The sequence below is a fragment of the Passer domesticus genome, chromosome 7 (assembly GCF_036417665.1).
Source record: "Passer domesticus isolate bPasDom1 chromosome 7, bPasDom1.hap1, whole genome shotgun sequence".
NCBI lineage: Eukaryota > Metazoa > Chordata > Aves > Passeriformes > Passeridae > Passer > Passer domesticus.
The window spans coordinates 18,742,209-18,864,104 of record NC_087480.1 but is presented as its reverse complement, the minus strand read 5'-3'; the positions used below and the strand labels follow the sequence as shown (position 1 = coordinate 18,864,104).

The 121,896-nt window shown below is 56.2% G+C and overlaps 6 protein-coding genes and 2 long non-coding RNA genes across 28 annotated transcripts in view; 4 read left to right on the top strand and 4 right to left on the bottom strand.

Annotated features, from left to right (window-relative positions):
• The first annotated feature begins 3,352 nt into the window (after nucleotides 1-3,352).
• On the top strand, nucleotides 3,353-30,492 carry LOC135304659 (H(+)/Cl(-) exchange transporter 5). Of its 14 annotated transcripts, none has more exons than XM_064427302.1 (14): nucleotides 3,353-3,456; nucleotides 4,139-4,191; nucleotides 13,361-13,510; nucleotides 18,847-19,001; nucleotides 20,037-20,136; nucleotides 21,465-21,649; nucleotides 22,106-22,228; nucleotides 22,662-22,868; nucleotides 23,152-23,232; nucleotides 24,422-24,964; nucleotides 25,566-25,752; nucleotides 26,871-27,269; nucleotides 28,759-28,975; nucleotides 29,323-30,492. In XM_064427302.1, the coding sequence occupies exons 3-14, from the start codon at nucleotides 13,378-13,380 to the stop codon at nucleotides 29,411-29,413; spliced, it is 2,421 nt and encodes an 806-aa protein (XP_064283372.1). In that variant the 5' UTR covers nucleotides 3,353-3,456; nucleotides 4,139-4,191; nucleotides 13,361-13,377; the 3' UTR covers nucleotides 29,414-30,492. The 14 variants fall into 14 exon arrangements, with proteins under 14 accessions (XP_064283372.1, XP_064283373.1, XP_064283375.1 ...); XM_064427303.1 differs by having other exon boundaries at nucleotides 3,362-3,456; nucleotides 4,142-4,191; XM_064427304.1 differs by having other exon boundaries at nucleotides 3,380-3,494.
• Nucleotides 30,493-32,615: 2,123 nt separating this feature from the next.
• LOC135304668 (tumor necrosis factor ligand superfamily member 10-like) lies at nucleotides 32,616-40,273 on the bottom strand. Its single transcript, XM_064427331.1, has 5 exons — nucleotides 39,934-40,273; nucleotides 37,869-38,015; nucleotides 37,566-37,602; nucleotides 36,849-36,956; nucleotides 32,616-36,572 (listed from the first exon to the last, which is right to left on the bottom strand). Exons 1-5 carry the CDS (start codon nucleotides 40,207-40,209, stop codon nucleotides 36,139-36,141), a joined length of 1,002 nt encoding a protein of 333 aa, XP_064283401.1. The 5' UTR covers nucleotides 40,210-40,273; the 3' UTR covers nucleotides 32,616-36,138.
• Nucleotides 40,274-44,697: 4,424 nt separating this feature from the next.
• Nucleotides 44,698-49,353, top strand: LOC135304186 (contactin-4-like). The gene is made up of 6 exons (XM_064426390.1): nucleotides 44,698-44,731; nucleotides 45,395-45,724; nucleotides 45,814-46,083; nucleotides 46,926-46,985; nucleotides 47,368-47,416; nucleotides 48,016-49,353. Exons 1-6 carry the CDS (start codon nucleotides 44,698-44,700, stop codon nucleotides 48,017-48,019), a joined length of 747 nt encoding a protein of 248 aa, XP_064282460.1. The 3' UTR covers nucleotides 48,020-49,353.
• Nucleotides 49,354-50,317: 964 nt separating this feature from the next.
• LOC135304185 (uncharacterized) lies at nucleotides 50,318-58,872 on the bottom strand. The gene is made up of 11 exons (XM_064426389.1): nucleotides 58,738-58,872; nucleotides 57,234-57,570; nucleotides 55,293-55,634; nucleotides 53,789-54,058; nucleotides 53,205-53,321; nucleotides 52,903-53,004; nucleotides 52,343-52,465; nucleotides 52,051-52,143; nucleotides 51,703-51,795; nucleotides 51,019-51,088; nucleotides 50,318-50,488 (listed from the first exon to the last, which is right to left on the bottom strand). The coding sequence occupies exons 1-11, from the start codon at nucleotides 58,870-58,872 to the stop codon at nucleotides 50,440-50,442; spliced, it is 1,731 nt and encodes a 576-aa protein (XP_064282459.1). The 3' UTR covers nucleotides 50,318-50,439.
• A 658-nt stretch (nucleotides 58,873-59,530) lies between these two features.
• On the bottom strand, nucleotides 59,531-71,998 carry TMLHE (trimethyllysine hydroxylase, epsilon). Of its 6 annotated transcripts, XM_064427288.1 has the most exons (10): nucleotides 70,465-71,237; nucleotides 70,081-70,315; nucleotides 66,877-67,006; nucleotides 66,395-66,567; nucleotides 65,598-65,799; nucleotides 64,658-64,937; nucleotides 63,527-63,646; nucleotides 62,949-63,185; nucleotides 62,162-62,300; nucleotides 59,531-61,296 (listed from the first exon to the last, which is right to left on the bottom strand). In XM_064427288.1, exons 1-10 carry the CDS (start codon nucleotides 71,220-71,222, stop codon nucleotides 61,165-61,167), a joined length of 2,406 nt encoding a protein of 801 aa, XP_064283358.1. In that variant the 5' UTR covers nucleotides 71,223-71,237; the 3' UTR covers nucleotides 59,531-61,164. The 6 variants fall into 6 exon arrangements, with proteins under 6 accessions (XP_064283358.1, XP_064283359.1, XP_064283362.1 ...); XM_064427289.1 differs by lacking the exons at nucleotides 66,877-67,006; nucleotides 70,465-71,237 and having other exon boundaries at nucleotides 65,598-65,774; nucleotides 66,395-66,640; nucleotides 70,081-70,219; XM_064427292.1 differs by lacking the exons at nucleotides 66,877-67,006; nucleotides 70,465-71,237 and having other exon boundaries at nucleotides 65,598-65,774; nucleotides 70,081-70,219.
• Nucleotides 71,999-89,387: 17,389 nt separating this feature from the next.
• SPRY3 (sprouty RTK signaling antagonist 3) lies at nucleotides 89,388-101,794 on the top strand. Of its 3 annotated transcripts, none has more exons than XM_064427285.1 (2): nucleotides 89,388-89,578; nucleotides 95,246-101,794. In XM_064427285.1, the coding sequence occupies exon 2, from the start codon at nucleotides 95,293-95,295 to the stop codon at nucleotides 96,205-96,207; it is 915 nt and encodes a 304-aa protein (XP_064283355.1). In that variant the 5' UTR covers nucleotides 89,388-89,578; nucleotides 95,246-95,292; the 3' UTR covers nucleotides 96,208-101,794. The 3 variants fall into 3 exon arrangements, with proteins under 3 accessions (XP_064283355.1, XP_064283356.1, XP_064283354.1); XM_064427286.1 differs by lacking the exon at nucleotides 89,388-89,578 and adding an exon at nucleotides 91,160-91,204; XM_064427284.1 differs by lacking the exon at nucleotides 89,388-89,578 and adding an exon at nucleotides 91,262-91,475.
• Nucleotides 101,795-112,561: 10,767 nt separating this feature from the next.
• On the bottom strand, nucleotides 112,562-114,063 carry LOC135304109 (uncharacterized). Its single transcript, XR_010365549.1, has 3 exons — nucleotides 113,932-114,063; nucleotides 113,494-113,644; nucleotides 112,562-112,681 (listed from the first exon to the last, which is right to left on the bottom strand). It is a non-coding gene; the product is annotated as an uncharacterized LOC135304109 (long non-coding RNA).
• A 7,330-nt stretch (nucleotides 114,064-121,393) lies between these two features.
• Nucleotides 121,394-121,896, top strand: part of LOC135304108 (uncharacterized) — a 2,477-nt gene continuing 1,974 nt past the window's right edge. Inside the window, exon 1 of the long non-coding RNA XR_010365548.1 lies at nucleotides 121,394-121,507. This is a non-coding gene — a long non-coding RNA (uncharacterized LOC135304108). The remainder of the gene's footprint in view (nucleotides 121,508-121,896) is intronic.

The following is a 121,896-nucleotide window of genomic DNA, read 5'->3' as shown; positions in this document are numbered from 1 at the left end:
AGCTCTCTTGGAGCCCCTTTGGGCTGGAAGGAGCTCTAAGTTCTCCCTGGAACTTCCTTTTCTCCAAGTGAGCAGTCCCAGCTTTCCCAGCCTGGCTCCAGAGCAGAGGGGCTCCAGCCTTTGGAGCATGGAGGGATTTTTCCACATTTACAGGACAGGGAGCATTTGGGCCCTTTTGGGTTTGCCAAAGATTGCTGCTGCACCCCAGGGCTGGGAGGATCCTCCTCAGTGCTGGGACTTCACCGACTCCTGATGCTCCAGGGGAACCTCCGTGTGACCTCCAGCTGCCCATGGGACAGGAGAGTTCCCCCTCCCAGGGATCCCAGCCCCCACTGGTGGAAGGAGAGAGCCCCCCCCGGGTCCCTGGTGGGGTTCAGAGCGTGGCGGGCGCTCTCATCAGAGGCTGGTGCTGCTTCCTCCGGCCGCTGTTCCCCGCTCAGCCTCTGACCTCATCCCGCAGCTATCCAAAGAGACAATGCCGGTGGCGGTGGCCAGCACAGTATCCTGTCCCCTCGTGTCCCCCCGTCCGGTCACTTCCCGGGATTGTTCAGCTCCCCTGGCCGCGCTGTCCCCCGGGAGCGGGCAGGGTCGAGCCGCACGGGCCAGGATGGAGCTTTGCCCAGCTGGAGCCCGGCTGGGCAGGGATGGAGCAAGAAGTCATCGTGCCCCTGAGCTTCCTCCTGGCACCCTGTGCTCCGCCAGGAGCTGTCCTAGCGCCGCCAGCCCCGCTCCCATCGCAGACCCAGCCTTGGTGTGACGGTGCCGAGCTGAGCCGGGTCGGGGCGAGCCCGGGGAGCGGCGGGGTCTGGCTGCACCGGGCCGGAATCCCCGCCGGTTTAGCGACATTAACCTCAGAACCGAACCGGTTAATCCAGCACCACGAGAACCCAGCCCCGTGTCACCGTTCCCTGGCTCCAAGCCTCCATTCAGGCAGGGGCTGAGCCTGCAAATACCCTCCTCACCATAATCCCCGATTTCTGTGCCCAGAGGCCAGCAGCTTGCTCCAGCAGCGATCTTTGGACCTGGAATATCTGCTTGTTCCCATGCAATTCTTTGTGTTTTGGGAGCACAGTGCCCAGCCATGCTCCTCCCTCGCTGTGTCCCACCTGTCCCCCTCGTGCCCTGCCTGTCCAACCGCTGTGGGGAATGTTTGGATTGTAAAGTTCAGCTTGTAAAGCTGAATGCTTCAGATTGTAAAGTTCAACCCTTTTCCCATTTGGCTGTGATATTATTTTTGTTGATATCCTTGTTTTGGGATATATTCATAGAATCCAAGACTAGTTTGGGTTGGGAAGGAACTTAAAGATCCGGTTCCACCGTTCCACCCCCTGCTCTGGATAGGGACACCTCCCACTGTCCCAGGCCACTCCAAATCCCAATGTCCAGCCTGGCCTTGGACACTGCCAGGGATCCAGGGGCAGCCACAGCTGCTCTGGGCACCCTGTGCCAGGGCTGCCCACCCTGCCAGGGAAGGATTTCTTGCCAATATCCCGTCTACCCCTGCCCTCTGTCTGTTTGCAGCCACTATTCCTGGCTCTCTGCTGGCTCCAGCTGCATTCCAGCTGTCAGCCCTGGAAGGCCAGTGCTGGGTGGGCATTGCTGGCAGCCCCTCTGAACAGAGGCCAGGGGGTTGAGGCATCCTGCTGCTCATCCCTGCGGCTGTGCATGCTCTGCAGCATCCCTCCTTCCCTCCTTTCCTCCTCCCTGCCTGTTCTTGGCGTGGTCAGCTCAGATCCCCCTGATCCCTCTGGGACAGCAGCTCTGGCCTGGCACTTTCAGTAGGGGCTGCACCAGGAGCTGGTTTTGTCCTCCCTGAGGGTTGTCCTGGTTTGTCCCAGCCATGGAAGCCACAGGGAAAGCAGCACCTCTTCCCTGGGTGCCCTCTCCAAGTGGGGTGCTGGATCCAGGGTGGCCCAGAGCATCCAGGGATGGCTCCTGGAGCACTCAGTGCTTTGGGCTGGGTTCTGCTGGGATCGGGTGGGGTGCTGTCATAGCAGCAGAGGTAGAGGGCAGTGGGTTCATCCTGGAATGATGCCAAGGGCCTGTGCAGGGAGCTGGAGGGGACACTGGATGCTCCCAGCTCCCCCTGGCCACGTGTTTCCAGCTTCTGCTATTTCAGGGCTTCCTGTTTCCCTCCGCAGAGCGCCTTCCCGGCAGGCTGGGACCAGCCTGGGGCTGTCCCTGCCTGGCTGGGATGGGGCTGGGCTCCACATCCAGCCAGGGGGATTTGTTCTTCCTTCTGGTGGTGCTCCTGAGCATGGAAAACAATGGGCAGGAAATGGGGATGGGGTCTGTGTTCCTCCCTCCCGGAGCAGCTCAGCCTGGGCTGAGGGAGTTGGGGGGCTCGGCCCGCAGAAAAGGAGGCTCAGGAGAGACCTTTCCTCTCCCTGCACCTTCCTGGAGGGAGGTGGAGCCGGGTGGGGATTGCTTCTGCCAGGTAACAACCGGCAGGACAAAAGGAAACGCCTCAAATTGTGCCAGGGGAGGTTAGGTTGGATATTGAGAGAATTCCTTCATGGAAAGAGCTGTCCAGCCCTGGCACAGCTGCCCAGGGCAGTGCTGGAGTGCCCATCCCCGAAGGGGTTAAACAGCCCTTTGGATGGGCACTGGCGGACGTGGGTTAGTGGTGGCCTCGGCAGCGCTGGGATCTTGGAGAGCTTTTCCAACCCCCAGAATTCCACGGATCTGTGATCACTCCGGGGCCTCGTGCTCCTCTGGGTGCTCTCCCAGCAGGAACCGGCCGCGTTTCCGGAGCCCTCGGAGGCAGCGGCGGGACAGCGGGGGCTCGGGGCGTGCGGCGCTGGCTCCGCTCTGCCCGGGGCTCTGCCGCCCTCTGCTGACCCCGGCGCGGGCACGGGCACGGCGGGGACACCGCGGGCACGGCGGGCTCCGGGGCACGAGGAGGGGGCGACACTGCTGGGGGCTCTTCTGGGGAGGCCAGGGACGGGTTAAAATGGGGGACAGTGATGGGGGTCAGTGATGGGTCAGTGCTGGGGTCAGTGATGGGTCAGTGATGGGGGTCAGTGATGGGGGTCAGTGATGGGGGGTCAGCGGCAGTGTGTGGGTCAGTGATGGGGGTCAGTGATGGTCAGTGATGGGGGGTCAGCGGCAGTGTGTGGGTCAGTGATGGGCAGTCTCTCCTGGGGGACCGAGGGTGGGGCTGAACAGTGACGAGGGTCCGAGGCTGGTTGTGAGCGATAGGAGGGCCGGGCGGGCCGGGTGCCGCGGTCCCCGCCGTGCTGAGCGGGGCGCTGCCGCTTTAAGAGCGCCCTGCCCTCACCCAAGATGCCGCCGGCGCGTTCCGCCCGTGCTGCGAATGCGCATGCGGAGGGCGTGGTCCCGGCAGGCACCGCCCACGACTCACCCCGCCCCTTCCGCCCGCCCCGCCGGAGGAACCGCCGGAGGGGCCGCGGGCGCCGGGCCCGGAACGGGCCGGGCCGGAGGGAGCCGGGCCAGGTACGGGAACGGGGCCGGGCCGGGGAGAGCCGGGCGAGGTACGGGAACGGGGCCAGGTACGGGAACGGGGCCGGGCCGGGGAGAGCCGGGCGAGGTACGGGAACGGGGCCGGGCCGGGGAGAGCCGGGCGAGGTACGGGAACGGGGCCGGCCGGAGCCGGGGCAGCACCTCCCGGGGTGTGCGGCTTGCCCTGCTGGGGGAAGGCGGCCGCCGCACCGGGAGCTTGCAGCAGGCGGTGGTGGAAGCGCGGGGCAGTGACGGACCCCGGGGCTGGCGGATCCCCGTGTCCGGCAGGGACGTGCCCGTGACTGGCAGGAGTCCGTGACTTCCGACTGCCAGAGGGCAGGGATGGACGGGATACTGGGAATTAGGAGTTGTTCCCTGTGAGGGTGGGCAGGCCTGGCACAGGGTGCCCAGAGCAGCTGTGGCTGCCCCTGGATCCCTGGCAGTGCCCAAGGCCAGGCTGGATGGGGCTGGGAGCAGCCTGGGATGGGGGAAGGTGTCTCTGCCATGGCAGGGGTGGGAGATGGGCTTTGAGGTCCCTCCCATCCCAAGCCCCCTGTGACCCCCTGAGTCCCCTGTGTAAGTGCCAGCAGCCCCCTGCACCAGCTGCAGGCTGGCTGTGCCCCGAGCCCTGTGTCTTGGCTGGGCTCCCTTGCCTGAAACCCTCCTTTTCATCCAGCAGCTCCAGGAGGTGCCAGAGTGGCGGCAGGAGCAGCTGATCCTTGGCAGAAGGTACTGACACAACTTGTTGGATGGATAAATGGCCCTCTGGAATGGTCGCTGACCTCTCCGTGGGGGAATACCAGTGCTGGGTGCAGAGGATGGGATGGGGCAGCACAGGGATGGGATTCCCTCCTGTCTGTCCCTGCTGCAGTGCACGGGGTGCAGCTGGTGTCCCTCTGGGTCTGTTTGGGTGCTCAAGGAAAACCCCTCTGAAGAAACCTCCAGGAACAGAGAGGGTGAGAAACAGAGCAGCTGGAATTTGGGAATCCTGTGATACTCTGTGTTCTCAGCCTCTGGGTGCTGTGAGCTTTGGCTTGTCCAGGCTTTAAAGGCTTCCTTAATCTTGGATCTTGTTCCTCAGGTTTTTGCACCAGAATGAAATGAATGATTCAACTTTTTACATCTGTTCAGAGCAGGCGTTTGTGGAATGCACACTTTGGAATTTTCCAGGTGTTGTTGGTTCTGTTCCATGCTCAGGGGTCCATGGGACAGGACTGGGAGCACCTGAGAGGCTGTGGGGACATGGCTGGCACTACTGCTCTTCTGACTCCCTTTATTCCAACAAGGACTCAAAAACAGGATTGCTTTTGTTTCCATGTGCTGCATGGGTGGTGCTTATGTAGAATAGAGAATTGTTTTTAATTATTTGGGATGCAGCAGCCAAATCATCTTCTGGCTGTGCTGAGCTGCCCCCTTGGGAATGGCCCCCACCCTGTGCAGGGGGCAGAGAAGGGTCTGGGGGGTGTGATCTCACACTTGGCTACACCAAAATGTCTTTTGAGATTTGGATTTGTGCTCCTGTATCTTGCATCTGCCTTCACCCCCCTTCCCCAAATCCCAGATGATTTCTTTCCCTCTGTCACAGTCCCTCATTTTCTTCTTCCCTTCTTGTTGTGCAAGGTGCCACCAGCTGTATCTCAGCTGCATGTGGCTGCTAGTAAGGAAGACAGGTTGGCCCCCAGGTTTCTCAGCTGGAGCGTGTTCACCCAGAGGTCACCCACGCAGTGTCCCTTGTCCCTTCTGGGGCTGGCCGGATGTCTGCAGCCCCAGGCTGCCCACACAGGTGAGGGCTGGCACGGGCTGACCCTGCCATGCTCTGGGCACAGACTCATCCAGCAGGTTTGTCCAGCAGCTTGGACTGGGGTGTGAGTGCAGAGGTGACACCTTGGGAGTGGTTCTGTGCATCAGGGCTGTAATTATTCCCTCTGGGATAACAACCCCTTCCTGCTGCTGCAGCACAGCCTCACTGCAGCTGTTTGTGAGGCACTGTGAGCCCTGGTTTTGTAGGTCATGGATGCTTTGGGTTGGAAGGGACCTTAAAGTCCCTTCAGTCCCACCCCCTGCCAGGGACAGGGACTCCAGGATGCTCCAGTGTCCAGCCTGGCTTTGGAACTGCCAGGGATCCAGGGGCAGCCCAGCTGCTCTGGGCACCTGTGCCAGGGCCTGCCCACCCTCCCAGGGAAGGATTTCTCCCCAGTATCCCACATAGCCCTGCCCTCGGGCAGTTTAAGCCACCATTCCTTGCTCTCCATGGATGAATACGTGTTTTAGTTGGAGCAAGGATGCTTTAGTTGTCCCTGGAGTTTGGGGAGAGAAGCAAGCCTAGCAGAGCACTTTGGTCTGACAGAACAACTGGTGGCATTTTGGGGTGGAATATTTCCATCATATCCCTGATTTTATTCTTAGTAGTCCCTTTTCCTCTTCATGGCTTTTCCTCCAGAATACTTGGACCCAAAATGTCCCAGTTTGTGCTGTTGCCAGGTGGAAGGTGAGCTTGGAATGTGTGTCCTGCTTTGGGAGGAGGTTGGAACCATCCCTGGAAATTCAATGAGCCTGGAGAGTGGCTCCAGTGCTGTGCTGGCCCTGTGCTATTGTGCCAGCCTGTTCTGCCTCAGTGCAGTGGGGTTCAGAGCTGCTGGGCTGTGATCCAGCACTTCCAAAGAGCTGCCTGCCTTTATTCCTTCCTTCTTCAGGAACTTCTGTTCATTCCTTAACCATCGGCAAGGAAGGAGAGTTTATAGTTCAGGTCAAGGAGGTGCCTGTGAGTGGAATGAGATCCTGTGGTTTGATAAAAATGTATGAAATCATCTCCATGTTGTGTGCTGAGCAGCTGGGATGGATTTAGTGGAGAGGGAGGTCTTGGAAAGGTACCTGGTGTGCTCAGCTCTCATTGTGTAATTCCCACTGCAGTTGGCAGCAGCTCCAGGTCATCCACGTGGCTCCCCAGGGGCTCAGCAGCAGCCCCAGCCTGGGCTCTGGCTCTCTTCCCCTTACCCTTTCCCTCGCCTCAGGGAGACTTTTCCAGCCTGTTCTCTCCTAGGATTTTGTGCAAGTTGGGTGTTTTGTGTTCTCTGTGTGCCTGAAAATCCTGTTAAACCTGTTGTAGCCCATATTTTGGTATTGTGGGGGGTTTCTACCTTGCTGAGCAAGAGGCAGAGCTTAGCTCTCATCAGAATGAGTCTGGACCTGGTTCCATGTGGTGCTGTTTGGATTTTGGGGTGTGCTGAAAAGTGTCTCCTAAAAAGAACACCAAAAGGGGAAGGTGTTCTGCTGTAAGAGATCCAGCTGGGTGTTTACAAAGCATGGAATGACAGGTTTCTGTCTGGGACTTGATGCAAGCGTGACTCTAAACTTGCCTATAAAATATAATTGAGAATATCAGTTGAAGTCTTGCTTTTGTAGCCATGGTAGTCCTTAAAACAGTTAAAGAAGAAAGAAAAATGGGAAAAAAAGAGGTGGTGTTTGAGGCAAGATGGTATTTTTATCAGTGATTATTTAGCTTTTTTTCTGTCTGGCACAGTTTTGGGCATCACCTTTCTCTGTTAGATGTGTAACAACAGATCCTTTTTCCTTTTGAATTCCAGGAGAATAACTAATCATAGCAGATATGGGATGAATGGGATAAGTGTAAGGCATATGATCCAAAGGTGTGCATCCTCTGTGGTGGTGAATGGACAGCATGTGACTCCAGCAGAGACTTTTTTTAACTGGAAAGTGGAAATCAGCTTACAAAATACTACAGGACAAATTCACAAACCAGTAACTTACTTATTTGGGAAGTAGAGAATTTGTTGCACAGAGAAGCTGTGGCTGCCCCATCCCTGGAATATTCAAGGCCAGGTTGAACAGGGCTTGTAGCAACGTGGGATAGTGGAAGATGTCCCTGCCCATGGCAGGGAGAAGAACTTTCAGGTCACTTCCCACCCCAGTCATTCTGGAATTCCATAGTTCTAGGTACCAACATCTCGCTTGCACCCAGGCCATTTTCCAGTTGCTTTTGTGGCAGATGTGCTGGGGCTGTTTTCACACTCTGCTGTGAACTGGGGTGAATCTGTGGGGCTGCACCCTGTCCCAGAAGCTCCCTGGTGAAAACCAGCCCTGTTAGTTCGGGCTGTTCCCCTCGGGGTCTGTGGTGTGCAGGGTGTGCTGAGCCAGCCTGTCGGAACCCAGAGCATCTCTCTGGATGCCCTGGATGTCTCAAAGCCCTGGCAGGGGCTCGGAGACCCTGGCAGGAAGCCAAAGACACCTGGAAATTCGATCTTAATTCATGGAGCAAATTGCCAACCTGATAAGAAGAATTACAGGCCACAAAAGTTTAAGTAGGAATCACAGGGTGAAGGGAAAAATTTTGGAGCACTGTACAGGGGGGTTTTGTATGTTGTACAGGGGGGTTTGAAATCCTGTACATGGGGGTCAGGAGTCCCAAGATGGAGGAATTTGGGCATGCCCTGTCCTTCTTCTTTCTTCTCCTTGGCATCCATGTTCAGGATGATGTTGGCATGTGTGGATTGGTTCATGGTGAAGGTGCACTTGCCAACAAGGGTGAAAAGTATTGGAAATTAAAGGTAAATATCTAATACGTAGTTTTCACTATAAAAGAGACAACCCCCCGTGGGCGGGGGAGAGTGCCCTTGGCTGTCTTGCTGATCAGACCTCGGCTGGACAGACAGAAAAACTTTGTAGATAAGGAACAATAAACTCAACTGAAGACCAAAAGCAAGAGTCCAGACTCCTTCTTCAGAGCGCGGCCTGCCCAGAACCACCTTTTCCATGCTGGGGCAGAGACCACTGACAGCCGACCCCGGCACCAGCCTGCCCACGACACTGCTCCTCATGGCTGGCCAGCCACACAGCCATGCTGGGCAAGCAGGGTGACCTCCCACACGGAGCTGTGACACCGCCTGCATTCCCAAAGAGGCTAGGAATGGCAAAGGAGCTGTTAATGTGTTTGAGTATGGAAACTGCGGTGAACAACTGCATTTAGTCTGGAAAATACAGTTTGGAGTCCAGTAGCAACCTCCCCTCAACTGGTTGCAAGCTACCTGTAAATTTGGTCTTGGGCATTTTCATGTTGAGCTGCTTTTAGTCAAAACATTATGCAAAAAGGAAAGGAAGCCAGCAGTAGTTGTGAGGAAACTCCTGGGAAGAGGTGGCTGAGCTGAGATTGTGGCTTTTTAAGTGAGAGCTAAAGTGGTGATGATGGAAAATTTAGGAGGAAAAAAAAAGAGGTTTTGTGGTGAAACCAATGGATGGGGCAGATAACTGTGAATAAGTAGTCAAGATGTGTTCCTGATTCTGAGTTGTGACGTACCAGTGCTCCCAGCTCAGCTGGATTTGTGTTAAACAGTGTTTATTTTGGCTTTTGGAGGACTGGTACTGTTCTGAACAGGGCTGGCAGTGCCTTCGGGCACATCTATGCACTCACCTCAGTCTGTACCTGCTGCTGGGGTGGTTTTGGGATGGGTGTGTTGCTCTTTGCCTCTGTTTGAATATTCCAGTGTCCTGAGCTGAGGGGCAGAAGCTCTGTGGAATGGTGGATTGTTCCAGAAGAGGTGGTCCTGGTGTGGATGGAAGGATGAGGGCTCTGTGTGTCTGCATCCCGGGATGGCAGTGAATCCCACAACACCCTGTGAGCCGGGGTGCCTGGGAAACCCAAACTGCCACAGGATTCACATGCTGCTCTCTGCTGTGGCTGGTGGTGTTTGACAGCCCCCGTTACCCTGCTGGAGGGATGTCAGAGCAGAGCCTGTACTATTGCCTCCTGGGCCCGTGTGGGTACACGTCAGAGAACAGCAAAAGAGCCCCAAACAAGCCCTAAAACAATGCAAGTCTTTGTGTTCAGCCTGTGTTGGTAGAATTCCCAGTTTCTCTCAAACCTATTGTTCGGGCTGGTGTGGCTGGACTGCCCTGGCCCAACACAGGCAGCATTCCCAGGATGTGTTTGCCTGTGCTGGAGCAGCTGCCGAGGGCGAGAGGCTGCCTGGAGAGGTCAGCCTTGTGCCAGGGCCAGCCCTGTGCCCCTGGCCCAGGAGGGACAGCTTCTCCAGGATCCTGCACTGTGGGAGGCTGGGGCAGCACCGGCGTCCTCTGTGGCCACCCTGGGAATGGAGCTGTCAGAATCCTGGAATGGGTTGGGCTGGAGGAGACCTTGAAGACCATCTATTGCCATGGGCAGGGACACCTTCCACTATCCCTCGTTGCTACAAGCCCTGTTCAGCCTGGCCTTGAATATTCCAGGGGTGGGGCAGCCACAGCTTCTCTGGGCAGCCTGTGCCAGGGCTTCCCCAGTGTCACAGGGAGGAATTCCTTCCCAATATCTAACCCCGTCTCTGCAGGGGTGAAACCATTCCCCCTTGTCCTGTCACTCCAGGCCGTTGGAAATTTGATATAATTTTCTCTGTACGAAATCTGAGGCTGTTTGCGGTCACTTCAGAGAGAATGGGGAATTGGAGGAGAGTATGGCTTGGAAAAATAACATTGTCTTGGGAACTGCCTGTGGCAAATCATTGGCTCTTTTGTCACAGCATGGGGACACAGGGCTGGCCCCTCCCGGGGGCATTGATTTGGCAGCACAGCTGTGCACAAAGCTTCTCGGCTCAACTCCTCCTGCAGAGGGTTCTGTATCTCAAGGGCTGGAATACAGCAAAATCCAAACCAGCTCTCTGTTCACACATAGGTGGAGTTTCACCCTCATGGAGTCCCTTCCTCTGTTTAGGATGGATAATGTGGGGATTTTTTAGTGTTGGTGGGAGCCTGTAGAGTGATGATGTTGCCCGGAGAGGTTGTGGACTCCCTGTCCCTGGAAGTGTCCAAGGCCAGGCTGGATGAAGCTTGGAGCAACCTGGAATAGTGGAAGGTGTCCCTGCCCATGTCAGAGGTGGGATGAGCTTTAAGGTCCCTTCCAATCTAAGCCATTCCAGGACTATGAAAGCCTGGCTCTGCTGGCTCCCAGCCAGGCACCAGGAGTGTTGACCCAACAGCCAAATGCTACATTTTTTTCTCCTTTCTTTTTATATTCAGCTAAAATTGGCTTATTCTGCAGTTTTTTCCTAGTCTATATACCAGTGGTCTGGTACTTGTGGGAAGGGATGTGCCTGAGAACCACGTGGGGCTGGAGAGGAAGGAGAGCTCTGAGTTGTCAAAGCTCAGCTTAGGTTTGCTGATCTTTAAAGAAGCCCCAGTCTTGTGATCCGGGTTTTGGTTTCCCAGTGGAAACAGCCACTAGGTGGTAAGCTGGCTCCTTCCCACAGCAGGAATGGCTCCCGAGGTGGCTGGTTGGGATTGCTGCCTGCTCCTGATGTGATTTCCGTGTGGTGCTGCTGGAGCTGGGGTCGAGCCTCTCCTCTGACAGGGAGGAAAAAGTGCTTTGGGAGCTTCTTCCGTGCTGTGACTGGCAAACCCTCGGGGCTGTGTGCTGGAAGGGCCGCTGTGAGCGTGGCAGTGCTGCAGCTCTGGAGTGCCAGTGCCATCCCCTGCTGCCACGGTGGCACTGGTGTGGGTGCTACAGCAAGACTGAGGGAGCCCATCTGGGTGACACCCAGCCTGGAGCTAGGAGAAAACCTTGGAATGCTTGGGCTTTGGATTGGAAATGGCAGCGAGGCTCTGGCTTCCTGCTGCCAGCGCTGTCACTGAGTCACTTCCAGGCGGTGGCCTGGGGACCCTGCCGGGTTCTGCTTTGCTGCTTCCCTTTCTGTGACTGCCATGGGGAGCAGAAGGGCAGAGGAGGTGGATGGGAGCAGCTGGAGGAGGATGGTGTCACACGGGCCTTGGGGACACCGGCAGTCCTGGGGTATGTACGAGTGCTCTGGGGGTTCTGGCAGTGCCAGGGCCTGTGCAAAGAGGCAGCTGTTGCCCAGTGGAGAACTGGGGTAAATGAACAGCCAGATAAGCATGAAAATGGTCTATTTTTTATTTAATTTTATTCCTCGTGCTTGGGAAAGCATCTGTAGAAGGAGTGTTTTGATAAGAAAAAGTGTCTTAAACCTCTTGTCTCGATCTGACAGGAGAAGTGAGCAAGGAATTATCCTCCTGTGTGTCCTTCTTGTGCTGCCAGGCATTCCCTGGGCTCTGCTGTGGCTGGAAGGTGCTGTGTTTGCTGCCGTGCTTTTGATTTTTAAAGCTGTCAATGAGAACCAGCTCAGGGAGGGATTGAGTGGAGCAGGAGGTCTTGTTGCTCTGCCTGTGCTGCAGGAACTGCTTTCTGTGCAAAGCAGAGCACTTTAGATGGAATATTGGGGAGAAATTGTTCCCTGTGAGGGTGGGCAGGCCCTGGCACAGGGTGCCCAGGGAAGCTGTGGCTGCCCCTGGATCCCTGGGACTGCCCAAGGCCAGGCTGGATGGGGCTGGGAGCAGCCTGGGACAGTGGAAGGTGTCCCTGTCCCGGGCAGAGGATAGAATGGGATGGACTTAGAGATCCCTCCCACCCCAACTATTCTGGGATTCTGCAAATGCAGAGATATTTTAGCCCCTCTTCACACATATTTATACCCACTGAGTCATATTGGAAAATACCTGTAAGACCATGTGAAGCTGCAAACGAGCCCTGAGACACACCGGCACAGTTTTCTTAATTCTCTGCCAGGCTGACAGGGCCATCCCTGCCTCCCAGGCTGGGAGCTGGATCTTCTGTGCTCCCTGGAAGCAGTTTACTGGAAGAGCATCACAGCACTTCAGTGCCATAGAATTGTTTTCATTTTTAGCTGGCAAATAACTTTGAATTCCTGGGTTTCTCCTGCCCTCGGCTCTCTGGGCCACACTGTCTGTGTGCTCTCAGGGTGTGCAGCTGCTCGTGTGCCTTCCCAAGCACCCAGCTCCCCTTGTCTCCCTCCTTTCCAGGATCTTCTGTGGCAGTTTAGTGAGAAAACACGGTGTAAAAGTTAAGGAAAGTGGTGTTCCATGGTGTAGGGCTCAGCAGAGAGCACCCTGTGCAGTGCCAAGGCTTTTTGTGTGTGCTGTGATGGCTTCTTCAGTGAAATAGGAAGTGTTTTCTGCAGAGTGTGTATTTCAGCCTGTCGGGAAGGGCTGGCTAGCATTTTCCCTTCCTGGAACAGGTCTGAGCTATGGAGTTGGTTTCTCTCTTAAATCTCTGGGAGAAAATCAGTATTTGCAAGAGCAAAGTGCACATGGCCAGCAGTGAGTCCAGGCAGGCAACCTGGCCTGGATCAAGAACAGTGTGGCCAGCAGGACCAGGGCAGCCTCAGGCTGTGCCAGGGGAGGTTCAGATCGGACACCAGCAGGAATTTCTTCACAGGAAAGCTTTCTAACATTAGAAGGGGCTGCCCAAGGAGGTTTGGGGTCCCCATCCCTGGAGGTGTCTAAAGAAGGCTTGGAGGTGGCACTCAGTGCTCTGGGATGGGGACAAGGTGGGGAATTGGTGCAGTTTGGACTCGATGGTCTTTGAGGTCCTTTCCAACTGAAATCATTCCGTGGTTCTGTCTTCTCATGGAGATGCAAAGATTCCCATTTCCATGTGGCAAGAGCTGTTTCCAAAGCCCATGTCTGACTTCCCCCCCCACCCCCATTCCGTTTGTTATTATATTTTCAGAGCTTGTGCTTTTGTAGTTCCTCTGCTGTCCTGGAAAAGAGGAGGAGAAACAATGGGTCTCTTGTCTTGGTGTGGCAGTTCCTTGAGATTGGTGGGGTCCAAAAAAAAAGCCACAAACTATTGCAAACCTGTTGAGAACACGTGTAGAGATTATTTAATAAATACATTGGAGTGGCTCTTGCCCTGGCTAACATTGGAATTCCAGCCTGAACTTCAGGTGACATCACTGCATCCAGCCTTCCATGGGAAGAACAGTGCAGCCTCTGGGTCTCCACCAGGGTCAGGTGTCAGTCCAGTTGGGTGTGAAAATGAGTTTTCCTGCTTGTGCTGTAAAAAGCTTCCCTTTGCTGGCAGGTTTGGAAGCTCTGGCCATGGATCAGAAGGGCTGTCGTCGGGGGAGCTTCCAGAGTGGCACCAGCGATGAGGATATGCTGGAAATAGCTGGAGCATCCATGGATTTCTCCATGGCAGACGATGACCCACCACTCGACAGGGAGATGGGAGGTAAAACCCACGAGCTCTCCCCTTTCTGTTTTTCCTGATGGCTTTGGATAGGATTTAATGGGAATATTTGCTGTGTGGGTCCCGCTGGCCTATGCCCAGGCTGGGTCTGGTGTTTCCTGGCACCAGAGTGAAGGGTTTGCAGGATTCTGTGCTGGATTGTGTCCCTATCTGTGTGGCTCCTGGGCTGTGACATGGAGCACATCCTCTGGCTTCAGGAGAGTCCTTCCTGGAGTAGCTGCTGTGGAGAAGAGCTGGCAGTGGCAGGGGGGAGGAATGTGGGTGCCATGAAATTGCAGCACTGAGCCATTCCTGAGGATTGTGATATGAGCATAAACTGTCCCCTCCCTTCCTTTCTTGCTTATCTGTAATTTTGGAGGTTTTCTGTCATGGAGAGAATCTCTCTGTGTGGCAGCACAGAGGATTTGGTGCTTCTCTTGCCACCCCTTGTCTGGCCAGAGGGTCTGGAGCGTCTTGCCTCCTTCTGGAGTCTGAGCAGTGAAATTCATGGAGAAGGAATGAGTCAACATGGATATGCTGAACTCTAAGGAGTGCTTCCCCTGGATGAGGCTCTCTCTGTTGATAGGGTCTCAGGTCCTCAGGGGAGGTGACACTAAGTAAAAGAGGAAATTTTAAAGGGGGAAGAGCTTCTTGCCCAAATGCCAGTTTCAGTTCTCCTGTGAACTTCCCCTGCTGACTTCAGATGTTTGCTGGCAGATGTTGGGGTGCCAGTGTGAAACCTGAAGCTGTGGGGGCCCAGCTGGGAGATGGTGGCTCTCTCCTCCATTCAGAGGAAGACTCAAAAGTGTTTCAGTGGTGGAAGGTCTCCTTTTGTCTGTGACATTTTAAAAGGTTTTTTCTCCTTGAGTTTTAAAGGCGAGAATTGAGGCAGGTAGTGACAGGGGTTGGTTTGAACTGAGAGAGGGAAGACTGAGGTTAGATTTAAGAAGAAATTGTTCCATGTGAGGGTGGGCAGGCCCTGGCACAGAGCAGCCGTGGCTGCCCCTGGATCCCTGGCAGTGCCCAAGGCCAGGTTGGACAGGGCTTGGAGCAGCCTGGGACAGTCAGTGGAAGGTGTCTCTGCCCCTGGCAGGGGTGGAATGAGATGAGCTTTAAGTTCCTTCCAACTCAAAGCCGTCTGTGACACCATGATCAGAGGTGTGAGTGCCTGGTTTACCCTGAATGCTTATAAGCACAAACAGGATTTAGCAGCAGGTTATTCTCCATGTTAAATTTAAAAATAAATTAAAATTTAAGTGGGAGCCTTGAGCTGGCTCATCTCCCCTGCTTTCTTCACCCACCTTCCTCCTTGACCTCACACAGAACCCGGGAGCTTTTATCAGGGAGACCAAGGTCAATGTGGGGAGTGTGCAGAGTTTCAGCCTCCCGGACAATGCTTGAATGACAAGTTATCACCAGCAAATTGGAGCCCGAGGAACTTAATCACCAGCCCCTTTGAGCTCTGTGTGCACTGAATAAAGGTGAGATAAAGGCTGCTCGTGTGTTGGGAGAGCCTTTGAAGTCTGACTGTGCCCAGAGGACAAAAGGAAAATCCAGTGCCTGCCTGCTGCAAAGACAGTGAGCAAAGAGCGTTCCTGGGAGTTATTAAGTAAGGAAAATGTCAGCTGAGTGGGGAAGAAAGGGATTTGTCTGTCAGTACATGAGTGACTGACCCACCACTGTCAGGAGACTTGATAAATGTGCTTTCCTGTGCTGCATCGTGACTTGGGGCAGAGCTTTGGGAATGGGCTGCAGAGCAGGGAGTGTCCCAGGCTGGGGTGCCAGGAGCATCCCGTGTGGGAGGTGGTGAGCAGAGTGCTCGTGTCTGGGTGTCCTTCCATGGTTAAGGGTCGGGTTTGGTGGATCCTTGGAGCCGGGCTGTCGGGTGAAGCAGAACTGGCACCTGTGGAAATTGCAGGAACAAATCCAGCCTGGGGGAGAGTGGATGGGGAGCAGCTCTGAGGAGAAGGGCTTGGGGCTCTCGGTGGATCAGAAGCTCAACTTGCCCTGGCCATGATGCTGGAACCCGCTGTGCCCTGGGCTGCTAGCACAGCGTGCGCAGCAGGGGAGGGGATTCTGCCCTGCTCAGGTGAGACCCCACCTGCAGAGCTGCCCCAGCACAGGGAGGAGCTGGAGCTGTGGGAGTGGGTCTAGGGGTGTCCCCTGGTGGGGTGCAGGGCTGGCCCTGGTGGCAGTGTCCCTGTCAGTTTTGGGGGCTGGCCCTGGTGGCAGTGTCCCTGTCAGTTTTAGGGGCTGGCCCTGGTGGCAGTGTCCCTGTCAGTTTTGGGGGCTGGCCCTGGTGGCAGTGTCCCTGTCAGTTTTAGGGGCTGGCCCTGGTGACGGTGCCGGTGACGCCGGGGCGGGGAGGGCCCAGCAGCGCTGCGGGATCGCCCGTCGGAGCCCGGAGGAGGAGGAGGAGGAGGAGGAGGAGGATGCACGGAGCGCCGCTGTGAGCCCGGGAATGTCCCCCGGAGCTGCTCCTGCGGGACGGGGAGTGGCTGAGCCGGGGTGAGGAGACCCTTCAGGGAGGAAAGGAGACGTGAGCCGAGGGGAATGTGTCCCTGTGTCTGTGCACGCTGTGGGGTACCAGAGCCAGGATGAGGGTGGTGGAGCAGGGGGTGGGCTGCGGGATTTCTGCTGTGTAATGGTTGTTTGTTCGCTGTCCCCGTGAACCTCCTGCATTTCGGGGATTTGCTGGAGCAGGGGAGCAGCCACGGAGCTCTCCAGGTGCTGTGGCTGTCCCCTTGGCACTGGCAGGACAGTCAGCAAACTGTGGCTTTGTGGGGCACATGGCACACTTGGAACTTCACCATGTCCAGCCTGGTTTTCCTAAGCCCAGCGGGGTCTGAAGTGGAGCATTAATTAACCCCTTCTGGGGAGTGATCAGAACACTGAGAAATCTCTGTTTGAAATGAGCAGTAATAGGGTCACTTTTCACTCACTGTCTCCAATTTGGAGATCTGGATGTTACAAACAGGGAGATCTGTGCAATCATCTTGGATGTGTTTTGGCAGGGCATCGTGGAGCTCATTTTTCTCCTTTATTCCTATCTGGGAATCCTAGGATACTTGATTTGCAGCAAGCTGAGGCAGGAAATATGATCTTTATAAATATTTATGGCTGTCAGCCATTTCATAGTTCTGGATTACCCCTGAAAAAAAAATAAAATATGTTTTCTCATTATCATCTGTCAAATGAACAATTGTCTGTGGCTGGAGACCTCGGGATTCTCCTTTGGGAATAGAAATCCTGGTGCTGTAGGAGGGCAAGCTGGGCTGAGAGGGGATCCTGGAGAGCAGGATCAGACCAGCCTGCACCTGCCTGGTCTGGAGTGGGATCAGCCCATGCCATGGGCTCACTGGGGCTGTGGATGGGATGGGATCACAGAGGCTGTGCCTGAGGGATCCTGCAGGTGCCATCAGGGTCTTGCTGGGGGTACCAGGACTTTCAGACCCTCTGTTATTGCAGCTCTGTGCTTGCTTTGTGCCTCGGGGTCTGGTTCCTGCTCCAGGGCAAGCTTTGAGCTGGGAGAGTGTTCCCAGGACAGCTCAAAGTCGCTGGTCTGGGCAGTCCTTCCAGGAGAGTGAGCATGGAATGTGACTGATCTCATCTTCTTGCAGAAGACGCTTCTCAGGGTGTTCTATTAGCTTGGTTAACTCTCCTTCATGAATACTTTTCTTTATGACAGCTGTATCTTTTATCTTTAGGAAAGATTTGGTTGATAGGCCAAAAAAAAAAGAAAAAGGGAATAGCCAGAGAGACAGCAGAGAGCCTGCTGTCTGCAGCACAGAGTCAGGAATGATGGGGGTGCTTCTGGGAGAGGGGTCATTCCTGTGGGAACAAGGAACAAAGCCAGCTGCTGCTCTGGGCTGCAGGTGGGACTTGTTCAGGTGGCCAGGATGAGGCCTCTGTTTGTTCCCTGGGTACCTGTGCCAGGTAGCTCTCCTGTCCTTGGAGCAGCACCAGCCAGGTGCCAGGAGGAGTTCCAGGCATTTCAGTGTTCCGTGTTCTCCCCTTGCTCATGTTGTTGTCAGGATGGTTTATTCCAGGAGGTTCTGATCTATCAGATTTAGAGAGCAGTGTCTAGGATTTCCTGCGGGTATATTTCAGTGGGGAAATCTCTGGATTTTGCATTTCCAAGCTTCTGGTCTCAAAAATGCTGTTAAAACCAGGGATTCCTCACAGAAAATTTTAAGAAATAAGAAATAAGAAAATGCCTTATTTTCCTCCCTGTGCAGTTGGGTCTCACAGCCTGTGCACTCAGCATTTGGAAGAGCTCTGCAGAACTCCATCTTTTTTTTCTTTTTTTTTTTTTTTTGTCCCAGGTGAAGCGAGGAGCTGTTTTAAGTGGGTTATTTTGTGGTGGTTGTCAGTTCTGTACATGACTCATCTTATTTTCCTGCAGCTGTGGCAATCTGGGAGATGGGCTTGGGAAGACTTCACAGCTCTTTTCCCTTCCTGCTTCAGATGATGGGGCAGAGGGCAGCTCTTTGAATTCCTTATTTTTCCCATCTGGAGACACCTTTGCCCCCGTGATATCTGCAAGCTAAATATGCTCAAGTATCAACCATTATCCTTCTGTCTGGGAGTTTTAACCCTCCTCTTCTCCCCACGTACCAGTTCTGACTGGATTTTGGTTTTTGCTCTTCTTTTTTTTCCCTTTGAACGTCTGCAAACACTCAGTGTTTTCCAGAATCAGAATTTGGGGAATGTACACCCAAGCTAAGCATTGTTTTCCACGGGCTGGAGCAGGTTAAACAGGAGGCCCAGTGGTTTGGCTGAGTTCTCACCTGAGGAAGGCTGCAAGTCTCAGTTTGGTGTTTTTCTAAGCCCCCATTTGTTACCACTTTCTGCTTTCCAGGCCCTATTGGATGCTTTGCTTTCCCTGTTTCCCTGCTCCCATCCATGCCTTCCTGCCCATCCTGTTCTCATCCTTGCCAGATCCACCTGGGATACCCTTCAACTCTGTTGGAAGTCCTAAATATTCCTTTTCTCCTCTCCCTCTCCATTTACTTGCCTCAAATGCCAAAATACCCTTGTGGCAAGTCCTGCATGTGGGGAAAGGCACCATATAGAAGCTGGTGATGATTTACTTTGCCCTGAACAGTTATTTCCAGGAGCAGCCCCATCTCCAGGTGATCTGCTGAAGCTGGGGAGGGTGTACCTGGCACAGATCACCTGGGAACATGTGCTCGTGGTATTCAGCTCAGGAAACACCTCGGTAGCTCTTTATTTCCATTGAAATCTGTGGTTTTCCTCCTAAATGAGTTTTGGTGGTTTTCTTTTTTATAAAAAGAGTAAAAACTAAGAAATACTCAAATGTCCCCCTTCCTCCCCAGCAGGCTTCTCCTCATATAATGGAGGAGGGATGAACGGCACGAGCGCCATGATGGATTTCCTGGAGGAGCCTCTTCCTGGGGTGGGCACCTACGAAGATTTCAACACCATAGACTGGGTGCGAGAGAAGTCCCGGGATCGAGACAGGCACAGGGAGGTAAAAATTCCTCCTCCTCCTTGCTGGCTCTGAGTGCAGGGTAATTAGTGTGTGACTCTTGCTGGGGTAGGGAAGCTCTTCTTGGAGACCCCTGGGATGGAGGGATTGCCCTTAGGATGGGGGCTGAGAGTTCAGTTTGAGGAAAAGGAGCACTAAATCTGACATGTTGCACTTTTTTGGCTGCTGATTCTCTTCTGAAGGCTTTGATTTATTCCAAATGGGGGTTTAGAGAACAGAACCAGCCTGGTTTTCTGCTCTCACATTTGCACTGGTGAATGGTGCTCTTTCTGTTGGATTTTTTTTGTTTGAGAAGACTGAGTTAAGTTATTCCAGAATTCCTTCCCAGGACTTCAGCACTCTGCAATTAAAGGAATCTGCTCAGAATGCAAGGGGGGCTTTAGCTGAAACACCCATATCCCCAGCCTGCTCCTGCCTTGCTTTGTCACAGGGAACAACAGTGGTGAGCTGGAATGTTTCCCTTGGGAGAGGCAGCCGGGCACACAATGGCTGTTCCGTCACCCTTTGTCGGCCTGTCAGGAGCAGTGAGACTGACAGGCCTCAGCTCTCCTGGGCATCTGGGACAGGGCTGAGTCCCACTTCCCAGTGCCACCAGTGCCCACTTCCCAGCTGGACCATTCCTCCCTGCTGGCATTAAATCTGCAGCCCCAATCTCTGTCCATATCATTTGGACTCTAGCACAGAAGCTGTGGCTGCCCCATCCTTGCAAATGTTCCAGGCCAGGTTGGATGGAGCTTGGAGCAATCTGGGATGGTGGAGGGTGTTCCTGCCCATGACAGGGGGTGGTACTGGGTGATCTTTAAGGTCCCTTCCCACCCAACCTGTTCTGGGGTGCCATGATCCTTGATCCATTCTCCTGCCCACACCCAGCAGCTGTAGGAGCAGCTACTGTGTCAGGTGCTTCTTCTCTCCCCCCTCAAAGCAGAGTCACAGTGTCACCAAGTAGTTTTAGAGCATTTACCACAATGGATCAGAGTCCTCATGGGGTTTTGTTTCTTTCTGCAAACCCTTTCCCAGATCACCAACAGAAGCAAAGAGTCCACCTGGGCCCTGCTGCACAGCGTGAGCGATGCCTTCTCTGGCTGGCTGTTGATGCTCCTTATTGGTTTGTTGGCAGGTGAGAGCAAACCTCCAGGTAAAACATATTCCTGCACTGCAGCATCAGGATCCTCCCCACGGCCTGGCAGATCCTTGGAGGAGCAGGATTTTGGAGTGAGGACTTGTGCTGACACCAAGGGCTCTGCTGCTGCCTTATAAATTCACAGGGAATTATTTTTAAGTGCTTTGAGCCTGTGTTTGTGCAAAACCAAAATACAAAACTGAGGCTGAGAGATGTTCTGGACACTGCTGTGGGTCTGCTGCTGGCATAGAACTCTGAAATGAATAAAAAACGTTCATTATAGCAGAGCTGATTGAAACACTGGGAGTGTCTGTGCTGAATGCTCCTCATGGGTACTGATTAATGCCTGGGGCTGCCAGCAAGAGCTCCTTATTTTTTGGGGTTTTTCCATCTATACTTAGATATAAAAAGGGAGAGATGTTGCTTGGAAATCAGGTGTCTTTCAGAATTCAGCTGCCTGAGACCTCTTTTATTACTTAGAACCAAACTTTGGCCCCAGGGCAGCAGGAATAAATCACTTGGATACAAATCTTCCCGATAGGAAGCAGCAAGCATCTGTCACGAGGGATGGAGTGAAATCTTGTGTTAATGTTTACCCAGGAAGGCTGCTGGCCAGTTGGTCATTAACTGGGGGATTTGCTGCATGTTTATTGCAGCCTCTGGAGCTTGTGCTGCCGCTTGCTTCTATGGATCAGAGGTCCCTGGCCTCTGCCTTGGTGTGGGGGTTTTGGGATAGGAGGAGTTGTCAACAAAAGTGACTTGAAGATTCCTCTAAAAACCTGACTTCCCTTCTGTACTGGCTCTGCTTGCCTTGTTTTACTTGGCACAGTTGTAACTTTCCCCTCCTTTATTTTTTCTTTTTTTAAATTAGGATTGGAAATGTTTTCTCCAAATTCAGAGTTATTCCTGTCACAGTGTTGCTGTTGTTGGTACAACTCCTGGATCCTGGTGACACATTTTGTCTGAGTCCCCCAGGAATGTGGGACATCCCTCTCTGCCCTCCCACTGCTGCTGTGCTGTATTTAACAAACAGTTATTGAGAGAATTAATTGCTGGTGATGCAGGGGGGGGTTTGGACACAGTCAGCCTTTGAAACATCATCAGCCACGCTCTGTTTCCTGACTTGATCTTTTCAATATATTGAAATTATTCAAAACTAAGCAAATCCTCTCATTTAGCTCTCCATAGAATAAAGGTGAGTTGTAGGCAGAAATACCACACTGCTCTGTGCGTTGGGAGGCGAGTCCAGTATTGGTGGGGCAGACTGTGACCTTCAGGTGTTTGAGTCTGCTCATTAAATTGTGGTTTTTTCCTCTTTAAAACAGGTTCCTTGGCAGGTCTGATTGACATCTCTGCCCACTGGATGACAGATCTGAAGGAAGGAGTGTGTTTGGCAGGGTTCTGGTTCAACCATGAGCACTGCTGCTGGAAATCCAACACCACCTTCACTGACAGGGACAAGTGTCCTGAGTGGAAGAGCTGGTCCCAGCTGATCCTTGGCCATGGAGAGGTGATGGACGCCTGGAACTGCTTTTGGTGCTGAATTCCCTGTTTGCCCAGCCTGTAGCATCCCTGGGGTGATGTGGATGCCAGGAGTCCAAGCTCTGGGTGGTTCAGTGGTTCATGGTTAGAGCCCTAAAGGGGTCTCAGTAAACAGGTTGTGTGGGTGTTGTCCTTGGAGGGGATGTGGGGAGGCAAAACACTGCCACATTTACAAGTGCAGTGGGCCACTGGTGTGTCCAGGATGTGCTGTTGGAGGGTATTTTGCCCATGAACATTCTAGGAGAATGCCATGATTGCTAACCCAGGAAATGGAACCTGGCCTTGAAACCTCAGAGCAGGTCTCTCCACTTTTAGCTGGTAACTCTGTGGTGTCCTGCTGATTCCCTGTGCTCACTTCAGTGCCCAGGTCTGATGTGGTTTCAGTTGAAACCATCTGATTTTGGCAATTTCCTCTTTGTTTCAGGGGGCCTTTGCATATATCCTCAACTACTTCATGTATGTTATCTGGGCCTTGATGTTCTCCCTCCTTGCTGTGCTCCTGGTGAAGGGCTTTGCTCCCTATGCCTGTGGCTCAGGGATCCCAGAGGTGAGTGAGAACAAGAGTGGGTTGTTTTTCAGGTGGGGTAGGGATCCACCACCCAAAATTTACACATGCATGTTATGGAATATTATATTCCACTTTAGATGATGGCTTCATATATAGGTGTTTTTCAAAGCTGTTTGAAATATGTCTAATACTAAAGTCTCCATGCAATCCCTTGGGATTCAGATGTTTTGGCATTGCTGCAGGAGGTACTGCTTAGGTGTTCCTCCAGCAGGGATAGTGGCCCTCAGGGAAGGGCTCAGATGGCTGCTCCTGCTTCTGCATGGAGAGATATTTTTATGGACTCTCACTTTTGATAGCTCAGGGGAACTCTTGAAAGCTGTAGAAAAGGCAGAATTGGGAATGTCCAGTAAATCAGGAGCTCTGACCAGGGCTTGAATGAAAGCCTGTAGAGCTTTGTGTGCTTGACTTCCAGATCAAAACTATCTTAAGTGGTTTCATCATTAGAGGCTACCTGGGCAAGTGGACGCTGGTCATCAAAACCATCACCCTGGTGCTGGCCGTGTCCTCGGGGCTGAGCCTGGGCAAGGAGGGGCCCCTGGTCCACGTGGCCTGCTGCTGTGGGAACATCCTGTGCCACCTCTTCACCAAGTACCGCAAGAACGAGGCCAAGCGCAGGGAGGTGTGTGGGGACACCAGCCTGGGGAGGTCAGGTGGGCTTGAGGCTCTGGGGCTGAGGATAAATGGTTCTGTTTTGGGGTAAATGATCCTGTTATGCTAACTGATATTTTTGGAGCTCCTTCTCAGGGAATTGGCTCACTCCACCTTTTCCCTGCTGTCTTAAAGCAGGTCGGACCTAGCTGACTGTGTTGTAGATAAACATTGTAAAAATTTAAGTGAAGACAAACAAAAAGGGGGCTGGTTGGGAGGGCTGAGGAGTCTGAGTGCCTCTGTCTGTCCCTCAGGTGCTGTCAGCAGCTGCTGCCGCCGGTGTGTCTGTGGCTTTTGGAGCTCCCATTGGAGGAGTGCTCTTCAGCCTGGAGGAGGTAACCTTGGAATGCTGTGGGTTAGAAACGCAGCCCATGGAGAAATTCCTCCTGATGTCCAACCTGACCCTCTTCTGGCACAGCCTGAGGCCATTTTCCCTTGTCCACTCTCCTGACAGCTGTGTCCCAGGGTGCTGGGTGTTGGAGCAGACCTCTCGTTAGGGGTAGAAATGAGCCAAGGCACAGACTCTCATTTAACAACATGAAAAGGGCCCCAGTTTATTCTTCTTTACAGCTTAGCCATCCTGGCTCTGACTACAGCAAACTTCTGCTGTTGGCTTCTCTGACAGGCTGACTGCTGGCTGTTTCCTACTGCAATATGACTGCAAGCATTTCCTTGCTGCCTCTGACCACAGGCTTTTACCTGGCTCCACTCTGACTGCTCCAACAGCAGGCTCCGAGTCTATCAGACTTGGACTGATGTCAGAGCAGATCTTTTGCAGCAGCTCTCTTCCTTGTTTTGTTCTTCTTCGTGTCTCTTTGGATTGTTTCTTCTTCCTCAGGGGTCCTCTTCCCCCAGGCTCTCCCTAACCAGCCAACCCACCCCTTTTATCACACTTATCTTTATTAGTCACAGCTGGGACCCATTAAGGGCAAGGCTGTTATTCTTCTTTGGTAATTAGTACAACTGTGACTTATCAAGGGTGAGGTCATTTGTAATCCCTTCTTCTACACCTACACATGGGAACAAACTTCTCTGGTTTATCAATCCTCTTTTTTTCCCAAGGACCACCTAATCCTTAATCTGTTGATCTGGATGTGAAAAGACCACTGCTGTTTAGCTCAGGGTCCAGGATGGATTTCAGAGGAAGGCAGGGATGGATTTCAGAGGAAGGCAGGGATGGATTTGCTCAGCTCTGGCAGTGATGGCAAGCACTGCTGTTTGGTACTTTGGACCTTGCAGAGCCACAGAATTCTCTCAATTCAGCTCATGGCTGATGTGTAACAGGTTTTATTACCCAAGTGAGTCGCTCCAGGGATCACAGAGGACACATGCACGTGCTGCAGGCCAGGGCCCATTCCACTCACTGAAGTCCTCATTGAACTGGAGCTCCAGAGCAAGCCTGGGGTGCTTGGCTGGAGAGCAGGGGATGAGCCAGTGCTCATGGATCTCTGTCCTGGCTTTACTCCCTGCAGTGGGGTCATGCTAAGTGTTCAAGTGACCAAATGTGCTTCATTCTCCTCTTAGGTGAGTTACTACTTCCCTCTGAAGACCCTCTGGCGTTCCTTCTTCGCCGCGCTGGTTGCTGCCTTCACCCTGCGCTCCATCAACCCCTTTGGCAACAGCCGCCTCGTGCTCTTCTACGTGGAGTTCCACATGCCATGGCATCTGCTGGAGCTGGTGCCCTTCATCCTGCTGGGAATATTTGGTGGGCTCTGGGGAGCTTTGTTCATCTGCAGCAACATTGCCTGGTGCAGGCGGCGCAAGACGACGCGTCTGGGCAAGTACCCGGTTCTGGAGGTGATCGTGGTGACGGCCATCACGGCCATCCTGGCCTTCCCCAACGAGTACACCAGGATGAGCACCAGCGAGCTGATCTCGGAGCTCTTCAACGACTGTGGGATTTTGGACTCATCCAAGCTCTGTGAGTACGTGAACGATTTCAACAGCACCAAGGGGGACGATCTGCCTGACCGCGCCGCTGGCCCCGGCGTGTACACGGCCATGTGGCAGCTGGCACTGGCCCTCATCATGAAGGTCTTCATCACCATCTTCACCTTTGGCATGAAGGTGAGGGTTTCCTGTAAAGGAGCTCATGTTCTTCCCATGCTCTTCAGGACCCTTAAAGTTTTATTTCCTTTTAATTTCTGACCAGACGTGTTCCCCCAAGCTCTGTCAGAAGGGGACAGACTGCAGTTGTTAGTCCTGCTGCTTGGACCTGAGGGCAGTAGAAACCTTCCAGCCTGACTGTGGGCACCAAATGCAGTCACAAAACTGGTGCCTCAGGGCTCCACATCCCATTTTCCAGACACAGAATGCTCCTAAATTGTCCTGCCTCAAGCTTTTTTGATAAATATGTGATTTAGATGAAAGAGCTAATTGCAAAGCAATCAGTGTCTTAATTTGTTAATGCATAATTGGAGCTGTTCCTTGCTCAGAGGGTTTGGAAGTTGTTTGGTGCAGCCTCTGGAGCTGCAGGTGTAGTTCCCAGGTGTGAGCTCATGGACAGTTTTTATGTTCCTGCTCATTGCAGGGGGGTTAGACTAGATGACTTTTCAAATGTCCCTTCCAGCTCAGCTCCGGCAAAGCCTCTGCCTCACTCTGGTTTGAGGTCCCACCACTCCTCTGTGCAGTCCCTGGGCTCTGCTGCTCACTGCCCGTGTTCCCACAGGTGCCCTCGGGGCTCTTCATCCCCAGCATGGCCGTGGGGGCCATCATGGGCCGGCTGCTGGGGGTGGCTGTGGAGCAGCTGGCCTTCTACCACCATGACTGGGCCATCTTCAGCGGCTGGTGCAGCCAGGGCGCCGACTGCATCACCCCTGGCCTCTACGCCATGGTGGGCGCTGCTGCCTGTCTGGGTAAGCTGGGGCTGGGCCCTGGTGGGTCTTGGTGAAGAGGTGGTGTGGCGGGTGAATGGTTGGACTCCCTGATCTTAGAGGTTATCCCTGCCTTTATCACTGAACCACAGAATGGTTTGGGCTGGGTGGGACCTTAAAGACAATCTCATTCCACCCTGTAGTGATTCTGTGGCTGAAGAGCTGTGGTTGTGACTGACCATCAGAGCTGGTGTCACCTCAGCAACCCCAGGAAACTGTAATAGAGTGTGCCATGTGTTCCTCACCCTGGTGTGTTTTTTTGCCATCTCCAGCCCAGTGCTGGGCACAGCAGCTGCAGTGGGGAGCTCCTGAGTGGGAGCCAGAACAGTTGAGGCTGCCCAAGGACTTGAATTTTCCTGTGGGGTTTTAATTCATTTTACTTCCTGTTCTGGCCTTAAATCTCGTGACGCAATTCTGCTTTTAAGTGCTCTGTTTTCTGGTAACACTTCTTCCTCTTGGCTGGGCTGGAGAGACTGGGTGCATGTGACTGAACTTCACTTTCACAATTCCCAGTCTCCTCATCCGTGGAATAGTACAGGAGTTCTAATGGACTACTTTATCAGGAGAAACTCTCCTCTAAAAACATGCCACCAAAACCCATCTTTGGCCTTTATAGAGGGGATATGCCTTGTTTGAGCAACCCAGTCTAGTGGGAGGCATCCTTGCCCATGACAGGGCCTGGAATGAGATAGCCTTCAAGGTTCCTTCAAATACAGACCCTTGTGGGATTGTTTGCATGCAATTGATGGAAGATAAATACACTTTGACTTCATTAATAGTTCTGTTTACTGCTGGGCAGCACTGAAGGGTCTGTGCCCCTTTGGGGAATGGATATTGGAACTAAACTCCTGTAAAATGTTTATGAGTAGTTTTGGGACTTAAATCTCAAAAGTCATTAAAACATGCCAAGACAAAACCCCACAGAGACCCTGAGCTCCGTGCCAGGGCCTGGTGCTGGCAGGGACGGAGGTTTTGGTGCTGTTATGATTGTGTTTGGTGCTGCTGAACGGGGCAGTCCAGCCGTGCTGGCACCACCCTTCTCTAGAGGCGGGGACTGGTGTGACACTGCCGGAGTGACCGGAGCCGCGCTGCGTTGGCAGGGGGCGTGACCCGCATGACCGTGTCGCTGGTGGTCATCATGTTCGAGCTCACCGGGGGGCTGGAGTACATCGTGCCCCTGATGGCAGCAGCCATGACCAGCAAGTGGGTGGCCGATGCCATCGGCCGCGAGGGCATCTACGACGCGCACATCCGCCTGAACGGGTACCCTTTCCTGGAGGCCAAGGAGGAGTTCTCGCACAAGACACGGGCCATGGACGTGATGCGGCCGCGCAAGAACGACCCTCCCCTGACGGTCATCACGCAGGACACCATGACTGTGGAGGATGTGGAGACCATCGTCACCAGCACCACCTACAGCGGCTACCCCGTGGTGGTGTCCCGGGCATCCCAGCGCCTGGTGGGGTTTGTCCTCAGGAGAGACCTCATCATTTCCATCGGTAAGGGGTGACACCGCCTGGGTGAAGGTGCTGTCATTAATGCCAGCTGTCACTGACCTGGGGAGGCCACACACTCCTGGTGCTGGTGGCTGGGCTCTGCTTGCCTTGGATGTGAAGGACAGGGTGTCTGTCATAGGATCACAGGATCATTGAGGTTGGAAAAGCCCTCCAGGATCATTGACTCCAGCTTGTGTCTGATCCCCACCTTGTCACCAGCCCAGAATACTGAGTGCCACATCCAGGCCTTCCCTGGACACCTCCAGGAATAGGGACTCAAGCTCCATGGACAGCCCCTTCCAATGTTAGCAAGCTTTCTTGTGAAGAAATTCCTGCTGATGTCCAACCTGAACCTCCCCTGGCACAGCCTGAGGGAGTGTCCTCTTGCCCTGTCACTGGCTGCCTGTGGAACCTGTTCTTGTATTTTATTCCAATATGGAATAAAATACAGGAACAAGTGCATCAGGATATTATGTGTGTTGCCTGCCTTCTGTGGTACCACCATGAGTTTCTGCACTTGGGTTCCTTGGAATCTCCAGGGATTCATTAAGAGTGGTCCTGTCCCCAAGCTGTGTACAGTGAAGCACAGATTGGAGTTTGGGTTTTCATGATCAAATATCCCAAATATTCTGAAATATTCTGAATATCCGGCCTGGTGTTTGGGCTGCCATACCTGCCATCCCAGGAAGCCTTGGAATGCTGATATCAGATTGCAGTATGGCAGGTACCCACAGTACCTTTGTGTGCACTGCTGTGAAGCTCTGAGGGATGGCCAGTATTTGACTTGTTTTCCATTCCTGACCCTCATGATGTCCATGGAACCTGTGCCAGTCATTGAGTGCTTAAAAATAATCCTTTAACTGCTCTGCATGGGACCCAAATCAGTGACTCATAAAAGTACAAAGCATTTTATTTACCTCCTCTAAAAACTGTGAAGTTAAAAGGTCTCCAGAACTTGTATTTATCTGGCCAGAGTACAGTGAGATGCAACAGCCTTGGCTTTGGGCAAAGGCTGATCCCACCCTTGCAGTGGAACTTTGGAGATCTTGGATGTTCTCCCAGGTAACGAGTGACAGGACAAGACCTGAAGTTGTGCCCAGGTGAGGCTTATGTTGGATATTGGGGAAAATTTTTTCATGGAAAGGGTTGTCCAGCCCTAGCAGAGGCTGCCCTGGAGTCACCATCCCTGGAAGTGTTGAAAGAAATGTGTGGATGTGGCACTTGAGGACACGGGTTCAGGGTGACCATGGTGGTGGTGCTGGGTGACAGTTGGACTCGATGGTCTTAAGGATCTTATCCAGCCTTAATGATTCCATGGTTCCCTTAGATGAAAGGCTGGAAACCCATCACACCCTCCTTGGGTGGCAACAGCTCTGGCAAAGGGAAGGAAAGGACTTGTAAGGCCAGTAAATGTGAGCTGAGGAATGGGAACGCTCCTCTGTTTGGAAAAGGAAAAGAGTGCTGATACTGATTCAAATATTTCTCTTTGCAGAAAACGCCCGGAAGAAGCAGGATGGGATTGTGAGCACCTCAATTATTTGTTTCACTGACTACTGTCCCCCCCTGCCTCCGAGCTCCCCATCAGTGCTGAAGCTCAGGAGCATCCTAGACCTCAGTCCCTTCACGGTGACAGACGAGACGCCCATGGAGATCGTGGTGGACATTTTCCGCAAGCTGGGATTGCGCCAGTGCCTGGTCACTCACAACGGGTAGGAGCCCTGGGGCTGGGGTCAGACCTCCTCTGCTCCCAGGACAAAGGGGACTGGGATCCAGCTGGGGCTGGATCCTGGAGCAGTTCTTGCCTGGCAAAGGCACTTGTGACAGCCCAGCTCCGAGCCCTGTCCAGCCTGGCCTGGGACACTTCCAGGGATGGGGCAGTCACAGCTGCTCTGAGAGCCTGTGTCAGTGTGTTACCACTCTCAGAGGGTGCAATACTTTCTGTGGGGTGTTACTTTGAATCCCAAAGACTCTTCAGCACCTGCAAGGGGCTCAAGTGGCCCTGCCAGGGTCCCTTCTGGTGGTGTCGGTGCATTAAAAGCATTTTTTCATTTTCCAGGAAGCTGCTGGGGATCATTACCAAAAAGGATGTACTAAAGCACATTGCACAGATGGCCAACCAGGACCCCGAGTCCATCCTCTTCAACTAGAGGGAGACTGTAGGGATTGTGTGTCCCACATACCTGGAACTTTCTAGCCCATCCTGGGCAGACTTTCCTATTTTTATTGAGACCATGGAACTGTTTCCAGCGTTTTCCTCCATGGAGCTGAAGAAGATAATTTTTTTCTACCAGATAATGAATTGCACTACGGAATCTGTGGAACATGATCTTCTTTTTAGAAGAAAAAAAAGAGACTTTATTCACGTTGCTTTTGTGAAGTTGCTTTGGAAAGATTCCATGAAGGAGTAAAATGTTAGAGAATTGTAGTTCCTCCTCTTCTTTTGTTGGAACTGCTGTTACGAACATGGGGAGGAAAAGGCAAGGTGTTTGTGCACTTCAGAAGCAGCAGGATGGTTTTGCACACAGTATTCAGGTGGTGGCAGAGGGACAGGGCTGGGCTCAGGGTGGTGTATTTCCAGTTTTCCACTTGGGAAAAATCACAACCTTGGGAAGCCAAAATAGGGGAGAGAAAAATAAAATTTGGCTGACTGAGGCTGCTCAGCTGAAAGAAGGAAAAAAACCCCCAGCAAACCAACACCCCCCTCCCCCCCACAAATCAGATCTCCTTAAAATTTGGCCCAGTTTCTGATTGGGAAAATACTGGTTTTGATTAATTAGTGAATGTATTAATTACTCTGCCACTGCCTTGTCAGGAGAACCCCAAGGAGGAGGTAGGAAGAGGTCACAGGTGTCTTCCCGTCCTGCTGCCTTTCTCTGATCTATTCCCAAGGATTCCTTCTCCTTGATTTCCCCTGAGCACATCACTGAAATCCCGGAGGCTGAGTCCTAAATTCCTGCCCTTGCCCAGACCCCGGTGGTGTTGGACATGGCACAGGTGGCTCCTCCTCACCCTGTCCCACTGCAGGGCCTGGGACACGGGTGCTGTTCCCTGCTCCCTCCTGTCCCTGGATCCCAGCTGGAGGATTCCCAGCAGGAAATTCCCAGGTCTCCTTTGGCCAACAACTATGCAAGAAACACTTCCCACCACGGCCCCTGTGCTCCTCAGTCCCTGTCCCAGCGCCAACCAAATGATTTTCCTCTTAATAAAACTGTGCCCATTTACTGGAGTTTGGGAGACTGATGCTCTTCATCCTGGCCTCAGTTGTTTCATGTTTGTGGGGAGTGGGGACTTCTGGCTTGACTTGGCTGGGTCCCTCTCAAAATCTCTCTGATACAAACAAATTCCTTGTTTTTCCAAGGAGCAAAAGCCAGATTCTTGATCTTCCAAAGCCATCCAGCAGCCAGTCCCTGCTCTGCTGCTTCCACCTGATGTCTCAATCCTTGTACAGCTCAAAGCAGCTTCAATCTGAGATGTCACTGATGGATCCAGTTCCTTCTGCTTGGAAAATAAAGGCCTGGACTGGTCTGTGGTGGTTTTGTGCAGCAAGACATGGTTGGAATTCTTCATGTTTTGCCTCAGCCTGTGCCAGCAGCAGCTTTGCCTTTAAATGCCCCTTTTTGTTCTGTTTGGAGGGCAGGTGGGTGCTCCTGGGAGCTGGGGCTGAGTTCAGGGAAGAAGCTGCCTTCTCCCAGTTCTCTGGGAGTTCCTTTCTGGGAATGCCTGTCCTGTGTGCACACCTGGGACACCAGAAACACAAAGCTTTTCTATTTTCTCCTCACCTTACCGTCCTCAGGAGGGTCCCAGCTTGGGAAATGTGGTCCTGCTTCAATAAGATCCATGATCCATGAGTGGATTTCTCTCCTTGTGGGAAGGCTGCAGCAGCCCAGGGCAAAGGTAAGGTGCCAGAAGGGAAACCCGTGTGAAGGATAATCCCAGATGGACCATCCCAGCTGGCTGGTGGCTCATTCCAGCTGCTCCTGGGGAAGGAGGGCAGGGAGCAGCTGTCAGAGGGAATTGCAGCTGTCTGCGGAATGGGGATGGGAGCCCGGGGCAGGAAACACCTGCCCAGCAGCTCCTGCCTCTCCTCAGCTGCTGCCGTGTCTGTGCCATGGATTGTTTTTTCAGTGGGAGAGTTGTCCTGGGGATGCTTTCCGGAGAAGGTCCAGTCTGGGAGGGTGGGAGTAGGAAGGGCAGGAAAAGCCCAGGAGGGCCGGGCTTTAGGGAGGCTCACTTTGGGTGCCAGCAGGATCTGGAGTCCTCACGAAGCCAAACTTCCAGCTCCTGAGAAGGGCTTTGCCCAGTCCAGTTCTTGCTTTTCCATTGCTTCAGTCCAGGAGGAGCCCTGCGGTTCCCTTCGGCAGACAGGGATGCAGGACAGAGCCAGGGAGGTCCATGCCCTGGATGAGTGATCTGGAAGGACGGGGTGGGTGTTGCAATATCCCATTTATGGCCCGTGACTTTGGGGACCTCTCTGGGGCGAGGGCTGGGTGCACTTGGCTGTCGGATGCTGGAAGGGCAGGATGGGACTGGGGGAGCCGACTCTGAGGCTCCCACTGAGCTGATCTTTAAGGTCCCAACCCAAACTAGTCTGACTTCTTGGTTCTGTGGAATAGTGGAGGGGTTTGAACAGGACACGAAATGAGGAACTTTCTTTAAAAGTGGAATTATTCCTTCCCGATGCCTCCAGCTTGTCTCATGGGGGAACAAAAGGAGAAAGGCGTGGTGAGAGGTGCGGGAGGCCCGTGCTGGCCCAGCGCCTGCCTTGTGCTCAGCTCACTCAGCCCGGCTCCCTGGAAAGGACAGGAATCCCCTCCTTTCCTCTGGGGTCTCAGTGGGGCCGCGGGAAAGGGGCTGGGAGCAGCACGGCTGGGATGGGATTGCGCTAAATGGCCCTCAAAGGTCCTTCCGATGCCTCGGGGGATGAGCGGAGCCTCCCGCCCGCAGCAGCACCGGGCCTGCCCTGCTCCTTCACAGCGCCCCAGAATCGGTGCTGTCCTGAGGGTCTGAGGAGGATCCAGCGGCTCCATGAAGCCTTCGTGCTGTAGGAGAGAGGCTTGTGTTGTTTCCCTCTTTTTTCAGGCTGAATTCCTGCCTGGGGGCTGGTGAGGAGCCCCGGGGCAGAGCGAGGGGCGCTGCTGGGCTCACAGCACACCCCGCTGCCTCTCTCTGTGCGCTTTATTTACAATGTCCAAGGAATGATTTCCTGCCGGCGTGACATGGATTTCAGCGTGGATTTCCTCTCCCTTCTGTGAACTCGAGCCAGGCTGGGGACTTGAAAGTAAAACGAGATCGTGTCTGGGCAGGGATGGAGACTTGGAAGTAGCAATGAGCTGGTTCATAACAACAAAGAAGGGAAAAAAGGGCCTTTGGCCCAGGATTTATTTAGAGACGAAGGCTCAGGGCTGTGAACGCCCTGGGCTGAGGTAAAAGCAGCTCCTCGGCAGTGGAGATAAGAGGGTCCTTTGGCAGCAGCTGCAGGAAGCACTTTGTGTCTGGATTGAATCCACAGGGCGAGGCCATGGGAAATCAGGTCAGTGTGCAGATTTTATTAGTGCTGCAGTCACCCCCCACCTCCCAGGCTGGGTTAGAGCAGGAGGGAATCACAGAATTCTGGAATGGTTTAGGTTGGAAGGGTCATGAAGCTCATCTGGCTCCATCCCCTGCCAAGGCAGGGACACGTTTCACTGTCCCAGGCTGCTCCCAGCCCTGTCCAGCCTGGCCTTGGGCACTGCCAGGGATCCAGGGGCAGCCACAGCTGCTCTGGGCACCCTGTGCCAGGGCCTCACCTCTCTCACAGGGAATTTCTCCCCACTATCCCTTCTGACCCTGTCCTCCTTCAGCTTGAGGTGTTAAGGAAGGCTCGGGAGGCTCTGTCACTGTAGGGACACTTAGGGACATGCTGCCCAGGGAGCTGGAGCTCTCGGTTTTGGGGGACAGGGCCAGAAGGGATAATGGGGAATTGCTTATTCTTGAGGCTCTCCCCAGCCCGAGGGAGATGCTGGCAGAGGAGGCTGTGTGAGGGGCTGCAGAGCTGGTTTAGGAACCACTGAATTTGCTTTCTAGCAGGAGTTACAGTGAACTTGTCAGCAATACACACATTAAAATAGTGAGCTGTAATTTCTAATAAACAATTTTAACAATAACAGAAAAGTTGTATGAGAAATCTTCAGTACTTTGCTCCATTTGCACAGCAGATTTTGTTTCCTTAGTCAGAGAAAGGTGGTATGTCCTCTTCCAGGTCTTTCCACACTTTGTTCTTTCTTTCCTGGAGCATGTCCTGGGACAAGCACTGTTGGCACAGGTGCCTCAGGCAGTTTTTGTGGAGGCCGGGTTTTCATGCTGCTGGGTTCTCCTGCTGGTGGTCCATCCACGTGTCCAGGTGGGAGCCCACCTGGCCAGGCTGGGGGTGTCCAGCCCTTCTGCTGGAAGCACCAGGGCAGGGAGGGCAGTGGAGGAGGCAGGGGGGCTGCAGGGGCCCAGGCTCTCGGGGTAACCTGTGCCGGTTCTTCACAGTGAGGAATTCCAGCTGGGCTCTCCCCAGACACGGTGAGGCTGCTCTTTGCCCTGATGCTCCTGCAGATTTCCTTCTCCCATCCACCCACCCAGGAGCCCTCTCCTTTCCAGGAAAACGGGGTGGGCCATTGCCTGCTGGCACTGAGCCCGGCTCTCCCCACTCACTGCTTTCCCTGCTTCCTCCACGGCAAACAGCCTCTGCGGCTCCCTTGGCCGTGTTAAACTCCTTTTCAAAGGAAATCTTGGAACCACCTGCTGCATTTCCTGTAGCCCCGGCTCCCTGCTTCAGCCCTGCTCTCCCATGGCTGCTGCCAGAGGTGGGATAAGCTTGGTGCTCCCAGGGGTGTTTGAGACCCGAGGATGTCAAGAGCCCTGCTGTGGGTCACCGAGGTGGCTGGGACAGCAGGAGGGGGGATGAGAGGAGCAAAAAGGATGGTTTTAGAACGGAGGGGTTTGGAACGTTTTTTTGGGGTTTTTTTTGCTTTGGGCAAGAGCCCAGCGTGCTCCAGGGCCAAGTGCTGCAGAGCCAAGGCTCGGCTCAGCTCCCTCCATCGGGCCTGGGAAAATGGGGCTCCACAGCCCTGCCATGGGGGGATCAGCCCTATCATGCCTTTGGAGGCTGCTCTTGGTGCTCTCTGGCTTTGGATGAGCTTTTGGACATCCTGGATGAGCTGGGGAATCTTCCCTTGCGCTGGGGCCGGTCCAGGTGTTGTGTGCAGGTGCCAGGGTGGCACTGTGCTGTGGGGGTTGTATCAACCCCCCTGGGCTGGGAGCCTGCAGGAGATGGGGCCTGGAGAGTGGAATGCCCAGCAGCTGGGGATGGGGGGATGTGGGAACTGCCTGGCTCAGCCCCAGCCCTAGCTGGATGTGAAGAGCCAGGGGAGCTGCAGGAGGGATGGCAGGAGCTGCCCAGGAACAGCCCATCGGTGGCCCCGGGGCCTGGCTTCATCCTGGGCTGGGCTCGGCAATCCCAAACTCAAAGATAAGGAGCACTGGGACCCCTGGGAGCTGCGGGGTGCAGGGGAGGAGCTGGGATGGGCTCAGATTTCATGGGGTTTCTGCAGGAGCTGAGCCCAGCAGGAATGAAGGCTCCGGGCTGAGAAGCAGGAACACATCCCCTTGGGATTGCCTTGGGTGTCGGTGGGGGCTGTCAGGTGAGAGCCCCTGGAGGTGCTGTGGGTGCAGGATGAGCAGGACACTTTGCTGGGCTCTGTCTGGAGCTCTGGCAGCACCCCAGCCCTGCTCCACCTGGCTCTGGGCTCACCCTGTCTGGGGCTGTGTCCTGGGTGCAAAGGGGCCAGACCTGTGCTGGAGTACAAGGCTTTATTCCATCCTCCCTGGGAGCCCCACGCCTCTGGCAGCCCACACTGCCACTGTGTAAATCCCCCCTGTCTTAGCAGGATACAGAAAGTACAGGGGGAGTTGGAAAAGGGGCTGTGCCCACCCAGTGTCCATGGGCTGAACCAGCTGGGCCCTGCTCTGCCCTGCCTGAACCCACCTCTGGTCTCTGGGATGGCCTCCATCACCCAGAGCTGGTTTGGTCCCTCCAAGGTCTTGCTGTGACCATCGGGCTCACCCAGAGTTGGAATCCTGCAGGGATTGCCAGGGCTGGAGGTGTGAGGAAGCGGGGACTGCGCTGTCCACGAGGGCTGGGCAGGACAAAATCCACGTGGGAAGAGGTGCTGGGTCAGCAGCCGCGCTGAGCTCCTGGTCCTGTGCAGCCTGGCTCAGTCGCCACGTGCTCCAGTGCCACGTGCCGGGTGTGGTGCCAGGACTGGTGACTGCTGCGGTGTCACGGTCCTGCCCTTTGCCCTCCCTGCAAGCACCACTGCTGTTGCTCCAGGCTTTCATCTCCCAAACTGAAACTCCCTCATTCCCCTCCAGAGGCTGATGCTGGACCTGCCCCATCCCCACAGCGTGTGCCCCAGGGGTGCCAGCCCTGTGCCCCAGGGATGCCAGCCCTGTGCCCCAGGGGTGCCAGCCCCAGGTCCTGGCACCCACAGTCCTGCTCAAGGTGGCATCAGACTCATGGGTGTCACCCTGCCATGGGGACACTTCATCTTGCAGATGTGGCCCCGGTGCCTTTCTTGCTGCAGGGAGCTGTTGGGAGGTGCTGTGCCACCAGGGCAAGGATGTCCCTCCTTGTACATGTCCCCTGTAGGCCCTCGGAGACCCTTCCTGGTTCACGGCTGCCTCCCACGTGGAGGGTGGCACGGAGCACCGCAGGGCCCTGCGGGCAGCCAGCCCTGTGCCCTTCTTGGCTCAGCCCTCACCAGAAGGGACAACGCAGCCGCAAGAACCCTGCGGCACCCCGGGCCATTGGCTGCTGTCCAGGGGCCAGGTGGGAGCGGGGGGGGTGTCACAGGTCGAGCCGGAAGGCCCCGAAGTAACTGGCGGCTGCGTCACTGGAGTCGATGGCCAAGGAGGAGACGGAGACGAAGAGCTCGTCACCGGCCTTGAGCTCGAAGAGTCCCCCCTGGTAGAGCGCGTGGAGCCCGTAGTCAGCCTCGGGCGCCCAGCACTTGGTGCCCACGCCCTTGAGCAGCAGCACGGGTGGGCTGTGGGCCGGCTGCCACTGGATGCACTGCACGAGCTGGGGGCCCGAGTCGCGGCCGGCGCCGCGGTAGCGGAAGTAGATCTGCGAGTACACGTAGTACTTGCCCGGCTGCTCCACGCGCAGCCGCCCGGCCCGGTACGTCATGTTCTGCACGTGGGACAGGAGGCTGCTGTGCCCCCAGTGCGTGATGGCGTGGCGGCACGACTGGGAGAGATTCCCGGAGCGCTGGGAGCGTCCTGCGGGAAGGGACAGCCACTGAGGGGAGCGACCTGACCCGGCCATACGGAGGGGAGGGGGTGCTCTGGCTCCTTCCCAGTCATCCAGCTTGGAGGGGTGGAGCTTGGTGGTCTTGGAGTGAAGGGGGGGACAAGCACTGGTCCCATCATCCCATCCTGGTCCCCTGCCCTTTGATCTCTCCTGTTCCCATCATCCAATCCTGGTCCCCTGCCCTTTGATCTCTCCTGTTCCCATCTCGGAGACCCAGCAGTGCCCAGAGGGGTTCCCCAACTCACCATCCTGACCCAGGCTCTGTGGGCGGAGGGTGAGATGTGCTGAGGGTTTCCCAGCTATTTTGGGAGGAAGTTGCCCCTCTGAGGTGTTGAAGTAGCTCCGCCAGGCCTCTGCAGGAAAGGGATAGATGCTGTAAGAACAGTGTGGGGACACCCGGCCCCATGCCAGCAGGGCAGGGAGTGCCCCACTGACCCACCAGAGCAAAAGATTATTGAGGGATGGAAATGTCTCGTCAATCATCAACCAACACATCTGTGTGTGCCATGGCCCTGCTTCCCCAGCCTCCAGACAAACAGACGTGGCTGTCCCCCAGTCCGTTCATGGAATGTGTGCCTGTCATGGCAAGTGGCAATCCTGGCTCTCCCCTCTCCTGCCCCAGCTTACAGCATGGGAGTTGGCACCCCCCACCCCCTGCCTGCCCCCTGGGATCACAGCTCCCATGGATCACAGCTCCCATGGATCACAGCTCCATGGATCACAGCTCCCATGGGTCACGGCTCCCTGGATCACGGCTCCCTGGATCACGGCTCCCTGGATCACAGCTCCCTGGATCACAGCTCCCGTGGGTCACAGCTCCCAAGGGTCACAGCTCCCATGGGTCACGGCTCCCTGGATCACGGCTCCCATGGGTCACAGCTCCCATGGGTCACAGATCCCTGGATCACAGCTCCTGTGGGTCACAGCTCCCACGGGTCAGGCTCTGGCCCAGGGGGACTCACCCTTCACGGCGCTCCTGCGGATGATGTTCTCGGTCACCTGCGCCACAGAGAAGAGAAAGTTCCCTGGTTAAAGGTGACACAGGGTTTCCCCATGCCTGAGCTCCTACTCCAAGCCTCTATCACCTTCCCTGTCATGCTGGCTCTGGGCCCCACCACCTCCTCACTATGAAGGGCTTGAGTCCCACTGCCACCTTGAACCATCCTGGCTATTCCCCCCTCCCACTGCTCTGGTGAGGCAGATGGAGAAACTGAGGCACGGGGACAACCAGGAGCTCTCCCATCCGCCCCTTGTCCCGCGCTCACCGTGGCCACATAGGCTTTGATGGTGCTGGCCAGCTTGAGACAGCCCTGGCTGCTGCTCAGCTTCTCCAGGCTGGAGCCCTCGGGCTGCTGATTGAGCACCTGCAGACACCGCAGCTCCTCTGCGCTGCCCGGAGCCTGGGATTTCAGCTGGGATGGAAACAGAGCGTGATGGCAAACTGGGACAGAGCGAGGGAGCAGCCGGGATCCTGCTGGGTGTGAGCAGGGGGCAGCTGCCTTCAGCCCTGCTCCTGCAGCAGCTGGGCACTCAGAGAACAACCAGGATACTGGGATCAGCTCAGCCTCTGGATCCACAGCACAGCGCTGTGAGGTCAGATTGAAAAGATCTGCGTTCATCTCTGCCCTCCTGGTGCCCCGGCCGGCCCTGCCCGGCCATTCCCCGCGGGAGGGCTCGCAGGCTGCTCCTGCACACACCTGCCGCCCAGGTGGCAGCGCCGGCTGCTGCCAAGGCAGCGAATCCCCCCGGGACGGGGCCGTTCCCTTGGAATGCCCGCGGCGGGAGCGTGTCCGGGCTGACTGCGGCGTGTGCCCGCCCGCCGAACCGGGGCCAGCCCGGCAGGGAAAGCTGCTGGAGCGGCTCCAGAGAAAGCCACGGAGATGTTCCGAGGGCGGGAGCCGCTCTGCCCTGGAGCCAGGCTGGGAGAGCTGGGGGTGTTCACCTGGAGAAGGCTCCAGGGAGAGCTCAGAGCCCTTTCCAGAGCCTAAAGGGGCTCCAGGAGGCTGACTCCCTACTCCCAGCACAGATCCAGTGACTGGCCGCTGAAATTAGCCCAAATTGTTCCACTACAGTGGTTTTCTTCTCCCTCCGCCTCTTCCCTGGGGCTGTGTCTCCCCATTCCCCTCCTCTCCCCGCCTTTCATGTAAATCCCTCACAGCGGGACCTCATGTGACCCAGGGATGGAGACAAAGCCCGAAGGAGGGCTGGAGCCCACTCTGAAAATGCTTCGCTGGATCCAGACAGGCTGTTTATTCCCCCTGCATCCGTGGCAGGGCTTTTCCTTCTTCCCCGTCTCTGGTGTGTTTTGTGGAATGTCTGGCACAGCAGGACCCTTTTTTTTTTTTTTTTTTTTTTTTTTTTTTTTTTTTGCCTCATCCTCAGGGATGAGGGGGCTTCCACGGAGCTGCTGCCACCCCCGAACTTCCCTCTACCCCTGGATCTCCTGACTAGCGTTTCCCTCCCGCTGCTGAGGGGTTGTTGTGGGTCGGAATCAGCAGCTGAGGGGAGGGGCTGGCGAGGCTGTTGAAAGGATCAGACCCGCCTCGGCCAAGTTTGGGAGTGGTTTTGCCCGACTGACCCCGTGGGAGGTGGGAATGGCGGGATCCCAGCACAGCTGGTGGGATTGCACTGGAGCAAGCAAAGGGCTGCTGGAATGGGGGTCCCAGCACCTCACAAAGGGGGTGAGGAGGATTTGGGGTCCTGGAGTGTGGGGAGATGGGAATGGGAGGAGGGAGAGATGAAGCCAGAACCAGGGGTCAGTGGGCCCTGGAGCCCAGGGAAGTCTCCTCCCCCCCGCTCCCGGGGTTGGAGACTCCGATGGGATCCCAGGGCACAGCCCCCCTCTCCCAGTGCAAACCTCAGCTCCAGGCGGGGCTCAGGACAAAGGCGCAGGCTCTCCACATCTGGATTGGCTGTAGTGTCCACCCCTCCGCCCACGCCTGCACAGCTGGATCTGCATCTCCGGGCGGAGCTCGGGCAGTGTCCACCCCCCAATCCACATCTGGCCCCGCGGCTCCCGGGGGAGCCGGGGCAGTGTCCACCCCCCAATCCACATCTGGCCCCGCGGCTCCCGGGGAGCCGGGGCAGTGTTCACCCCCCAATCCACATCTGGCCCCGCGGCTCCCGGGGAGCCGGGGCAGTGTCCACCCCCCAATCCACATCTGGCCCCAAGGCTCCCGGGGAGCCGGGGCAGTGTCCACCCCGCAGCCCGCACCTGGCCCCGCGGCTCCCGGCAGGCAGAGGCGAGGAGCGGTAGCGGGCAGAGCCCTCCCGCAGCCGCCGGGACTGCCGGGGCCGCAGCCCCGCCGCCGGTCCCAGGACAAAGCTCACCTTGGAGATGGCCATGGTGAAGTAGACGAAGAGGCCGGTGGTGGAGGCGATCTGCAGCGCCAGGATAGCCATGACGGCCACGCTGCCCCACAGCGGCCCGCACCGCCGCCGCCGCTGCCCCCGCGCCGCACCGGGGCCGCCGTCCGGAGCGGCACCGGCACCGGGACAGTCACCGGGAGCGGGCCCGGCAGCGGGACCCTTGGCCAGCATTGGCGTGTCGGAGCCGGCGCTGTCGGAGCGCAGGTACTGCCCGGCGCTGGGCGGGTGCGGGGCCATGGCCCGGCCCGGTCCGGTCCCGGTCCCGCTGCCCCGGGCCCGAGAGCGGCGGGGCTGGGGGCGGGGCGGGGCTGGGCCCGGGCCCGGGGGGCGGGGCTGGGCCCGGGGGCGGGGTCTGGCGGGCACCGGGGCCCGCCGGGCGCGATGGTGGGCCCGGGCTGCGGCTCGGGTCCGCGGGGACGGTGCGTGTCCCCAGAGAGCCCCAGAGTGTCACTTCACACAGCGACAGAACACGGGGAATGGCTTCACTCTGCAGAGGGCAGGGTTAGATGGGTTAGATGTGAGGGTGGGCAGCCCTGGCTGCCCCTGGATCCCTGGCAGTGCCCAAGGCCAGGCTGGACACTGGGGCTGGAGCAGCCTGGGACAGTGGAAGGTGTCCCTGCCCAGGGCAGGGGGTGGCACTGGGTGAACTTGAGGCCTCTTCCTACCCAAGCCATCCCAGGATTTATGAATATGCTCCATGCCACCATCACAGGACAGTGTGGGAGCTGCTGGGGTGACTCCAGGCGAGAAGACCCCAGTGTTGCTGGGCTGAGAACAGAGGGTCTCAGGGCTGGAGGGACATGACCTGAGCCAGGTTTAGGTGATGGGCCTCACATCACCCCTGGCCACCAGCAAAGGCTCAGAGAGGTGCAGGTTTGCAGGACAGGGGACAAGAGCTGCTGAGCAACTCCTGGAAGCCTCGCTGTGGGGGCCGTGCCCACCCTGCCCTCCTGGACTGGGCACAGGGCTGTCCATCCTTGCTGAGCCCCGGGTTCTGTCCTGCTGCTAGCTCACATTCCTATTGTTCCACAACAGAAATGTGGAGCAGGTTGGAAAGCAGAAAGGTGGGACAAGCTGCTGTTCCCTGGTGCTGCCATGGCGGCTCCATGCTCAGGTGAGTCTGTGGCTCCAGGTGCTGTTACCTGTGAAATGAAAGTGAGACCTGAAAAAGCACAGGAGCACTGGTATCCCTGCAGAGCCACTGCCTCCTGTCCCCTGGGCCCTGGGAAGGGTGGGCGGCCTCAGCCCAGGCTCCAGCCAGCTCAGCAGCCCCCAGACCATCACAGAGGTGGCTGCCCCGTGGGCCATCCCCTCCCCTGGACTTCCAACCCTGCAGTGTCCCCAGAAGGACTACGAAGCCAGGGCTCTTCTGAGCCCCTGGGGCTCAGAGCAGGGGATCTCCCACCCCAAAGCATCTGCCAGGCCCAGGACTGATTTCCCTGCTCAGAGTGATTCTGCCAGCTCAGTGTCTACCCAGTGCCAGTGCCCCATCCCTGCCCTGGCTCAGAGATGTTTCCCCAGGCGAGATGTCTTCCTTGGAGTTTGGGAAGGGCGCTGAGCTGGGAGAGAGGTGACTAATTATGTCTAAAATATCCCATGACAACTCAGCCCTCCTGGTTGTTCTCAGGAAAAGGACTCAGGACCTGCTGAGCCAGTGAGGGGGGAAGAGCTGCAAAGGGCACATCTGGGGAACAGCTGCCAGCCTGGTCTAGTGGAAGGTGTCCCTCCCCATGGCAGGGGTGGAATGGGATGGGTTTCAGATCCCTTCCAAACCAAACCATTCCACAATTCTATGATTTGCCATTTGGGGCATATCTGTGCTGAAGAAACCTGGGACCACTGCTGTCTGTGCTGCTCCATGGGATGGGACAGGGGCATGGCTGAGCTCTGCTGAGGAGCACAGGGAAACCAGTAGCAATCAGAACCCTGGAGCCTGGGGCTGCGCTCTTGGAGAGAGAAGGTTTGTCTGTGAGTCAGGGCAGGACCAGAACTGGAGCTGTGCAGAGAAAATTGGGTGGGAGCCAGGGAGAAAAGCATGCCTCAGTCCTGGCTGAGGAGTTGTTTTTCACTTCTAATGTTTCCTGGTCTGTGCACTGGGAGAGCTGGGTCAGGCAGAGCCTGGAAATCTGTTTCCTCAGTGTCCCATGGTGCACAGCAAGTGCAGGGGAGCAGGAGAGGGCCTTGTTGGGGTTTCCTGGTGCTCTCAGTGAGGCTGGGATGGGGGAAACTCAGCAGGAGATGCTGGCACGGACATGGAGCTGCGTCTGGCATTTCCCAGCCTGTCCCTTGGATTCACTTCAGTTTCCTTCAGGCAGGCTGGTGAAACGTGCAGTTTTTGTTGTTTTCCATATTTCCTGGGATGGCCAAGGCAGACCTGCTGGGCTGGGTCAGTGCAGGATGCTCCTCCCGGGGAGGTCCCAGGGCTGGTTCTCAGCTCCCCGCGCTGCTCCTTTCAGCCAAGCCCAGCCTGGCGCTGGCTCCGGCCCTGATGACTCCAAACAGGGCTGATCACACGGCCCTCCCTCAGGAAACAGCAGCCCCTGCGACGTGAAGTCATCGCGTGCGGCTCAGGAGCTGCTGTAACCTCCCTGGAATGTGCCCTCAGATGTTTGTCTTTCGGTTGCAACCCATCAGTTCCTGTGCTGAGATGTTTTTTGGGAAAAACCTCTTCTTCATCACACCGTGCTTCCAGTGGGAGGGTCAGGCGTCCAACCTCCTCCCTCCAACCCTGGGAGCACCCCAGCCCTTCCCTGGCTGTCTCCTTCCCATGGGCTGGGGCCAGTGTTTGTTTGTCCCTGTTATCACAGAGCAGGTGGAGACATTCCCTGCCCGGTGGCATCGGAGCTGCTGCAGAGCTGCTCCAGCCCACACGTGCCAGCTGGAGGGATGGGTGGTCACCCAGGTGGGACAGGACATTGGCTTGGAAGGGCACAAGCTGCTCCTCACAGCCCTTCCTGGCCTCTGGCTGCTGGAGGTTGGGAGCCAAGGTGTAGGGAGAGAGGGAAAAGAGGTGCAGAAAGGCTCTGTGGGGACCCAGGGGTGCTCCCTGCGCTGCTGGCGGGAGTTGGGTTGGATGGAGGAGCCCCACAAAACCCTGGACCCGCGAGCTTTCCCAGGAGGGATGAGGAGCAGCAGCCTCTGGAACATCCCAAGGCGGGACAGCAGCTCCCCAGACATCCATGCCCCGGCCAGGAGCGTCCCCGCGCTCCGGCGGTGGATGACAGGCAATGACAGGACAGGACAGGCAATGACAGACACAGTGACAGGCCACGAGAGGCAAGTTCTGCTGCAGCTCCTTCCCTGGGCTGGGCTCCCGGGGCCAGCGCCTCCGCGGCTCCTGGCACAGCTGATCTCCTCGCTCCCTCTAGTGGGATTGGGAGGGCTGCGTGGGCTCCTGCCTGGCCACACCTGTGTCCCCGTTCCTCCTCTTGATGTCCCCCTGGAGATCCTACACTTTTTTTTTTTTTTTTTTTTTTTTTTTTTTTTTTTTTTTTTTAAGCCTGCCACAAAGCCCCCAGCACTTCCCAAGCTGCCCAACCTCCTGGGGAAGGAGAAAAACATTGTCCCGATCCCACGTGGAACACTGCGAGGTGAATCTCGTGCAGGAGCAGCGCCCCAGCCGTGTCCCGTCCTTCCCACAGCCCTGCCGGGGGCTGGAAGAGCTGCTCCAGGAAATGGTTAAACCCACAGTTTTTGGCTGAGGTGGGATCCTGGGGACAGGGGACAGGGTGAGGCCATTCCCCCGGTGCCCCGAGCTGGGATTTGGGGGGTTTACAGCGTGACAGGTAGAGGAGGGACAGGGAGGACGGGAGGAGGCAGTGCCTTGGGGGGTTCTGTGTGCTGGGTTTGGAAGTCCTGGAAAGGGGAGAAGGACGGAAGGGAAAGGGGAACAGAGGAGGAGGGCAGCAAGGGAGAGGAGAGGCGGGAGAGGGAAAGGAGAGGAGTGGAGGAAGGGAAAAAGAGGGGAACGGAGAGGAGGAGAAAGGTGGGAGGAAAATAGAAGAGGAGGAGGAGGAGGAGGAGTAGAAGAGAGAAGAGGTGAGAAGGGGAAGGGAAGAAAGGGAGGGAAAGGAGGAGAGGAGAGGAGAGGAGAGGAGAGGAGAGGAGAGGAGAGGAGAGGAGAGGAGAGGAGAGGAGAGGAGAGGAGAGGAGAGGAGAGGAAGAGAAGAGGAAGAGAAGAGGAAGAGAAGAGAGAAGAGAGAAGAAGCAGGAGGAGGGGGCGGAGGGCGGCCGGCGGTCCCGCCCCGAGGAGCGGCCCAGGCCCGTGGCGGAGCTGTCCCCGGCGGCCCCGCAGATGTTCCCCGTCCCCCTCCTCCTGCCCCTGCTCCTCGCCCCCGGCAGCGCCGCGGCCGCCCCGGGGGTCACAGGCGAGTGTCAGCCCCGGGGCCGGGTCGGTCCCGGTCCCGTGCCCGGTCTGCCCCGGCCGTTCGGGGCAGGTTTGGCCGAGCTGGGCCGCGGGGGGAGGCGGCGGGACCCCTGTCCTCCCCCGCATGGAGCCACTCCCGGCTTTGGGAAGCTTTTCCTGGCGCCTGATTTAAGACACGAAGGCGACTCCAGGCTCGGGCACGCCTTAATCCCGGAGAAAAGCTTTTAGGGGAAGGTCGGGAAGGGACTTGCGGCTTTTCTCGGCTCTCAGCGCGGTTCCCGGCAGGGGCCTGCGGGGGGGCCGTGCCGGGGGGTCCCACAGCTCCGTGTGTGCCCCTCAGAGCAGGACGGGGCGTTTCCATGGCCCTGCTGGAGAATCTGGGCGTGTGGGTGGGTGAGAAGCTCAGCAGGGCTCAACACGGCTTCAGCCCCGGAGTGTGAGCGGGGGGATTCAGCCGCTCTGCCCTCAGTGAGAGCCCGGCTGCAGAGCAGCCCCGGGCCCAGCTGGAGAGAGCCCGGAGGCGGCCACGGAGCTGCTCTGGGGCCCGGAGCCCCTCTGGGGCCAGGCTGGGAGGGCTGGGGGTGCTCAGAGAGGAGAAGGATCCAGCAGAGCCCCTTCCAGGCTCCTCAGAGCCCCTTCCAGGGCCTAAGGGGGCTCCAGGAGAGCTTGGGACAAGGGATGGAGGGGCAGGACAAGGGGAAATGCCTTCCCACTGCCAGAGGGCACGGTTAGATGGGATATTGGGGGAAATTCTTCCCTGTGTGGGTGGCGAGGCCCTGGCAGAGGTTTCCCAGAGGAGCTGCAGCTGCCCCATCCCTGGCAGCGTTCCAGGCCAGGTTGGACACTGGGGCTTGGAGCAGCCTGGGATTGTGGAAGGTGTCTCTGCCCATGGAACTGAGTGATCTTTAAGGTCCCTTCCAACCCAAACCCTTCCATGATTCACGATTCTATAAATAATTCCCTCGGCAGCTGAGGCAGGAAGGGCTCCTGCAGCACCTCCCAGGTGGATGGAGTGGGATCCCTGCGGCGGTGGGGTGACTCTGCTTTCCCTTGCAGCCCGCACGCTCGCTCCCTGCTACTCGGCCGACCTGCGCCCGGCCGCGGGCAGCCTGGTGTCGGCCGTGGGCTGCACCGTGCTGCTGACGGCCCCCGAGCTGCGGGGCAGCAGGGCCGTGTCCTGGGAGTACCGAGCGGGCTCGGAGGAGGGGGTCATCCTCAGCTACGGCTTCCGTCACCCCCCCAACGTGTCCCGGCTCTACGAGAACCGGGCCACGTTCAACGAGTCCAGCCTGTCGCTGCAGGTGGTGCTGCAGCAAGGGGACAGCCGCCTCTACCGCCTCAGGGCCCAGGAGGAGGCCACGACCTGGTTCCATCTGCACGTTGTGGGTGAGTGGGGACACGGCCAGCCCTCCTCCGTGCCTGGGAGCCGGGACTGCCATGGGTTTGAGCGCTGACGCTGCCTCTGCCTCTCCCAGAGCCGCTCTCCGAGCCACAAATTGTGGGCAACTCCTTGGTGAAGGCAGGAGGCAGCACCAAACTGGTTTGCAACGTGGTGCAAGGGAAGGCAGATGCCTACTGGTGGAAGAAAAATGGGGAGCTGCTCGTGGGAAATGAGCGCATCCGTTTTGTGGAGAACACCACGCTCTGCATCGTGCGGGTGTCCATCAGCGACAGCGGCTACTACACCTGCGTGGTGAGCAACGCCGTGAGCCAGAATGAGACCTCCTTCCTGCTCAAGGTCCACCGTGAGTGCCTGCCTTCCTGTTGGTGTTTACCACTATTACTGACGGGACTGCCTTGGTCTGTCTGGCCTCGCTGCTGACCAAACAGTGGCACCTGTGGTCCTTCCTCCCCGGAGTCGCTGTTCAGTACCTGTGGTCACAGCTGGGCACGTGGGGACAAGTCGGGCATGCCCCGAGCTCCAGAGCTTGCAGGTGGAGCTTGCTGCTGAGGGGGTCACTCCTCAGGCCTCCCTGAGCTGGAGAAACCTTTGAGGCGAGGTGAAGAAAGGAGCGGGTCCTGATGGAGAGTTTTTAATCCAGAGTTTTTATTTTGGTGGCGCGGCCTCTGAATCTTGCAACAACTCCACTGAACTCTCCCACCAGAGCTCTCCACCAGAACCCCAACTGCATGGTCTGCTTGTCCTTTTACCTGGGGAGAGGGGCAGGGGAGGGGACCCAGGGAGCACCAACCAGGTATGAGGGGAGGGGGTCTCAGGTGAGAGGGACACCTGGGTGGGCCAATGGCACCCTGGGGGGTGGAGAGCATCCTCTGAACCTGCCAATTGCTCAACGCTCTCCTTGGAATTTCTGGGTTGATAGACAATGCCCAGCAGGGATCAAGGGTGGGGAAAAGGAGAGGTGATTGACACCCCACCTGGGGAAAGAAACCAGGGGAAACTGAGGCAAGTCATGACATCACACTGCAACACCTTCCCCTGCCCAGGAAAATACTAGGGGGACATTCCCAGAAAAGGGATTCTCTTCCTGCCTATGCTGAGCAGGCAGGTTTGCTGGGGGGCTGTGGGTGGGTTAAATTCAGGTTAAATTTGCTCTGGTGCAGAGGCTCTGTGTTCTCCCCTTTTCAGACTCTACCAACGTGGTGCTGCCTGTGGTCCTGACCTGTGTCATCTTCGGCGTGCTCGCAGGTGGGTGCTGGGGTGGGCAGGTGGGTGCTGGGGCAACTCTTTGCCCTGTGTCTGGCTGGTGGGTGCTGTGGCAAGTGCTATGGCCACCAGAGGTGGGTGAAAGGGTCCCATGTGGCACATCCCTGCCAGGACCTGGCTCTCCCACCCTGGCATCCCATGGGCAGGGGCTGGGTTTTGTCACAGCTGCTGTTTCCAGCAGGGTGTCCCCAGTCCAAGGAGATCATGCTGGCCTGCATTGATGATGATGGTGGTGGGGCTCTGAGCCGCCTGGGCTAATGGAAGGTGTTCCTGCCCATGGCAGGGGTTGGAACTGGATGGGCTTTGAAGGTCCCTCCAACCCAAACGGTTCTGGGATTTTCTGATGCTGCTGCTTTGTCCCCAGGTGTCATCTTCTGGTGCCAGAGAAGGGAGAACTCATGTGGCAAGTGTTGGTAAGATGCCTCTAGCCCCCTCTTGGGGTGGCCCCCTTGCTCCTGCCAAAATTTTCTCTCTACAAGCCCAAATTTATCCTTGGCTGGATCCAAGTGAACTGGAGAAGTAGGAGAGCTCAGGGTGCTATTCCAGCCTCTCTAGAAATATTCCTGATTCCTCCACCCAGAGCCTGACACTCCTGGTTACCTTAGCTCTGAATAATGGGTAGACTTTTGAATACTCCAGAGATTTCTGGGAAGTGAGTGATTCTCGAGATTTTCTCAGAAATCTCTCCCTCTCTGTGACCACAAACACACTGAGGCTGTTCACTGGAGCTTCCTGGAGGGTGATGGTAAGGATGGAGAGGATAAGGATGGAAAACCCATCCCATGAGGTGGCGGGTTACAAACAAGGAGCTCTCAGGTGTCTTGTGCAGTCAGAACCCCGGGAACTCCAGACAGATAAATTGGCCAAGGTAGCTCCTGGAATCTGGAGTAGGGCAGAAGTCCACACCTCCTGGTGCTGCCACTGCCAGCATGGAACACTGAGCTGGCTGAGGCTCTGGAGGGGTCCAAGTGCCCAGACATGGCTCATGTGGGGCCCTCTCTTCTCCTTGCAGGTAGAGCTGGGTCAGCCCTGCTGTTACCCTTCCCTGGTGACCCTGGTGATGGATGCTGCTGGGAGTGCCAGGTATTCCCTCCCATCCCAGCCTCTCCTGGGCTCACCTGTGAAATGTTCAAGCTGCCAGAACTAGCAAATATTTTTTTGGAAAACACTGGTTTGGACTATTTCTGTGTTGTCCTGCTCTTCCTGTTGTGCATCCCTGGGGAGAGGGATGTACCTGCTCCCTCCCTCCATCCTCCTGGCTTCTTCCAGAGGCCTCGATGGGCTCTTGGCTCTGGAAAGAGCCACTGTCCCCACTGGGCCAATCCACAGTCCTGGGGCTGCTGGGAGGTGCTGCAGTGCCAGCCCTGCCTCCCCGGGGCCTCCCTGTGTCCTGCTGTGCCAGGGGGCTCGGGGGCTGAGGCTCTGGGCATCCTGCTCCGTGTGACCCTTGGAGGGAGGAGAAAGGGCAGGATTGTGCTGGGTGTGCAGCTGGAGGGAGCGGAGGCAGCAGGAGCTGGCAGGGAATGGGGGAGCAGCAAAGGAGTTCAGTTTCTGAAAGCAGATCCCAAGGAAATCCCTGCAGCTGGCTCAGGTGGGGATGCTCCCGAGCCCATCTCCAGCCCTGGGCTCTGCAGGGTCTGGGGATATCCCTGGGGACATTCCCTCCTCTCCCCAGCACCAGTGCTGGTGCCAGCTTGTCCTTCCCATTTGCTGCTCCTGCGGGTGACATTGGCCTTGGCCTGCTGGATACAGGGAGCCCTGCTCCTGTCCCCTCCTGTCCTCTCCCTCCCTGTGCTGCCTTGGCAGGGCTTTCCTAGATTGCTGTGAAGGAGATCTTACTCCTTCAGCTGAGCCTGGAGGCAGAGCAGGCATCCCCAGCCTGGAGAGACGTGGATGCTATCCCAGGTGCTGGACCCCACTGTTGGTCACCCCAAGACATTTGCACCCCCTTTTAATCTGAGGGGGAAATCCCAGGTCCAGGGCCCTCCCTGAGCCAGTCCCCAGCACCTCTGGAGCAGGCTGGGGACCTCTCAAAGGCAAACTGGAAAATTGTAGGAGACATCACTGGGAGATTCAGGGGCTGTTAGCAAGGGGCTGTCTCAGCCTTGGGTTTTGTGGAACCTTTAAAGGAAGCAGAGGAGTTTGGGTGGAATAAATGAGATTCCAACCCTGTTGGAAGCTGCAGGGCAGGTTGTCATGTTCTCTGTTGCACTTGAGGGTGTAAGACGTAGGCACATGTTTTACAAGAAATACTTTTCTAAGTGTTTTGGGGAGTTGTCTGTGACTGGTTTTGGAGACTTTGTGTTTTGTTGATGTCTGTTGCTGCTAATAAAGAGTGTGTGTTATCCCAGAGGGTATTGCTGTGATGTTTAGGGGTGGGAAATGCCCCCTTGGGGTAGCTGGAGTTTGAGGTAGCAGTGGGGTAGGAATCAGCCCCTGGTGGGGCGTGGCTGGTGGCAGAGCTGGGAATGCTGGATTTGTCCCAGTGTCCGGCTCTGGGAGATGATCCCTTCCTCTTGAGAACATCATTTGCTCCCCTTGTGGGGTTCCTGCATGCCCATCCCCTCCCTCACCTGCTCCTGTGGCAGTGACAGCCTGAGGGACTCAGCTGGGGTTAAGAACAGCCCAACAACTCTGCTCCAAATCTGGGTGAGGGTATTTTTAACCTGGCCCTGTTCCTGGAGTCACGGGAACCTGGCAGCTGCCCTGGCAGTGCCTGGGGAGGAGCTGCCTTCCAAGGAGCTGGGTCAGAGCTGCCCCAGGGGGGTTTTCGGGGAGGTCTGGGGTTCATCTGGGGCCTTTGGGTGCAGGGCTGTGCTCAGCAGCTGTTTGTGGTTGGGAAAGACTCCTTCAGGCTGCAGGAAACACCTCAGTGCGTTGTGACAGCCAGGACAAACAGCCCCTGGCACAGGCTGAGTACGATTCATGGAGGAAATAAATCCCAGAGTGTGGCAGATGCTGTGGGATGGACCTGAGGAAGAGCTGTTGACAGCATCTACCTCCTCCCACCATGGTTTTTGTGCCTTCATGTCCTTCCTCCACCTTTACTGCTGGTAAAGCCAGAATCTATTTTAAGTTACTACAGGGTTACTCCCAGAAAAGTATGTCATGCTACTCCCAGGTATGTCTTACACAAATAGCTCTAAATTGTTGTAAACAAACATTAAATAAAGATAAATCAGTGGGAGACTCCTGCAGCTGCTGCTAAAAGGGCTTCTCTACTTAAGGCTTTGGTTTTCTGCAGAAAGAAAGGGGGAAATGTGCATTTGGCCCTCCCCTGGGTCTGATTTATTATTAAAAAAGTCAGACTCAGGTTAATTTTGTGGACATTTATTATGAAGATCACAGAGGAACCAAAACTGAGACCCCTGAACCCACTAAAGGGTGGGGGAAGGCTTGGGCTGGCTTAGCCAAGTGAGAGACACCCCCATGGATCTCAGCAGGGAATGGTGTCCTTGGTGCCTGGCTGAGACATTTCGAAGGACCTGGAAGGAAGAGGAGGGGGAACATGCTGAGCATCAAAATTGTTCCCTGTGTGGGTGGGCAGACCTGGCACAGGGTGCCCAGAGCAGCTGTGGCTGCCCCTGGATCCCTGGGCAGTGCCCAAGGCCAGGTTGGACACTGGGGCTGGGAGCAGCCTGGGACAGGGGAAGGTGTCCCTGCCCAGGGCAGGCGGTGGAACTGGATAATCTTAGAATTCCCTTTCACCTAAACCATTCTGTTAATCTATGAATCCAGGAGGAATTAAGGTTTAAAAAGTTCAGGTTGAGGCCATAAGGGGGAGTTTTGAGTGGGCTCTCAAGTGCTTTGCTGGATGGGGACCCCACCAGAGCCTCCCCCTGAACCCATCAAGAACCTAGGGGCTGGAGGGCAGAGCTGGGCTGGATCTTTCCTGGGGTCTGGGCCTTAAACTAAAACACAGGATAGTGTCCATATCCTGCTTCTTTTGCTTCAAGATGTACAATTTCATGTGGAAAATAAGAATTTATGTGGAAAATAGGAACAAAGGACCTACCTGGCTTTGTCCATCCAAGAGACATCACCATCCTTGCTGCAGCCCATCGTGTGATGTGCAAAAGACAAATCTGTCCCCAGATCAGGAGAAGGTGTGAGAGGCACCAAGCTGGGGTGTTGTATTTGGGATAGAGTCCCTGGGGCATTGTATTTGGGATACAGTCCCTGGGGTGTTGTATTTGGGATACAGTCCCTGGGGTATTGTATTTGGGATGCAGTCCCTGGGGTGTTGTATTTGGGATACAGACCCTGGGGTGTTGTATTTGGGATGCAGTCCCTGGGGTGTTGTATTTGGGATGCAGTCCCTGGGGTGTTGTATTTGGGATGCAGTCCCTGGGGTGTTGTATTTGGGATGCAGTCCCTGGGGTGTTGTATTTGGGATGCAGTCCCTGGGGTGTTGTATTTGGGATGCTGTCCCTGGAGTGTTGTATTTGGGATACAGACCCTGGGATGTTGTATTTGGGATAGAGTCCCTGGGGTGTTGTATTTGGGATGCAGTCCCTGGGGTGTTGTATTTGGGATGCAGTCCCTGGGGCTTCCCAGGGGAGGGAAACAATCAGTGGGAACCATCAAACACGGGGGCTTCACAAAAGCCACACCACTTTTAAACAATTCCTGGGGCTGCTGGACGTGCGGGTTCAGTGAGGCGTTGGGAGGCGGGAGGAGGAAGGAGGAGCAGACTTACAGCAGAGGCCGATGGCGAGGAGCGGGAGCGCCGAGACGGCCGCTGCGCTGCACACCAGGACGGTCACGTCCAGGAGCTCCGTGCATCCTTCTTCTGCCGCCGGAGAAAACAGCAGGGGCAGGGAAAGCAGAAGGGCAGGTTGCCACCATGAAAGCACAAACACACAGAAAATAGAAAATAAAATAGGTGGAGGATGTTGAAACCGAATTTTGCTCCTGCCAAGATTTCACTTCCCCGAATCTCCTGGTTTGCCGGGTTTGCTTTTGGAGGCCTGGCAGATGAATTGAAGGGATGCGGGGATTACATGAGCTGTGTTCTTGGGGCGGTGCCTGCAGGATCTCTGCTCACCGTGGCGGTGGTAGATGCTCTTGATGAGGAAGGTGCTGCTCAGCACCACGGCCACCACGGCCCCCGGTGCGGCGTAGCCCATGGTGCGCTGTGCTGCAGAGGAAAAGGAAAAGGAGATGTGGAAGAGTGCCCAGAGGTGTGGGTGCAGGGCTGGCCTCACCCAGGCACTGGTAAGGGATCCACCAGCCTGAGTCAGCTCAGGAGTTCTCATTTTAAAACATTAGGGATGATGTTTTGGGCAGAATAACCTCCCTGTGGACCAGTTTGGTCCATCCTTGGTGCGACCGCTCACCCTTTTTGCTCTTCAGGTGGCTGAAATCTGTAGGCTGGAAAATCACGGTGGTGGCACCCAGGAAGGTCACCACAGTGAGGTAGCTGAGGGTGATCTCAGGCAGTATGACAGCCACAGAAGGGCCTGAAAGACAACGGGACAAGGCAGAGACCCCAATATTCCATTGCCCATCCCCTTCAACACCTGGGAACTCTGCATTACATCCCTTCCCCACCCTCCTCTGACTTCCAGCATTTCCTTGCAGCCTCTCCATTCTCTGATCATTTTACTCTCCTGCCAGGACTCATCCTGGGAAAGGGCACTGGGAAAAGGGGAATAACTGTATTAATTGTCTCAGGGGTGTGTGTAATGCACGTAGTGGTCCAGGCTCCCCCAGATCTGGAGATCACACATGGAGATCACACATGGATCATGTATTGCTCTGGATGGGTCTGTACCCCACATTCCTTGGCATGACTCCCCTGTCCCTCAGTGCCTTCCTCTCTGGGCCCCACTGGACTCTGCATCTCTCATGGGGCCCGTTCCCCCTCCCTCCAAACCTCCCCACAGCCCCCTCTGACCTTCCTCCCACATCCAGAGGATGCCAGCGGTGCCATCCAGGATGCAGGCAATGCACACCAGCCCGCAGGTGTAGGAGCTGAGCCATCTCCAGAGCTCCCCCCCTAAAAACCCAGAGCAGAGGGGGGTGACTGCCGTGACCCCCAGGAATCCCGTGCCAGCCACCACCCCTTCCTCAGGGTGGGGTGCAGCCTGTCCCCACCCAGATGCTGTGGGATATCCCAGGATCTGGGGGTTCCCAGAGCAATGCTCTTTACTCTCCCCCACCAGACAAGGGAAATTGGGTCCCGCTCCCCCAGCTCACTTATCCTGAGCTTTTCGGACTGGCAGACGGGAATAATTAATCCCCACGCTGAGACAACAGCAAAGACCACAGCGATCACAGCCATCCTCAGGGTGTGCTTCAAGCGACCAGAGAGACCTGGAAAAGAGCAACCCCGAGGGGCAGGAGATGGGATATCAGCAGGACCAGCCCCCTGGCTCTGGTGGCTGCAGGGATCCTCCATCATCAGGACAGATTCCATTTATGCCAGCTGGTGGCCAAATACACTCCATGAAATGTCCAGCCTGGGGTGGGTGCTCCCCACAGGCTCCCGGGCCACCCTCCTGCCCATGTCCTGCTCAGCATCACCTTGGCCAAGGGCCATCATTTTGGATTTGCCCCAAGAGGGAATGGCCAGTCTCCTGCCGAGGACTGTGCCTTGGTGGGATCAGAGGCTGGGAATTGCTGCCGGTCATCCCAAGATGGGCAACTCCTGGCAGCAGCATGTGGGCACCACCTCGTGGGGAAGGCAGCCAGACCGTGGGGGATGGAGGCTGAGGGAGCAGATAGAATCACTGAGACATCCCCAGGGAATGGTGGAGGGCAGGAGGAGTGAGGGGTGAGACCTTCAATGGTGACCTCCAGGGACGTTTCTTGCCAGCTGATCCCGTTGCTGGCATTGCAGGAATAGGAGCCGCAGTCCGACTTCTTGGCTGGCCTCAGGTACAGGGCACTGCGGCTGCTGGACAGCTGGGAAACTCTGTCTGGGAGAAGGGGCTGCCCATCCTTCTTCCAGGTGATGGTGTCCACTCTGCCCTCTGCCACCTCACAGACAACCTGGCCAGTGGCCCGAGCCAGGAGACTGCTGGTCTGGAGCTGAGGGCGGGACACAGGCTCTGCGAAGGGAACAGAGACCCCAGCACTTCTCTCAGACATAGAATCACAACATATTTTGGGTGGAAAAGGACCTTAAAGCTCATCCCATTCCACCCCCTACCATGGACAGGTTTCTCCACTATCCCAGGCTGCTCCAAGCCCTGTCCAACCTGGCCTTGGACACTTCCAGGCATCCAGGGGCAGCCACAGCTTCTCTGGGAATCCGTGCCAGTGAATGTGACCCAGAGCATCCCTGATGGGCCCTTGGGCTGCAATTGTCACCACAGCACCAGCCACAGCATGGTCACTGGTGCCTTTCCCTTGGGAAGCCCATCCTGTGATGTGCTTTCTAGGACTGGTTTTTTTCCCAGTTAAATCACTGCTTTAATGGATGTGGCTAAGTATGGAGCAATTTGAAATGCATCAGGAAATGAGAAAATAGCAGAGAAGGCAGCAGATGCCACTCGGATCGTGTGTGGTTGGAAGGAGAGGTGGGTGGTGAAGGGCTGCGGTGGCATTATGGCCATGGCGTGATTGGTGAGATAAGCCAGAGCAAATATTAAGGGAATTGCTGGCAGCAGTGCTGAGGAGGGACTTGTGGCTGTTTCAAGTGCCTCCTCTCTGTGGTGGCAGCTGGTGCCTGCAGAGGGCAAACGGGACAGCCTGGCCTTGAGGGGTGGTGGCTTCTCCAGAAACCTCTGCTCCATTGGCTCTGCCTGCTGTCCCCTGGCAAAGTGCTGGGTGGAGGGTCCCTGCAGGTGGCAGAGTCACAGCAACCCACCCTCTTCCTCTCCATTATCCCTCTGCTTCCTCCACCACGCCCCCAGTTCCTCCATCCTCTCACTGGTCCCTGCATCAGCCCTATCACCCCACTAGTCCCTCCATCATCCCACCAGTCACTCTGCCATCCTTTCATCCTCCCACCAATCCCTCCACCCCTGCTTTGAAGTGTGGGAACAAGGGATGGAATTGTCTTTCCAGGATGGAGCTTTTTCCTCTGTCCCAGCCAGGCCCCTGCAAGGTCTCACTGGGCAGCACTTCCAGATTTGCTCCCCTAGGACAGGTTGGGAATCTCTTTCCAAGATCTCTTGGTGCTGTGTCCACACATGACAGGTTCCAGCAAGCTCAGGACTGGCTCGTCAGCCTCTGCTCAAATCCCCTCTCCAACCCCTTTGCCCTGGCTCTTGGTCCATGTACAGACAGATTCTGCTCGGGTGCACCACCCCGCTGCTCCCTCCCACAGCCGCCACTCACGGAGCACTTCCAGCCGGGTTTCCAGGCTCTTCCTGGCTCCTGTGTTCACAGTCACTCTGTAGGTGCCACTGTCACCTTCCTGGACATCCTCCAGCAGCAGAGATCCGTTGGATGGATGGAAAATGGCTCGTCCTGCATAGGGAGCGTGGATAGCTGGGGCGTGGGCCCCCCCCTCGTGCTGCAGGATGGGGAGGGGGCCGCTGCCATTGAGGAATTCCCAGCGTATGGAATTGCTGTGGGTGATGTTATCCAGCCCAGGGAGCAGCACCGAGGATCCCACAGCAGCGGCTCTGTGGACAGCTCCTGTTGCTCCCAGAGCTGGAGGAGATGACACCAGCAGCCCTGGAGGGAGGAGAGGGGTAGGGATGAGGCTGGGAGCAACTGCTCTGGGGAAAGGTGTCTCTGCCCATGGCAGAGGAGTGGAATGAGCTTCTCCTACCTGACCTTTTTGTACTGACCTAATTTCCATGTCTCATTCCCAATTCAGAAAACCCTGGAAAGTTTTTGTGTTGGAAGGAAGCTCAAAGCCCACCTCATTCCAGCTCTGCCATCTTCAGGGACACCTTCCACTGGACCAGGCTGCTCCAAGCCCTGTTCAGCCTGCCTTTGAAGACTTCCAGGAACGGACAGCCACAAAATCCCTGGTCTTGTTTGGGGCTGAAGGTGTCCACGTGCCCCCCACAGTGCGGGATGCAGCCACCATCCCAAGACTTCTGGGCTTGTCACAACTTGGGCTCTGGCAGATGCTCAAGGACTTAAGGAGGAGCCACTGTGGGAAGGTCACAGCTGCCAGACCCCATCCCCAGTGAAGAGGATTCCAGGAGAGAGGGGAGGGAGGGGAGGCTCCCCGGCCCCCGTGGCTCCGAGCTGGGCAGAGGCCAGGGATCCCCACAGGCTGTGTTTGCTCTCGGCCCTGTCTCAGCTCCTGCCCAGATAAGCACCTGTTCACCTGCATTCCCACTGCACCTGCCAGGCAAACTGCCCTGGAAACTCCTGCTGCTCCCTGGGGATGGTGCAGCACAGGTGGGAGGGAAAATAAGTGTGACAATCCAGGTAAAGTCAAGATCATCAGGTGATTTTAATTTCTCACTCTTATAACCTTGAAAGGCAGCTGTTTTCATGCCCTCCTGGCCCCAAAACTGTAGATGTGGAAGAAGAAAATACAATTTAATGATTTAAAATTCTTATTCTCTGAAAAAAAATTCTCTAAAAATTTTCTTTTTTTTTTTCTGATGAGAAAACACTATTTACAGAGAACAGAACAGTGAGCTGATGAAAGAGGAAAATACTTCATCTTTTGCAGCTGCAATGGCCAAAATTCATCCTACAGACACTGAGAGCTCACTGACACCATACCAAAATCAAGCTGTAGGGTAACGGGCTTCCTTTCTGTTTTAGATGCTCATCCTGAAAATCTTTGTGCATTTGGATCTAGCCCAGAGCAGTTGTGGCTGCCCCATTCCTGGAAGTGCTCAAGGCCAGGTTGGACAGAACTTGGAGCAACCTGGGGATGGAATGGGAGGGACTTCAAGGTCCTTTTCAACCCAAACCCTCCTGTTATTCCATGGTTTGTGTTTCAAGGCAGCCAGTGACTATTTAAAGGAGCACAGTGAAAATGCTCACACGAGATTAACTGAAATAAAATTAGTGGTTTTAAAAACATTCAATATTTTTACATATCCATTTTTAACACAAACAGATACTAACACATACACCGATATTTATGTTTGAGTACATCTACCAGCCCCACTGTAAACCTGCCTGCAGCAGACTTTTATCCCCGGAGCTGTGCGTGGCTCTCCCACCTCCTCTCTCCTTGGGCAAACACGCCTTTGCCTTCCGGGCTAAACCTTTCACCCACCGAACGCCCGGCCCGGAGCTGCCCTCGCTCGGCTCCAGAGGGCTTTGGAGCGGCTCCCAGCCCAGCCCGGGGCTCCTTACCTGCGAGGAGCACCCAGGAGGTGCCCAGCAGCTCCGCGGGACGGCACAGCAGCATCTGCCGAGGGAAAGCGGCCCCAGACAGCCCCGATGTCACAAATGCCTCGCAGTCCTGCTGCGCTGAGGGCAGCAGGCGAGGCGGGTCGGCAGCCCTGGATGGATTCCCGGTGCCGCGGGTGCTCCAGCCTGTGTTCCTGCCGATGGCTGCTCTCCCTCCGCGCGATTCCCCTCCCAGGCGCTTCCCGGGAGTGGCAGCGGCGGCAGCTCCCGCTCCTGTCCCCGCTCCCCGCGAAAGGAGCTGCCCGTGGCTCCGGGGCCGCGCCGGGACCCGCCGGGGGCTCTGCCGGCACAGGAATAGAAGTTACCGGGGGCATCCGAGGTCCTTTTCGTGCCCCGAGGCCAGAAGATCCATCCCCGTCCCTTTCCCACAGCTCAATCCTCTCCCAGAGCCTGCAGCAGAGCTGGAACTCACCCCCAGGCTGTTTCTTAGGGGAGCAGGGGTTCAGTGTGGCTCTAAAACACCTGTGAGCAGCTTTTCCCTCCACCCCTTGAGGTGCTTGAGGTGTACTGGGCTCATCTACGTCCCACAGGCTTTCTGCAAAGGGAATTTCGTTTACGGGAGGGATACTCCTGGGATCAGGACTCAGGGATCTCATTTTGTTACATTTATCTCAAAATAATGGAATTCCAGATGGGTTTGGGTTGGGAGGGACCTTAAAATCCACCCTGTTCTACCCTCCAGCCATGGGAAGAGATCCCTTCTCTACTGGACCAGGTTGCTCCAAGCTCCAAATGAGGAGGGAAGCTAAAAATTGAAACACTTTCCAGCTGGGCTGGAAGCGGCTTCCCCCGGGTTTATTCGAGTCCTGTGAGGGTCCAAAGACTCTTGGTGGCACCAGAGGGGACCAAGGGGGATGCACTGACAGCTGCACCTGCACGATCCTGGGAGCTGGGAGTGAGCAGAGGGCTCTGCAGTGCACTGGGGGAAATGGGAAGCTCTGGGAGACACTGGACAGAAAATGTGGCCAGCAGGTGAATGGGGAGGGTTTGGTTTCACTGCAGGGCTGAGGCCTCTGGGGAGCCCCAAGAACTGGAGGAGGGGCTGAACTGCAGAGCCAAGAGCAAAGGGAGGGGTTCCAAGGGAGGAACTGGGATCCCTGCGGGACCAGGGAACAAGGCAGCAAACAGGGATGGGGGAGTGGAAGCAGCTGAAGGTCTGGGCGTGTGGGAGGGAACACTCGGGCTGCACGGGGTGAGGGACAGACGGCCCCAGCGGCAAAGGGGACCCACCCGGGCCCTGGAATGTGCAGATGGGAACGGGGCATCCCGGGATACAGCAACACCCTGCAGCCTCTCTCGGGGTCCCATCAGCTGCGCTGGCCTCGCCTGCTTTCAGACCAGCCCAGGTCCTGCGGGCACCGCAGGTCCCCCAGAGCGAGGTCTCCACATCTCTCACATCATTCCCGCCCTCTGCTCCACATCCCACAGCTCCTAAAAAAACGTTTACAGCCTCAGAGGCTCCGAACAGCAATTCCTGGGCTTCTCCAGAGGGACGGAGAGAGAGCAGCGGCACGAACTGCACCGGCACCGCCGGGAGCCCCGGGATGGGGCTCGGGGGTTTTGAAACACGAATTTCTGACATCTTGTGCCATCGTGTGGCCAGCGCGAGGCCCGTGCAGCGGCACGGAGAGCGGGATGGGGCACGATGCAGGGATGCGGCACGGTGTGGGGATGGGGCACGGTGTGGGGATGTGGGACGGTGTGGGGATGCGGCACGGTGTGGGGATGTGGGACGGTGTGGGGATGTGGCATGGTGTGGGGATGCGGCACGGTGTGGGGATGTGGGACGGTGTGGGGATGGGGCACGATGCAGGGATGCGGCACGGTGTGGGGATGGGGCACGGTGTGGGGATGCGGCACGGTGTGGGGATGGGGCACGGTGTGTGGGGATGCCACACGGTGTGCGGGATCCGTGGCTGGGCCAGCCCAGCCCGAGGGTCCCGCTCGCCCAGGACAGGGACTGCCCCCGTCGCTGGAAGAGGGCAATTTCCAGCAGGGAATGCTCAGACACTGCAAGCAGAACGCTTTTTTCTTTCCTTGGCTGTGGGAAGGAGTGGCTTTGTCCCCTTCAAGAACTGGAGGTGGAAGAGGAGGGACCCTCTTTTTTTTGCTGGACTCACTCGAGGGAGTCTCCCCACAGGTCCCAGCTCCACCTGGCCACACCACTGCCACCTCTCACCTTTGTCCCAGGGTCCTGGTGACACTTTTTGATGGTAAATATCCTTTCTGTGGGCAAACCATTCTCATTTTGTACAATCTTTTATTAATATCATTGTGATTATTGCGATTTCTTCAGTAACTTGTGACTTCAACTCAGAACCTCTCCTCATGTTTTTCTTCCACTATGGAAAGGGGTTGGCTGAAGGGGGCTTGATTTTCCTGCTGAGTTTTAAAATTGGCTCCTACCAGGATCCAAGGCTGCCATTGGAGCTTTACCTGACAGAGGGCAGCTCCCCTGGCACCACCAGGGCTCAGAAATCCCTTTGAGCCCTGCTGACTCCCAGGGGCTTCACTGGGGATGGGAAACACTGGGGAGGGAACACCAGGACTGGGAGCATCAGGGAGCTCAGCCCACAGCAAGAGCAGATTTCAGGAGTGTCTTGGCACCACGATCTCTACATTCAGTGTTTGGATTAAACAAGAGCAGCAAGTTCAGGGCCTGCACTGCCCCTGCCCTGAGGACACAGAGCACCTCACACAGCACAGCCAGGGCTGAAGGGGCCCAGCCCTGCTTCAAGGTCTGGTCAGAGCAGAGGGAACAGCCCAAAAGATATGGCAGAATGAAAAATGTCTAACAGCAGGATTTGCTTTTGTTCCTTATCCTGTAGCACTTCAGCAGGCCAGATCCCAGCTCCCAGGAGCTCAAAGGCACCTCTGAGTTACATTCAGAGGAGGAGAATTTTGGGAAAAAATACACCCAAAGAGTGAGTTTCATGCACAAGAGTATGATGATGACCTAACAGCAACTCCTTAAGAAAGGATGGAAGAGGAGGCACGGTGGGAAGTTTGTCAGGAATCCTGGGGGGATGTCAGGAATCCTGCTGAGCATTGCCCTCAACACAAGTGCAGTGCCACAGGCAGAAGGAACAGCAGCATGGCAGTACTGGAAGTCAAGGAAAAGTGGGAATTCCATCCCTCATCTAACATCATCATCTCTGCTTCCCAACATGCAGATCTTGGTGCTTCCCTTTCCCTTCTCTAACCTAAACCTTCTCTGAAATGCTCAAAGTACACCAGGATCTCTCCAGGCCCTCTCTCAGGCAGCTTGGCTGCATGATCAGTGATAAGAGACAAGATCCCAGAGACTTCCATCCTGCTCTGCTGAAAGTCCCCTGAAATTGGCAGCTGAAAAAAGGCCAAACAAGGAATCCTGAAGGCACTTGCTTGGAGGAACACTTACTGTGGTGGGATTAACCACGACTGAGCCACCCTGGCTGGGAGGACCAGGCTGGGAGCATGGACAGCAAGAGCTGCCTGTGCTCAAAGGCAGAGTGTGGTCCCAAAAAATGGTACCACAACCTTTGGTTTCCACCTGCCCCCTCGCCTGAGCAGGCCCTGGGAGCTGCTTGGAGAGGGTGGAGGTGCCTGAGGTATTGCAGTGTCTTTGCTGTGGTGAGGCACTGGCACAGAGGGCCCGGAGCACCTGGGGAGGCACCAGCCCACCTGGCCTGGTGTGGAGTGGGGCTGGGGGCTCCTGCCTCTCCCAGGGTAGCACTGAGGGGCTGCTTGCCTCTCCCAAAAGTGGCACTGGGGGCTGCCAGCCACTCCTGGAGGTGAGACTGGGGGCTGCCCACCTCTCCTGGCAGTGGGACTGGGAGGGTCCTGCCTCTCCCAGAGGAGGGACTGGGGGCTCCCTGGCTCTCTGGAGGGTGGGCTAGGCCTGCAGCCCCAGCAGGCGGGCAGTGTTCAGCACGTCGTCCCTCGTCAGGTAACACCCACAGAGCTGCCGGTAGCCGGTGAATGCCTCCCGGCCATGCAGGACACGCCAGTTATCCACAAACAGGACCTGCAGGAAAGGGAAAAGGTCATCAGGAGGACAGCAACTACAGCAGGCAGGGCCAGAAGCCTCTGGCAGGGCAGGTCCTGGGGATCCCTGGACACTGGAAGAGCAGGTAAGGGTGTACCACAGTGGGCACAAGCCTCCTGTTCCACACTGGCACAGGTGAGGAGGCTACAGCCAGCTGTTCCACAGGATCCAGCACTTTCACCAGCTCTTTATGGAGCAGCCCAGAAACACATTTTGGGATTTCTTTGCCTTTCTACTGGAGAGGAAATAGTTCACCAGCAATAGACAGTGGCAAACTTATCACTGAATCCCAGAATGCTTGAGTTGGAAGGAACCTTAAAACCCATCCTGTTCCACCCTCTGCCATGGGCATGGATACCTTCCACTATCCCAGGTTGCTCCATGGAACTTGGATTTGAACACTTCCAGGGATGGGGCAGCCCCAACCACCTGCCTCTGTGGTGTCACTTACCCATGTAAGGACTCAAACATAACCTCAGAACTATAATTTCTTTTGGAAGAAGTGAAAGCCTGAACATTAGGTGTTCTGGCCTCTCTGCTCCTGAGGATTCTCATTTCAGCGGCTGGAAACTGGGACTAACTTTCCTCTGAGGCAGAGCTTGAACTAAACATCTCTGCCTCAGCTGGGAGCTCATGCTTCTTTAGGACAGTAGAAACAACACACACGCAGAAGCCACTACTGTTAACGCTGGAGCACCCAGAACGACGAAAACTGCTGGATATGGCAGCGCCCAGACACTGGCACACCCACAGAGCACCCTGCCCTTCTCCCTGTGCCAAACCCAGGGATTCAGCTCCCAGTCCCACCCTGGAGCAGTCCTAGAGGATGCAGCTCCAGTCCCACCTTGCCCGGCTTCAGCTTGACCCAGAGCTCGTTGTCGGGCCGGCGCAGCTCGGCGGTGAGGGCGCGGTGCGCGTGGTACCAGCGGCGCACCACGTCATGCGGCACCGTGTTGATCACCGCACGGTCGTAGTTGTTGTACCTGCAGGGAGAGGAGAGACAAGAGACTGCCCAAAACAGCTCCAGGTGCTTCCAGAGAACCTCAGGAGCCTGTGGGGTTAGTGGGTATTTAAGGGAGGCTGCAGAGGTGACCAGAGAGGTTGTGCTGCCAGCACAGGACTTTGGGAACACAGCACTGAGGGCAAGAGGGGTTTACTGTCAAGTGTATACCTGTTCTTCCTGGTTTTCCATGGAAGGACATGGCAAGACTGAGATTTGCTTAGAATGAAAGTGCAAAGCAATGCTGGACAACCTCTAGAACTGAGGCGAATTGGAGTTTCAAAAATCAGCCCAAGTTCCCTTTGCAAGGGATGGCTCTGCACTCTCCCTGTTCCCTGCGTGCCAGGATAGTTTCTAGAGGCTTCTCCAGAGAAGGGCTTAATTTTTCTGCATCTCACATAGAATGAGACGAGAGCTTGGAGCTGAAGGGAGAATACCAGGAGTAAAAATCAAAGTTCAGCACTGACACCCATCTTTGCATCAGTGGTGCTGACACCTCCTCTAAAGCAGGAGGAACATGGGGTGTTCCTGTGGTTTCATCCCTGCTCACCAAAGATGAGCCCATGGAATGTTCTAAAAAACCACCACCACCACAACACCTTCTCCTCCTCAGAGGCCTCCTGGCCATTACCTGATGAGGTAAAGCTCGTTGTTCCAGGGGTAGACGTTGAGCACCGGCCCCACTCCGATCATGTGGTTGTGGCAGCCGCCCACGTTCTCCACGTACTCGTGTTTGAGGGGCACCTTGGCCAGCAGCTCGAAGTGCTCCGGGGCCTGGCGCAGCACCTGCTCGGCCGCGTGGAACCCGTCCACCAGCAGCGTCCGCCCTCCCGTGCCCTCGTGCTTCAGGCAGTGGAACACCTGGATGCTGCACGGAGACAGAATCCGAGAGGAATGACCTTGGCTGCCTATCCCCTGGGCACAAGGTGCTGCCCAAGGACACGGCCAGGTGATGCACCACCCGTCCCTGCTGCTTCTCCAGACCCAATCCCACATGTTTTGCTGGGTGAGGAGGCAGAAAACTGCCTGTGCTGCATCCCAAACCTTGTGAGTCTGGGGATTTCAGGAGCTGCAGGATGAAGGCTGTGTCACCCAAAAACCAAACCCAAAGAAGCTGTGGCTGCCCCATTCCTGGAAGTGTCCAAGGACAGGGTGAATGGGGCTTTGAGCAGCCTGGGCAGTGGAAGGTGTCCCTGCAGCAGCACGTACCCGCAGGGCTCCTGGAAGTAGGTGGTGTCCGTGTGCCGGTCCAGGGCCAGCTTGGTGTAGGCTGTGTCTCCCCGGGAGAAGTCAGAGGTGAAGTACCACATCCTGCCATAAATGGTCTCCCTGGAAAAGAGATGGGCAGTTATCATACGTCAGTGTCTGGGTAAGGCACATCCTCCCCTACACTTGAGTTATTCCCCTCTGTCCCATGCACAGAGTCATTAAAGCAGAACAACTTCACAAAATTCAGATTGTCAGGGATGGTGCTTCTAATCCCTCTTCTGGTGTTCAGCTCTCTCTTTCCTCCCCTCCACAACCACTGATGTTTCCATTCCAGCCATCATCCCCAGTCACGGAAGTGACACAAGGAGTTGTCTAAGTGCAGCCAGCCCTTACTTGTATCCACACAGGGTTGCCCAATAATTCAATTTCTTCTTCCCAGAATCCTATTTTCACTATCCCCCCCCTCCAACACGCACAGGAGGGAAGGGACACCAGGCAAGGCCAAGCAGTACTCAGGGGCTACAGGGGGAGGGTGCCTGCAGACAAAAGCTGGCTGGATATTCTCTGGAGCCCCTTGTTTCCATTTTGAGTGAATGTTCATTAAGAGGAATCCCTCCTTTTCCAACAGCCCCAGGCAAATCAAACTGTTTCTACAGCTTGGCTAAAGCCCCGAGCTCAGCCCCTGGCCTGCCATGCTGGTAGTGCTTCGCACAAACTCAGCACCAACACCTCTCACTGTTTTTCTCTAGCAAAAGTTCCAGCTGGTCTTTGATCTCCCTGGCTCCCAGGACCAGGCTGCCCTCACGATCCCTCAAGTCATAACAGGAAATGTCTCCTTGCAAAGCCCTGCTCTTCCCAGCCACCCACTTCCTTCAGTCCCTCCTCTCTGCACAGTCCCACTGTCACAAAAGTCATGGGATGCTCCGGGGGCAGCTCAATGACTGAGTGATTCACAGCTCTTCCATAAAGGAGGTTGGATCCCACAGTGGGATCCTCCATCCCAGGTCCAGGGGAGAAGCCAGAACATTTGTCTGCAAACCAGGCCATGCCACACACAACACAGAACAAGGATGCAGCAGCTTTCCAAACAGAAAGAGAACAAGTTTATCGTTCCCAGGATAGCCCAGATACCTGATTATGCTGATCCTCTTTGCCAAGATTTCCGTGTCCTCTTTGGTGGGAGTGACATTCTCCACAAAAGCAATCCCGTACAACAAGAAGCTCTGCAGGAATTCCTTCAGGCCCTCGTCTGTCTCCAGGAAGCTCCGGCAGTCGATGGAGGGGACCTGGGCTTGCTGGTAGATCTCAGCATTCCAGAGGATCCGGGGGTGCATGACCTGCTGCTTCTGCCCCTCGTAGCTGTTCCTCGCCAGCCACTCCAGCCCGTACCGTGTCACGTGTCCATCCGGCCCTGGCACAGGAACAAGGGCACAGTCACCAAAATCCTACTGAACAGCCCAACATCGTGGCACCTGTCAGCTCTCACCCTTGCCACCTGTCTGGGGATGAGTCCTTTGCACCCTGCTGCCACCCAAAATATGACCTGAAAGGCCACGAGTCCTAAAGGTGTTGTCATTGCTGCCACAACTCCAAATTCAGGGAAGCTGCTGCAACCCTCTCCAAATTCCCAGCCAACAGTTGCATCTGCAGTGGTTTTGGCTTTTACTGACAGGCCTCCAAGGACAATCAAAGCTCTGAAGTCAAGCCTTCAAATAAAAGTAAGCCCCACCAAAAGGAAGAAAGCAGCTGGGAAAGTGAGGAGGACAGAGAATGGCCACGGTGAGCAGGGCTGACAGCTGCTCACATAGAACAGGGAAGGAAAAGAGAAGCAACTGTGTCATGCTCCACCTGTTCACCACCTGCACTGCCGGGGGAGTGTGACCAACCTGGACACTGCATACATACAAGAAGGGCTGGGGCAGGAAAACCACACCACTTTGACACAGAGGTGTGTTAACAGCGAGATCAGTGTTTAAAACCTGCTCACGGCTCAGTATCTTCCCAGACATGCAGATCTGGGGTAATGCTGTCCATCAGCAGGCACAGGAGGGCACAGGCGCTCAGGACTCACAGGTGAGGAAGAGCGTGGTCTCGTCCACGCGCACAGCCTGGGGCTGGATGGCCAGGTCCACGCTGGCCGTGTCCAGGCTGCGCTGGTTGGTCTTGGCGTTGTAGCAGGAGGCGGAGCGGCAGTGGTCGCGCAGCCACACGAAATCCAGGCGCATCACGGTGCTGCCGTACCTCAGCTCTGCCAGGGATGGGAGCAGAGGAGGCTTTGGGGTAATGGGGAGGACAAACAAAGCCAAGAATTGAAGCCCAGAGCCCACACCTTATCATCCCAATTACAGGGGATGCAGTGGTTCCCCTTGACATAAATTGTCACAAGAGGAAAACATGGCAGAGGATCTTATCAAAGGCCTGGCTCCTTTGCTTTGGAGCCACTGTGTGCAATGCTGAACAATTCCCTTTGCTTGCAAGTGACTCGGAGTACTGAGATCTCACTGGCCTCAGCTGCCAACCCTGCACAAGGTGGGGCAGCAGAGGTACCAGAGCCAAGGGGGCTGTGCCAAGGAGAGCCTGAGCATGGCACAGAAAATGGTGCCTGACAGGGCACAGCTCAGACAGTTTTTGTTCAGAAATCCCTGGATTTGATTATTTATTTAGCAGTGCCTCACTTATCATAGAAGACAAGGCTGTTCCATCCTGCCTTTGGGAACTCCAGCAGGGAACATGAAACAGCCCCCAGTGTGCATCCCTCTAACGCAGGCTGTTTCAGAAGCAAAACACACATCATCCCAGGGAACCAGGGTGGAATCCCTCCCTGCTGTCCCCACGCCGAGCAGGAGCACCCTCACCCAGCACACCTACCGAGATGGTCTCGGTGCAGCTGCCAGGCACAGCAGGGGGATGCCGGGGCCGTGGGGCGGCAGCGTGCCGGGACAGCCAGGACGGGCTCGGGGCCCCGCGGCAGCCACGGCCAGCGATGTCCGGTGCTCCCGTGTCGCCCCCGGAGCAGCCACGCCAGCCTCTGGCACCACATCCTGGCGGTCAGGAGACAGGGGACAAGGTGACTTGGATGTGATACTCTGTCCTAAACCCCACCAGGACACAGCCCTGAGGAGACACAAAGGACATGCCGGGATTCTGTGAGGCTGGGCAGGCTCTGGCACAGGGTGCCTGGAGAAGCTGTGGCTGATCCTGAATCCCTGGAAATGCCCAAGGCCAAGCCGATACTGGGGCTTGGAACCACTTGGGCTCATGGAAGGTGTCCCTGCCCATGGCAGGGGGTGGAATGGGATGAGCTTTAAGGTCCCTTCCAATCCAAGCCATTCCATGATTCTGTGATTTACCAGGCAAAACCAATCCAGGAGAGACAGCTGTGTTCAACACTCTTGTGCAAAACAGTGGCAAAGCCTCATCTCTGAAGGTCTTGTCCCCCCTCCAGCACTCCCACTTTGAATTCACCATTCCTGGATGGAACTGCAGCAATCAGGGAAGCAAAGTGACCTTGGTTAAGGAAGCAATAACAGAGGAATCTGGTAATTAGGTCAGTTCTAGAAAAAGCAGGCAAAACAATGAGGAGGAGGAGGAAGATCTCTGCTGCTGGTGAAGAACACAGCTGGCATGGAGGAGAAACCACCGTGATTAATTTTAGAATAGAGATTACAAGGAGATTTCTCCAAGGGAAATTTGTAACAACTTTTCAGTGCAAAGAGCAAGGCAAAAACCTGACAAGTTTTAGGAGATGATGCCTCAGTCTAAATGCTTGTTATGTTTATGAATTTCTGGGGGCCAGGTCTAAGCAGGATTTTAACAGCACTTTGAAGTGCACTGAAATGTGGTCTCTCTGGATAAGACACAGGCTCAGAAAGCATTTCTTATCCTAGACTTCTGATTTTCCTTCATTTTCTTATCTGGAGAGTCCAGGCACTGGAGCTCTGGCTGTCCACGCTGCTTCTGCTCTACAGAGACCTCAAAAGCTGCTGATAACAACCAAATCCACAGAGGTGCCACATTCCCAGCAGCAACTTGTTAAGCAGGGATAAAAGAATGCAGACATCCCTAGGGAGAAAAAGTGGGAACGTTTTTGAAGAGAAGGTTTGAGATGAAGGCACACTGACACACTTCAGCCACAGAGCCCTTTCCATGAGAATTTTTCCCAACATCCAACCCAAACCTTCCCTGGCACAGCTTGAGGGTGTTTCCTCTTGTCCTATCTCTCATTGAAGAGACCAAACCCCCTGGCTCCAGCCTCCTTTTCCAAGGTATCCAGTTCCTGTTCCTGCTGCCCAGCTTTGAAAATCTGCTATAGGAAGGGGAATGAGCCCCATCTGACACACAAATCTCATAACCAAGAGAAGAAAACCTACAGCTACAAAACCCAAGAGCTGCCCCAGATTTTTATCAGCTTTAAAATCTTAGAGAAATTATTTAAATCCCTTAACCAACAATTCACAAAGTTTATCGGAGAGAGGAAAAGTCTGTCCAGTTCGGCTTTTGGATCCACTATCCCAGTGAGGGGTGGAACACAGAAGGAATCTTGCTTGCACACATAGACAGGACACAAAATACCAGGAAAAGGCTCACCCACAAATCCATCAGCACATGGCCTGTGCCTGGGGCAGCTCCAGCCTTAGTTTGATCTTTCCACACACATTTCTTTTATCTCCTTCTCTCCCAATATCAAAACTGAGAAGGAAATTAACACAGGTAATGGGAAGTGACCCAGATCATTAAACCTAATCAGGGAGATCTCATGTTGCTGTTCCTGGAAGAAAACACCACAGGCAGCCCAGTGAGAGCCTTAAATTCAATCTTTCAAAGAGATACTAAAACTAAGAGGCATTAAACCCTCAAAAATCTGTATGATTAGGGAGGATTTATAATTTTTGTTGTTTCATCAGAGCTAACAGCTGGATGAGCTACATGAACAGCAAACCCTCTTCCTGCACCTCCTGCTACCTTTATGCTTTATGTGGTCCAGACACTTGGGCAGCAGTGAAATGAGAGAATTCCAGACAAAATTTCCCTCAGAATTGAAAGGGAAAGGGCAGGAGGGAGCAGACATTAAATGCTCAGTGCATAAACACACATGGTGAGTGACACAGGACCCACAGGGTGAAGGAGAGAACAGTGCTGGAGGGAAAAGCAGAAACCTCAAATCTATTGTGATTTGAGGAATTCCCATCAGTCTCTGGAGAGAAAGGACAGGAGATGCTGTGGAAGGAGCAGAAAGGAAGGCTGGGTTTCAAAGGGGTTAACCCTAACCCTAACACTGCAGTTTGTCTCACAAGAAACATTTCAAGGAAACAAAACTGGGTTTAACCTCTCTGACGAAAAGCCACAGTCCCCATTCTGGGCAAAGGAAATGGTGAAAAAATGAGTGGCCAAATAGTTTCAGCAATGGGAACATCTAAGAAAGGAGAAACCCCACAAATCTGGAAGCTTTCATCAGCTTTTAGCCAACCCCTCCAGGGCATGGGATGACCCTGCTGCCCTCCCTGCCCTGCTCCAGCCCTCCAGCCTGTTTGTCCAGCTCCTCTGGAAAATAAATGGTGTTTTCTATTAAAAACACCTCAAACATTCAGCTTCTCACGCTCCTTCAGTTTTTACTTCTGGAAGCACCAGGCTGGAACCAAGGTTTCTGCTCCATATGGAACAGGGAGCTGCCAGAAGCACAACAGTCCAAAGTGAGGGAAAGGACTTTGGATTTTGATCCTCTGGGATCCTTTAACCTGACAGTTCTCTCTGCAGTGAAGGAACACCAAGAAAGAGAGGAATGCTGCAAAGGCTGAGCTGCCCTGAGGACCCTGCCAGAGCCAGAGGAGCCAAGAGCACAAGCCCAGGTGACAAACCAGATCCCCCAGGATGGCAGCAACTCTTCGACAGGACACAAGCAGAGTTTAACAGCCTGCGCTGACTCAGTTAATTACTATTAATTACCACAGAGACAAAAAACAGACTGGCTGTTCCCTGCTGAGCTCCTGCCCTCACCCTGCAGACAACTCCATCAGATCTCAGCTGTCAGGAACCAGATTCCCCTTCCAGTCCTTCCCCACGTGGGATTTCAATGAAATTAAGGAGCTAATAAAGACATCCCAGGCACTGCCAGCTTCACAGCTACTTCATTTTCCTGGAAGCAAAGGGAATTATCTGCCCACCCCACATTTCACACTGACCACCTGACACCAGGCCCCATCCCAGAACCTTATTCCAGCCTCCTGTTTGCATTTCTCCCAAGCAAAGCCTTTCCAGGCCACGCAGCTCAACAGAAACAATCCCTAATTCCGTTTTTTTTTTTTTTTTCCCCCAGCAAAGCAGCCAGCCCTGATGGCAGAACCCCCCCAGAGGAGTTACTCCAATAAACTCCTATTGCTAAATCACTCCATGCTCTGGGTCCTGCCTGTGCAAAGAGGAGCCAGGCAGCTCTCCTGGGCGGGGAGGAGTTGTGTTTTTCCAGGGAATGAGGCGAAACAGCTGTGCCCACGAGCTGCAGCCTTTCATTCCCCTTCGCCGGGACCGTAATTCCCGTGTGAGCCCGGGCCCGGCATTACCTGGGGCCCTGGAAGGCCGGGCGGAGCTGCGGGTGATGGAGCGCGGCTTGGGGCGGCTCGGGGTGCTGGAAGGATCGCGGAGGGGCTGTGCCGAGGGGGATTCCGCGGGCTCAGCGCTGCTGCTCCGGGCTCCTCGCCGCTCCTTCCCCCGCCCCGCGCCCACCAGGCCCAAAACGCCGCTCGAAGCCTTCCCACATCGGCCGCTGCTGCCCGGGGGAACCGGCGTACCGGTGACCTGGCAAAGAGGAGAACAAACAAGGAAAACAGCTACGCTGCAGACGGGTCCCTCTCCGAGGGGGCCCAAGCGCAGCCCCCGAGCCCCGCGGGCAGGACGAGCCGCGCTCCGAGCTCGGGGACTGGGAGGCACCGTGGCCCTCGACCCACCTGGGCGGCTCCCCGCTGTCCCGGCGCGGCCCCGGCGCCTCGGAGCGGCGCTGCCAGGCCCCAGAGCCCGCAGGCGGCAGCGGGGCCGGGCCGGGAGCGGGGCCGGGCCGGGAGCGGGGCCAGGCCGGGAGCGGGGCCGGGGCCGCCTCAGGCCGCCCCGGGGCGGGGCCGCCGCCGCCATAGAGACACGCGGGGCAGAGCGCCCGCAAAGCATAGAGCCGGGGCTGGACGGCGCCGGCGGCAAACGGCACCGGACCGGGACAGGACAGGCTGCCCCGTGAGGCGCCGCGGCTCCCGCTCCGATCCGGGAGGCCGCGGGACGGAGAGCCGCAGGCGGCACGGAGCTCGGGGAAGGGGATGGAGCCCCATGGGACGCGCAGGTGCCGCCAGCGGGCGGAACAGCGGCAGCGGGGACGGGCTCGGGCACGGAGCGGCGCTGCAGCGTGCTGCCCCCTGGCGGGCAGGCGGCCAGATAGGCAGCGAGAGGCGAGGAGCGGCGCTGCCCGAAACCGTCCCTGTCCCTGTCCCCGTCCCTGTCCCTGCCACTGCCTTGCCCCATCCCTGCCCCGTCCCTGTCCCTGTCCCTGTCCCTGTCCCCGACACTGCCTTGCCCCATCCTTGTCCCCGTCCCCGTTCCTGTCCCTGCCTTGCCCCGTCCCTGTCCCTGCCACTGCCTTGCCCCATCCTTGTTCCCATCCCTGTTCCTGTCCCTGCTTTGCCCCGTCCCCGTCCCTGTCCCTGACACTGCCTTGCGCCATCCTTGTCCCTATCCCCGTCCCTGTCCCTTTCCCTGCTCCCATCCCTGTCCTGTCCCTGCCTACCCCTTACTTGTCACTGTCCTCCCTTCTCCTGTCCCTGTCCCCGTCCTTCCCCGCTGCAGCAGATGCGGTGCCGGGGATACACACACCACCTTTTGGGTTACAAAGCGCGGATTTTCATCCTAACCGGCTCCCCGCTGGAGGGCTGCCTCGGCCCGGCGGTGGCCGCCCCTCGCCCCCGTTCCACCGCCCCCAGCCCCAAGCCTGCCCTCCGCCGCCTCCCTGCTGGGCGTTCCCAGCCCCAAATGCCCCGGAGCAGCGCGGGGAGGACCCGCCGGGACCCTCGGGACAGTGGCTCCGGTCCCTGGAGCTCCGGGTTGTTCTGCAGCACGGAGCACCCGCAGGGACTGAGTTGGTGGATCAGAAAAAGCTCCAGACCCTCCAGACCCGGCAGTGGGAGCGGCAGGTGGCACTGGAGAGAATAGATGACACGTGGTGACACAAGAGTCCTGGGAGTGGTTACCTAGGGATTAGGATGAGCCTGTCAGACACTGAGAATTCCAGAATGGTTTGGATTGGTCGAAACCCTAAAGCTAATCCCGTTCCAACTCCCTGCCGCGGGCAGAGACACCTTCCACTATCCCAGGTTCCTCCAAGCCCCGTCCAAACTGGTCTGGAACAGGGGACATCCTAGGGACATTGTAGGGACACCCTGCTCTGTGCTTAACGTGCTGGTGCCTCCCTGGGCTGGGAATGGGGCGGGATGAGGTCTCAGCGGTGCCTCCCGGTACCTGTGCAAAGAAACAGCCCCAGCGAAGCACTCGGGGATACTCCCCAGTGCTGTCCCGGAATGTCTATGCCTGGTTTTCCAAGATCCAGGTGTTCTGATTCTTTCCAGTTTCCCTGCCGTGGGTGTGTGGGCAGAGCAGTCGCTCGCTGTCGCTGTCCCGGCAGCGAGGGGACGCGCTGGTGCCACCGCGGATTCCTGATTTCCGAGTGTTCTCCAGGAAAGGGGTGGGGGCGGCGCCTGGAACAGGCAGAGGAGCTGTCTGTTGGGGATCTGCTGCTTCCCAAAACCTCGGTGCAGCTCCCGCGGGAGATAAACAAGTTAGTCACTGGGTGAGCTCACGGCAAAGGCATCCCGGCCTCCATGAGAATTTGTCACAGGCCCTTCCCGGGGTGCGATCGTGTCCCGGTACCGGCTCCCGGGAGGAGGCAGCGGATGCGATGAGCAGTGCCTGTCGCTTGTCCCTCGGTCCTTCCTGGCAGGAAGCCCGGGCCCTTCTCCCTCCGTGTCCGGGCACAGCCCCTCGGACGAGCACCGGGTGCCTGCGGGATCCAGGCGTGTTCCCGATGGAAGTGATGGATGCGAGCAAACAGGATCAAAGCGTGCCTGAGCTGAAAGGCTGGGCTGGGACCTCTGGGGGCTCTGGGGAGAGGGGATCCCCCTTCCGTGGTGCCCCACTGGCTGCCTTTGGGATGGGCAGTGGAGCAGTGTTGGTGTGGCCTGTGTGTTGTGCTCACGGGGTTGTTTCTCCTTGAGTGTGGAGCATGGTGGTCTCTGGAGCTCAGTGGGATTTGTGGTCCCTCCTGTGCCCCACAGGGTCCCGTGGGACAGCAATGGCAGTGCTGGGCCCTCTCGGAGGAGCCCATGTGCCCCCCAGGAGCCCACCGCTCTGGGATGCACCTGCTGCTTGGCCTCAGCACGTAGGAATGCATGTGCTGGGAAAGAAAGTGCCTGGGAACTTTCTGGGGATTTCCCAGGGAGAGCTGGGATCTGGGAATTTTCTGCCCTCCCCCTTGTCCCCTCCTTCCTCACTCACACACTGCTCCCGGGGTCACAAACGGCTTTAAAAAAAGCAACAGCCCACACAATGCTCTTCCCTTCTGCAGCGGGTGCTGGTGACGAGATCCCGCATCCGGCAGGGGATACGGAATTAGCCCTCTGCCTGGGAAAGGCCCTGCCAGGCCCTGCCAGCTGGGGCCAAGGGGCTCCCGTGGCCACGTGCAGAGGAAAAAGACTCCGGATCCTACAGGTGCAACCTCCCTTGGGCCTGCTCCGTGGAGTCGTGCAAGAAATCCGTCCCCCTTCCCTACCCCAGGATTTCTTGGAAGTGGCCTTGGTGGTGCTGATGTCAAGCAGAGCTTTGGATGACGTGCAGGGCACATGGCAGTGGGGGATGTTTCTGGACAAGGTTAGGACGGGGAATTCACGTTTTCCAGGAAATCTTGTGGCAATTTCCATGAAAGCAGCAGGAACCACGCGTGGCTGAGCCAAGGAGTTGTTCCTATAAATGGTTTGTAGGGGAAAAGCTCTGAAAAATGTTGCTGTGGGTTTTGGAACAGTTTAATGAATAACCCACCTCACCCCTGCCTGACATGTATGATCCAACAAACCTAACCCAACCAATCCAGGGGAAACCCACACGAATGGCCCAACCCAACACAAGTGACCCAACACAGCATGAATTTCCAACGTAATCCAGCATGGAAAACCCTCCTCAATCTAACCCGACAGGAATGACCCAACCCAACTGACCCAACCCAATCCAAAGTGAATGACCCACCCAGCACAATCCAATGCAAAAGATCAATGTGACCCAGCATGAATGACCCACCTTGGCGTAACCCAACCCAACATGGTGGTGCATGGACTGGAGCTCCAGGTGGCTGGTCCTGACCTACCTTTGCTGTGGGAATGAAACAGAAGCTAGATGTGCACTGTCGAGGTGGGAGTTGGTACTTGTTGCTCTTCCACCTTCAGGAGTCCTACTGCAGATGGGTTTTCTGATAGTCCAGGAAAGGGGCTCAGTTGCTTAATGCCCTCTGCACGACCATGGGGAAGGCATGGGAAGGTGGGAGGGGAAACCCACTTCTGTCCTGGCAGCGCAGGTTCATCAACTCAAGGAGGGAAACACTAACTGAGGGAATTCCACTAAAGTGAATCACTGTGATGTCTCCACCAGCCAGCAAGAAGGAAACACAAGCTTTCCTAGGTGCCAGAGGCTTTTGGAGAATGTACATTCTCGAGTACAGCCAGATTGTAAGCCCTCTCTACCTGGTCACCCCTAAAAAGAACGATTTCCACTGGGGTCCTGAACAGCAGCAAGTCTTCACCCAGATCAAGCAGGAAATCACCCATGTGGTTGCCCTTGGCCCAGTCAGGACAGGACCAGAGGTGAAGAATGTGCTCTACTCTGCAGCTGGGAACCATGGTCTGTCTTGGAGCCTTTGGCAGAAGTTGCCTGGGGAGACTGGAGGCTGACCACTGGGATTCTGAAGCTGAAGTTACAGAGGGTCCGAAGCAAACTACACTCCCACAGAGAAGTAAGGAAAGGAAATCTTGGCTGCCTATGAAGGAGTCCAAGCCACCTCAGAGGTGATTGGCAGGGAAGCACAACTCCTCCTGGCACCCCGACTGCCGGTGCTGGGGTGGATGTTTAAAGGAAAGGTTCCCTCTACCCATCACACCACTGACACCACACAGAGCAAGTGGATTGCTCTCATCACACAGAGTGCGTGCACTGGAAACCTGAATCGCCCTGGGATTTTGGAGATACTTACAAACTGTCTGGAAGGTGAGAATTTTGGTCTCACTGATGAAGAGGAGTGGGAACAAGTGGCAAGGGCTGAAGAAGCTCCACTATACAACCAAGTGCCAGCAGAGGAAACACAGTACACTGTTTTCACTGATGGTTCCTGTCGCATCGTAGGGATGAACTGGAAGTGGAAAGCAGATGTATGGAGCCCCACACGACAGGTTGCTCAGGCTACCAAAGGAGAAGGTGGATCGAGCCAACTTGCTGAATTCAAAGCCGTTCAGCTGGCCCTGGACATTGCTGAAGGAGAGAAGTGGCCAACACTATACCTTTATACCTATTAGGGGATGGTAGCCAGTGCTCTGTGGGGCTGGCTGGAAAGGTGAAAAAAGGCCAACTGGCAGTGTAGAGGAAAGCCAATCTGGACTGCTGATGAGTGGAAAAACATTACCACTCACGTAGAAAAGCTACCTGTGAAAGTCCATCATGTAGATGCCCATGTCCCCAAGAGTCAGGCTAATGAGGAACACTGAAAAAGCAAGCAAGTAGATCAGGCTGCAAAAATAGAGGTGTCACAGATAGATTTAGATTGGCAACATAAGGGGAAGTTATTCCTAGCTCGATGGGCCCATGACACCTCAGGTCATCAGGGCAGAGATGCCACCTACAAGTGGGTCGAGACCGATGGGGTGTGTTTAACCATGGACAGTATTTCTCAGGTTATCCATGACTGTGAGGCATGTGCTGAGATCAAGCAGGCCCAGTGGGTGAAGCCCCTATGGTATGGTTGTTGGTGGTCCAAGTACAAGTATGGGGAGGTCTGGCAGATTGACTACATCACACTGCCCCAGACATGCCAAGGCAAGCACTGTGTGGAAGCCATAACTGGATGGTTGGAGACAAGGTACCCCCAAGAGAATTGAGTCCAACAATGGGACTAATTTCAAGAACAGCCTTATCAATACCTGGGCTAGAAAACATGGCATTGAGTGGGTGTACCATATTCCATATCATGCACCAGCGGCTGGGAAGGTTGAATGGTGCAATGGCCTGCTTAAAACCACCGTGAAGGCACTGGGTGGGGGGACTTTCAAGAACTGGGAGATTAGTTTAGCAAAGGCCACATGGTGAGAGAACGCCTGAGGTTCCACAAACTGAGCTGGCCCTGCCCAACCTGAGCCCTTGTGAACAACACATAGATGTAAGGTTCCAGTGGTACACATGAGTGATATGCTGGGAAAAACTGTTTGGGTTAATTCTGCCTCCAGCAAAGACAATCCCATCCGTGGCGTTGTCTTCACTCAGGGACTAGATTGCACGTGGTGGGTGATGAAAAAAGATGAAAAGACCCAATGTATATGTCAAGGAGACCTTGTTTTAGAGTGAACTACTCGTGACACTGGACCTGTATCCATATCTGCATGTATGTATGTCTTAGGTTACAAGATGTTATTGGGAGAGTGTATTATATTTGCCATCTGTTAGAGGTGAGGCAGTTATCAACTGTTAATTGGGCAGTTTTCTTTATCTCTCCCACAACCAATCCTCCCTCCAGGAGATATCTTCCGTTAATAGGCCATTGAGTGTTCCTGCATGGCTGACAAAATTACATCATCCCACTGGGAGAAGCTCTGCCCAGGGGAGGAGCCAAGCATTCCTTCCTGGATATAATCAGAGATTTGGCATGCTACAGGCAGCTTTCTTCTCCACTGGATTCTCAGATGAAGACGAGGCCCATCTTCAGCAGCCCTGGAGCTCCAGAGGAAAACTCCACCCTTGTCCAGGATCCCTGCTCCAGCAGAACTACATCTGGCACTGCAGGAGGGCGGAGCCCCCATGGAATGGACTGCTGCCACCACCCTGACCCACAGGGGGTCACATCATATTCTGACTCTCTCAGTGGTTTGGGTTTTTTTGTTTGTACTATTGCATTGGTATTTTTCATTTTCCTAATAAGGAACTGTTATTCCTATTCCCATATATTTGCCTGAGAGCCCCTTAATTTCAAAATTGTAATAATTTGGAGGGATGGGGTTTACATTTTCCATTTCAGGGGTGCTCCTACCTTCCTTAAGCAGACACCTGTCTTTTCAAGCCAAGACAGCCAGTCTGCTCCAGAACTGAGGTTAAGTTGAACTTCTGAACTTCTATTAAATTTATGCAGTTATTTTGCCATGTAGATCCCAATGTTACCAATGTGAGGAAAGTTCAAACTCAGGGTTTTTTCTTTTTGTTTTTCCTTTTATTTAAATTTTTTAAAGGGTATAAAGAAAACTTTATTAACAGAATTAAAAGAAAAATAATTATAAATCAGAATAAACCTTCAGAGCACTTCTCCTCCCTCCAACTTTCCTTTCTTTTTCCCACTTGCAATGTAAAGAAACAAATTTGGTATATTCAGTCAGGTTGCCACCTGTAAAATAATCTTTCTTCAATCCACTTAGGGTGAGGAGTCTCTCCTGCCATACCATGGAGACTTTTCCACAAGAAACAGTTCTCTCGTGGTTTTAATTTTCACAAATAGCAGCCTCCCAGAAATCTGCAATCACAAAGTCCCTCCCACAGTTTTGGTAGTTTTCCCACTACCACCAAGGGTCATTTCAGCTTATTGGGGTGCAATTTTAAGGATGAGCTGTTCTAGTATAGAAACAAAAGTTCTTTTATCTCTGGGAATAGAGGTTTTCTTTTTCCATTCCTGGGGCAAGGTTCTTCATCTCTCTAATTTCTCTCTGTTCAAGCTTCTCATTGGATCACAGCTACTTCAGCATCTGCTTGCTTCAACACGGGTGCCTCTGCTCACAGTGATAGTTAGAATGCTACATCCCCCCAGTGCATTCCATGAGTTACAGGGAAGAAAGGAGTCTGATGTATCAATTATATCTTCACCATAGCCTTACAAGAGAATTTCAGCCCAAGACTAAGGCATCTCCTCATTCTCCTCCCATCTGGGATTTGACTCCTTCTTTACTAATCTCGGTGTCTCCATGTTGTTTTCTCTATGTGTCTTCACCCTTTCTTTTCCTCTTACTTGAGACAGGATTGATGTCTGTAAGTTTCATCTGTGCACTGAAAGAGTTGATATCTCACCCAGGCTGTGGATGGCCGTATGATCTCTGCTGTGATGGTAATGGAGCTGCTTGCACAGTTGATTTCGGCTCCTGCCATGCTGGGGGGCACCTGAGCCAGGCTCCCAATGGCAGCAGGAGCAGCCGGGATTTCAGCGGCCTGCCCACAACCCAGTGGCTGCACGCCATGGGTAGACAGCTTCCCCTCTCCCTGTCCAGTGGCTGTGGGTGGAACTCGGCAGCAGCAGCATCTCAGCCGAGCCATGCTGCGGGCTGGCCTGGCCACACAGCAGAATGAGCCCAGCCCGGCCAGCACTGCAGCAGAGCAGGGCCCAGCCTGAACAGCACTGCAGCAGAGCAGGGCCCAGCCTGAACAGCACTGCAGCAGAGCAGGGCCTGGCCCAGCCAGCACTGCAGCAGAGCAGGGCCCAGCCTGAACAGCACTGCAGCAGAGCAGGGCCCGGCCTGAACAGCACTGCAGCAGAGCAGGGCCCGGCCCAGCCAGCACTGCAGCAGAGCAGGGCCCAGCCTGAACAGCACTGCAGCAGAGCAGGGCCCGGCCCAGCCAGCACTGCAGCAGAGCAGGGCCCAGCCCAGCCAGCGCCGCAGCAGAGCAGGGCCCAGCCTGAACAGCATTGCAGCAGAGCAGGGCCCAGCCTGAACAGCACTGCAGCAGAGCAGGGCCCAGCCTGGCCCAGCCAGCACTGCAGCAGAGCAGGGCCCAGCCCGGCCAGCGCTGCAGCAGAGCAGGGCCCAGCCTGAACAGCATTGCAGCAGAGCAGGGCCCGGCCCAGCCAGCACTGCAGCAGAGCAGGGCCCGGCCCAGCCAGCGCTGCAGCAGAGCAGGGCCCAGCCTGGCCCAGCCAGCACTGCAGCAGAGCAGGGCCTGGCCCAGCCAGCACTGCAGCAGAGCAGGGCCCAGCCCGGCCACCATTGTAGCAGAGCAGGGCCCAGCCCGGCCACCATTGCAGCAGAGCAGGGCCCAGCCCGGCCAGCGCCGCAGCAGAGCAGGGCCCAGCCTGGCCAACATTGCAGCAGAGCAGGGCTCAGCCTGGCCAGCATTGCAGCAGAGCAGGGCCCAGCCTGGCCACCATTGCAGCAGAGCAGGGCCCAGCCTGGCTTCATCAGGCTGCACAGCAGAACGGGGCCTGGCCCTGCCAGCATCCAGTTACCTGTTCAAAGGCCACAAACAAGAGAGTTTTCACCAGGGTTTGTTAGTTTTTAAATGTGATTTCACAGAGGCATGTCCAGCTTTCTTAAGTGGTTTAACAAGGTGTCAGTATTCAAAAGTAGCCAGCTGATTGGTTCCCCGGAGTCTGGAGGAAGCTGTTAGCAATCCTCACAGAGAATCACTTCCATAACTGATGGGTTTTCTCTTCAACTAAAAACCAAGCTGTGTTAAACCACGACACCCAACCCAACATGGTGGTGCATGGACTGGAGCTCCAGGTGGCTGGTCCTGACCTACCTTTGCTGTGGGAATGAAACAGAAAGAGGAAAACAACCTCTCCTACCTGGAGTTCCCCTCCAAACAGGCTGTGAGTTCCTGGTGAGCCATGGCTGTGTATTGGGGACCTGGGAGTCCATGGAGGACTTCTGGTGATCCAAGGGCTATCACAGCCAAGGGACTTATGCTGGTCCCTTGGGCGCAGTCGTGGGCTGCAGATGGGGCCACTTGTGGCATCACTGGCTTTGCTGCTCCAACATTGCTTCTCCCCAAGGCCAGGCTCCCACTTCTAGGAATGCATCATGTCCCCATGGAAACACAAATGCTTATTTATTTGACATGTTTAGGTCTTTTTTAATTTAATTGAATTCCCCATCTCTCTTGGGTTGCTTTTTTTTGTGTGTTTTTTTTTTTTGGGGGGGGGGGTGTATTTGGGTGTGTTTTTTTGTTTTTGGGGTTTTTTTTTTGTTTTTTTTTTTTTGGTTATTCGAAGGAAGGAAGCCCAAACTCGGATGTTTGTTTGTTCTGTCCTGGCTGATGTTCCCTTGGTTGCTCCAGTGGCTGATAAACTGGCAGGGAAGTGGAGTGTGGAGCACGGCAGAGCCTGGGAAAGGCCAGGACCCCACTTCCCCTAGCCTTACGTCACGGTTTCTCTCCTATTATCTTGGCCTGGGGGACGCCTCTGCCAGCTGCCTCTGCTCCCTCTGCTCCCGCTTTTGTCACCAGCTCAGGGGACTGTGCTTGGTGGGACATCCACAAGGAGAACATCTCCATGCCAGCCAGATCCCCTCTACCTGCCCTGGTGCCACCTCCAAATTCCTGGCCCAGGGTGCAGCCGGGACCCACGGTTCATCCTGCCATGGGGCCATGGAGAGGGAGAACCCACATGGATTAGAGCTCAGGCATGGGCTGCGTTCCTCTCATGGAACTTCACCTTCTCCATCCAGAGAGGTTCCACCTGTCATGGCCCTACCCAGTGATGTGTGAGGCTGTCACAGACCTCAGGCAGGGGAGGAGGGGGTGCTCACTGCTCTGAGCAATGCCAGCAACTTATCCCATGGCTCCTGCCATGAGCCATTAGCTTGGAAAGTCTCTCCTTTCCCCAAGCTGGAAGATATCCCAGAAAAGAGAAATATTTGTGGGGTGTGGGGTATGTGCCATGGGTGGGGGAGCTGGGAGCTTTGTGTTCCCTGTTCCCTGTCGGGCAACAGGAATGTGGTTCAAGGCAAGGGTCGATGGGGGTGGGATCAGCTTGGGAAGCCTCTGAGGCTCCTCTGGGAAGAGCATCTTCCCTGGGGTATTGGAGTGACTCCAGAGGAGGTGAGATCCCCTGATTCCCCAGCATCCCTGGTTTGGGAGGAACATTTGAGAGGGCTCAGGAGATGAGTCCCTGTGTAAATGAGGATGCGGGAGGTACCAGAGGGGAGGCGTGGTAGGAAATGCTGGAGCAGGAAGGCAGTGGGGCCATCTGTCCATTGGAATGGAGCCTTTCACTCTCCATGGTCTTTGCAGCAGTGAAGGACCCTGGGGACCTGCTTCAGGACCCCTCTTTAGGGGAGAACAGGAGGGAATGTGGATGTTCTCCCCCACCCCTCAGCTGAAGGTCCTTGTGCAGGAGACTCCAACTTTTCCCAGCCAAGACAGATGTGAATGGCTCCCAAACCTCCTCCCACATTCCAGCAACACTTCTATCTCCTGCTACAGACCAGGTTTTTCCAGGGATTGCAGCAAATTCCCCCACCTCTTTTAGCATCCCGGTGCTTTGAGAAAGGGAATTGCTTCAGTGATCTGGAGCACAAGTGTGGGCATCTGGGTCTGGTAAGCAGAGTGCAGGTGGTTGAGGAGGAAGGTGTCTCCATGCCCATCCTTCTGCATGAGGTCACTGTCTCTTCCCATGGTCCCAGCAACTGCTTGGGAGGCTCCCAGCTCTGCTTCCCTTCTCCCAACCCTGTGTACTTGACAGCCCTGTGGAGGAGGGTGGTGGGCACTGGTGGGCACGGGTGGATTTTCTGGGGATAAACAGGGATGCTGCAGGGGGTCCTGGAGCTCTGTGCTGGGCCAGGTGCTCACCAGCCCCAGCCCCAGCCCCTGCCCTGGCTCTGTGCCCGCCAGCCCGGGACCTGTTCCAGAGGATAAAATATGGTCTCAGTGCTGCTAATTGGAGCTCTTTCCCTACACTTCCTCCTCTCCCTCTCCAGCCCCGGCTCTGCAGGGTCAATAAGTGATCCACATTAGGCAGGGTCTCTGTGGATTCCATGTGGCTCCGGCAGCAGCTGGGGCTCTCCGGGGCGGGAGGAGGGGGCTGCATCCTCAGGGGGAATCTCCAGACCCTCCAGGGTGGGAGACAAATGCTTCAGGATCTCCTCCATCCAAACCTTCTCCCACCACGTGGTTCTGCTGCCTTTCCTCATGTCCCTGAGGTTCCCCTGCACCCCCTTCTCCAGAAGGAGCAGTCCCCCCACCTCACCCCCTCTCTCTCCCCCCATCCCCTCCCCTCGGGCTGGCCACCGGCAGACAGCCACTATCGATTTTCCTGGGTCAGCAAATCCCAGCCGTGGGGGGAGCTGGGCAGTGGTGACACGAGGATGGCAGTGCTGGCACTCCAAGGGTCCTAAGGGAGCTGTCAGGAGAGCTGTCCCGATCCCAAGTCCCACCAGCACTGCATCCTGTTTCCTGTGAGACACGGGTGGGTCTTCCCTCCCTGTGCCCCGGGCAGCCCTGGCTGATGAGATCCAGGGGTGGGGAAATGCAGCTCCTGCACAGGATCACTCTGGAAGCTGGGGAGCAGGAAACCTACTGCCTTGCTTTGAGCAAAAAGAGTCCTTTGCTTCCTCCAAAGGGACCCGAGTGGGTCAAGACATGGTGTCCCCAAGGAGCCTGTGATTTTGTCAAGCCTTTTCCTAGCTGAAATCCCACTGTCCCCCCCAAATTGCCTGGGACACCAGCAGTAGGAGAGGAGCTACATCCAACACTGAGACTGGATCCGTGCCCTCTTTCCAGCCTCCTAGAATGATTCCTGGTGAGAATGTTTTGCATCATGCTGTCTTGGGAAGCAGTGGCAGCTGCGGGGACATTGATGTCACCCTTCCATCTCTAACCCTGATGCCTGTCTTGGAAGATGCTTTTCCTGGGAAGCATGAGCTGGATGTGTGAGACCCTGGAGTATGGGATCACCACGGCTTGACTCTCCTCTCTCCTCCAGAGCCATCTGGAGGCAACAGGGAATCCTCTGCCCCTCTGGAGAGAGGAGCAGATCCTCCACTTTGTCCTGGCCAGAGACCCTCACCCTCCAAGGCATTGGCAGCCTCTCAGGGAGCTCCTTCCATGGAGCATCTTCATGCAATGGGTGGGAATTCCTGGGGGATTTGGGGGCTTCCAGGCACCCACGTGGAGATGGGAGATGTTGGGGAACAGAGAGGGATGAGGTGTCAGGGCATCCTGGCTGTGGGGCAGAGTCTCTGTTTCAGCAGAGGAAACCGTGAGCAGGTGACAGAAGGTCAGAAAAGTTTTTGCCTGGCCCAAAAGCCTGAGGCAGGAGGGTCCAAGATAACCACGGTTATTTAATTTATTTTTTCTAAATAAAAAAAAGGAAGGAAGTTAATAAATAATGTAAAGTGGAGAATGCATTAATGAAAGGGAGAGCGAGGCAGAGAGAAGGAGAGAGAGGAAGGGACAGGGCAGAGTGAGAGCTCAGGGAGTGGTGGGAAGATATTCCTGCCGGTATCGATTGGATATGATTACATTAGAGCTATCAAATATTCATACTACATTCCACAAGAGGTCATTGTGTGTGTTTTTCCAATTTAGCTCTGCCTTGGTGCAGGCAGCAGGCTCCGGGTGGGAAGCACGGCTCCAGCCCTCGGGCTGCCACTCCCGCGGCCACATGGATGTCACCCCCTGGAGGGACAGGGGCTGGGGGCACAGGGAGGGTGCACTGAGCTGGCTGCTGACCCTGAGGGTCCTTCACAAAGCCCCTGAGGGCTGAGGATCCTGTGTGGATACAGAAACGGGGACAGGCGTGCTCCAGCTCTGGCACCTCGCTCCTCCTTGGCAATCACTGCTGCTCCCTCCCAAGCCAGATCAGGGCCCATGGTCACTATTTACTGGCTGCTCCAGGCTGTTCCTTGTTCTTAATGGAGCATTTTTGCTGGGATGTCGCTTTGCCAGCCAGGAAGGTCAGCCCAGGCCACGGAGCGAGGCGGGAGGTGGATGAGTTGCCATGTGGACGCAGGCAGGGATGTGTGGCAGGTCTCCTGCTGTGGTGCCCATCTGCCAGGGCACTCTGGCCCCTCTCTCCCTGCCCCCATCCATCCCTCCAGGCTGTCTGTGCCGCCGGGATCCTCCCCGAGGGGACAACCACGAGGGAAAAGGGCCCTTTAGCATCAGTGCTCCCGAATCACAGTTCAAGGAGGTAACTCTGTGGTGTCCCGGGTGCCAACCTGTTCTGTCACCCTGAAGAGGCAGCTGGGGACCTGCTGCCCGATTTTACTTCCACGCAAGGTACTTCCCTTGCCCGTGCCTTAGTTTCCCTGATAGTTCACGTTCCCACAGCATCACCAGTGCACCGCTGCCGTCCCGCAGCCCCCGGCCCCGCCGAGCCCCCCCGGCCTCCTCCCGCCACGGCCCCGGGTGCTGGGAGCCAGCGCTGCCTTCTCTCCTTACATTAATAAAAATTTTACAGCACGGTGGCAGGAAATGCATTTTCAGTTCATCTGCTGCAGCTATTAGATTACCAGGAAATGGCTGGCTGGCCGGCGGCCAGGGGTCCGGAGGGCCGCGGCGCAGGGGAAGGCGAGCGGAGCGCCGGGATGAGCCATGGCACCGGTCCCCATCCTCCTGGATGTTCCCGTGCTGCGCCAGGCTGTGCCCACCTGCTCTGCCGGGCCCCGGATGCGAGGCTCCCTGGGCATTCCCTGAGCGGGTGGGGATGGATCTGGTCCCTGCTGCCCTGAGAAGTGGGATGAGCAGGGGAGGTGTCTCCTGATGAATCTGCTCCAGCCTGAGATCAACAGAGCCCAGCTGGCCAAGCCTTTGCTGAAGCTGTGCTGTGCTGGGTTGCAGGGAGAAGTGGAGGATTTGGGATTGGGACCAGGGAGAGGTGGGGGATTTGAGGCTGGGACCAAGCAGAGATGGGAGATTTGGGGCTTGGGCCCGGGAATGGTGGGAGATTTGGGGCTGAGACCAGGGAGAGATAGGATATTTTGTATGTACCTGAGAGGAGTGAAAGATTTAGGACTGGGACCAGGGAGAGGCAGGCAATTTAAGGCTGAGACCACGGAGAGGTGGGACATTTGAGGCTGTGACAGGGAGGATGCATTCACTGAGTGCAGCAGGTATCTGCAGAGGTTGGTTATTCCAAGCTGTGGGATTTTTAAATCACCAGACTGGGCTGGTGTCAAACACAGCCTAGGAAAGACTTAAATGTGTGTTGTCTGTAACAGAGCCAGGAGTGGGGGGTAGGTGCTGGCTATAAATACCTGTACCTGCCTCAGAGGTGGCAGTGCTAATGAAGGGAGGGAATTGTGAGCAGCCCCTCAGGGAGGGGGCAGCAGCAGTGGCTGCAGTGGCTCTGTGGGCCCTGGGGAGGGAGGGACAGACAGGACAGGGTTTTAGGGACCTGGTTTTTAGGCTAGGCAGGATTTTCAGGAGAGCCCTCTTAGAAGTGACTGTGGCCAAGTGCTGGAGCTGCTCTGTACAGGTGGGACAATTTTATGCTGGAAGTCCCTGAGCCCAGCCCAGTAATGAGCCCTAGGATCCTTTCCACAATCCTGGAATGATCCTGGGATCATCTCCACATGAGCATCAGGCACCAAATCGGGTGCTCCACATAAGCATCAAACACCAAGTGTCTTCCGTGTGGCAGTGGGTCATCCCTCCCTGGAGCATCCTGGGCTCCAGAGGGGTGCTCCAGGCTCTAGGGGAGTGCTCAAGGCTCTAGAGGGGTGCTCCAGGCTCCAGAGGGATGCCTCAGGCTCTAGAGGGATGCTCCTTGCCAGTGCCTGGCAGCATCTCGTGGGGCTCAAGCCCTCTCTGCCTTCCCGGCCTCCCAGAGCCCCGAGCTAGGTGCAGGATCTGCTTTTGGGAAGGAGGTGACCCTAGCTCTGCCATGGTGACAGCTCTGTCTCCACTCTGGTCCAAGCGACTGGACTGGAGGAAAGAGGGTACCTGGTGGAGAAATGAGCGGTGGAGAACAGGGAAGGCAAGGAATGATGGAAAGGAATGGAGCAAGGAAGGGAGCAAAGTGTGGGGAGAAGGGAAGGTCTGAGCCTCACCAGGGTTTATAAAAGTTTGAAAGAACAGAAACCATGGTTTGTGTGGAGGGGACTGGCTATTTTTAGCCATGGGTAGGATGTCAGCTCTGAAAATAGCCTGCTACCAGATCCTAATGAAATCCTCTCTTTGGCTCTCACACGGAGCGAATTTGGAGGGGGAGGATCGCTGTCACACCCGCAGCCAAGGAGCTCCTGACATTCACAATGACTCGCTTGGTTTTCTCTTATTTATTTTTTTTTTCCTTCCCCCTCCGGTTTCTCCTATTCTTTGCCGGCTCTGCCTTACGCCGAGCAGAGGAGTCACCAGCCAAAAAAGTGACTGCGGGGGCGGTGCTGCTTAGCTACGGCCAAATCCCTGCAGCATGTGACCGGCTTGGCAATTTAATACGGAGCCCTGCTCCCCGGCACACGCGCGCTCGAGTTAAAGTGACATTGAAACGGGGACTCGAAGTGCTGAAGGCACAGCGTTTGGGGGGAGCTGCCTCCCCCAGCCCCTCCCAGCCATCCCTGGGGAGGGGGTGTGCTCCATGGGGTGTGGGAGCAGGAAGGGTGGTGCCCAGGTGAGGGAGGATGCTCGGGACAGGTGTGCAGGCTTGGGAGGGAGCAGGGATTGGGAGAGCTGCAGTGTGGATAGATCAGCTGGTCTGGGGAGAGCTGGGCAGCCTGGAGCACCAGCAGGAGGGATCCTGGTGTATGTGGTGCTTGGGATGGCCTGGTGGACACGGGGGACATATGGGATAGCTGGAGTGCATGGGATACTTGGAGTACATGGGATACCTGGAACTTGTGGGATACCTGGTGCATCTGGGACATTTGGGACATGGAGGGCACCTAGTACATGTGGGATCCCTGGTGTATGTGTGATCCCTGGTGCACATGGGATACCTGGTGTCTGTGGGATCCCTGGTGTGTGTGGGATACCTGGTGCATGTAGTACCTGTAGGAGAGCTCAGTGTGGGATCACTGGAGAGCCTGAAGAAGACTTGGAACACTGGGTGGTAACTGCTCCCAGCAATGATCAGGGACTTCCTGAGGAGCATTATGAGGAGCACAGGGCAGAGAATCCAGGGAGAGAGAGGACCCTGAGGGCTTGGGATGGAAAAACACTATGGGAGCATCACATCCCCAGCAGGGCAGGGGTGAAGGAGCCACAAAGGCACAGGCTAGGTGAGAAACATGTCTTGCAAAGGCAGGGTGTGACTTGCCAAAGGAGCCCCAAGGGCTTTCTGGGGACATTCACAGTCTGGAGGGTGCAAGTCCTTTGTCACTTGATTCCCCTCAACAGGGATGTAGCAGTGGGGTTTGAGCAGGATCCAGCTCCAGAGCTGTACTATGGGCACAACAGTGCCTGGACACTTCCTAGGGAGCCAGAAGATGGAGTTAAAAATTTCCCAGCAAGGAAATGCCTGTATTGCACATCCTTTTGTATTCCAGTGTCTCCTCACCCACCCTGCTCAGGTTCCTCAGGAGCTCATGTCGGGACCTCACCTTTGGAGCCAACACTGCTGGAGTCACATCTGCCTTCTCTTTTGGGAGGGAGATGTGGCTTTGGGCAAGGACCTCATCAGGACAAACGTGTTCTGTAGAAGAAGAGCTGCTGTGGAAGTGTGGGGAGCCCACAGATCATGGAACCATGGAATTATTTGGGTTGGCAGGCACATTAAAGATCCTCTGGTTTCCATCCTCTTCAGGGACACCTTCCACTATCCCAGGCTGCTCCAAGCCCTGTCCAAGGTGGCCTTGGACACTTCCAGGGATCCAGGGGCAGCCCCAGCTCCTCTGGGCACCCTGTGCCAGGGCCTGCCCACCCTCACGGTGACGATGCACAGGGACAGCCAACACTCAGCATTCGCTGTGCCCAGCGGGACCTGGGGAGTCATGCCACGGGAAGTCACTGCCCTGTCCTACTGTCCCCTTCAGCTGGGGTGAAGTGCCAGATCCCTGCTCACCCCGGGCGCTGGAGAGCCCCTGGAGACGCTGCTCCTGCTCGGCAGGGCCGGAACCATCTGCATCAATGAGTCAGCAGGACCCACTTAACACTTCCCCAGCAGAATCTGCTCCTCTCTCCCGACAGAATGGGCAGCTCTGGCAGGCTCTGGCAGCGTGTTACAATCTCAGCTCATTAAGGAACGCATCCTGAGTGCTTTATTGATGTTTTATGCTGCCTGGCTCCATCTTCAGAGGGAAACTCTCATTGCAGTCAATGACTACACCTCCGGCTGCTGCAGGCTGAGCTTGGAGCTCCGGATCTGGCTCCCAGAGAGGCAGGCTCAGCTCCCATGGCTACACTGCAAACCGTGGGGTTTGACCCCAAAGTGGGCACGAAACGTCTCAGGGCCAGCATCCCTCTTTTCTTTCCAGGACTAGGGAGCACTCAAAAGAAGAACACAAGGAAGAAGTTGTTTTTTTCCTTGCTTATCCTCTTTCTGTTAGAAGGAGCTGCCTGACAGGGAAGGGAAATGATGTTTCCTCTCCCCCAGCACTGCCATCTGTTCAGCCGAAGCCCAGCCGGGTGGGTGTACCCGGCCTCCTCCTCTCCCAGCGTGCTGGGAGCCACATGTCCCCACCTCGGGAGAGTCACAGTCCTTTAATAAGTTCCCCAGTGCTGGCTGTTGCTTCTGAAAAGCTCGTGGCACTGTCTGGCTTCAAGTGGCTTTTACATAATACAGACTGTCAGGCTAGATGAGCATCACGGTCCCTTCTGGCCCTAAAATCTGTGAATCTCCAAATTAGAGGGCACCAGCACCTCCTTGTTTCTGGCTGATTGAATCAGGGGAATCGTGTGTTCTCTTTCTCCTCTCTTTTTTTTTTTTTTTCCTCCCTCCCCTGCATCATCTCTAACTGGAGGTGAATTACCCTCCCCCTGAGCCCAAGCTTGGCAAACAGCAGCAGGAGACACCAGGCAGCTTCAGCCTTGCTGTGGGATATCCTGCTCTCCTGCCCACTCCAGGGCTGATTCCCAGGGGTGAATTGTCTGACTGTGGGCACAGCGAGGCCTGGAGCTGGTCAGGCTGAGAGGCAGCTGCAAAATCTGTGTGGAAAATGGTGCTGAGGTCTCTCAAATTGTTTTAAAATCCCAACTAAGTTCTCCAAGCTTCACACCAAGCTCCTTGGGATTTGTGACCAAGGTGTGGATGTAGAGAAACACTTTTTGGGAAGGGAAATGAAAATGAGTGACTCCCCATGTTTTTGGGGGTGTTTGAGATGTGTAGGGGGAATGGGAAGAGCAAAGCAGGGAGAAATTGCTGATGATCTGTGACGATTGATGGGGATGGGGGTTCTCCAAATTCAGGGGTCTGCAACAGGAGCTGGGGCCCTGCTGAGCAGGCTCAGCTGGAGCTGGGAACTCAGGGATGTCCACCTCGATCATCTTGGTGCTCTCAGCTGCACTCGGGACATTCACTGACAGCCTCAAACAGAGATGGAACACCCAGGAGCTGCTTCTCCCCATCCTTTTGGGCAGGACCCCAGTGGTGTTCGAGGTGCTGGATTTCCACTGGGATGAGGAGCAGGAGCAGTCCCAGAGGTGAGCTGAGGAGCTGGGGTGGGCTGAGGCAGGGGCTGTGCAGGTGTGGGGCACAGTGGGGGCTGTGGGAAGGGTGCTCAGTCCCTGCTCCCACACCCCCCACACAGGGAGAGGTGGCCAGAAACCTGCGGAAGTCTCACACCTTCCTCTCCCATGGCTCATCAGGAAGAACCACATCTCTCTCCCAACAGCCCAAACCCCTCCTAAGGAGGGGAGCTCCATCCCAGACCCTTTCTTTGGGGGAGTCTCTAAACTTTGCTGCTTTGCGAGTGCACTCAGGTTGCCAGCCCTCCTCTCCAGCGGTGCCGTGGTCAATAACTCACCGGGAGGCTGCTATTCTCCCTGCGCTTCCCACCCTCCCACTCCTCCCGGGAGCTCTGCATTCATGCCTTTTCGGCCCTCCCTCGGCAGCGAATGAGGAATAAAGCGGCGCCGGCTGAGCACGACGCAGGCTGTGCTGGGATGCTGTGAGCCAGCGAGGGAAGCCTGAATCACCGGCACCTCAAGGTGGGAGTGAGAGATTTGGGCTGGGAGAAAGGGAGGACATCACACGTGCTCCCGGGAGTCAGGTGCTCTCAGCCAGTTGGCTGGGAATTGGGCAACTCGGATCCTTTCTGTGCCTTTAAAGACGGAGCTGAGAGCGATGGGGAGAAGAGGAGGGGCCGGTGGGAGTGCAAAGGGATTCAGCCTGAAGGCTCTGAGCTACAGCCGAGGCTGAGGGATGCTGTCAGGGACTCGTTCTTCTTGCAGAAACTCCTGGAGGAGCATCCCTGGTGGCATCCCATGGAGATGGAGAAACCCTCAGCCTAGAAATGCCTAAAAATGAGACTGCAAAGGCTCAGCTGGGCACCGTGTGGGGGAATGGAGTCACTGGCCCCAACTGGGGGTATTCCAGTGCCTCTGCTGGCATCAGCTGGGAGGGAGCCCCTGAGGTCTGTGGGATCGTCCCAGTTTGTCCCCATCTCTTACAGCTACAAGCAGCAGAGCTGGATTTATCACTCTTATTCCAGGTCCTTCTCTTCCCCTCTGTCCCCATCCTGCTTTCACACACTCAGACCCTGTGCTTGCCATCCACCCTAGGGGTTCTGTGCTGCTGTGCAGCTGGTGGGGGGGGGGCTGAGGGCTTGGTGGTTTCATCCTCAGATGTCTGAGACAGGTTCTGAGCCCTCCCCGAGCTGGAGCTGTCACTTTGCTCATCTGGTGAGCACTCCCAGGAAAAATGGGTGACCACCCTGGAAGTGTCGAGGGAAATGGAGGGAGGGTGGGGGCTTTGCTGGGGTTCACAGGTGACGTCCAGTGCCATCAGGGTGGCCTTGGGTCTTTGGGACTCTCAAGCCAGGTCCACTTTACTATGAATGGGGGTGAGGGGTGTCACAAGGACCCCTGGTGCTCCTGAGCCACAGGCAGGAAAGCAGGAAAACAAGGGACTTGAGAAAAGCATGAAGCAACTTGGGGAAACCTCTGGGACGGAAGATCCAGGTCCTGCTTGGACCTTGAGCCCAAGCTTTTTGTTTCTGGGAGAGTGGGATGTGTGTGGGCTGGTTCTGTGGGTCTCAGTATGGAAAAGCTGCTTTCCAGCCTCTCTGCCGAGTGTGTCTCTGCAGGGGCTAATTCAGGTGTGGGTTTGGACTTTTGGGAAGTGCTGGAGCTGGATGGCACCTGGGCTGTCCCAGGGGCCTCCTGGGAAGAGGTGAGCTGGGAGAAGGTTCGACTTGATGACCTTAGAGGTCTTTTCCCACCTTTCCCATGATTCTATGAAATGACTGAGGCTGTTTCATGATAAATTGTGGATCAAACCCAAGGTGATGGATCCTGAGTTGCTGCCGGCTCCTTTGCGGCCCAGCCCGACAGGACCTGTCCCCGGTGTCACTCTGACCCCGACCCATCCCGTGACGCTGCTGTGTCCCCGGCGGTCTGTCCCGGTGGGGGCCGGGGGAACACCGGCCCGGGGTGCGGGAGGGCCATCCCGGGGGGCGCAGGGAGGGACACGGAGCCCGGGGCAGACGGAAACGTTTAAATAGCGGCTGAGCATCCCGCGGCGGGGCTGGGCGGCAGCGGCGCCTGGGGAGCGCTGCGGGGCTCTGCGGAGCCGCTAATGGGCCGAGTCCATTTCAGCGGGATGACGCCACTTGGGTAAAGCGTTAAGAGCTCCGGGAAGGCAGCGCAGAGCGAGGGGGAGCGCGATGCTCCCGGGCAGCGCCAGGTCCCTCCCTCCTCCCTCCATCCCTCCTCCTCCTCCTCCCTCCGCCCAGCCTCCCATTCCCACCGAGCGCGGCCCCCCCGCCGCTCCCGCTGCCCGCGGCGCGGGGCTCGGCTGCGGGGCCGGGGCTGCCCCGCTGCCCGCCCCGGGGCTGCCCCGCCGCGCTCGGGCTCCGCGGGCGGATGGACCGGCGGCGGCTGCGGGGTGAGTCCGCCCGGCGCGGACACGCGTGGGCTGCGGGACGCGGCGGGGGAGACACTCGTGGGCCGAGCGGGCGGGGGTCCTGGGCACTCGCGGGCCGTTTCCGAAGGGACGCGGGTCCCTGGGTGCGCACGGGCTGTGCGAGGAAGCTGCGGCTCCGTGCGGTGGGGGCTGGGTCCTGCACACGCGTGGGGTGCGCCGTGGGGCTGGGGCCGCGTGTGGGTCCGAGTCACGCGTGGGTTCTCTTGTGAGCTGTCCCGCAGGCGAGCGGGCTGCGGGAGTGCCGGGGACACGGGGGCTGTGTGTGCGTGCAGGGGCTGCGGGACCGCGCCGGCCGCGAGCCCCGCGTGGGACCGGGGACTCAGCCTCCCCCAGCACCCCGCTCCACACCGCAGCGCCCAGGCAGGGCGAGGGGCTCCCTTTTCTCCCACCTGGCGCCCTGAGCCGCTTGCCCCCGGTTCGCATCCACCTCCAGCCTGTAAATAATTTGCTTTTACGATCTCTCCTCTGGCCCATTATCACACGAACTTTATATGTTTGAGGCTGGTGGTGTCCATAAAGCTGGCCCGGTTTCCGGGGCTGGCATGCCTGCCTGGCAGGCAGGGTGTGAGGAGGAGGAGGCTGGGGAGACGCTGCCCCAGGCCCCCCAGGTGGGCAGGTGGGCAGGGAGGGGTGCAGCAGAGCCCCGGGGATGCTCAGCTCAGTGGGACTGGGATATGGAGTGAATGCAGCCCTGGAATCAGGCTGGAGCAGGGAGGGAGGGAGTGGGGGGCACTGGGCTATTCCGGGGTGGGGGAGGAGGAAGAAGTGGGGTCCCAGCTCCGGTCATTCAGTCCTTCTGCGGGACCCACAGATGTTCTCTTCAGCTCCCCTTGGTTCCCACAGGGACGTTTACATCCCCCCAGCCAGTGAGTCTAGGTCCTTGTCTGATCCCTGCACCTTGGAATCACAGCTCTGGGGGCATTTGGGTCCTGGTCCAGTGTTGAGGGGGCTCCCAAGATCTGTCTTTCTCAAGATGCTGTGTCTGAGCCCTGCCCCCAGGTCTGGAGTGTCTGGCACAGCCGATGGCCAGCTCCTCTCTGGCTGTGTCCCCCGGGCTGGGTTCCTCCTCACGTTGTCCCTCACGCCCCAGCCTGGCTCAGGGGTCTCCTCGTGCCTCTTGAGTTCCAGGTGTTCAGAGGATTTGGGTTGCCTGTGCTGGGCCAGCAGCCCTGTTGGCTCTGTGACTACAGGACCCTCTGTGGGGTCTCTGCCTTTGGTGCTCCCCACGGTTGGAGCCCCCAGGACCCTCACAGGGGTCATCTCACTGGCCAAGGCTGAATGACCAAGTACTGAGCCCAGGTGAGTGGGGATGGACACCTGGTATGAGCAGCAGCTCCCAGGAGGAACCAGCATCATTCCCTGAATGATCCAATCCCGACGGGATCTGGGTCATGGGGGATGTGGGAATGCTCTGAGGCTGCTCCCTGCTCCCCTCTGCACAGTCCCAGCTGCAGGCTGAGATGGGCCCTCCCTCTTCAGGGGGGTGCTGGGGCTTCACGTCCCCAGCCTGTGCTTTAGTAAGATCCTCCCAGGTGAGGAGCTCGGTGGCAGCAGGTGACAGCCACGAGAGTTTTGCCTCTGGCTTGTTCCCGTCTCACAAAACTTCCCTGAATCAGCCATGCCCTCCTAATTCCCCTTGGTACTGCTGTGAAAGAAAGGGGTGCCCAAATCACCTGTGGGTGTCCTGGGTGAGCGACTCCTCACTGTCTGCATCTTCCCACATGGGGAATTGCATGGAGGAGGGAAAACCCCAAATCTGAGCAGATCAGTTACCTTTGCTTTCCAGAGAGGGGGATGGGAGAGACGAGATCTTGCTTGAACAGTCAAAGTAAGTTGCCTTTGCTTTTCCCTGCTCCTCAAGGTCAGCCTAGCTAATGAAAATCAATCTTCCCTCTGCCTCTCTCTGCTGCATGAGCAGATTCTACCTGTCGCCCCTTCACCTACTTGAAAGCAGCGGCTGCCCCGTCCTGCCGAGCATGGGCAGCGCCGGAGGGAGCTTCCTCCTGGAACGGCGTCTTCCTGCGGGCCCGGGCACCGCGACAATATCCGTGGCACGGAGGGATCACTCCTGTGATCTGTCCTCTCTGTCCCGGGGAAGCTGGCTGTGCACGGGAAGCACGTATCCCACGTGGAGATCTGGGCTGGAAGTGGTGGGCTCTGGCATGCAGTGAGTGATGTCCATCCTCTGGGCACAGCTGGGCAGCTCCGTGTGCAGGTGGCCGGAGCGGGAGCTTTGTGTCTCCCTCCCGGGGCCGGGAGCTGTCCCGTGGCTCCCGTGCCCGCTGCTCTCTCCTCTCCTCTCCTCTCCTCTCCTCTCCTCTCCTCTCCTCTCCTCTCCTCTCCTCTCCTCTCCTCTCCTCTCCTCTCCTCTCCTCTCCTCTCCTCTCCTCTCCTCTCCTCTCCTCTCCTCTCCTCTCCTCTCCTCTCCTCTCCTCTCCTCTCCTCTCCTCTCCTCTCCTCTCCTCTCCTCTCCTCTCCTCTCCTCTCCTCTCCTCTCCTCTCCTCTCCTCTCCTCTCCTCTCCTCTCCTCTCCTCTCCTCTCCTCTCCAGCCCCACTGAGGGCTCTCCCTGGCAAGGTCTGGCAGATGCAGGTGTGGAGATGGAGCTGCTGCCATGGGGTCAAGCTTGCCAGGAAGGGGAGTGGTGGGACATGGAGTCCTCCCTGCCCCATCCCACAGTCCTCAGCAGTGCTGATGTTCCTGGGCACGGCAGGCTCTGCTGCCAGCAGCGCCACGTCCTGAAAACAGCGGCAAAGGGGACAGCAGAGGGTCTGAGGGGCACGACAGGGCTTGCCTGTGCCAAGGCCGCCTTCCCTCGTGTCTGTGCCAGCTTTGAAGGGAAACCCGCCCTTCCCAATGCTCCTGGTGGGGGCAAATTGGCTCCTGGGCTGGGGATGGGTAGTGGAATGCTGCAGTCCACCAGGACTTGGAGTCTGTGGGATAGTCTTGTCCTTGGCCAAATGCAGGGCTCATTAGTTGCAATTTCATCCCTGGAAGTGTTAAAAAAATGTGGATGTGTGTCTTGAGGACATGGTTCAGTGGTGAACATGGTGGTGGTGGTGGTGCTGGGTTGATGGTTGGAGTTGCTGATCTTAGAGGGCTTTTCCAGCTCCAGCGATTCAGTGATTCTAATTTGTTACTGCTGCTGCCTAGAGTTAGAGAATCTGTGTTCAGATTCCCATACCAGTGCTCCCAGTGTGTACAGGGAATGGGAGCAGAAGGCTGCTCAGGGTGTGCTGGGAACCTCCAAAGCAGAGAGAGCCCCTCCTCTGAGGGAGACGCCGTTCCCAGCTCTGTCACGCCTCTGGATCAGTCACTGCTTCTCATTTCCCCTCCTCCGGAGAGGCCCAGCATGTGTCCCTGGGGGAGAAGGAGGTGCTGGTGAGGGGTGGGAAATCCTCTGGAAGGACACAAGAGGCTCAAAAGCACAGAGAGAGGCTGTGCCCACCAGGGTCGAGGGGCAGATCCGACAGCCCTTCCCTTGGGATGTGTCCAGCCTAAGTGTTCCCAGGCACAAAATTACTCTGGGTCTGATTGCTGGAAATCTTTCATTTGGAGTTCTCCAGCCAGCCTTTGTGTCGTGCTTTGCTCTAATGGAAGGTGTCCCTGCCCATGGCAGGGGGCTGGAATGAGACGAGCTTTAAGGTCCCCTCCGTCCCAAAGCAGTCTGTGATTCAATGATTTGGATGGACGTAACAGGGATATTTTCTCTCTTCCTGCCCCATCCTTTAGGATTTTTAGATGTGCCCTGATGCCGCAGGGTCTCCTGGCTCCTGGAAATGCAGCTCTCTTCCAGCGTGGCTGAACTCAGCTGTGACGAGACCATGGACCCACCCGCCGAGGATTTCCAGCAGGTCCTGTCCATCGACCAAATCCGCTCCATCCGTGCCAGCAACAACTACGTGGAGAGACCGGCGGCGTGCTTCCAGCAAGCCCGCTCCAACCCCTCGCTGTCGCAGCCCCCGCACAAGCAGGAGTGGTCCCAGGACCGCCTGGCGTCTTCCACCTTCCAGGACCTGCACCGCAGCCACAGCCAGCAGCACCAGATGCCGCCTCTGCAGCCGCACCTGAGCCACTCGAGCACGGCCAGCTCGGTGTCGCAGAGCACCACGGCCTCCGAGCAGCGCCTGCTGAGCAGCTTGACGCCGTCGCACTCCGGGCACTCGCTGGTGCGGACGCAGCCCCGCGGGGGTGAGCTGAAGGCGGAGGAGTCGCCGCGGAAGGGCGCGGAGCCGCCGCCGGCGCACGGGCACCTGCTGCTGTGCGAGGCGTGCGGGCGCTGCCGCTGCCCGCGCTGCACGGCCGCCCGCAGCCTGCCCTCCTGCTGGCTCTGCAACCAGCGCTGCCTCTGCTCCGCCGAGAGCCTCCTCGACTACGGGACCTGCCTCTGCTGCGTCAAGGGGCTCTTCTACCACTGCTCCACCGACGACGAGGACACCTGCGCCGACGACCCCTGCTCCTGCGGGCCGGGCTCCTGCTGCGCCCGCTGGGCTGCCATGAGCGTCCTGTCTCTCCTCTTGCCCTGCCTCTGCTGCTACTTTCCCACCCTGGGGTGCCTCAAACTTTGCCAGCGGGGTTATGACGGCCTGAAACGCCCCGGCTGCCGCTGCCAGAGCCACACCAACACGGTCTGCAGAAAGATCTCCTCGGCCAGCGGCACGCCCTTCCCCAAAACGCTGGACAAGCCGGTATGACCCTCCCGAGGAGGAGAAGCGGGCTTTGCTCCTCTTCCTCCCCCTCCTCCTCCTCTTCTTTCCACCATCCTCCTTGTCCCTCGGCTCCCTCTGCTCTGCAGTCCCCTCCCTCCCCACTATCACCTTCCAGGATTGAGACGGGTGACCTGGGGGATCCCCCAGGCTTTGGGATGCCCTGGCTGGGTGGCCGGGGCAGCTGGCACTGAGCTGGGGAGTACCAGTGGTTTTGCACATGCAGGAGAGGGACAGAAGAGGCAGAGCGAGCTGAGGGTGCCCTCCCTGGCTGTGCCCCACAGGGAAATGTGACCCAGAGGGTTCTTGGGACTCTGCCCCCATGGCCAGGGTACCTGAGGCCTCTCAGGGCTCCGCTCTCCGTAGTTTTAGGAGCTGCCCCACAGTGTGGTCCTTATCCATGGGGAAGGAGACAGGTCAGTGCGTCCCTGTGCCAGAGTCCCTCAGGAGCCAGACCCCTTGTCCCTCTCTTTCTCCCTCTCCTGTGCTTTCTGTAGGTGGCCTTTCTCCCCTCAGGTGGCCACAGGTCCCTTTCCCCAGGGGGCTGGGCTGCCAAGGGGTCTCACCAGTGGCAGTGGCTTCCCTCCAGTCTTGGAAGCTGCTGGGAGAAGTGAGCGAGCTCCAGTATGAGGCGGCACCATGTTTTTCTATCTCAAAGAGGAAGAGAAGGTGTGGGAAGCTTTAGAAACCTTCTGGCAGGGGAAGAAGCTATCGGAGGCAGCCCAGCCCACTCTCTCCTGCCTGACTGCAGCAAGGGAAAGGTCCCCTCTGGGATTTGGCTGAGAACAAGGAGCTGCTTGGAAATTGCCATTCATTTCTCCAGGCCTTGGAGGGCTGCCTGAGGTGGGAGCTGCTGCTGGCTCCATCCCACCACCCAGCAGATGCCACAGGCACCAGCTCCGTGCTCGAACCCCGATCTGGTACCTTCCACCAGCACTGAATTCACTTTAAAAAAATATGGCAAAGCCAACTATGAGCAGCCACCGCTCCAGGGACTCCCCAGCGGGGCTTCTGTCACCTTGCCTTTGGCTGGAGGACATGGAAAGCAGGAGCGGGTGTCGAAGCTGGGGACCCCAACCTTCCCTCCCTGCCAAGTTTCCTTTGAGTCCTCACCTCGCTGAGGGGGTTCTGCCACTCGCTGACAGCGGGGACTGGGGCTGGAGCCAGCCCTGGGGCCATCCCTGGAGCCAGTCCTGGGGCCAGTCCTGGAGCCAGCCCTGGAGCCAGCCCTGGAGCCAGCCCTGGGGCCAGTCCTGGAGCCAGTCCTGGGGCCAGCCCTGGAGCCAGTCCTGGGGCCAGCCCTGGAGCCAGTCCTGGAGCCAGCCCTGGAGCCAGTCCTGGGGCTGGGCCATCTGCAGAGCAGACGGACACTGCAATCCAGGTCAGGGCTCCAGGTTTCCTGCTGGGATGATAATAACCCCAGCTGGTTGCTGTGGCTGGGGGACTCCTGGTGGTCCTGGGCTCAGCCCCATGTCTGCATCATCTGGGGGAGTTTGGAGCCAGGATGATGTCCTGCAGCTTGGCTCTGCCTGCCTGTCCCCCTTCCCAGGTGTGTGAGCATGAGAGGAGGGAATGGTGCTCCTGGAGGAATATATGCAACACATCCCTTGGCTTCTCCAAGACCCAGCTCCCAGGGCCCATCCGTCACCTCCTCCCATCTGCCTCTTTCTGTAGAGTTCTGTGGATCTATTTTTGTAGATATAAATATGACGTTAGGATGGGTAGGTCTGTTACTAATAATATTCATGATACTGCTGTGAACGGTGCCAGGTACAAGGTTTGGCTTCCTGGTGCACTTGCACAGGCTGGAAAAGATGATTTCCCAGTCAGTTTATTGCTAATCCCAGACCCTTTGTTCCCAGGTTGATGGGAGTGGGGGAAATGGAGGTGTACGGATTGTCTGAAGGTCTGCTCTGCAGGGAGGGTGGGATTCAGTGCTGGCTGAGAGGTGAGGCAGAAGTGGAACCTCATTGTGGGACTCCTCTTTCCATCCATTCACTTTCTAAAAATCGTGGTGGATCCAAGCTCCCTCTGTTGCAGGGAAAAGTGGTTCCAGGGAATGATTCATCCCTCTTGGAAGCATTATTCATTAAATCCTGTGCCGGCTGTGCCCGGCTCCCCTGACTCAAATGGCACCCAAACATTGAACTCCAGGCTCCTTGGGAAGGGGGGACGAATCTCATGTCTGGTGGGAGGTTTGTGTAGGAGTATGTCATGGACGTGGGTGAAATCCTCTCCCTGACTTCACCCAGAGCCCGAGGGGGGATGTGGAAGGATCTGTGGGTATCTCAGGATGACGCTTTGGGATGCAGAGGGATCTCCTGGCATTAGGAAAGGACAGAGCCCCATCTGGGCATGGTCCATCCCTAAAGTCAGCCTGGACTCTGGAATCAATTGGATTTTAAGGCCATGATCTTCTCAGAGGATGCCCTGTAGGTGTGTGAACCCCTCTAAGATCATTCCTGTGGCAACAAATATAAAATGCATTGCTAATACATTTATCCTGATGCCAATAATTGCTTGGCTCCCTACTTCCAAGTGATGCTGTGGGGAGACACTTCCTCACAGAGTCTCCTTCCTTTGGAAGGCTCAGTTCACTCTTCTATTGGTGCTGATTAAACTCCTTCATAAAAACCAGAGAGCATTTTTAGGGAGAAAAGGTCCCTTTTTCCCTGTGGGTTGGAGGAACCGTCTCCCTTGAATGAGAATGAGAAACAGTTCATTGAAACTTTTTAAAGAAAACTAATGAACAGAATTTTCCAACTTGCTCTACTTAGATTTTTTTTTCCTCCTCCTTTTTAAACGGATCCCACTTGTAAATTTAGTTACCACCTCTGTATCTTTACAATTCATTGCTTCCTCTCCTGATGGTGGAATGACTCAACATGTGAAGCTTCATCATTTTCACGGCCTCCCAAGTCATGCGAGCGCGGGGTGACCTCCCCCAGGTGCTGGAGCTGGGGGATGAGGAGAAGGCTGCCCATGGATCAGCTCCCCAGAGCCAGCTCTGCTTGGCACGGCAGCAGCAGCACAGCTACCTTCAGGAACTGGGGGGAGGCCAGGACTGCCAGGACCCTCCACTCAATGGGCTTTTTCTGGGTCAGTGCAGAAGCTCCCTTCCTACCAGGGAATGGTGCCACAGTCTGGTGAGGGCTGAGGAGCACGGCCAGGGCTCTGGAATGTCTCCTCTCCATGAAATGACAAATCTGGGGGATACATTTCATTAAATACTGGACATGTAGAAAGAGTGGGATTTTAAAAGCTGTGGACATGGTTTAGTGATGGCTTACAGTGCTGGGTTAGTGTTTGGACTCAGTGGTCTTAGAGGGCCTTTCCAGCAGGAATGATTCCATGGTTCTAGGAAATGAAGAGGACGAGAGCCCCAGCTGGCACCGAGGGCTGTGCAACCAGAGCAGGGCTTTGTTTTCACTGAGGGCAGACACAAAAGCCACATCCAGGACCTGTGGGAGCTGGAGGAGTTCAGCTTGCTGGCCACTGCCCACCTGGAACTCCTGCTGCCAACTCCAGCTGGGGATCCTCAGCACATTTCCCCTCCTTGCTCTCAGCAGGCAGACGAGGTTGGGAAGCACCAAAAGCTGTCCAAGGAGGAGCACCCAAAGCTCTGGTTCACCAAGCTCGTCCGTGGTGGGGAAGGCTGTGGGCAGGCTCAGATTCTTTTCCTGAGCTTTTCCCAACCTCCTCTGAGCAGATCCATCCTGCTCCATCCCCAGCTCGGCTTCCAGGCTGTTTGGTTTGCCCGTGGAGAGGGCCCGGGTTCTGGTCGGGGTTGGGAGCCCCTTTCCTGCCCCACCCTCCATGAGTCAGATCCCATCTGCTCGGGGTGTTTGTCTGCAGCTGCCTGTCCCAGCAGTTGGGCTTTCTCTCTGTCCTGACGTGTCTTTTTTGGTTTTCTTTTGGGAGCGCCACATGTGGAGCCCTCTGCTCTCCCACAGGGATGGATCTGCACTGTGAGGGAGTGTTCCTGGGCTGTTGTCTTCCCTTTGCCAGGGAGCATGTAGGGCTGGGGGCAGACTGGAGCAGGGAAAGAGATTCAGGTGCCAAAGGAGCAGGAAGCAGGAGCTGCTGAGCAGGATCTGAGCTCCCCCTGCTCTGCTCCCCATCCAGAGCCTTCTTTTCCCACCCAGAAGTCCAAAGCTCCATCCATGCAAGAAGCTGTGATGCTTTTGTTTCCTCCAAGGCTTCCCTTCGTCCCTTTTCCCCACTGGCAAATCAGTCCCAGCAAAGGTGGGGAGGGGTCATGGGGACCAGGCTGGAGTGTCCCTCCCATCCCACCCCACCACTCCTGGTGGAAGGGCCAAAGAGGTCCCTGGGCTGCTGTCCACTCATCCTTGAGAAACACCAGTACCTCAAAGAGCAGGGGGCAGCTCTTTGTGACTCACAGATTCCCATAAAATCCCACTGAGTTCACTCCTGCCCATCCCCAGGGGTGAACCCTGATGGAGGGAGGACAAATGCCATTGACCAAAAGATGCCAAAGCCTGGAATCTGAGATTAGGAATGGCTCTGAATTGTGGTAGAGAGGGATGAGCTGGGTTTGAGGGGAGCTGCTGTGGGAGTGGCACAGGAAAGGAGCCCACTGTGCCCTAAACTCCTGTTCCCAGCACTGCTGCTGTTGCTCTTTCCTGGGCTGGGGAAAGCTGGGAATGCTCAGACACTGGAAGGTCAAATGTTTGTGATAGGGATGTGATAAGGGCTGACCCCCACCCCAAAGCTCACTCTTGGTCTTTGACGGGATCCAGTTCAGCCTTGGCTCCTCCAAGGAACCCATGGAGCCCATGGGATACTCTCTGATCCAGCTGACACAATCCCAGGGTTCCTCAGAGGGGCACTGCGGGCACGAGGGGTTTTGGATGGATGGGAAGGGGTCACAGCCTGCCAGGGCAGCGGAAATGTGCGAGGGAGGCTCTGGGTCCCCCTCCTGCTGTGCCCAAAGCCTTTGTCACGAGCAGGACCAATCCCACCCCAGAGCTGGGCCTGGGAGAGGAGGTCCCACAACCTCTGTGCCAAGGTCACCTCAAGTCCCAAGCCTGGCCCATCCCCACCTTGCCCCTTTCCCCCTTTCCATTGGGATGTCTCCTGGCAGGAGCTCCTCCTCCTCCTCCTCCCCTGGTGTCCTCAGCACAAAGCTCTCCTTGGAAGATCCCCCTGGTCTCCACAGGGCAGGCCCAGGATCCCAAGGCTCCCATCCCAAGTTTCTGGGTACAAAGCCCTTCTGTACAGCCTGTAAAGATCCCTCCCAGCTCTCTCCATTCCAGTTCCTTTCTTTAAGGTATAATATATGTTTATAACCTGATGGCTGTTTTTTTGACAATACTCTTGTACCTTTTAAGGGGAAAAAAGTTTAGAAACCAAAGTATTTATTTGAAAAGTTTATTTTAAAGATAAGAAAAAAAACCCTATTTATTTTACTGCACCCTCTTCTGTTTGGTTTTCTTCTCTTGCAAAGCTGATAATTGTTACAGAACCACTGCTGAGGTGAAAGAAGTGATTCTATGGGTGGCTTCACAAGCCCACTTAGAGCAACTATTCAATAAAAATATATATTAATTTTGAATGTGGTCTTGTTCTTGTCTCCATGGTGGTCAGGGCATGGCTCAGGCTTTGGCTGGGGTGCTGGGTGGCTGGGCAGGGACTGAGAACTGGAGAGATTATCCTGGCTTCCATGAGGTCTCCCCTGGAAGTCTTCTGATGCTCAAACCTCCAAAATTCAGTGTGGGCTTCCCTGCTGCAGCTGCCCCAGATTCCTGAAGAAGAGCTGGCTCAGGTGGCAAAGGGCAGGAGCAAAGAGGGGGAGATTTAGGTAAGGAATTCCTGAGTGCTTGGGGCTTTCAGTCACTCCACAGACATGCCAACGTGCTCCCAAAGTCTCTCCCACTGCCAGAGGAGAGATGCCACAGCGCCATGGGTGTCTTCTGCAGGAGGAGCTCTAGCTGCCACCTGTCTCCTTCCCCAGCAGCTGCTGAAGGCACCTTGGAGGTGGATGTAGCCCAAACCAGGAGGAACTGGGGCCACACCCCAGCAGCTCCTGGGCTAGGCTGGTGCCTCTGCTCCCTGTGCACATCGCAGAGCTGTGGGCCCAAAGCCCTGCCCATCCAGAGTGCTCATCCAGACATGCTTATCCTGAGGGCTCTCTGCTCCCCGAGTGCTCTTCTTTCACACAGCTGCTGGAGCTTTCCCCCAGCACCTCCGGAGCATGAGGCCCTTGCACACAGATTTGGTGGCTGATCAACCCCATGGTTGGTGGCACCCCCCTTACTCCTCTTTCATTTGATGGCTTCAGTGCCTACCCCTCCGCTTGGGCTGAGCCTGTTTCCTCTCTCTGCAAGAGTCTTTCCTTTCCTAGGAGGGTTTCCCTAGGCCAGACTTGTGCTGAAGAGCATTCTAGATCCCTGTTCTGAATTAAACCCACGCACTCTCCACATCTCTCACCACAATCCCTTTTCCCAGGCCGGTTCCCTGTTTTTCCCTGTCTGTGGCATTGCTGGTATCAGAGCCTGTTTTCCAAAATCGGTTCCAACGCCTCATCCCCAGCATCCAGGATCAGCCTGAGGGCTCTGGAGCACAGATGTGAGTCCAATCCCTGCTGTGACTCACTCTTCCCCTGCTTTTCAAACAAAAGATAGCTCCGGGCCATTTGTCACCCATTGGCTCCTTTCAGTGCCAAAGTCCCTCTCCTTTGGACAGAGCCAAGCACTTTCATTCCCAGATGTGCAGCTTTCTGTTAACTGTGTTAGAGCCCTTTTGGTGCCTGTAGTGCCACCTTCCCAAGCCTTCCTTGTCCTCATGTAACCAAATCTCCTGTCATCTCTGGGTGTCTCTCCTGTGGTCCTGTGGAGGAAGGCTCAGGAGCTGAACTGCAATGTGAGATAGTGACCTACAGACCACGGTAATCTGAAACAGATGTTAATTGCTCACTTGAACATTTTCCTTCTGTATGAAGGAAGTCACAATGGTCCCAGGAATGACAAAAAACCTGCAAAAATTGTGGGGAATTTTTCCTAAGATCATGGTGAACTTTGAACTACAGTGTCACTTGCTGTTTTGCATCCACGTGAGGACAAGGAGAGACTCCCCAGGCTTGAACACGCCATGGCACCTACCCACGTGAATTCGGGCTCTGAGCCACCCAGAGGGTTTAGCCTGGAATAAGACCCCAGCTGTCCTTGGCTGACAGAGGTTGTTCAGAGCTGAAATGTCCTGTTCTGTCCTGTCCCAGGACCAGCACAGCCTGAGCAAGCTCAGCTCCATGAAACCCTTCTCAGACACGGACTGTGTTTTCCAGAAGTGCATTTCCACCTCCCTGGTGTTGAAATCTTCCCTTGCCCAGAGCAAACGAAGTCAGGCCAAGCTCAGATCCCCCTGAGGACGCCCAGGTGTGATCCAGCCCCGTGCCTGCTGGAGCATCCCTCGCATCCCGGGAAGGTGCCTGGCGGGCTCAGGAGAGCTGAGGAAGGTGTTTGCAGTCAGAGCTTGGCTGTCTAGACAGGAGAGAGAGAGGAGCCCTCAGAAGGAGTCATTCATCTCTTCCTAAGATGGCTAAATAGGTCAGATGACTCATGCCCTGAAAGTGCCGATTTCTCTGTGCTGACTACAAAGAGGGAAGGAGCTCCCGCCGTCCCCCCGCGCTGCAGACACCGAGGGGAGCGGATCCGAGCCTGCCTGCTGGATGTGCCCTGGCTCAGCAGGGAATTCAGCCTCCCCGGGGATCCTCAGTGCTGCTTCTTCAGGGATGCTGAGGAGATGGAGGATTGATTAAACAGGGGTGGGTTTCGACTTGTGCTGAAGGTGATGCCTGTAGGAACCTGGGTGTGCAGAGCTGGGAGGGATGGGGCAGAGGGTCTAGCCCAGTTCCCTCTGTCACCCTCGGCTGTAGGCACCAGGGGACAGGAGTTCAGGCTGGAGGGATTTGCACAATGGCTTCTCCACCATCAGAAACCCTTTCCTGCTTGGCCATGGTCGTGCTCTGGTTAGGGCTGAGGGCACCTCTGCTCTGACACCTCTGGCCTCACAAAGCCAAGGCTGCTCTGGGCAGAGACAAGGGGCTGTTCTTATGTTGCCCCACCACTGTTCAGAGCTGCTCAGTGAGGTTTAGGAATCCCTGGAGGCATCACAAGGTTGAGGGGGCAGCTCTGAGGGCAGTCAGGAGCCTCTGGAATACCCCCGACAAGAAATGAGCCCCTCAGGAGGGTGACCTGTGCTGTGATTGCAGCCCTGGGGATGTGAGGAATTTGCTCCCTGTAGGAAGGAGGGTCTCCAGGACCCCAGTGTGTACAAAAAAGACAGTTTGCACCCTCAAAAAACCCAAAATGCCTGTGGGTTTCAGCACTGCCTGGATATCACTCTGGCCACACTCTGGCCCTGCAAAACATCATGAGATTGGCTTAAAAATCAAGATGCAGCTCACAGCAGAGTCTTGTTTTTCACTGCTGCTTTTGGAGGCTGACTGAGTCATGCTTGCAAGCCTCCTCTGCCAGACAGCAGGGCTGGCAGCTTGCTGGGCCGTGGGGCGAGCACGGGATCCGCGGGTGGGCCCGAGCGGGGCCGGGGACAGCCTGGGCACCCTGGCGAGCACTAGCTGTGCACAAAATGGCCCAGGATCCTAAACTGGGGATGCAGCCCGACACCCAGCAGGGGTGGGAGGTCCATCTTCTCGCTTTAGCCCGGTCACTGGCAGGCTGCTTCCTCCTTTGGCCTCAGCAGCTGCCGGTGCTCGAGCCACGGGGCTGAGGGGCACCCTGGGGTCCGGCCGAGTCCCAGCCCCTGGCCAGCAGCTGCAGAGCATTGCAAAGCTCTCCACTGGTGTCTGAAGTGGGAATATTTCCCCCTGGCTGGAGACCCCCTCACCAGGGTGTTCCCTGGCCTCCTTCCTCTCTGTGTTCTGCTCCTAGGATGCACCTGAGGTTCAGGATATTTCTTCAAGGCACATCCAGAACAAAACTGTTTTCCTGATGTGGAGCTCCAAATCCTCCTGGGGAGCTTCTAAAGAATTTATTTCCTGTATCCACTTCCCCTGTGCCTTGCTGCTCTCCATGAGGACATTTGCATGGTACAATAGGATCTCAGTCTTTTGATGTGCAATTATCATCTGCAGAAATGACTAATCAATTAAGGACAGTCACTCCCAGGCTTTCTATTTATTTCTTTCTCATTGAAACCAGAGCAAATGTGCCCTTTTTTCATGGGGAAATGGTGGTTTTTTCCAAACGTGCCTGCTGAAAACTTCCCAGCGGATCTGAAAATGACATCATGCCCTTCTTGGTCCTCGCTGTTGTCACTGTCAGCGCTGAGCTGGCCCTGCTGCTGACAAGTCCCTGTCACCAGCCCTGCCAGCTCAGCAGTGCCAGCAGGAGGGGGACACACCAGGAATGGCTCAGATCACACTTGGAGAGCAGCTCAGGCAGGTAAAAAGTGCCCAAAGTGAAAGCAAGAGTGAAGACACTCTACCTTAAAGGTGGTGAACCCTGAGGGGAGATAGGGACCCTTTACAAGGACATGGAACAACAGGATAAGGAGATTGTCTATAAGCTGCCAGAGGGCAGGGCTGGATGGGATATTGGGAAGTAATTCTTCCCTGTGAGGGTGGGCAGGCCCTGGCACAGGGTGCCCAGAGCAGCTGTGGCTGCCCCTGGATCCCTGGGACTGTTCCAGGCTGGAGCAACCTGAGATACTGGAAGGTGTTCCTGGCCTTGGCAGAGGTGGAATGAGATGATCTTCAAGCTGCCTTCCAATCCAGCCCATTCCATAATTCCATGATCGGCCCAACCTTCAGCAGCTGAGGGGGAAAATGGACTTCAGAGCAATGAACCAAGGGAGAAGGAGGTTCAGGTCCTTGGCACCTGCATGTAAGGACAGGCAGATGCACTTGGGAAGGGGCTGTGCAGGTGAGGGGCTGGGCATTGTCACCATCATGGAATCTTCCACCCTAACACATCTCTGCTCTGCCTGCTCATTCCACTATTCTGAGAGCCCCTGGTGACCCTGAGCAGGGGCACAGAGCTGGGGGTGGCCTGGAGGCTGAGCTGGAGCTGAAAGAGAAGCGGAGCTGTTTTGTAACAGCCTCCCCTGGGGACGGATCACACCACACCGGAGAGCGCCTCCGGAGAGGCACGGCACGCACGGAGGTGACCAAATGAATTGACACCAGGCAATTCTCAGTGGAGCTCCAGAGACAAAGTAATTGAAAATAAATGAAGGAACATGACACCTGGCTGGCAGATCAGTTATCTATAGCGTCCCTTTCCTGAAATAACTGCCTCCCAAACTCTGTCCGCCGAGGCAAAACCAAGGAGATGCTCACGTAAAATAGGCCACTCCAGCAGGGACTTGGAGGCCCCTTTATTTTTAATGGAAGCTGCCAGAAGGGTTAATTGGATGGTGCATGGCAGTGCCCTCTGTCTGGGGATTGCCTGCCCTTGCCCCCACCACCTGGAGCGTTGAGGATGAGCTGCTGTCCTTGGGCAGCACTCGGGTCACAGACCAGTGCAAGAGGGGGTTTTCCTGGTTCTCCAGCCCCAGACACACCAGGGTGTGCTGTTCTCACCCCGTAGGTTTTGGGTTATTAGGATTTGGGCTGAGTCATCAGCATATCTATGCTCAAAAATGCCTCAAAATTCCTCTAAGATGGTCCTGCAGAAGCCACTGACCCCAAACTGCAAGGGTTGCTCAAAAGTGCTTTTATTCCTGGTGGGACTGAGCTCCTGCAGAGCTTCTGCAGTCCCTGCCCTTGTGGAGAGCTGGAAGCAAAGGTGAGAAGAAAGGAGCTTGTGGGAGGTCTGGTGTGCACAGCGCTGCCAGAATAACCCTGGGGTCAAACCATCAACAGGAGCCAAAATGCAGCCAGTACCAGATCACCCACTGGCCTTTCCATTGCTGAGCCAGGGTCACAGACCTGGGCACGGGGACATCCCAGCATCATGGAATCATAGGGTACCCTGAGCTGGAAGGACGCACAAGGATCATTGATTGAAGTGCTGGCCCTGCACAGACACCCCAACAATCCCACCCTCCATCCCTGGGAGTGTTGTCCAAACGCTCCCGGAGCTCTGGCAGCCTTGGGGCTGGGACCATTCCCTGAGTCAGGAGGTTGGAAGAGATTTGGCTGATGAGCTCAGTGCTGAGGGGCCCAGGCAAGCAGAGGGCCTGTGGCAATGCCACGCTCTGTCCTGCACCCTCTGGAGGGCTGGGCTTGTGCTGGGGAGTTGATTTATCCTGGCTATGGATATGGGCATGAGGCAGGATCTCTGCCCACAGGAAACAGCGTCTTCATGAGGGAAAGGGTCTCTGCCCATGGGAACCGTGTCCCCCCAAGGGAAGAGGCGTCCTGGTGTCTTGCAGACAGGGACATTGGCACCATCAGCTTGGCCCTGCCATTGCTCTGCCAGGACTGTGGGGACAGGACCCATAGCAGCAAATGGAGAAGATCCTGGGGACACCTGGTCCCTGCCCATTCCCAGGGGAATGGTTTGGCTTGAACCTCACTGCTGGGTTTCCTCCCGGGCAAAGTAAAGCTGGGTTAAATCTCCCTTTGGGAGCAGCCCATCAAAGCCCTTCTGTCCCAAGGAGACACCACCTGCTTTTCCCTTTTCATCTGTTGTCCTTGTTCCAAAGATTAAAGCAGCCAGGACAGAAAGCAGGTGCTGTACCTTTTGAACAGAGAAAAGGAGAAAATAAATGGCATGAGGAAGATCTGGGCCTGAAAAAAGAGTGGCCTTCAAATTGAGGGGCCTGGAGACATCCCAGCTCACACAGCCCCAGCACGGGACTGAAGGATCCCCACCATTCCCTGTCACCTGGGGCAGGACAGGGCTGCACCTCACTGGGGACCCCTTCCTTGGAATAAAACTTGGCCATAGAAGGGGTTGAGTTTTGGGGAGAGAAACCAGTTGCCCTGAGCACTCCTGTCAGGGCTCTTCAGGGGCCTTTGATGGGTTCCTCCATTGCAGTGAGACTTTACACCCCCAAACACGCCAGCTCTCTGAAAGGCACGGGCAGGAGCAGTTTCTTTCTTACAGCAAGATGTGCTCCTGATTTTTATAATTTATCTCATCAGTTCTCCTGATTTTTGGTGGTTCTGGCACTTGCTGTCATTAAATGAGGCAGAGGAGGGGACGGGCAGCCAGGAGGGTCCCAGCTGGGCCATGTCTCTGAAAAGAAAGACAGAAAGAAAGCAAGAAAGAAAAGCTCTCCCTTCCCCCTCCAACAAACCCTGTAATGAAAACATGGCCAACCCTGGGCTCTGCCCTCTGCCCTTCTTGGGGCGGGTTCCAAGGTCACAGGGACATGGTCCCCCAGTATTGATCAGCACTCTTTGGGACTGGCATATGGCACCAGGTTTCAAAGGCTGAGAAGCTCGAAAAGAATTAAGTGGGGGCAAAGAGTGGAACGTCCCAGATTGAACTCCTGACATGCGAGGGTCAAAGAGCGCTGGGGATAAAGCGGGTCTGGAATGGTCTGGGCAATGGCAAAAATAAATACGCAGGCATTAAAAACCAACACCCCCAAGGCTGGGGATGAAATCCCACCGTGCTTCTGAGGGACAGAAGTGGGCTGGGTGAGTTGGATGTGCTGGGGAATAGCCAACAGGGAGAATGTCCTTGCTTGTCCCAGGGTGACAGCAGGAGAACCTCACCTGGAGAGTGGCTCCATGGGCTGCACCAGTTGGAATTTTTGTGGGGTTTCACCTTCCTGCTGAATGTCCCTCAGCTCCTTAAGGACAGAAGGGACACCTTTGGAAAGAGAGAGAGGTGGAGAGTGAACATCTGGCTGTGCAGGAGCATCCCTTCTCCACCAGGAAAGCGGCTAGGATATAAAGGAAGCAGCATCAGCAGTCTATACTCCAGAGTAGGATGAGGTGGGAGAGGGTCCAAGACAGCTGGAAATCCGAGCTTGTGTCAGAGGCCTTTTCCCTGAGCCACGATGTCCAAAGGGTCAATCCAGTGGGCAAGGCACTCCTGTCAGGTGCTGAGGGGAGGGAATCACATTCTGCCCCTCCCATCAGTGGGTCCTTCCTGTGTCCCGGGGCTCCCGGTGGGAAATGTGGTGCACAAGGATAAGAAAATCAACAGCTTCACCTGTAAAGCTCCTGGAATGCCGTGTCTGGGTCAGGTCCTGGTGAGGGTTGTGGCCTTGGTACCACACTGAGCATCTCCTCCCAAAATCTGCTGTTTTTTCCAGCTGTTCTCCTCACCTCACAGCCCATTCCAAAGGCCAACTCCTGAGCTACATTCCACACAGGAAACTCCAGCTCTTCCTTTGGGCCCCCAGAGAGACAGATTCCTGAGGGACTGTGTGTCCCAGCCCTTATCCATCAGGGTGTTTCCTGGCTCTCATGCCCTTCCCTCCCCTGATTTTTGTCATGTTTGTGATGCGGGTCCTCAGCTCCAGGCTGTGCTAAAGGAGCAGAATGGGAGACTGTCAGGGATGAAGTGAAGGACAAGGGAATCTGTGGAGCTTTCCCTGATGGATGGAGGCTGGATCATAGCCTACACTTGTCTCCCAGAGCAGATCCACCATAGCCTCCCCCAGAGCCCTCAGCCCCAGTCTGGGACTCTGGGGAGGGACACAGAGGGCATCCTGTGTATCATGGGAACCCAACTTCCCACAGCCTGGATGGGCAGGGGAGGCTGCAGACACCTCAGGAATTGTCTTCCTGAGCATGTGGATGCTTCAAGCCCAAGGCACAGCCTGATGAACTTAAGCCTGATTTTCCATCTCCGTCATCCGCTCTGTGTGCAGTGCCAGGCTCTGATCCCAGAGTCCTGCTGGAGGGAAAGGCATATGGCCTGGGGGCAAAAGGCATGAAAGGGAAGAAACTTTCAGTTCGTGGCTTTCCTGTGGTTGTTTGGGTTCTTCCCAGCATTGGGATGCTCTGTGGGATCCCACAGGTTGCATCCTCATACCTCTCCTGTCTAGACCATGTCAGAGACAAGGAATCCCATGGTGCCCTCTGCTCCAGCTTCACTGAACCCCCGAATCTGTGGTGTTCAATTTTGAGAGTCTTGGAACAAATCAGGGAGCTTGTTTTCCTGGCTGATTTTTGTCGATTCCTCCTCTCATGCTCTCCCAGAGCCTTTCATGCCCAGCCAAGGTTCTATATCTCTCTCCCCAGCTCTGCCTGCAGGGCCCCGCTCAGCTCTGCTGTGTCTCCTCTGTCTTGTTCCTGATAAAACAAACTGCTCAGCATGACTGGGTGAGCTCCCAAACATGGATCAGGCATCCAGAGCCTCATGACCATGCACTTCCACCAGGACACTACCACCACAGCACCTGGTCATGGATGTCTCCCACAGCAATTTCCCAAAATTTCCTCTCAGAGTGTTTCTAGTGTGTAAGAGAACAAGGATCTCCCTGCTGAGCACCTTACCAAGGTTTTAATTTAATTTTTTTTTCTGAATTTTCTAAAGAAAATTTGGGGGGTTGAGAGGTAGCTCACTAGACAAAGAAAACAGCTGGATACTTGGAGAAATGGGAAAATTTCTGGCTGTGAAGGCCAATTACACATTCAGAAGGTTGTGCTAGGTCTGCCCTCTCCCTTGACCGCTCAGCTGTGGCAGACAGGAGAGGCAGGATGGCATTTTGTGCCTTCAGATGTTTCTCCTCCATCTGTGTAGGTGGAATCCTCTAAGTGACACATTATCCATTCCACTCTGCACTTCCCCCTGGATTTCTCCTTCTCATGACTGCTCGAAAATGTGTTCTAGAGCTGCTGTACGATGAGCAGTCAGTGCTTGAAAGCGCTGCCTGCTTTCCCCCGCCCCTGTTCCTCGTGGAGAATTTAGTAGCAGATGGCAGCCTCAGAGCCCTGAGAATGAAGTGCTCCAGAACTGACAGCACAACACAAAATCTTCCTCCCTCTTCCAGCGCCGCGGCTCCGATGGTGGAGAGTGAATAATTTAGCATCCATCTCTCATTCAGCAAATGCTGCTGGTGAGGTCTGTGAGGATGATTTTTATTAACTGGCCGGCTGGATGCAATTTTCCAGCAAAGCCTGTGTGCAAACAAATTGGAGCTGAGTGCTGGGTGAGTGCCAGTGCTCCTGGCTGTCTCCTGCTCCGGGGAGATGAGATGCCCACATCCTGTTACACCATCTCCGCTGCTCCTCCGCTCTTTCCCAAGCCTACAAAGAACTTTGCTCCTGGACAATCCTGGGTTCATATCAGCCAGACTGTGCAACAAGACACATGTTCATGATGGGTTGGTTTTTTTTGTTGTTGTTCCCTGGGAACACTTGAGCAAAATCCGGCTGCCCAGCCTGGTCTGGAAAAGCCATCGCGGATGTCGCTGATGGGGCTCGTGGGATCTGACCAAGAAAAACAGCTCTGAGCCCTTTTGTTCCTGCACCATTTGTCCCTTTCCGTCTCATTCCAGCATCAGGGTGACCGTGTCAAGAGGTGAGAGTGGCATCTGGGCTCACTGGGCCCCGTTGCTGTCACCTGCCATTGGCAGGAGAGGTGGGGCTGGCCTGGAGCTGCAGCAGCCACCAAAGCCTGGCAGATCCTGGAACCCCAGGATGGTTTGGGTTGGGAGGGACCTTAAAACCAACCTCACTCCACCCCCATGGGAAGGGACACTTTCCACTATCCCAAGATGCTCCAAGCCCCTTCCAGCCTGGCCTTGGACACTTCCAGGGAGTGTTGATTTGTAGGAGAATTCCTGGTTTGGCATTGCCTCCTCCCCACCAGTCGCTGTTTACAACTCTCTGCAGAGCCCAAGGGGTGACACTGTGGGAGTGACAGGTCCCCCAGCCCCTGTCCCTGCTGCACACAGCCTCCCCAAGCCTGCCAGAGCGGCTGCGGCACCTCGAGGTGCCTGCAGGGGAGAGCGATGGATACGGATCCTGCAGTGGGCAGGTAGGAGAGCTCTGTTGGACAGGTGCCTGGAACATTAGGCTATTATTGGAAGCACCAGGCTTTTATGGTAAGTAATTGTGATGTTATTGGGCGTTTTCCCTAAATAATCCACCACACTCCCATCTGCCGGCAGCTGATGCTGAAGGGAGAGGGGTGTGAGTGCAAAAACTGGGAAGGCGAAGTGGTTCTGCTCCAGTGGGATGTGAAACGGGGCTGCTGTGGGGTGAAACGGGGTGGCCGTGAAGGGCTCTGTGGCTCTGCTCCCGAGCAGGGCTGTGTCCCTCTGCCCTGGAGGCTGGCCAGCTCTGAGAGCTCTTTTCCAGCTCTCTCTGAGTTCCTGTGTGCTCGTGGTGTCCTTCTCCTCTTCCTGCCCTCGGCTGGAGCAGGGAAGCACTTGGGAGATGCAGGAGATAGTGCTGCCTCGGCAGCGGGGGGTGAGGTGGGCAGGAGCTTCCAGCAGGAGTGGAAAACTCCAGGCGTCCAGTCGGGTCTGGGATGGGCTGGAGGCCGTCCGTGTGTCCGGCTGCACAGCCCCACACAGCCCCTGCTGGTGGAGATGTGGAGATCCCTGGTTCTTGGCCGTTCCTGGAGCTCTGTAAATATAGGGATTTATTGGGATGTGAGACCCTGCTCACTGGAACTTTGGAATTCCTGCTTCGCCCTTCTCCACTCCCCCAGCAATGGGATATTCACCTTCTGTGGAGAAATAAAATGCACCAGAAATGCAGCCAAGGGTCCTGGTTTCTGCAGAGGTTCTTTTCCATAGAAACATGGAATTGTAGCAGTTGGAAAAGCCCTCTCAGGTCATAGAGTCGAACCATTCCCTCAGCACTGCCAAGGCCACACCAAAACATGTCCCCAAGTGTCATATGCATGCAGTTCGAAATCCCTCCAGAGATGGGGACTCTACCCCTGCCCTTTCATGCTGGGGCTATGTCAGAAGTGACTTTTTTGGCCACTTTCCCCCAAGTCCCAGACAGAGGAAGCCTTTTAGGAGCTTGGGGGTATATATGGGCATCTGAGGGGCTTTGGCACCACACGCTGTGGAGGCATCTGGGTCAGTCAGGGCTTTGAGCAGCATTGGTGCTGTGCCACGGTGAGATTCGTCCTTTCCTGAGCACCTACAGAAGGATAAGAGCATCCCCAGAGCTGGGATCAGCAAGGACAGCTCTGGCAACTAGGCCACCCTGGCTTGAAATAGCCCATGGGGCAGGATTAGCATTGTTCTCCCCGAGGAAAATCCCAAAAGGTAAGAGATCTCCCTGGAAAATTCAGTCTTCTCCTTTCTTCTCATACTGAGCCTAAAGGAGAGTCTCACTGCTGTTCCCAGCCCTCCCTTTTCTGACTCTCTTGTACAGAAACCCCATCACTCTGCAGGATCCTGGCTGGCCCTGGAATTACTCACCAGGAATGAGCCATTTCCATGTGCACATTGTCACCACACAGTTGTCTGTGAGAGCTGGGCTGCCAACATCTGACAGCTAAAAATAGCCCAGGGCTCTGAGGAGGCAGGAAAACACCTTTGAACTCCCCTGAAATCTGGTGGAACTGCAGAGCTGCAAAGGGACAAACCATAAATATTGGCCTAAAAATACATTTCATGGAATGGTAGAACCCTAGAATAGTTTGGGTTGGAAGGGAGCTTAAAGATCTTCTAATTTTTCCCCCCTGCCATGGCAGGGACACCTTCCACAGCCTGTCCCAGGCTGCTCCAAGCCCTGTCCAACCTGGCCTTGGGCACTGCCAGGGATGCAGGGGCAGCCACAGCTGCTCTGGGCACCTGTGCCAGGGCCTGCCCACCCTCATCACAAAAACTTTCTCCTTTTTGTCTGCTTTAACTGACCCAGTGGGGACTTGGAGCAATTCAGGGCTCAGCTTTGGCATCTCCCCTGCCACGGAGCCCCCCGGAGCCTCTTTTCTGGGATTTGCTTTTGCCCGCACTGTCCAGACCTTCCTGCTGCCGCGTCTCCCCTTCCTCCCCATCAGCCCACCCTCCTCCTCCTTCTCCTCCTCCTCCTCTCGTTGTCCTGGCAACCAGAGGCCAGGAGCCTCTGCCCCGGGTGACAGCCCCGCAACAAAGGCGGCTTTGAGAGCGCCGGCGGCACCGGGGCGTCCCCAGCGCCCCTCAATGCGGGCCGGCGAGTGCTGGGGGTGGCCCCGAGCCCCGGGGGATCCCCGGAGCCTCGGCGGCTCCGGCCGTGCCCCTCGGTGTCCCACGGGTCAGGGGACAGGGTTCACGGGCTCCTCTCCGCCACGGGGTCGAGCTGGGCGCAGGAGGGGCACGGGCTCATTCTTGTGGCCGTGGCAGGGTGGAGACCGGGTCAGGCGTCCTCGAAACCCCTCACACAGCCCGGTGGGTCCCCAAGTGTCATTCAGCGTGAAGGAAGTTGTCCATCAAAGCTGCAGGCAGGCCGGGACAGAGGGAGTGCCTCAGGGAGAAAACTTCCAAACCTCTGGCCCTGCTGCTTTTCCCTTTTCCCTCTTCTCCCAAAACGAGCTGCACTTTCCCAGACCGATGACACTAAAGGAATTCACTGGTGCAAATCTAGAAAGAGTTTCTCTGCAGCAAGACTTGGCATTTGCTTGGGTAAAGTGTGAGGCTGGGAAGTTATTCCAGGGAGGAATTGATCTGCAGGTAAAGCTGGAGGTCTTCTTGCCTAAACCAGCAGCAGTGCTGGGTTAATGGCTGAACTAAATAATTACAGGTCTTTTCCATCCTAAATGATTCAAGGATTCCATAAACCTAACAGAAGGTCCAGGGATGTCAGGCACACAGCACATAATTTTGGAGGCAGCCAGACCTGGGGCAAACAGGCTTTCCCAAAAATGTGAGGCACGGAAGAAGAAACCCTCCTGAAACACAAACAAACCCCATGGGACTCGTGTTCCCGGGCAGGTGGGGGTCAGGAATGCACAGCACCAGGCTGGCCCCTCATCGTTCTCTCTGCTCTGTGGCCACAGCAACCAGCTGAGGGGGGAAGATGCTGCCCACATTTTTCATAGAAGGGACCTTAAAATCATCCCATTCCACCCGTGCCATGGCAGGGACACCTTCCCCTGTCCCAGGCTGCTCCCAGCACCAGTGTCCAGCCTGGCATCCAGGGGCAGCCCCAGCTGCTCTGGGCACCTGTGCCAGGGCCTGCCCACCCTCACAGGGAGGAATGTCTTCCCAATATCCCATATAAATCTTCCCTTCTTCATCTTAAAGCTGTTCCCCCTGGTCCTGTCACTCCATGTCCATGTAAAATGTCCCTCAGCCATCCAGGGGGCTGGGGCTGTGCAGCATCTCCTCATCTGCCGCTCTGAGTGGGGACATTGCCCCACAGGCATACACAGAACCTGCAGGTGACAGCCTGAGATCAGGCAGCCTCTTGCTCCCAGGGTTCTCCTTGAGCCTGGCAAAAGCCTTGAAGCTTTTCTTGTTTTACTCCTCACCCCTCACGTTTCCTAGCTGAAGGAGCTGTCCCCAGGTGCCAGCAGAGCAGAGCTCTCAGTCCTGTCCCCAGGCTGGCAGCCTGCCCAGGCATCCCAGAGGCACCAGCTGCTGCTGGGGGAGCAATTTGGGTAAGACAGAGAGGATGGGACCCCAAAACCTCCTCCAGCAGGGGACAGGGAGCATCTTCTGGGTGCACATTCCTGCCAGCCTGCTAATTAGGCAAATTCAGGGGCATCCTTCTTGTCCAGCTTCAGCAGAGCTGCTCAGGCTCTCCAGTGGTCCCTTCCAGCCGCTTTCCAAGCCAACCCTCCTCCCCTTGCAGGACATCCCTGAGCTGGGCTCTCCTCTCCTCTCCTCTCCTCTCCTCTCCTCTCCTCTCCTCTCCTCTCCTCTCCTCTCCTCTCCTCTCCTCTCCTCTCCTCTCCTCTCCTCTCCTCTCCTCTCCTCTCCTCTCCTCTCCTCTCCTCTCCTCTCCTCTCCTCTCCTCTCCTCTCCTCTCCTCTCCTCTCCTCTCCTCTCCTCTCCTCTCCTCTCCTCTCCTCTCCTCTCCTCTCCTCTCCTCTCCTCTCCTCTCCTCTCCTCTCCTCTCCTCTCCTCTCCTCTCCTCTCCTCTCCTCTCCTCTCCTCTCCTCTCCTCTCCTCTCCTCTCCTCTCCTCTCCTCTCCTCTCCTCTCCTCTCCTCTCCTCTCCTCTCCTCTCCGGGCTCTCTCCGTTGGGGACGGACGGAGGAAGGAGCCGCGGTGGCTGCAGGCAGGGAGGGCTCCTCGGACCCACCCTCCTGCTTTTTCCTGCCTTCCGAAGCGCCGCTTTCCTGCAGCCGGGTCCAAGCTCTTCTTGGCCCCCGCGGTGCCTAAAAATAACTCCCGTGCGCAGGTCTGGGGAAAAACTTCTGAGCTGGACCTCAGCTCTGGAAGGAAAATGAAGAAGAGGCAGTCAACGCCCCTGGAGGAGTGACCCGGGGGTGCCGGGGCTGTTCCCGCTGTCCCTGAGGACAAATGTGACCCCCGCGGCGGGATGAAGTGGCCCCGGGGTCTGGAGATGCTGTCTGCATCCAGAGGTGATGCCCAGCCGAGCTGCTCAGAGCTCAGCCCCACGCAGATCCCAGCTGGACACAGCGCGGGGGAGTCTTCGGGCTGGCAGATGTCCGGAGATTCACACCTGGAATGTTTCCGGAGTCCTCTGTGGGGCATCCTGGGCACTCCTGGGTCTCAGCCCTGCCTTTGGGATCCGCCTGGGTGCCTGGGGAGGGGGGGCACACCCACTGCCAGCGCACCGGGGTGATGAGGTTTTGGGGATGCTCACAGCCCGTGGTGCTGTGAGCGCCAGGCACGACCCCCGCGGAGGTGCCACCTCTGCCCTCCACGGCTGCCCCGCTGCTCCCCCTCCCTCTCTGTCCCCAGGAGTCTCCTGCCTTCCAGGAAATGGGATATTAAACGGTGTTAATGAGCCTCTCTGGCAGAAGCTTCAACAAAAGGCTCTTCCCAGGGCTGCTGGATGGGAACGGATGGGTTCAGGGGAGGGGAGGGCGAGGGGGCAGGGCTGGGCTGCTGAACCTCCTTCCTCTGCCATCCATCAGCTGTCAGGGCACCGCAGAGCCTCTGAGCCTGGATTCCCTGGAGACAGCCCGGCTCTGCGGTGGGCAGGGACAGTGTCCTGGGCGAGCTGAGACCCCCTGGCACTGCCAGGCCGGGTGGGGGACAGGAGGAGCCCTTTCTGGTGCTGATGGGCTTGTTCTCTTAAAGCACTGCTATTCCTGCAGGCACAGACAGCGTCCTGCAGGAATGGGCTTCCAGCTGGGATGGTTGCACCCACAGAATGGTTTGGGCTTGAAGGGACGTTGAAGCTCATCCGGTTCCACTCCCTGCAGGGACACCTCCCACCGTCCCAGGGTGCTCCAACCTGGCCTTGGGCACTTCCAGGGATCCAGGAACCGCCACAGCTGTTCTGGGCACCCTGTGCCAAGGCTTCCTCACCCTCATAAGAAACAATTCCTTTCCACTATCCCACCTCACCCTGCCCCTGGCAGTGGGAAGCCGTCACTTGAAGGGGTAACGTGCCCATCTGCAGGCAGGCACGGGTGGCCCAGGTGGATGTCACATCCCGTGTCCTGCCCCTCTGGCTCCTGACGCAGCCCCAATCTTTATATAGCCCGAGCTTCCTGTTTGTGGGGCGTGCGAGGCCTTCTCGCTCCCTCGCTCGCTCTTGTCCCTCTTGGCTGAGGGCAGGAGGGAACCAGTGTCCTGGGAAAAGTAAAACTTGAAAGCAAAGCTGGACTTTTCATTGTCAGGAGGCTTCTTTTTATTTTTTTGATGCATTTCCTCTGGGTCGTTTCCTTTTCATTCGAATGCAGGATAAAAATATGTTTCCGCTGACATCAGCCCGCTGTCCCTTTTCGGCAGGGAGCTGGTGCTGGTCTCCCTGAGCGCCCCAGGGCTTTACATTCCTCTGACGACCATGAGAAACACGCCTGGAATGAGCAGCCAGGCCAGCTGGGGCGGCTGGGGGACTGGGAGGGACCAGCTGGGGCTTTTTGGGGAGTTGTTGATGGGGTTTGTGATGCTGCTCTTGTTGTGAAGGGCATTCAGCTTCCTTTGCTTCCCCACAGGTGAGGAAATGGGGAAATTAATCTCTTGTGCCCTCCCAAGCAGCAGCCTCCCCTGGAGGGAGAGGATGAGACACTGCCCTGCCCTGCCTGGCACGGGGTGCCCAGAGAAGCTGTGGCTGCCCCTGGGTCCCTGGAAGTGCCCAAGGACAGGGCTTGGAGCAGCCTGGGACATGTGCACATCTGGAAGGTGTCCCTGCCACAGCAGGGGTGGAATGGGATGAGCTTGAAGGCCCCCTCCCGCTGAAACCATCTGGGATTGGATGAGAGGGTTCATCTAGGCCAGGACTTACCACACCCAGGTGTGGGGTTGCAACCAGGTGATTTTAAGGACCCTTCCAACCCAAACCATCCCATGATTTTATGAACACAAGAGCTACTCAAAAAACCAAGGCTTTGCTGCAGCTCCATGGGAGAGGACCTGGAGCTGCTGCCTCGTTGGAGAGGGGGTGAGCCTGGAGCTGCTCTCCCTCGGTCACCACACACACGCTGAGAGGTCCCAGGGATCCTGGAGACCCAGATGTTTGTACAGCTGTGGCTTCACCCTGTTTGCTTTGTGCTGGGTGGCCCTGAACTCGCTTGAAATATTTGGTGTGGGGGGCGTGGGGTCCCTGCAGCCGTGGCTGGGGCTGCTGGCTTGGGTGAGGATCAGGGACATTTCTGGCCTGGCCTCTGACGGATGGAGCTGCTGGGAAAGGATTTCTCCCCAAGCTCTCTCAGCTTTCCCATCCTGATGAAAGCATTTGGTAAGCAAGAGGCCAAATGACTCCTCTGGAGCTGGTCTCTCCAAAGAGGCTGTTTTGTTGTCCCAACAACTTCACAGAGAGCTTCAGGAAGGAAAAACTGTCCCAAGGAAAATGAGGCTGTGGAAAAATGGGACGTTTCAACCTCTTCCAAACATGTTTTCAATGAGGAGAGATCTGGAGGCGTGGAACAGCTCCAGTTCAAGGGAGTCATCATTTTGGGATGGCAGCGGTTTATTTGAGGAGGTCCTGGCTGGGACAAGGACAGGAAGTCCTTGTCCCAGGAAGAGGCACAGAGAGGCACTTTTCCATGTCCAGACCATCAGTGCTATGCCTCCCTGGCACTGCTCCACCTCTCCAGCTGGGCCACTATTCTGGAAAAGAGGCATTTTCCCTGTTTTATTTCATTCCCCAAGAATCCACCCCTTTGCTCACCTCCTCCACCTTTCCCCAGGGCAGGTCCATCCTCCTGCTTGCCTCCTGGCTCCTCCCCTCCACCTTTCCTGTCCTCCCTGCCCCGGTGCCTTCAGGGAGCCCATCAAACCTAAGAGGCAGCTCTTCCTCTGCCCACAATGCTCCTGGAGAGTTCCGAGGTGCAGCCACACCCCAAAACACCAGGCTGGGACCCGTGTGGTTCTCAAGGGGAGTTCTGCATCACAGATGGGGTCCTGGCATGAGGATCTGAAGCGCGGCTGCACTGTCAAGGTTCATCCCCAGAAGTTTTGCTGACACCTGGGTTCTGTGGGCAGATTTTTGGGTGCAGAGAGCCCCGTGGCGGGGCAGAGCACGGGACAGGCCATGGGGTGTGGGTTCAGGAGGCACAGGGTGGTCCCGATGCACCTTTGGCTCTCACGCTGCCTGTGCAGGGAATGTGGTGCCGCTGGGGGAATTAGAGGAGCAGGTTTGGATTCAGACATCCTCTGGGACAGGGACCTGGGGCCCGGGAAAGGAAAACCCACTGACCCAGGCTGCAAAACCACCCCAAGACAGGCCAGGAGCGCCCGGCGGAGCCCAGGCGAGAGTGACAAACGGGACAATTGCTCCATCTTGTGACACCAGCTGCGAATGCAGCGAGGCGGTGGGAATGACGATGGGGATTGGAATCAGAGGCTATCCTGAGATGGAAGGGACCACGGGGATCATCCAGGCCAGCTCCTGACGCTGCACAGGACAATCTCAAAATCCCACCCTGGCATCCCTGGCAGCTCTCTCCAAACTCTCCTGGGGCTCTGTCAGCCTCGGGACCGTGCCCATTCCCTGGGGAGCCTGGCAGTGCCAGCACCCTCTGGGGAAGAATCTTTCCTGAGCTTCAACCTAAACCTGCCCTGACGTGGCTTCTGCTGCAGGAATTGATGTCTCCATCAAGGGAGATCCATGTCCCACTGCTCAGCAGAAATCTTCTGGGAATCTGTCTCCATCCTCCCCGTGGTTCCCGCTGAAGGCAGCAGCTGGACTCCCTGTGAAATTTCCCTGCTCCTTCCTCCTGCCGGTGGGAAATGAGGATGAGGAGAAGCAATTCCTGTGCACCAACTGCACTGCCAGCCTCTGGCTTTGGCATGGAAATGATTCTGACCACCAAGGAGCCTCCTTGGCTTTGCTTTAGGGCTGCCCCTCAACGGGAAACCAGAGGAAAAAAAGGCTGAGATTCCAAGGGCTGAAGCAGAGCAGCTCATGGGGTTATGGATCACTTTGGTTCCACTCCAAATATAAAACCAAAAATTGAAACCATTTGTGAACAAAGTCACTTCCTGGGGATTGACAGCTCCTGAGTCCAGAGCAGTTGGGCAGAGCTCCAGGTGGTTCCCTCCACCTCTCCTCATCCTGTAGGATTTTAGTTTGGGAAAAATGTTCCTGATCAGGTCAGCCCCAAATTCCCATAATTCAATCCATGGAGAGGAAACCTGCCTGCTGAAAGGCTGCAAGAGTAACTTAGCATCATGAAAGCATGGAAGCTGGGATATTCTGGAAAACCTGACTCTGTTTTTCAGTGTTTTTTGGATAACTTGCCGAGGTCAAGGGTAGGAAAGAGGCACCAAACATCATCCAGACCTTTTAGCTGAGGCACAGGAAAGCAAATCTCTCAGGTTCGTGGATAAGATCCCAGTCTGGAGTTTGGAACATCCGCTCCTGATTCCAAATTTCCTGTGTTGTGTCACCTGTCCCCAAGCCCCAGCTGTGACCCGTGAGCTGCCTTTGGTGGGGCTGCTCTGTGTCCCCTGGGTAGCTGGAGAGTGGTGCCCTTTCCCTGTTCCCCAGCCCACTCGGGGGCACCGGGGACTGGAGAAAATACGAAGAGGAGCAAAGCAGAAAGTTCTGAGCAGCCATTGGCACCTCAGGCACGTCCACGGACGAGTTCTGCTTTCTTTTATTTCTTTGAAGTGTGAACAATGGCTTTTCTCCCGGAATCCTGGCTGCCACCGGAGCAGGCAGCGAGTGTCACCCCGCAGTGACATCGCCTCGCGGGAGAGGCAGCAGAGCGGAGCCCGGCGGTGTCACAGTGCCCGGGCCCGGGGCTCGGCTCATGCATCACTGTCCGCGGTGTCACCGCTCTCATGGAGATAAATGGGGACGTGGCTCCGGCAGCGCTCCCCAGTCACTTCCACTTAGGAGATTGCTGGAGGAGACGGGTGCCAGACAGGTCAGCAGGAGACAAATCACCTCCAGGGTCACGGCTGAGCTCCTGCTGGCAGGGACGTGTCCCATCCCATAACCTGTGTCCCATCCCATAACCCAGCTGTGCTGGCAGGGAAGGGGCTTGGGGTGGATCCAAGCAGCCCTGTGAGGAGGAATCACAGCCTCAGGGAATGGTTTGGGTTGGAGGGGAGCTTAAAGAATGTCTCATCCCAACCTCTGGCATGGGCAGGGACACCTTCCCCCAGAGACGTGACATGGCACACAGCAGATGGCACAAGGGAGGTGACACAACATAGCCCCTCAGGACACAGCAGAGAGATGTGCTGGCTCTGCTCAGCTCCAGGAAAACCATATGAGTGTTTCACAGAGCTCTCACATACAGGAAGTGTCTAA

Coding starts and splice junctions, on each gene's coding strand:
- LOC135304186 (XM_064426390.1), top strand. CDS start 44,698: ATGGCCCTGCTGGAGAATCTGGGCGTGTGGGTGG. Junction 44,732..45,394: donor GAATCTGGGCGTGTGGGTGG/GTGAGAAGCTCA, acceptor TTTCCCTTGCAG/CCCGCACGCTCGCTCCCTGC. Junction 46,986..47,367: donor CATCTTCGGCGTGCTCGCAG/GTGGGTGCTGGG, acceptor CTTTGTCCCCAG/GTGTCATCTTCTGGTGCCAG.
- LOC135304668 (XM_064427331.1), bottom strand. CDS start 40,209: ATGGCCCCGCACCCGCCCAGCGCCGGGCAGTACCTGCGCTCCGACAGC. Junction 37,603..37,868: donor TCAAAGCCTATGTGGCCACG/GTGAGCGCGGGA, acceptor TCTGTGGCGCAG/GTGACCGAGAACATCATCCG. Junction 36,957..37,565: donor CCGCAGGAGCGCCGTGAAGG/GTGAGTCCCCCT, acceptor CCTTTCCTGCAG/AGGCCTGGCGGAGCTACTTC.
- LOC135304659 (XM_064427302.1), top strand. CDS start 13,378: ATGGATCAGAAGGGCTGTCGTCGGGGGAGCTTCCAGAGTGGCACCAGC. Junction 20,137..21,464: donor CCTTATTGGTTTGTTGGCAG/GTGAGAGCAAAC, acceptor TCTTTAAAACAG/GTTCCTTGGCAGGTCTGATT. Junction 24,965..25,565: donor TCTTCACCTTTGGCATGAAG/GTGAGGGTTTCC, acceptor GTGTTCCCACAG/GTGCCCTCGGGGCTCTTCAT.
- SPRY3 (XM_064427285.1), top strand. CDS start 95,293: ATGCAGCTCTCTTCCAGCGTGGCTGAACTCAGCTGTGACGAGACCATG.
- LOC135304185 (XM_064426389.1), bottom strand. CDS start 58,872: ATGTCAGAAATTCGTGTTTCAAAACCCCCGAGCCCCATCCCGGGGCTC. Junction 54,059..55,292: donor AACCCGGCTGGAAGTGCTCC/GTGAGTGGCGGC, acceptor TTCCCTTCGCAG/AGCCTGTGTCCCGCCCTCAG. Junction 50,489..51,018: donor TCTTGGATGGACAAAGCCAG/GTAGGTCCTTTG, acceptor TCTTCCTTCCAG/GTCCTTCGAAATGTCTCAGC.
- TMLHE (XM_064427288.1), bottom strand. CDS start 71,222: ATGGCGCAAGGCAGTGTCAGGGACAGGGACGGGGACGGGGCAAAGCAG. Junction 66,568..66,876: donor TCCTGGATTGGTTTTGCCTG/GTAAATCACAGA, acceptor CCTGACCGCCAG/GATGTGGTGCCAGAGGCTGG. Junction 61,297..62,161: donor TCAAGCTGAAGCCGGGCAAG/GTGGGACTGGAG, acceptor CCTTTCCTGCAG/GTCCTGTTTGTGGATAACTG.